Source organism: Aristolochia californica, unplaced genomic scaffold (assembly GCF_029961685.1).
Source record: "Aristolochia californica isolate CCGP_79_NKW_82.1479 unplaced genomic scaffold, dmAriCali1.0.hap1 SCAF_1, whole genome shotgun sequence".
Taxonomy (NCBI): domain Eukaryota; kingdom Viridiplantae; phylum Streptophyta; class Magnoliopsida; order Piperales; family Aristolochiaceae; genus Aristolochia; species Aristolochia californica.
The window spans coordinates 57,627,368-57,759,649 of NW_027181770.1; the positions used below are offsets into that span (position 1 = coordinate 57,627,368).

General features: G+C 37.8%; 19 protein-coding genes across 22 annotated transcripts; 11 read left to right on the top strand and 8 right to left on the bottom strand.

Annotated features, from left to right (window-relative positions):
• Positions 1-808: 808 nt before the first annotated feature.
• Positions 809-1,494, top strand: LOC137962934 (zinc finger protein SHOOT GRAVITROPISM 5). The gene has a single exon (XM_068810075.1). It carries the CDS (start codon positions 838-840, stop codon positions 1,354-1,356), a length of 519 nt encoding a protein of 172 aa, XP_068666176.1. The 5' UTR covers positions 809-837; the 3' UTR covers positions 1,357-1,494.
• LOC137962925 (DNA N(6)-methyladenine demethylase ALKBH1A) lies at positions 1,482-10,841 on the bottom strand. The gene is made up of 7 exons (XM_068810064.1): positions 10,680-10,841; positions 10,452-10,600; positions 9,196-9,545; positions 6,341-6,479; positions 5,993-6,059; positions 5,647-5,768; positions 1,482-1,833 (listed from the first exon to the last, which is right to left on the bottom strand). The coding sequence occupies exons 1-7, from the start codon at positions 10,775-10,777 to the stop codon at positions 1,694-1,696; spliced, it is 1,065 nt and encodes a 354-aa protein (XP_068666165.1). The 5' UTR covers positions 10,778-10,841; the 3' UTR covers positions 1,482-1,693.
• A 226-nt stretch (positions 10,842-11,067) lies between these two features.
• On the top strand, positions 11,068-16,176 carry LOC137962941 (uncharacterized). Of its 3 annotated transcripts, none has more exons than XM_068810087.1 (5): positions 11,068-11,445; positions 13,046-13,149; positions 14,364-14,477; positions 15,491-15,574; positions 16,046-16,176. In XM_068810087.1, the coding sequence occupies exons 1-5, from the start codon at positions 11,199-11,201 to the stop codon at positions 16,100-16,102; spliced, it is 606 nt and encodes a 201-aa protein (XP_068666188.1). In that variant the 5' UTR covers positions 11,068-11,198; the 3' UTR covers positions 16,103-16,176. The 3 variants fall into 3 exon arrangements, with proteins under 3 accessions (XP_068666188.1, XP_068666194.1, XP_068666200.1); XM_068810093.1 differs by having other exon boundaries at positions 13,049-13,149; XM_068810099.1 differs by lacking the exon at positions 14,364-14,477.
• A 5,102-nt stretch (positions 16,177-21,278) lies between these two features.
• Positions 21,279-26,128, top strand: LOC137952598 (uncharacterized). Its single transcript, XM_068799679.1, has 9 exons — positions 21,279-21,480; positions 21,759-21,834; positions 22,905-22,944; positions 23,139-23,197; positions 23,286-23,323; positions 23,538-23,601; positions 24,216-24,269; positions 24,820-24,921; positions 25,681-26,128. The coding sequence occupies exons 1-9, from the start codon at positions 21,308-21,310 to the stop codon at positions 25,735-25,737; spliced, it is 663 nt and encodes a 220-aa protein (XP_068655780.1). The 5' UTR covers positions 21,279-21,307; the 3' UTR covers positions 25,738-26,128.
• A 412-nt stretch (positions 26,129-26,540) lies between these two features.
• LOC137949285 (arabinogalactan O-methyltransferase 2) lies at positions 26,541-27,644 on the bottom strand. The gene has a single exon (XM_068795403.1). It carries the CDS (start codon positions 27,642-27,644, stop codon positions 26,541-26,543), a length of 1,104 nt encoding a protein of 367 aa, XP_068651504.1.
• Positions 27,645-29,237: 1,593 nt separating this feature from the next.
• Positions 29,238-30,736, top strand: LOC137962965 (uncharacterized). The gene is made up of 3 exons (XM_068810124.1): positions 29,238-29,444; positions 29,561-29,650; positions 29,788-30,736. Exons 1-3 carry the CDS (start codon positions 29,364-29,366, stop codon positions 30,712-30,714), a joined length of 1,098 nt encoding a protein of 365 aa, XP_068666225.1. The 5' UTR covers positions 29,238-29,363; the 3' UTR covers positions 30,715-30,736.
• Positions 30,737-37,585: 6,849 nt separating this feature from the next.
• On the top strand, positions 37,586-39,052 carry LOC137962956 (geraniol 8-hydroxylase-like). The gene is made up of 2 exons (XM_068810112.1): positions 37,586-38,167; positions 38,280-39,052. Exons 1-2 carry the CDS (start codon positions 37,622-37,624, stop codon positions 38,904-38,906), a joined length of 1,173 nt encoding a protein of 390 aa, XP_068666213.1. The 5' UTR covers positions 37,586-37,621; the 3' UTR covers positions 38,907-39,052.
• Positions 39,053-39,990: 938 nt separating this feature from the next.
• LOC137962976 (arabinogalactan O-methyltransferase 1) lies at positions 39,991-41,189 on the bottom strand. Its single transcript, XM_068810134.1, has one exon. It carries the CDS (start codon positions 41,076-41,078, stop codon positions 40,227-40,229), a length of 852 nt encoding a protein of 283 aa, XP_068666235.1. The 5' UTR covers positions 41,079-41,189; the 3' UTR covers positions 39,991-40,226.
• Positions 41,190-43,266: 2,077 nt separating this feature from the next.
• LOC137962984 (tobamovirus multiplication protein 2B) lies at positions 43,267-46,041 on the top strand. The gene is made up of 6 exons (XM_068810148.1): positions 43,267-43,491; positions 44,121-44,186; positions 44,274-44,338; positions 44,744-44,834; positions 45,517-45,602; positions 45,711-46,041. Exons 1-5 carry the CDS (start codon positions 43,366-43,368, stop codon positions 45,556-45,558), a joined length of 390 nt encoding a protein of 129 aa, XP_068666249.1. The 5' UTR covers positions 43,267-43,365; the 3' UTR covers positions 45,559-45,602; positions 45,711-46,041.
• Positions 46,042-47,825: 1,784 nt separating this feature from the next.
• LOC137962992 (ribose-phosphate pyrophosphokinase 1-like) lies at positions 47,826-55,405 on the top strand. Of its 2 annotated transcripts, XM_068810160.1 has the most exons (9): positions 47,826-48,509; positions 48,732-48,899; positions 49,287-49,535; positions 49,730-49,873; positions 50,461-50,628; positions 51,573-51,642; positions 51,831-51,912; positions 54,374-54,533; positions 54,914-55,405. In XM_068810160.1, the coding sequence occupies exons 1-9, from the start codon at positions 48,399-48,401 to the stop codon at positions 54,950-54,952; spliced, it is 1,191 nt and encodes a 396-aa protein (XP_068666261.1). In that variant the 5' UTR covers positions 47,826-48,398; the 3' UTR covers positions 54,953-55,405. The 2 variants fall into 2 exon arrangements, with proteins under 2 accessions (XP_068666261.1, XP_068666268.1); XM_068810167.1 differs by lacking the exon at positions 50,461-50,628.
• A 984-nt stretch (positions 55,406-56,389) lies between these two features.
• Positions 56,390-57,491, top strand: LOC137947859 (uncharacterized). Its single transcript, XM_068793710.1, has 2 exons — positions 56,390-56,995; positions 57,086-57,491. The coding sequence occupies exons 1-2, from the start codon at positions 56,390-56,392 to the stop codon at positions 57,314-57,316; spliced, it is 837 nt and encodes a 278-aa protein (XP_068649811.1). The 3' UTR covers positions 57,317-57,491.
• A 4,867-nt stretch (positions 57,492-62,358) lies between these two features.
• LOC137963005 (uncharacterized) lies at positions 62,359-64,291 on the top strand. Its single transcript, XM_068810179.1, has one exon. The coding sequence runs from the start codon at positions 62,695-62,697 to the stop codon at positions 63,457-63,459; it is 765 nt and encodes a 254-aa protein (XP_068666280.1). The 5' UTR covers positions 62,359-62,694; the 3' UTR covers positions 63,460-64,291.
• Positions 64,292-64,747: 456 nt separating this feature from the next.
• On the bottom strand, positions 64,748-66,469 carry LOC137963013 (small ribosomal subunit protein uS14z/uS14y/uS14x). The gene is made up of 4 exons (XM_068810192.1): positions 66,363-66,469; positions 65,527-65,590; positions 65,098-65,197; positions 64,748-65,004 (listed from the first exon to the last, which is right to left on the bottom strand). Exons 2-4 carry the CDS (start codon positions 65,586-65,588, stop codon positions 64,996-64,998), a joined length of 171 nt encoding a protein of 56 aa, XP_068666293.1. The 5' UTR covers positions 65,589-65,590; positions 66,363-66,469; the 3' UTR covers positions 64,748-64,995.
• A 716-nt stretch (positions 66,470-67,185) lies between these two features.
• LOC137949301 (protein LAZY 1-like) lies at positions 67,186-69,515 on the bottom strand. The gene is made up of 5 exons (XM_068795404.1): positions 69,454-69,515; positions 69,273-69,342; positions 68,085-68,734; positions 67,426-67,726; positions 67,186-67,346 (listed from the first exon to the last, which is right to left on the bottom strand). The coding sequence occupies exons 1-5, from the start codon at positions 69,457-69,459 to the stop codon at positions 67,327-67,329; spliced, it is 1,047 nt and encodes a 348-aa protein (XP_068651505.1). The 5' UTR covers positions 69,460-69,515; the 3' UTR covers positions 67,186-67,326.
• Positions 69,516-88,385: 18,870 nt separating this feature from the next.
• Positions 88,386-96,937, bottom strand: LOC137963049 (ABC transporter I family member 11, chloroplastic). Its single transcript, XM_068810233.1, has 11 exons — positions 96,861-96,937; positions 96,723-96,777; positions 96,182-96,261; positions 95,989-96,040; positions 95,698-95,831; positions 95,463-95,574; positions 90,500-90,586; positions 90,334-90,382; positions 89,973-90,057; positions 89,138-89,263; positions 88,386-88,803 (listed from the first exon to the last, which is right to left on the bottom strand). The coding sequence occupies exons 1-10, from the start codon at positions 96,935-96,937 to the stop codon at positions 89,185-89,187; spliced, it is 810 nt and encodes a 269-aa protein (XP_068666334.1). The 3' UTR covers positions 88,386-88,803; positions 89,138-89,184.
• Positions 96,938-97,479: 542 nt separating this feature from the next.
• Positions 97,480-100,625, bottom strand: LOC137963038 (beta-galactosidase 7-like). The gene is made up of 9 exons (XM_068810221.1): positions 100,530-100,625; positions 100,023-100,439; positions 99,755-99,949; positions 99,581-99,668; positions 99,377-99,495; positions 98,924-99,288; positions 98,494-98,824; positions 98,109-98,419; positions 97,480-98,027 (listed from the first exon to the last, which is right to left on the bottom strand). The coding sequence occupies exons 1-9, from the start codon at positions 100,623-100,625 to the stop codon at positions 97,640-97,642; spliced, it is 2,310 nt and encodes a 769-aa protein (XP_068666322.1). The 3' UTR covers positions 97,480-97,639.
• A 9,267-nt stretch (positions 100,626-109,892) lies between these two features.
• On the top strand, positions 109,893-113,024 carry LOC137963055 (beta-galactosidase 7-like). The gene is made up of 9 exons (XM_068810240.1): positions 109,893-109,988; positions 110,079-110,495; positions 110,569-110,763; positions 110,850-110,937; positions 111,023-111,141; positions 111,230-111,594; positions 111,694-112,024; positions 112,099-112,409; positions 112,491-113,024. Exons 1-9 carry the CDS (start codon positions 109,893-109,895, stop codon positions 112,876-112,878), a joined length of 2,310 nt encoding a protein of 769 aa, XP_068666341.1. The 3' UTR covers positions 112,879-113,024.
• Positions 113,025-114,038: 1,014 nt separating this feature from the next.
• Positions 114,039-125,520, bottom strand: LOC137952606 (sphingosine-1-phosphate lyase). The gene is made up of 15 exons (XM_068799681.1): positions 125,145-125,520; positions 124,997-125,042; positions 119,204-119,355; positions 119,041-119,100; positions 118,695-118,919; positions 118,464-118,605; positions 117,422-117,472; positions 117,236-117,327; positions 115,984-116,110; positions 115,552-115,567; positions 115,150-115,257; positions 114,962-115,016; positions 114,732-114,878; positions 114,500-114,578; positions 114,039-114,414 (listed from the first exon to the last, which is right to left on the bottom strand). The coding sequence occupies exons 1-15, from the start codon at positions 125,330-125,332 to the stop codon at positions 114,292-114,294; spliced, it is 1,611 nt and encodes a 536-aa protein (XP_068655782.1). The 5' UTR covers positions 125,333-125,520; the 3' UTR covers positions 114,039-114,291.
• A 176-nt stretch (positions 125,521-125,696) lies between these two features.
• Positions 125,697-132,067, top strand: LOC137952627 (cytosolic Fe-S cluster assembly factor NBP35-like). Its single transcript, XM_068799698.1, has 4 exons — positions 125,697-125,930; positions 130,268-130,376; positions 130,477-130,578; positions 131,116-132,067. The coding sequence occupies exons 2-4, from the start codon at positions 130,334-130,336 to the stop codon at positions 132,021-132,023; spliced, it is 1,053 nt and encodes a 350-aa protein (XP_068655799.1). The 5' UTR covers positions 125,697-125,930; positions 130,268-130,333; the 3' UTR covers positions 132,024-132,067.
• Positions 132,068-132,282: the final 215 nt, after the last annotated feature.

Genomic DNA, 132,282 nt, shown 5'->3' on the forward strand with positions numbered 1-132,282 from the left:
CTTTTGGCCTCCCTGTCTATGTGTGACATTCATTTAAAAATCCCCATTACTTGGTTTCTAAGCACATAAATTTTAAATAAATATTCGAGTATACATTCCAAAACCCCTTCTAACAAGAGGATACGGCTAGGACCCACGGTTACCTACTACTAGCAGCCGACCGATAGAATCCACTCAGTAAGTATGGTCGAAGGACCCATAAGGTCCCAACACTGGAGGCCTGGCCGGGCCTAGCCAAGCAGATCACCACCTTTTTCTCAAGCCACTCTGCCGCCGGCTGGCCTCTCCACGAGATATTCTTTTAAAAATAAATAATACAAAATCAAAAATAGGAAAACAGAATATAAAAAAATATAAAAAATTAAATTAAATTTTGTGGATGGTCGGAGGGTCGACAACCCTAGGCCTACCATAAAGTGCCTCAACCCAACTCAAAGTCACCCACGCACGTGTGACCATCATTATTACATTCCCACTCCTTTTATCTCCCAGATCCGTTCTTTCTCTCCACAGCTCCGCGTCAATTCCGACACGTCTCGGATTTGTTACGTGCCCCTCTTACCTATTATTAACGATACGTAGCAGTTTTTTTTTTTTTTTTTGTTCCTGTGTTCCCGAACGGGAAACTGTGACACCCTGTTTTTGGTTTGTACCAGCAAAGGCAACTATCATTAGGAGGTTCCTTAGTCATTACCTTAATTAGTAAGCCCGATTTCGTAATTTTTCATCCGGGAGACCTGTATATATTATACGGCCTCTGATTCCGCCAAGCCACAATCTTTCTTCTTCTCACACTCGGTCTCTCCGTTTCTTTGTATTTCTTCCACTGAAGACGCCATGGAAGAGGAAGATCAGAGAGAACTCCAGTTACTTCCCACGCCGTTCTCCACGACTCAACTCTCCACCCCAAGTGTTTCTGGTCCTTCTCTGAAGCATCGCGCGGTGAATAGCGCTAGTCAAGACCATTCGGGCGCGCCGTCGCTTGACCTGCAGCTGTCGATAAGTCTCCAGCCGGTGGCAGTTCCGCCGCCTTCGAATTGTCTCTTGGCGGGGGCTCTTCATGGGTTTGAAGGGATACGGACGGAGATCAACAGTATCGAAGCTCTGAAACGACACGCTGCGGAGCAGATACGGTTGGCGTCTGTTGAAAAGGCGTACGCGGAGAGAGTGAGAGAGCTGACGAGAAGAGAGATGGAGATGGCGGAATCAGAGTTCGCCCAGGCCAAGCACATGTGGGAGAGAGCCCAACAGGAAGTCGAGAGCGCTAGGAGGCTCAAGGAGAAGGCTACCAAACGGATTCATTCCACGTGCATGGAGATCACTTGTCAAGCTTGTCGACAAAGATTCCGAGCCTAGGCTAGTTAATTCGATCGCCCACCGGTAAACATCCAGAACTCCCTCCACCGCGCGAGTCCTTGCCGGGGCTAGGCTGCATGATCATGTTGCTGCATCGAAGAGAAAGAGGGGACGAGACAACAACGAGCAGATAACAAACAATAAAACGAGAACCGTATGCAATCTTACGCTCTTCACACAGAAGAGCTTTCAGAGTACAACCATTTTTACTGTTTTCTGTGGATTTGGATCAAAGGTCGAGGGCAAATAAGATTTCCTCTCGATCTCCACCACTTTGAGTGAGTTACAGTTTGGTATTTTTTGAACAATGAATGAGAGAAAAAATTGTATCAAGATTCTAGTGGACCTGCCTGATATTTATATTGATCCTTGAGGTTCTAATATATTCCAAGAAAAGTTGATCCACTGGCTTCAAGAACTGAGACGCGAGCAAAGAAACCTCAGCATTTTCTTCATCTGTAAAGATTCTAGGTATGCCTACAAATCCCAAAGCAAGAGTAGAAAGTTTAAAAGGAGATGATAATCTCAACCAGTTAACAGTACAGCTGGAAAAAACATGGGTTCAAATCTTTTTAATGTAAAGAGAGCAGAGAGTGATTAGAAAAGCATGGAGAACCAAGTCATCGATCTTCTTTTCAGTAGTTAATGATGATAAAAGTTCTGATACTAAGGTTTTTAGCTTTGTCTCATCGCCATCATTACCTCCTCTCCTCTGGTTTTCCGCCTAAGAGATGAAGAAGCTCTTGTTATTTTTCTTTTCTCTTCACTGTTACTCACAACAGTTTGTCGATTGTCCAATTACTTTTTCCTTTTTCTGTCTTTTTGTCATGTTTTGGCACCTCTACAGTGTCGCCGAAGCCAAAGTGTGATCTATCAAGTTAATTTGTTTTTTACTTTTCCAGTATATGAGCCTGTTAATGTCAACAGTCTGACAGAAACAATCCCATGATCCAGGGCCCAGCCGGAACCAGTCCTTTAAAAGTGGGCTGCTTCCTTTCTGGGCCGTGTTCACAACTATGGAGAGGGTCCACCACACTGAACAGACTGAAAATCATCAGCCACAACAGTGTCAACTCAAATGGAGGTAAGGCAGGCAAGATTCAGAGTAGACCAAAGTATGATAAAGGTGAGTTGAGAAGGAAACATCAACCTGGATGTGGAATCTAGAGGATCCCTGTTGGCTCAAACCAGCCCCACAGATGATCTTTGTGGGCAGGCTGGCAACCAGACTCGACTAATATTATGGAACAAGTGCACTACATGATGACTCTGCCTGACTTGGACAGTCCGTAGCCCAGCCCCAGAAGCACATTGAACCCTGCAAATGAGCACACCCGAGTCGTCGACGTCAAGACAAGATAGCTGGATCCAATCCATATCAAAATTTTGAACTTTTCCCTTGGTAGGGGAGGGCAAATCCCCACTAGCCTGGCTGAAAGGAAACAAATCAAATTAGGGAACCCAATCTATAGGAGAAACTTTTGAAAACCTGAAAACAAGTCATAAGAGCTACAGCCTAAAGGTGCGCTGCGTCCAAAAGCAAGCTGCTACGAGGTTGTTTCAAATTTAAACAAGATAAGATGCACCAGCAAGTCATCTTGAGACATTTGACCCCAGATTTGATGATCGTATATACAGCAGCACACAAGCTGGTTTTCATTTTGGGGTCCTTATCTGTCATCTTCTACTTGGTTGCTTCAGGGGAGGCATCTCAACAAGTGGTTCTGATAATCAGGCCATCAATCATAAGAAAATTTGACTTGACTAGCCCTGGTATCCCACAAATTTTTAGACTGCCCACGAGCTCGGTCAGTAAAATGTCACCAGGATATTCCAAATGCCAATTGATTGCAGTATATACAAGCGTCGTATCAAGACCTCCAAATATAGGACAGTTTCAACTATGCACTTTGCCTTTTTCAACGCTGATGGTATTTCTTTTAAAATTTCATGTGCTCCATATAAAATTTTAACTGTTTCTTAGCAGTTAGCACTACTTCTTCAGAATTGAATTGTTAAACTGTAGGATAAGAAAGCACAAGAGGCAGGTTAGAGGCTGCTCCCTTTGAAATCCAAGACATGCAGAAATGCTCCATAGGCATCGTACAATGCACCTAAGTTAGGGAGTCTATGGTACACTTCAACGACCCAAACAGGACCTTCTGTTCCGGTCATTATGTCACGACTACTGATCAAGAAGATATAACTATATCATGTCCTCCATACCTAAAACCGTCCAAAACTTGCATGTTGATAAGGTGAAATGACAACTGCTACACTGGAAACAAATATGTAACTTTCCCTTCACTTCATAATGCAGCAAGCGAGGTATCATCATACCAAATAATATTCCTATGGTAGACCCTTTCTTGGTAGCTGACAAGAGCACTAGCATTGTTGATGTGAACCAAATACTATTACCACAAGGTCTATACAAGAAAATAAAACCAAAACATGAATTGAATAATAAATATATCTTAGGTGCATTAATGTGCTCTTGGTCTTTCTTGTTTGTCAAGAAGCTTAACGTCTGGAGCACTCTAAAGAACGAAGCAAACCTAGTACAAAAAGTTAAACCTAAAGATACTACTATATAAGATTCTGTGTACTAGCAGTGACAACAAACTTTGGAAAACTGAACAAGATATCTTGATCACTTACCAACCATGAATGATAGTCAAATTTAAACACCGTTAAAGATGTCAGTTGTTAGTAAATGAGGTCATTAAAACATGAGATTGCAGATCAATTCCTTCTTAATAATGCAAAACATACCAAAAAATAAAGAACATCTTTTTTTTTACAATGAGATGGAATCAATTAAGAAGACTCCCGAGAGCAAAAATAAAATTAAAAAAAATAAAATAAAAAATCAATCACCAAAGAACTCAAATAAACATCAATCATGATAAGAAATAAATGTAGAATAAGAAGTGATCAACTTTTAACATTTAACTCAAATTTGATGGTCAAATCAAATTTTGGGTACACCTAATTTAATTGGACTTAGGTCCATACTTTTTTTTTCTTTTTTCTTTTTTTGCTTTCAAAATTATGTTTCAGACAATTTTTCAGTTTGTGTTACCCATAGTCGCCACAAGAAACTTAAACTGTCTGTCACAACTACTTTTTTTCTCCGAATTCAATTGTTAAGTGTGAGAGAAGTATATGAAGAGGAAGGTTAAGGATCTTATATGGTTCCTTGGGGACTCAGGGCATGCAGAGATGGTTCCTTGGGGAGTGTTGAGTGGAAAAAGTTTCTATTGATAAATGAAAAAAAAAATTAATTGTTATAAGGTTGAACAATATGCCTCCTAAGTGGCTAGTCATTTTGGGATGGAACCAAACTCAACCCAATATATATCATGTTTTCTGTGTCTATCACGGGACAAAGGTGTATGAAGATAACAAAATACAACCTTCCTAAGCCTAAATATATAACCTGGCCAAAGAAGTGGAAACATACCTTGGTTTTCACTTTTTTTTTTTTTAGGGAAGGATGAATACCTTGGTTTCGACTTAATTTGCTAGCAAGTCAAAGTTGGTCCTTTCCTCCCAAAATGATGCTAAAGTTAATAATTCTTTTCCCAAATAATAAGCTTAAGATCATCAAACTCACAACCTCTCTCATACCCAAGATTTGAAATATGCACATGGGCCATAGAACCAAGGATTTCTACCCACTAACACCCCATCTCACATCCAAGCCAAAACAAAAACCCGATCAAAGACAAGGACAAGCGTACAGTCATATAACATAAGGACAAACGTACAGGTCATATAACAGAAAGAGATTTAGGCTCAAATTGCTTTGATAGCAAGCTAATGTTCTCTTTTTGAATGCTGATTACACATACACTCAGTGCCTTTACCCCTGGTGAGTACTTGAAAAGACCTCAAACTAAAAACCCATCCATGTGACCATTGAGCCAAAGGCCCAAGTCACATACCAGACTGAAGTTGGGTTGTTCTCTCAAAATGAGAAACAAAAGTTAGCAGGCCTTTTCCCCGTATTCATGATCTTCCAAACTCACAAGTTTCTACCCAGTCACACCTCAAGAACCAGCTTGGGATGAGCGCTGTACATATGTCCCTCAGAAGTGTGAACTCATGCCTTTTTTTTTTAATCAGCCTATGGATTTGTACCTACCATCAACATCTTGGGCATCATGGTGGAAAAGATAGAGCATCGAGGGACAGCACCGATTGGAATCATAGAAATGAACCCTTTTGCAGACAAAGAATAAGGCAAATAATTCACAGTTACATGAGAAAAAAGGAAAAACTGACCGTGGAAGCATTCCCTTGCTTGCCCAGCCATAAGCACTATATCACCACTCCTAAGGAACATAGCTACTGGTGAATTCTCTCTAGATTTTCCCCCGATGAGGAAGACAGCCTTGCAGCCCAAACTGTAAGAACACAACAAATTAGGCAAACCAAAAAGAAAAAAAAATATGAAACTAAGAGAACAATGCTACAGGATCTGAAACTCTGCACAGGCTCTAGATGGGGTTTGAAGAAAACACCAGATTTAATGGAGACATAATGTTAAAAGGCCTGCACATTGAATTTCTGCAACTGAAACTAAATGAAATCTCAATTTAGCCCAATGTCACATTTCTTACAACTTCACCTGATGCTTACAATAGGTTTACTCCAATCAGCTTCCATATCATCAAGGTGCCCACCAAGCATATCACCTAAGAGTGCAGAACAAACATAAGTATCAATTGTACATCAGAACATTTATTGGAATCATTTTCTAATTATAGATGGATAAAATGCAGAACCCACAGCTACAGAAAAATACACCTTAATTTGGAAACAATTCCCAACTTTTATGTATCAATCACCAGAACTTTTACAAGCATGTCATCTATATATCAGAACTAAAATAAGTCACACCTTATTTGGGACAACAATTTGCAACTTCTACAAAGTATCAATCAGAAAAACTTCTATAAGCGTGTGATCTACATACCAGAACTAAAATAATTCACGATTGCAGCTTCAGGGTGGAATTCTGTTCCTCCTGACATAGCAGGTGTAGCCATTTTCTTAGCAAGTTGACAAAGTGTATCAGGTATCTTGTTATGTGGGAGACAAACATCATAGTTGCGCTGAAATACAAATACACAGACATCAAAAGCAATGGTAGTGGAGGATATCATTAATTTCAAAGATTCTAGTGGTAACCTTTTTTGGTGACAACAAAAAGGTGGCAATTACAATTGTTAAGTTGGGTCCAAGGCCCATCCTAAAATGACTAACCACCTTAGGAAACCTCTTTCACAACTAATAAACTCAAAATCTTTGTACTCATTGATCCATGTGGGACTATTCCTTAACACTCCCCCTCACGTGTAGACCCTCTTTTTGTGGCTCTACAAGTGGATAATTTAGGAGTAGGCAGTTTAGGTGTAGGCCCTCTTTTGTGGCTCTACAAATGGATAGTTGAGGTGTAGGCCCTCTTTTGTGGCTCTACAAGTAGATAGTTTAGGTGCAAGCCCACATATGAGTACTTGCTCTGATACCATGTTAAATTGGGTCCAAGGCCCTATCCCAAAATGACTAGCCAACTTAAGAAACCTCTTTTCCAGCTAATAAATTCAAGTACTGTACTCAGTAATCCATGTGGGACAATTCCTTAACACTCCCTCTCACGTGTAGACCCTCTTTTGTGGCTCTACAAGTGGATAATTTAGGTGTAGGCCCTCTTTTGTGACTCTACAAGTGGATAATTTAAGTGTAGGCTCTCTTTTGTGGCTCTACAAGTAGATAGTTTTTAGGTGTAGGCCCACATATGAATACTTGCTCTGATACCATGTTAAGTTGGGTCCAAGGCCCATCTCAAAATGAGTAGCCACCTTAAGAAATTTTTTTCCCAACTAATAAACTCAAGATCTTTGTACTCAGTAATCCATGTGGGACTATTCCTTAACAACAATATGTATTAACAAACTAAAAGAAAACAAGGAAAATACTCAAAAACTAAATAATTCATCTACTCTTGCCAATCTCTAGATGTCACAACTTCTAATGATGCAGTTTTGATATTATCTACTTTTGAACCATTCACAAAAAAATTAAAAAAAAACTTTAGAAAATGGCTTTATTTGTTCACCCTTATAATCAATTCAATAAACTTTCATGTTTGGTGATTTGGCTGCATAAACATAGAAAGCTAATGAAATTGCAAAAGCAATCTTTTGATGAAAATGTTCATTACATCCCAATTGTACAGTTAATAAGCACCACATACAGGGCCTAGTTAAGCCGTGTAAATTTAAAAAGGCATTTAAATGGAATTGGCATTAAACATGCTTCATTGGAGAAGAAATAAGATAAGTAACACCAAGTGATAGATTTTCAGCATAACTTAATATGTCTTAACAACCCTCAGTAAAACATATTTTTTTGTTAACAATGAGAAAATGATTCCATCAAGAGGGCTGTGGAGGGAGGTAACAATAAGCAAAAGAGATGAAGCTAAAGACAAGCAAAACAACACTCCCAAAAGAAATGCAAAAGAATGACAGAGGGAAAGCAAGGTTCCCCTCTGAGATAAACAAACCAAGGAATGCTATGCATAACTTTTTGGATGAGATAAACTTTCTATTATATGAAAATCCACAGAAGTTAACTACTGTAACTGAGTGCTTCTTACTAATTATTAAATATATGAGAGAATGCCCACAGGCGGATGGAGATAAATTCTCCAAAAACAACTTAGAGATGTACACTCTAAATCAAATAAAGCTGATCTCAGTTCATCCAAAACCACAGATACAAATGAATGGCACATATCGAGTTAAGTATTTGTGTTATTCAATTGTCAGTAAGAAACACACTAAGGTCACAGGAATTAAGGTGTACACTCACTAGAGGATTTAAGTTTATTTATGCATTTGAATCTGCAGTTTGTGTATCTACAATGTATCCCATCAACAAAGTCAGGCTTATCATTTTTCTATATTAATTAGATGTACCGGGCCTTTGGCCTCCATGGCCACATGGGGGGGTGTTTTCTAGTATGAGGTATTGGATTCAAGTCTCACTGGGAGGAAGGGGTATGGTACATTTATGTAATCAACATTAAAAAAATATTAGTTACATGTAAACACAACACACCCCAAATATTGATGAGACTTAAACCCCAGATCTCACACACCCCTCTCCTAGTGGCCATTGAGCTAAAAGGCCCAAATATCAGTGTAGTCATCACATACCACTAATGTTTGAAGATTTGAAGGGGGCATTAGCATTTCTTTGACTATGAGCAACTTCGCAATATATCCTTGGCATACTCAAAAAAAATTTCACAAAATGTTCCTCATATCTGTTAATTGTTACTAAAAGCAACACTCAAGTCAAAAGGAATTTTATTTTTTAAAATATGATGATTGTCTTAAAAAAGGCCCTAGGGCAAAAGATTATTAAGGTTGGAAACTATTTTATACAAGCATATGTAAGACAAAGGGAAATTATTTTATAACATTATTAAGGTGCATAACTCCAACTACAAGTGTTACACCTATTATTGAAAGATTTGGTCTAGGGTAAACTACTAATACTGATAGTAAAAAGGCAACCACCAGTTGTAGACAAGAAAGTGAACCTATTAAGGGGTTGCAATTCTTGGATTATGCATTATTTAACATGGGTAGTATACAACTTAAATATTCTGCTAATGGAAATCGATAACATATGCACTGAACCTCAAACATGATATGATAGAACCAAAATCATTACACCAGTCTCCTTATCTAGTAAAAAGCTTATATATTAATAGATAATCCTGGAGAAGGATAACAACAACATGGAAATTGCATGGACCTTGGACCAGTCAAATTGTAAACCAAGAGTACTCCAGCGCAGCTTATGCAAGAGCAATGATGCAGCAATGGAATTGCACATATCCCCTTCAGACAAGTTGAACTTTTCCTTGAACACCCCTCTTGGTGCATCAGTGTCATTAGAATAAGGCAATGATCCCATATCTTCATGTGTGTTTCTCTCTGCAACCAAAAATTTCTCATTTTGAACTGCAGTAAATAAGTCATGTATAGGCCCATAAATTGCATTATGGTTAGTTCTGTTAGGAGGCTGAGGAAATCTTGTTAAGCTCTCCCTAGCCCAGTGGCATTGTTCCTCAGTATTCAATGCTCCTGGTATAAAGTAGAACCCTGAATTACACACAAAATAACGATTAGTCAATTTTACAGGCAGAGAAAAAGCAATGAAAAGATGGTAGGTCATTGCCTATGCAAAGACATCATACCAAAGGATGGGAGGATGGTTAATCATTCCCTAGGAAGGCAGATTAAAGCAGTACGCTCAAATTTTCATTAAAAACAGTAAAAAGAGTCTCTCTCTCTCTCTCTCTCTCCCTCTCAGACACAGAAAAGTGTCCAGTTCCACAGCTTTAATTTTTTGTTTTTGTTTTTGGACGGTGTAGTTGGAGAAAATTTTAGTGGATTATCATAAAGGGTAAATGGTTGACGTGCTTATATGCTTGAAGCTAGCCCCCATCTCAACCATCTATTGTTTGGGAGAGTCCCTGTAGATTAAAGATAATAAAGTTTGACAATTCTACAATGAGAACACCTTCCATCAATCCATAATGCACCAGGACAAAATAAATAAATAAATGTGGAGCCATCCGACAATGCATTCGGCTAATCGATGTGAAGCCATCATCCAAAGGAAAAATTTTCACTAGACAGTCAGGATAACTGGACTACCATTGGTTTTGGCTTCTGCCTACACAAGATCATGCAAGGTGTACGTTATGAGATAAAGAGTAGCTCCTATAAATCATGGTCACTGGAACGATAATTCAAAGAGTAACATTCTTTTTCCTCGGATAGGTTACTGACGATGGGACTTGCATCGACACAGAGAAGATATTCAACAAGGTACGATGTTGCAAACTTCCTTTTTGTCAAATTTTGACAGTTATTCATGCACCAAAAGAATTTAAATGATGTTAGAAAACTACTTCTCTCCAATATAAACGATGTATATCGTTGTAGTTATGCTCAACGTCTGACATATAAATAAATAAATAAATAACTAATAAACTCATTTACCAGGACGATCTTCAAAGCAGAAGACGGGACGACAAAAGTCGCACTTGAGTTTGAAAATTCCTGGTGGAGTTTCTCCGCATTGGTTGAACGATTCGAGAATTAATTTAAAATCGAAAACCTCGGAGAGATCTGTTTCAACGGCTTTCTGCCTGAAATAGCGACAGAAACGAATTACATTTTCAAGAAAAATTGGAAAGTACAGAGCAATTCATGGATAACAACGAATACCTGGACTTCTTCGAGACGGTCTTGTAGAGCTTGTACTTCTTCTCCGCTTTCCTGAAAGCGGTTCTCTCGAAATCGCCGGGGGCTTGGGGGGCGTACATTTGTCCACTCGGCGCCGCCGCTGACAGAGGTGAAGGGCGCCGGGAGGGGGAAGAAAAGAAAAGACTCAAGTGCACCCGTGGGCCGTGGCGCAGTGTAAACAGACACAGCCATAGCCACGGAAGGTCTGAGCGCCTGGGCTCGTGGGCTTTCCGTGAGTTTGATAGTGGCAATCTAGTCCCTAAACCCGTACCGATGCCCACTCTCAAATCCAAGGGATCAAAGTGTTAATAATTTGACATATAATATAAGATAGGATGTAGTCCAAAACTCTTTACCGTTGTGAGGGAAAACTTACAGCCGATACCCGCAGTCGCAGAAACGCAAAGCAATTCCAATCCCCTTCTGAAATATCCACCCTTGGCTTAGTAGCACACACCACGAACAGAAAAAAAAAAAACCCAACAATTCGGGGAGCAGACGATGGCCTGTCGTTCTCTTTTCCGCTCCGTTCTCTTACCAGATGCCTGGCGTCCGATTCCATCCAACCATGCTTCCGTCTCCTCTTCCTCCACCTCCTCACCCAGGCTAGTTTATCCGCTTCCAAATTCTCGGTCCAGGGTTCTCCTTAGACCGCAGTTGAGGTGTTCTCATGACCAAAGTCACTCGCTTGACTTGTCTCAGGATGATCAGAGCCCACCTCAGGAAGTCGTTCTCAAAGCAATTTCCGGTGAGTCGGCGTTTTAGAGAAGTTTGTGTCTTTTACTTCGTTACTTTCGCTCTTTTTGGGTGTTGGTGACTTTGCTGATATTATAATCAGTGTAGCACTCATGGTTTAAAACGTTTTGAGTTGGGGAGGTTTATTCGGAGTTAGTTTGGCATGATGAGAGGGAATACCAACACAAGAGCAGTGCGATATATTCTTTTGTATTTCCCAGAAATGCAGGAAAGATTTATTCTTTCAGAACTTTTGATTACAGGAAAGGAATAATTGTGGAAAAAAAATCTTGAGCTCATACTTAGTGGGTCAAAAGGATTTGTTGGTGGGGAAGAATTTCTAGATTTTTTTCTGGGTAATGAAAGAATGAGCTTTTATTTTTATGTGTTTATGTAATTTTTGAAAAAGTTCTTACCTTGATCTCGGCTAAGTTTTAATTTGCCAAAGTAAGAAAGCTATGTTGCTTTGAGATGGAAGACATGTCGCGGCGAAGCTGTTGATTCTGTTGATCTTTTTGGGAAATAGAAATAATATTTCACGGCAAATTTAGTGTTTGGGCATCCGGTTAACTGCATCAGTGTCCCATCTCTTACTTGATGAAACTGAAAGGGAAAAGGAACCTCACACACTCAACTATCTGAAAGAGGAAGACATAATCAATGTATTGACACATATCTGTATACTTGAGAGTCATAATCATGTTATAATACACAGTCCTGATCTATCCAAAAGCTTTTAGCCTAAACCTTTCTGAACACGTGTTTCCATTGTACAACTCTTATCTTTGGAATTTGATTTTGACACATCAGCAAAATCCTGTCATGGTCATAGATATATATATGTGCATGCTTGAGCCGCAGGTTGTGTCTCAGCCTATACATGTCATTTGTTGCTTGCAGCATGAGCATAGAACTTCCTTTCTTTTCACCTTACAATGCTGCAGATTATATGACTTTGACACAGTTTTTCATAATTGCAAATGTAAATTAGTTAGTGCAAGTGGCAAATCAATTTCTGGGTCTAACATACGACGAGTGATCATGCTGTTTCTTGCTTAGTTTGAGTAAAGGGTCTAAAGATACTTACATTGATCTAGGTGATGTCAATCGATTGTACAATGACCTTGGTCAGCATCTAGAGGATACTTGAGGATGTAATGCTGTCACAACCTTTTTTGGTCTATGATTTGGTGCTTAGTAAATCTACCCCTTATTATTAGAGAGAATTGACAGTCGTCCTTCCCCTGTTATTATTCATATGCATAGTTTTTGTGGCTGGCATGACATTTGATATCGTAAGGTAATCATAAAATACATGATAATGGATTGATTACTAAATAATTGATATTCATTAGCTATTAGCTTGTGAGTCCTCATTACTTAGTCTGTGTATATACTCATCAGAGATGGACATGGTTGCTGTAAGTTACTTTAATAGTCTGTGTATATACTCATCAGAGATGGACATGGTTGCTATAAGAGCACTCTTGGACAGTTGACCTTTACCTGCAGTAATTGAATATGGTTCTTACTTACAGTATCTCTTTTTTCCATTCATTTGTAGAGGGTACTTCTCCATGTATCATTATAGTTCTTATTAATATTGTATCCAGAAGTATCAAAGACAGAAGGCAGGGTGGCACAGACAACAAATGTTGTTATTGGAGGTACAGTTACAGATGATTCAACAAATGAATGGCTGGCTTTAGATCAGAAGGTAAACTTCTCTCGGCTGTTTATCAACTTTTTTTATATTATTTTTGGTTCATCATTAATTTCCTTATTGCTTAGCTTCTTTCTCTATTTTCATGATTAATATACCATTTTATTTGTTGCTATCAAGCAAGACCCAACTTTGGTTATATGGACCTTTTTTATTGATCATGACAAACCGTGTCCTGCAGTACTTTGGCCATGACACTACCTGAAACTTATGCATGTCAGGAGATTTTTACTATTATATTATGTGTGAAATATCATTAGATTTTATATTTTATGGATGCAAGAGCTTAAAAGATGTGGTCTGACATTATTAGGCTGTGTAATCTCTATTAAGCATTGAAAAGCATGACTTTTTTAGTGTGTGGACACAAGAGGGTAACTAAATCTAAAATCTAAAATTATTAGTGTGTATGTTAAGTTGGGTCCAAGGCCCATCCCAAAATGACTAGCCACCTTAGGAAGCCTCTTTCTCAACTAATAAACTCAAGATATTTGCACTCACTAATCCATGTGGGACTATTCCTTAACACTCCCCCTCACGTGTAGACCCTCTTTTTGTGGTTCTACAAGTGGATAATTTAAGAGTAGGCAATTTTGGTGTAGGCTTTCTTTTTGTGGCTCTACAAGTAGATAGTTTAGGTGTAGGCCCTCTTTTGTGGCTCTACAAAGTTTAGGTGCAAGCCCAAATATGAGTACCTGCTCTGATACCATGTTAAGTTGGGTCCAAGGCCTATCCCAAAATGACTAGCCACCTTAGGAAGCCTCTTTCTCAACTAATAAACTCAAGATATTTGTACTCACTAATCCATGTGGGACTATTCCTTAACAGTGTACAACTAGCAGGATTGGCTTGTTGCCTCTCTATTTCTGGTTTCTCCTTAAAGGAACTCGAACTCATATTCTTATGCACCTATGAACCAATAACTCTAAAACTAGTGGAAAATTGCTCGACTAGTCAGCTGACAAATTATTGCATTTTTTCTTAATAAGAGCCATGAAGTTCAAACATCAAGGAACTAGGCAATAAAAAAAAGAAAAAGAAAAAACAACTTGATTGATGAATCGCATAATTATAGAATCACTGTACAGTGGTTTTTCTATCTCATGTCGTAGTCAATAGGTCATACTTTTCTCCCATTGTTGTATCCATTCATAACAAGATACAGCAGCTGAACAGTTCTAATCTACAATCTTTTTTCTTCTTATTAGGTGAATTCATATCCCACTGTTAGGGGCTTTACAGCTATTGGAACTGGGGGTGACGATTTTGTACAAGCTATGATTGTTGCAGTTGAATCAGTACTTGAACAGCCAATCCCAGAGGTTTTTATCTTCCTGCATAAGTAATCAGTAATTTGTTTTTCTCTCCTGTCGTCTGTAAACCACCCTTTGACTTTTTCATAGCAAAGACCTCTCCTTGGCCATAGTCCAAGTAGTATAAAAACATGATTGAGACGGTTTATAAGTAAACATAAGATGAAAAAGTGTAGTACCATAGATTAAAAATAAGGATAGATGTTTGAGATGGCTTTGGCAAGTCAACAGAGCATGCCAGTTCACTGCTTTGAAGGACTCATTGGAATAGATAAAAATTCAGAAAAAAAAAAGTTGTGGATGAGAATGATTAAGAAAGTCTTAGAGCGCGTCACCATGGCTATGGAACTTTGGCAAATGATGATAACAAAATGCTCATTGACCTGTAAAATGCTGACAGCTTTGCTGATGCAATTGGTGACCTATTTTTATGGAGGCACCAAATATGTGCAGCACCGTATAAGAACTTCTAGTCCTCACATATACTTGTTTCCTAACAAATCTGGAATTTGTGTCATGTAATTGGCTTTTCACAACCATTTTCTGATTATGACATGCTATTAAGTTGGATTACATGCCTACTCTTTTAGGTACATCTAGACCTTAATTTCAGAAACATATGGCATTTTTTTTTTTTTTTGTAATCATTATTGTGCTTTGTGGAAAGCAACATAATATAAAACGTTAGGTGCGATTCTTGTATTCTTCAATGGGAGTATGTGAGTAACAAACGTATGGAATAAGCACAAGCATATGAATCATAAATATATTTGAGAAGCTGATGGCTGTCCAATCAAATTGTGATAATTTTCGTGTCTCAACTGTACCAGTTTCTTGTTCTACCTATCTTGTAGGAATTGCATGAGGTTTAGAATCTCTTCTCTCTGATAGGTACATTGCCTTTGCTGTCAACTTGGTGATGCATTTAATTTGAATTTCTTGATTACTGACTTGTATTACTGTCACTAGTTGTTTAAATTGTTTGTGGAACACACTTATTCTGACCTTTTCTGTCTCTGAAGGGTCGTATCACACAGAAGGTATCTTCAAGAGGCAAATATGTATCTGTCAACATTGGACCTGTCCGGGTTGTCTCAAGTGAACAGGTCTCTCTCTCTCTCTCTCTCTCTTTCACTGTCTCTCTCTGAGTGTGGGTGAAAAACACTTAATAGCTGAACCATGACGAGGAAAACAAAATATGGGTTTATTTGTGTTAGATAAGTCTAGAGAACTGCCTACCAGACTAAGCAACCATGTTGGAAAATCCTTAACACTGGACCAGGACTAAGGAAAGTGCAATGTGCTTTAATGGCTCCTGGTATAGTAAAATTTGACAAGTTTTGTAGACTGTGGCAGTAGTTTGTGTCATCTGTCTGGATATATATCCTTCCGTTGAATGCACGGTTCAGTGCAAAAATAAAGAGGATGTTTCAAATGAATGCACGGCATGGATTGAATTTTCGTTGTTCAATATTCTCTTATGTTACTGTTGAGAGAAGGATATTTCTCGTTTTTATGATATTAGTTTGAAAGATTTATGCAAAACGTAGTGACAAAAGTTTCTATTGTACTTTCAGGTCCAAGCAGTATATAATGCTATGAGAAGGGATGATAGAATGAAATATTTTTTGTAAACGTTATTTTTATCTCAGCATATGAAAGTCTGTCTATATGTTTTATATTTAAAGTAGGATTATGTTTTATTTTCTTTTCTTGTTCCCTTATTGATGCTTGAGGTAATTCAGTTTATGGCCTAAAATTGTGCTTCACTGTTTGGTTCATTCGTTGACGCGTCAGGCAGCCTTGGGGGGAGCCATGGGGAGAGAAATATGGTGTCTTTGGAAAAGAAAAAATTAATATTTTTAATTTTTTTATAATTAAAATTATATACGAAGCATAAGAATTGGGCACGCAATATCCCGTGTTCGAATCCCGTGAGAGGCGGTCAAGAATGGGTGGGGTGGGTATCAGAGTGGTTCCGTCTACTTTTGTAGGCGATAGTTTTCTGCACTTAACAGATTGGTCTTTTGGGTGTATTAGCTAATCGTTGTAAAAAATATTTTTTTGTTTTTTTTTTTTTTAGATTTCATATTTTTTGGGAAGAAAGTCCATTAATTAAGAGAGAAAGTAAGTTTTTCTCTTCCAGGAAAGCATTTTCTTTCCTTTTTTTTTCTTCTTTTTCTATGGTTTTCAAACATGCCCTAAAAAGAAGTAAAGGGTGAATGAAATTTTTTTGCAGGTGGAATATCCATAGAGAGTTATTTTTACAGGTTCAAGTTACAACTTCAAAGTTGTGATTTCATTGTTAAATTATTTATTAATTTTCCCTGTTCTATTATAGTAGACTTATGCTTAGCCCCCTTATTTCTTTAACTAGTGAGGCTGGAATCTTAGACTTCTTATGAGAGAACCCTTATAAGACCAGACCATGGAGTTGTAACACAAGTTTGGTAAAACATGAGTAGGACATTAAATGGGAAGATAAGTCTATAGAAAAATATATTTTGTAATAAGGATGATGTAAATGTTCTATCTCAAGTTCAAATCATATTAGTGTAAGGGGTTTCAATATTAAAAAGAAGATTATCATGTCACCCTAAAAGTTGTAGACATATTGAAGAGGAAAAATAATAGCCCTAGTTATGTTAAGAGGAGTTGAACATTTGGATTTAATTAGTTGTCTTTGAGAAGTGGGAAAAAAAATGAGAAGGTTAAAATAACTGAATGATATAACATACTTACAAGGTCTTTTGCATGTGTATCTTGTGGTGGAAATGAATTGAGCTGAACCTAGCATAAGTTTTTATCGACTAGGACTTTGCTCTAGCTCGAGCGCTATACTTGAGCTTGATTTTGATTCTCGTTCAAACATGATTGCATAAGTTCGAGTTTGACTTGGCTCAACAAAAATAATATGTAACTTAACATCTTATTTTTAATTTTTTACATAAAATGAAACTTAGCAAAAAAAAAGAAAAAAAAAAAGAGATTTTGTGCTCACCCACTAGCAACAAAACCGAGCAAGGTGAGGCTAGGGCTCGACCCAATTTGGTTAGCAAGTTTAGATGAGAATTGAGCCAAGCCTAAATTGTTCTCGAGTTAACTTGGCTTAGTGCTACCCTTACTCCTATTACAATGCATAATTGTTTAGTGGCAAAAAACAAAATGTGGAACTGTCTGATAGGTGCTTCCAATTTTTAATTAACAATCAAATTGAATCCAATAACTTATAACTTAATTTCTTATTATTCTACTTTATTCTTATTTAATGCATTCATGACAGATGTATATCTTAGTATTTTTACTATTCTTGTTTATTTATAATAGTAAAATAAAATTATTCTGTTACAAATTTAATAAATTAAATAATATTATTGTGTATAATATAAGTTTTCTAAGGTAAAAAAATTTAGGTGTTGCCAAGGTAAAAAATCTACCCTACTTTAATTGCTCCTAATTTTACCTTGAAAAAGTCACACCAAGTACAAGAAAGTAATTTATTTCATTGTATTCATAGCACTACCACTACCTTTAAAATTTGGTAAAAATAAGAAACACTCAGCATTGGTAATGATGTATTACATGAAAATATATATATATATATATATATATATATATATATAGAGAGAGAGAGAGAGAGAGAGAGAGAGAGAGAGAGAGAGAGAGAGAGAGAGAGAGAGGAGGCCAAACCAACCTGTGCTACACCCAACCTTTTTTCATTGAAAACATTATCCTATTTATAAAAATTTCATCATATTTATTTTATAATTAATAATGGATAAAAAGAAAACATCAAATTATCATTCATGAATAGATTGTTTAAGGAATACAAATAGAAATAGAAGAAATTGTTTTATGTTATTAGATTCAGTTGTGACCATAAAAGATTGAGAACACCTAATGTAGATGACCAACTTAGGTCCATACTCTTGCTACCTATATAAGTGATTAAGAGTCTCCTTGGTGTTGATCTACTAAATAAGTATTTATGTATTTACATATTTAAATATTTTTTAAAAATATAAAATAGTAATTTATTAAAAAACTTGGTAAATATAATGGACACAATTTATTTTCAAGACTAATGCTTTCAAGTTCTTCATCAATTGTCAATAACTACTAGTGTGGCTAATACTCATTTGTCTATCTACTTATGTAAGTATGTGCATGTGAATTGGTAACAATTATGAAAAAAAAGTTTGATAATGATAATAGCACTATAATATTAGTTTTACAATGTTTTATAAGTATAAAGGACTTGGTTTTGAAGGCATTAAATTCACTAATCTTTTGAAACCAATGTGTTTTGGCTAGTTGATATGGTTCAACTAGGACTCAAAGATTAGGTCAATGTCATCTAGGTAGTTGGTCTTAGTGTTACAACAATAAGTAGGGTTACGTAATTTGGACTAGACCAGATCCATGGTTGATATGAAGCATATAAAACTTGAGGAGAAGGAAAATTAGTAGACTGGGCTGGTTTTTGTCATTGGATCGATGAACTACGAAACACTAGTCTAGGTCCAATACTAGGACTTCCCTCCCGTTCTCTGACTATGTGGATCAAAATCCTATATGTGTGCAACGTGATTGTGAAGAATATGAGATCTCCCTAGTCGACAAAAAGGAGGGAGAGGAGAGGGATGATAACATTATTTTCCCTCCCATATCTCTTTTTCTGTGTGGAGAGAGAGCGGGGCTGCCTTTGCACTTCCCTCCTATTCATGGTGATAATGTGAGAATGATCTATCTCCTTGCCTACTATTCCGTAGTGGCATGCCAGTAGGACAGGATGTCTCCATCGTCCTAGAGAATGCAGTTGGTAGGGGGAGTCTCTTCTCTTCTTGATGGAGAAGATGCTTAACCCTCCTGTTCATTGTATAAAAATTTTGAGAAAGAGAGGTGATGGTCCCTATTGGTAGAAGAAGGGAGAAGATGATGAATTAAGATGGAATCGTTGTTCCAATCGCCACTCTTCTCCTATGTAAAACTCTGTCCACACCTTGATGATTCAAGTCAATTCAGCTCTGATTCAAAAACTCATTCAACTCATGTTCATCGTTTACCTCCCATTGGAAGCATGTGTGAATTAATATCTCACAAGAAAAACAATCTCAAGAGATATGTGTTTCTACACCTATTAAACCTTACTTCATTTGACTTCTTCTATTGTCTCATGCATGCCTCAAAATGGAAAGCGACCTTCCTATTTAGATAAGGCACAACCTCCTCTTCATACCCTAGAGAAACTAACTCCAAGAGTCATCAGTCATTCACCTACTACCGACCATTTAGAGAGTCTTCTTCTTCTCACCATTGGACTAAAAAACTCTAGATTTCTCCATAAATGTTTTAGAGTAGTTTTGCTTCCTAATATTTTCCCTCAAATAGACTCTTGATAAGCATGACTCTAATACCACTTGTGGGTGATTTCTTTAGTTTAGAGCTTTCTAAATGGTTAGAAATCTCTCATGTTAAGCTTGATTCTAATACCGAAATATTTCGTACAAACTAACTCCTCCTGCCAAACCTAGCTCTAATACAACTTGTTGAAAATATATGTGAACCCAAAAGATATAATGTCGAAATTATATTTACTAAAATGACAAAAAGTTGTCACTATGCTCTTACAAAACTTTTACAACAAAGGGCTAAGATTTAAATTACCGCTCTCAAAAGTCTCTCACCAGAAAATCTCTCAAAAGAGAGATATGTGTTTATACACCACTTAACTTTTACTTCACTGGACTTCTATTGTTTTCTCGTGATTTCTTCTAAATAGGGATTAGACTCCCTATTTGTCGAAAACTTAACCGCCACTTTGAACCCTTGAGACATAGACTCCAAAAGTCAATCTCCAACACTGACTACTCTCCAATCATTCAAGGATAATTGATCATTCATAGAGACTTCTTCTTCTCACCATCAGTTAACAAAACTATGAATTTCCCCATTTTCTCTATTTTTCTAGAATCATTGAACTCCAAAAATTTCTTAGAGTCGGTTAGCTTCCTAAAACTCCCCTTCAAATTGACTCATCATGCCTAACCTGACTTTGATAACACTTACTTAGAAGCAAGTGTAGACCTAAAGGTCATAATACCAAAATTATATTGATAAAATTGTAAAATTTTAAAGTTGTCAAGGCTCATATAAAGCATTCACAATAGAACTCTCTCACAAAAGAATAAGTTTTGAAAAACGATTCTAACAAGAAGAAATTCTCACAAAAACAGATAAAGTATTTGTGCACCTCTTAACTCTCACCTTACTTTGCCTATTCTATTTTCTAATGCACAATAGAGAGTGAACTCCCTATTTACAGGAGGCTTAAGCCCCCCATCAACCACTCCTCAGTAGTCGTCTCTCAAAGGTATCAAATTTTAAAAACAACCTTCATAACAGAAAGATAGCTATTTCTACGCCTCTTAACTCTCACAACATTGGGTTTTTTCTTCTAAGACTTGGAAAGTATGAGACTAGCAATCTACTAGTTTAATGAATTTGTGAGGGGCATTTCATGTTCTTGATTTGTCTCCCTTGTTCATATGCTGAATGCGAACTCTTCTCGAGGACCCTTCCCCTTCAAATGTTGATGACATATTCTTGTACCTAACTAAAGCTCTTGCCAAACAAAAAAAAAACTGCTCCGAGGAAAGATGCGATGCCATTGGTGGATATAAAGCTTTTCCAAACGTCTATTCCGCCTTACCGCTTCCCCGGTACTTTTGGCGGGAGTCTTGGGAACCAGACGTGTACACCAGCGGAGACGGTCAGTTTAGAAACACACTGTAATCCGTATAGGGTTTTTCTCTCTGTTCGCTTTTACTATTCCCGCCATGAACTCCAGGGACTTACTTCTGGTCTCTACGGCTGCCATTTTCGGTGCGTTTGCATCTGCAGTTGTTGTTCGCTTCTTCTCGAATCCTAGAAAACCATCTGTCTCGACGTGTAATGGGCTGGTCGAAAGGCCCCCAAAACAGAGTCCTTTCAATCCTTCCAAACGCAAAGGGTAGTGCTGCTAATTCTAGCTTACATGTCTTTTGCACTTCTCCATGAATGCGTGGTTTTGGGTTTTTATTTCACTTGGAGGCTTCAGTGTCGACTGGCCATGGTTGCGTCGAATTTTTATTTCCTTCTTTTTAACTGCTGTCATGTTCGATCTCTGTATGGTCACTTAGTGTTGCTATTTACTTCTCTGTCACTGCTATCATGTTCTGGCATTATGATCGCCTAGTATTGCTATTTCTGTTCTAGTTTCCAATTTCCCGATGGTTGTTTTACACACAGATATTTATCTTGGGATGATTATTTCATGGCTATCGCATTCATGTCAGCTGAACGATCAAAGGATCCGAACAGGCAGGTAGTCTTTTATCCTTTACATATTGATTTTCAAATAGAAGTGTGTCCTTGCCAGGGTCTAGCCTTTCTCTCTGACGTATCTGTGCTATCTTTTGGCCTGGTTTGTGCTATAATATGAACCATTTGTTGGCTTCACAAGTCAATTTTCCGTCTATCACCCATTTTAAAAATATAGTGAATAGTCAAATCCACTGGATCCCGTGGCAGGTAATTTTAATGTCTCAGCCGAATGTAGTGTGAGGGAAATGTTCACTAGGTAAGGGACCACAATCTTCATACCATTTTTAACATAATCCTAGCTAAATATTTAGTTTTACACTCCAAATTTGAGCTAATTACGTTATCACTAGATGACATTTAATGGAATTATAATCTTTTATCAGTAGGGCTTCTTCTTTAGCTACATTTCACTAAATAAGATCAATATTATCGGTACTTGCTAGCTTTAATATTTAATCTTAAACCAGTAGTGTTACAAACAAGATGCCATGGATGGACGTTGGTCCATTAAAATGTTGTATTCAGTCTAGGATTGTCCACAGCCTCGACTGTCTGATCTCCTTCAGTACTGTAAAGCAACCTTTTCGTATTCCACACTAAATCCAACTGGTGCTTTTTGCTTATGGAACTCGGTTACCATGTTTGATATTAAACCCATCAGCCTAGCCCTTGTACGTGGATTGCAAGAGTTTTAGCTCATTATTAATGATTGTTCTAGTGAAAGTATTCTGCTATCAATAGTATGCCTTCATCAAAGGGTGGAACATGTCTGACATAGCTCTTTTTATTCACGAGCTTATAAATCACTTTGAGCAGGGAAAAATTCCTTATGTTATTAAGCTTGTCATGGAAAAGCCTTTGACTAGATACGTTGGAATTTTTTTGATTTTGTCATGGATAAGATGTTCTGGAAAGCAATCTACAGTGATGGGTGCATGATGTGGTCATCTCTGCAGGAATGCTTCTTCTTTGGTTCTAGAGCCCCTTACAACAGCATATTGCTTGCAAATTTTGCAAGTACTTTTTGTGATCCTAATTTTAATTTCTTACTCATTCTTTTTAATTGTGTAGGTTGGAGCATGTTTGGTCAGTCAAAATGGAGTAATACTTGGTATACATTCTTTCTTGAAGAGATAAGAGAATTGAGTGGATTCTTGATTATTGTTTCTTATTGTTTTCTTTGATTTTGGGGGTTTAGCATCAAGATGAGAAGGCTTGCAATTGGATTGATCACATTGAATACAGTAGTTAACATTCTATAGTTTTATCACTTGCATATGACTGATATATAGTTTCTGTAGTCAGGTATTGGCTATAATGGATTCCCCAGAGGGTGCTCAGATGACAAACTTCCTTGGGCGAAGGTTGGGTTGTGTTATTGACTGATTGTACTGTGTTATTTTTCCAAGCTTTTAGGTGTAATGAATCCTTCACTTTGTTTTGCAATTTCAGAAATCTCAGACTGGAAACCAACTGGAGACAAAGTATCCGTAAGTTACATATTTCCTCAAAGCTTAAAATTCTGTAAATTCTCTTTGATTGAGTGTAATCATTCAAGTCTCTTGTGTAGCTGCACCATACATTTTTGTAGTAGCTGTATTCTTGTTTTGCTGAGAACATTTCTGACTCTCTTGCAGTTCTAACCTTAAATTTATTTGGAAGTGCAGAGCAGTTCATTATCTATTATTCTTCATTTGTCTGTAGGTATGTTGTTCATGCTGAAGTTAATGCTATTCTGAATACCAATCATGCATCTGCTGCTGGACAGGTCACTGGTTCCTCATCTTTCTCATCCTTGATGATCAACAATTGTTTTATTACTGTTTCATTCATGCCACATGGGCCTGTTCGTTATGATCACAAGTCATCAATTTGATGCCCTTGGAATGTTTCTCCAAAATATGATCAATAGACCGATGCTGCTGTTACATCAGGACATTTAACCTTAAAATAGAGATGAAAAAATTTTTGTTCAAGGGCACTGGTTGGAGCTGAGAGCATGGAAAACAAGGGAATGTCAAAAAAGTATTAACAATATTACTCATGTAAACGACAATGCTTAAAGCTGTATGGATTTAGTTCTGCAGCTTCTAAAAGGTTGGTGATTCTTTAGCCTTCTAGAATGAAACTTGCAGACATGGCATTGAGGTTCTTTCTTAGATTTGAGGTACTTGGGTTATTTGAATATCTATGTCTTCCTAAATTGGGCCTAGTGGATATGGATCTTCAGCAAGAACACAGGCTGCGTTTTGTTTTTCTCCTAAGCAAGTTGATATGAGGATTGAAATGATGTCATATCTGGTTTTCAGTTAACAAATAGCATTATATTTCTTCTTTCGTTACTGGTACTGAAGTTATTCTGCCCTTTGTTTATCATTGCAGAGGCTTTACGTGACAATGTTTCCTTGTAATGAATGTGCTAAAATTATTATTCAGGTAGATTCTCAGTTACAAATGTTCTTCCACTTATCATTTGCTTTGGTAGCTATTATCTCATCAAGTACCAGTTATGTATTGCTAAAGTTGTTAAATTTTGTCATCGTCTCGTGATTCTAGAATGTCTTTTTATGTGCTCTTATGCAAACTTGTGTTGCTCTTTCTTCTTTGAGGAGTTACAATCCCCTGGAATCATAGTTCAACCTAGATTTGTCCTTGATATTTAGAAAGAAATCTTGTACTCAAGTTACTTGATATTTAGAAGCTATTTGTTGGTACTCTCCTACTGTAAGTCAATTTCTGTTCACCAAGACAACGCATCTTAGATCTAGAAGTCCTCTTTTTGCCTCTAATCTTCAGTGTTTTAGCACTCCTTTCTGTGTAGTTGTCATTGGAAGTTGGCTGGTCATAAATCAGTTTGACTGGTTGGTTTTGTCTCTCCATATCTCTGTTATCTGTCATTCTTTCTATCTCTGTTTCTTCTCTCTCTTCTTCTTTGTAGTTGTCTTGTAGCTTGACATAATAATATATACATTCCTCTTTGTTGCAGTCAGGAGTTTCTGAAGTTATCTATTTTGTTGAGAAAAGATTCAATGACTCAGATGTTGCATATGTTGCTTCTCATAGATTGCTATCAATGGCTGGTGTCAAGGTACTCTTTCTTAACCTTGAAATCTTTTTGAAACATGTCATGTTAGTGTGGACTAGAAAGGAGGTCAACCCAGAGTGTGGATCATGGGGTCTGGTTGCCTAGTTCTATAGCAAGTGGTAATTATATGTTCAAATCCCATTGTTCCTTACTCATTAGGGTGTACAAAAGGTTGAGTTTGATGCTTTAAAGCTTGGAGTAATTCAGAAATCAGACCAGATTATATTACCCCCAGGTAACCTGCCTTTTGAGATACCCGGATAATCCTGGTCGGTTTAATTGGTTTGACTGTAAACCTGCTGACGGATCCAGCCAGGTCCATCAAACCCTAGGGAGAAAACTTGCTGAGAGCCTGCATGGAATGCCCTAATAAAGATCAAGTTAACTATTAATTGAGTTGGGTAGCACAGTATTGTTGCAGAGTGAATTATGAATTTGATCAATAGGGTGTTGATTGGCAAAAGTGGACAGACCATTATCATCCATTTCCTATTGTTAATCTGTGTTTAAAAGGCACAACTTGAGATTTGTCCCCATGATGTACAAATCTCCGAGTGAGACTGTTATTTGTCAGTCTATGTTAAGTGGTAGGCTTTTGTTGATTCTTTCAGCTGTCCAGCTGAAGGCAGACTACTGAAGTGTTGGGATCACCAGTTGGGGGGCTGGGACTGACTGGGCAGGTTGTTTGGTGCAGTTACATCAACTCTTTTGTGAAGATTCTGGTTCTATGGAATTTTGAGATTTGTCTTTTCATAACTGCAGGTTAGGAAGCATCAGCCTGAAATGGAAGAGATATTGATCAAGTTTGAGGAGCCTTAGTGTCTCAAAATTCAAGTTAATTTTCTCAACAATTAACTTCCTAATTGAAGTCTCAAATGATATCTACTTCCGTGAACTTGTTCGATAGAGTTCTTCTTGACTGCAGTCTTATACAAGTGGAGAGACTTTGCTCATGGATCAACCTTTTTTTTTTTTTTAATATCTGAAGGTGGAAGTTGTCTCTTGCATAGTTGTTAGCCATGTTACATGTTAAGGAATCAGATTGAAGTGCTTAATTTCTGTGCTAATTGATACTGTAACTTATTTCATAAATATGTTATGCTGTGGTTGAGTGTTTAATCACACTTTTATTTCCTTGATCTGTTAGCTTTTGCAAGTGTTGTGTACAGAGGTCAATGATAAAAATACAAAAATTATTTGGAAGAGTTGTTGTGAATGTGATAAATTTCTGTTAAAGAAATTCAAGAGACAGGGAGGACCAACATTTTGCTCGCAGCAACCTTTAATCACTAAAGAATTCCCACACAGTCTTTTTGAATCGTGATTCCTTGCAAAAGGGTGTATAGCATCGTCAACACCCAACTAACCCGGTTCTCTTACACAAACATTCAACAACACTTCAGCTTCAACAAGAAACTTAAAGTTTCTTCCTTCGGTTTCCATACAAAACAAAGAAGAAACCTTTCAAGGATCAGGGAGTGTCCAACTAGAGCAGCAACCAGAGGTAAAGGCGCTGCAGGTCCCCTTCCCACAGAGCCTTCAAATGACCCTGTAGTCATCAAGCAGGTCCTCTCTTGCTGTGCTCAGTTCATCTGGACTAGTATAAAGAGCACTGATGGCTACTAGACACAAAATGTTGCATTAGAGCAGAATCTTGCAGCACTGTAGCTACCCATTATCTTGAAGTGCCACAATTTTTCCTTTGCAGCTACCAAGTTTTCTTGGCAAAAGAACTCCAATGAATACCATTTTTCTATCATCCGGTCCACATCATGAATCAACACATCTACCATCTTACCTGCTCTTGACACCAGACCCGTCATGTAAATTGCTTCCATTCTTCCAGGTGCCTCCGGGCAGTCCCCACTCGGTCCATCAACCACCACTACGTCCCACTGATGCTTAAAGACGACATCCGGCAGTGAAGCAAGCGCAAGCGGGCAGGCTGAGGAACGAAACGGCACTTCTGGATGCGGTGCACAGGAAGGATCCGCTCTTGCATTCCTAAGCAGCTCGAATGCTCTTCCAGCCCGCGTTGGGTAATTGACACTGTGTATGAGTGTCGCGTCCATTCTCTTGGCTGCCCATTTTATTCTTTCGTTGTCATCTTCAAGAAAAACGGTCGTTCCGCCTGCGTTAAGCTTGGCCAGTACAGGTGAGTAGAAACCGATTCCAAAGACGAGTAGATTGCAGGGGGCTCTGCTGGGAACGAGATTCGTGAGGAGACGAAGTTCCTTTGGTGTCAGGTCGTGTAACCAATGGAGAGTCAGATTTAATGGCGTCAAACGCTTGGAAGACGTGTTATGAGAGGGAGATGGGGTAGTTGAGAAAGATGAAGTTGTGGTGGTTGCAATTCGGATGAATCTGAGGATGGAAATGGCGGAAAGGACGAGTAAGAGGATGAAGGGGAGCTTCTTTATGAGTGGTCTTGTTTCTCTCTCAGTTTTCTTGTGCGGCTGAGAGGATGGAGAGGTGGAGCTTTGTGTTTGTGCTTCTGGTCCTCCCTCAGATCTCATTTCTGCTGCTGCTGATTGCTGTGCAGGAGTTTTGAAGAGATACCCAGTATATGTGATATCTGTGCAGGGATTTCTTGCTGGAGAAGGGACGCAGGGAAATGTGTTTGCTGCAATTTGAAGACTCTCTCCCTCGACTGACCAATTGTGACTGAAAGAGTGGCCTCTGTAATTGAAAAGAAACGAAGAATCGTTTTGGGTTCTCCAGAACATCTAATGATGTCCTACCAACTGATAACTATTTGGTGATTCATTTGGCCTTATAAACCATTGTGGGAGAAGTGTTTTTGAAGTTTAAGACAAGACGAGAAAATCTGATACATGATAAATGTGGGAAGGGATCCGATGTGGGCCAAAAAGGTGGTTTGATCGTTTGATTTGAAGGGGGCTGCAAAGTCACTGCCATGTTTAAGCAATTTTCTTCCTTTGTCTATTCAGATTGAGTGGATTTGAAGGAATCTCTGCAGTGATCACCGAAAGTGTTCTTAAATAGTTTGTTCAATTCTATACATCAAGTGGTTATGATTTCATACGTGTTAATAATTGATTTGTTTGGTGTGATGTTATGCACTTGCATCATTTCGGCTGATTTGAACCCAACTTCTATGAGGAAGGACCTTCCCAACAAAATTTTAGAATGAAGGATATTATAGTAATTTCATTTATAATTAGAATTGGCTAACCTAATTCTAATTATAAATGAGATTGGAATGGTCACTCTGGTTAAGAGTTGGTTCAATTGACCCATCTATACCAACTCATTGACAATGGGAAACTGGTTTGTAAACTTTTTCTGAACTTTTAAAACATAAATGAAATTCATTAAACATAAGCGGAAACATATCTCTTGTTATGGCGATCAATTTCCGGCGATGATCAGAATGTTTCGTTTTTTCAAAGGATTGTTGATGGAACGTCCAAACAGCCCTCTACTAGACCAAATCCCATATCTTAAAACTCCTCTTCGAGGTTATAACGATTACAAATTACAACTGACAACCATCATTCAGGGAAACCACCCGAGGATGGACCACATAAGGAACACCTTCCAAATGCCCAACTTTCAAATTGAACTAATGAGAGTTATAAGTTGGGGGAGGTCTCTTTCAAATTGAAGCTCTTTTCCACAACTTAAACTACACCTGGTTTCATCTGTTTTCTTTATTCATCCACCCAACTATTTTATTCCCCTAATCGTCTCTATCCCCCAACTTGGTCCAGGCATCTAAATTGGTGACATATTTTAACTTCCACTAATTAAGATTAATTAAGCAAACACATAGTTTGCATCGGATGGAGAGAGAAAGCCATCCATTATGAACTCACTAATGTCTCCCAATTAAATACTCGTAAATTGTATCATTTTCTCAAAGGTGGCTTAGGCTGACTACAAGAGTTGTGGGTTTTCTCTCCCTCTCTCCAACGGTCACTATCCGTTGAGATTTTAAAATTGTAGGGTGACGTGGGCTCTATGGAGTTTCTTGTCGTTTCTGACTCACTCAGTCTATGGTTTCTAACATTCAATAATCTGTGTTTGCTCGATGCCTCAGTATCATTCGATATGACTCATGAGTCGTGATTGTTCCTGAGTTTTGTATCTTTGAGAGATTTTATGAACTGCTTGAATTAGTCCTGATCAGATAGTGGAAACAAGGTACCAAGCTAAGTTGAACTCGGTGACTCGCGAGTTCGATTATAGATCAAAGATGCCTCTTTCAGCTCTTCCTGTTGATGTTAATTGCTGTTGTCATTGTCGGTATGCTTGTTCGGCCTTTTGGGTTCTTCTAATTTCTGTAGCATCTCCATTTAAGCTGCAACTTCTGCATCAAGAGGAACTGGTTCGGTGCCTTCTCTTCCCACCGACCGATTCTTCTCCTTCTCTCTTTACTTGAGTTAACATCCGAGAGGTACGGAGTTTTCTGTTGTTGGTTCATGAGAAGAGCGACTGGAGAGGTCCATCTGCCAAAAGAAAGACATCAGAAAGTGATCGTGGCTAAGAACATGGAAGATCAGGTCAGTATACTTACAATTCCGCATCCATTTCATCTGTAAATTTTGAGTCTTTTCTGTTTTCATTTGACGATCCAAAGCTTTTTAGAATTCTGACTTGAGAGCCTAACAACCATCAGGCCTTAACAGCATCTGAATATGGAATACTTTTCTCATCAATGCCAAAGTCACAGATTGAAAATGGCAGACCAAGTAGTATGGTTGTTAAGGTAAAACATGCAAACACGTTTTGTTCAGTTTCTTGCTTTTTCTTCCTTCTAGATTTATTCTGGAATTAATTGTTTTTCAAGTTTGAGATCCTTTGACAAAGAGTTATTGTTCTTCGTCGTTTTTAAACACTAAGCAGAAGCCAAAGTCAGTCATCCCTCCTCACATAGTTGCAGAAGCCATATCCTCCCTCCATGGTCGTGATCTTCGATGGTCCGGCCCCATCACCCCCAGCGAGATGCAATACGTAGAACAATATGTCCTTGCAAAATACCCACAATATTATAACGGGCTAATTGAAGACGATGACAAGAACAACCTGTACTCTCTCTGCATCAACGAAGAATCTCCAGAGACCCCAGATGATAAACTAAAATCCCCGCGAGGCCTGCGTGAATCAACTTCTCCCTCATTCGGAAGCTCTCATCCTGATCTTGACAGGACTCAGCTGGAGCCATCAAGACTGCTGGACATCCTGAACAAGAAGTCATCCTTCCCAGGGACATTTATCTCCATCCCTGAAATCCAAGCTCGAAATAGAGTATTAAAACATTGTGGATTGAGGGAAGATGACTACCTGGTGTTGTTCACTCCCAGTTACAAAGACACAATGATGTTGGTAGGGGAGAGCTACCCATTCCTCAGGTATAACTCCTACATGACTATAATCGAAGAGGAAGTAGATTGCATAAGAGAATTTGCTAGCTACAAGGACTCAAAGGTGATTCCAGCACCTGAGAGTTGGTTGGATTTGAGGATCAAAGGGTCTCAACTCAGCCAATACTTCAGAAGGAAATGCAAGTACAGTCCCAAAGGGCTGTTTTCTTATCCAGCTGATGTGAGAGGCACAGGCTATTCAATGCACTGGATCTCAGAGGCTCATCGAAACTCATGGCATGTTCTGCTTGATGCATCTGGTTCGCTTGTAGGAAAAGACCCACTCAATCTTGCACTTCACCGGCCAGATTTTGTTGTGTGTACACTAGAGGACACACATACACAACCTTCTAAGGTCACTTGCCTCTTGGTTAGGAGACACTCCTTTGACACATCTTCTCCTTCATGAGTGATGAAGGGTTTGTAGGACAATTAAGGTGGTTACTAATGCATAATCTTCTATAATTTTTATCTGTTTTTTGTAAACCCAAATTTTTATGTGTTCTTCTATAACTTTTCTATTAATAAGTTAAGATAGATTTTAACTTGTCTAAATTAATAAATATATTTTAAATTAAATTAATATTATTTTATTTAAATATATATAATAAAGTACTTATTTTTTAATTTTATAATATCCAGATACTTAATCAATTTTTTAATTCTAGAATATTTAAATTCTCACTCTTGAAATAGTAATTGAATATAAAATTAAAAACCACAAATTTATATAAATAAAAAAGAGGATAGTTTATTATATAAAATTACTTTCATAGATTTAACCTTATAAGATATTTTTTTATTTAACGAAACTAAGATAGATTTATACTTTTTAAAATTAATAATTAAATTTAATATTATTTATTTAATTATATGTGTATATATATATAATTATTAAACAAATCCTTACTTTTATAATATATAAATTTTAATCAAAATTTTAATTTTATGATATCTAATTCTCACTTTTAAAATAGTAATTATATATAATATTAAAAATATGAATTTATATAAATAAAAAAGGCATTTTATAATATGAAATTACTTTGATAGATTTAACTTAAATAGTTTATTTGACTAAACCAAGATATATTTTAACTTGTTTTAAATTAATAAATAATTAAATATTATTTATTTGATTAAATACATAAAATTAAAATAATTAAAAAATACCTACTTTTATAGTATCCATACTTAATCAAACTTTTACTTTTACAATATCTAAATTCTCACTCTTAAATTAGTAATCAAATATAATATTAAAAATCATGAATTTATATATATAAAAAGATGGTATTTTATTATATAAAATGACTCTGATAGATTTAAATTTTATAAGATAATTTTATTTACTAATAAACTAAGATAAATTTTAACTTTTTTTAATTAATAAATAATTTAATAAATTAAATTAAATTTATTAAAAATAAAATACTTAAACAAATACTTACTTCTATAATATCCAAATGCAAGAGTGAGAAGACAGAGCGAGTAAAGCAAGAGCAAGAGAGGATGCTAGTAAAAGTGAACTCACTAGTCTTGGGGAATTATTTTAGTTTCACTCACTACTTACAACGCACATTAACGGGTTTTGGCGTAACTCCACATGATCCAGAGATTCCCTCATTTCTCTTCCATGGGTGAACTTTAAGTTTCTCCTCCCTTATGGTACTTATTTGTTGCATAGTTGTGTTGAGTAATGTGGAGTCTGGTCCACGGGGGGGCATGGAGGACATTTCCCATTCCCATTCCCATATTCAATAGCGTGTACATCACACAAGGGAAACATGAATTTTCCCTCTATGCTGTTTTTATTTCATCATCGGGACAAACAGTGAGCTACAGCAAAAAAACGAAAAACAGAGAGTGCGTGACAGAGCAGAGAAGGGTTTTGCCGGAAGAGAAAAGCTCTCGGCAGAGAGAGTGAGGCTCGAGAAGAACGACGCCGTTGTTGGTACTGCTGGACGACGTCGTTGCCGGTGTTTCTGATCGACGCTGCAAAGAAGGGTCTCTGCTGGTCGACGGTTCCGACGGACTCTGCTGGTCGACGCTGCAGAGAAGGGGCTCTACTGGTCGACGCAACAAAGAAAGATACTGGTCCCATTTGTATTGTGATTCCTCCGATTGAAGAAATAAAAATCCTCTACAACTCCCGTGGACATAAGCAATTTGTCGAACCACGTAAAATTTTGTGTCATGTGATTACCTGTCTCTTTATTGTCATTCTTCATAACAACTGGTATCAGAGCTGAGGTTCGGGTCTGAGGGAAAAACGATGACTGGAGAGAGATGAGAAGATTGTGTACAAGGCCACCGTGTAGTGCAGAAATGTGAGTGATGGGGAGAGTGGGTCCAGTGCACCCACTCCTATTATTCCACAGTCAGATCCAGAGCCGTCCACTCCTGCAGTTGCAGTTCGTAGAGTTACAAAGAAACCTTGCAAGATGAAAAGTCTAGCAAGTAGAAGCTGGCCACAAGGGTGTGACCCTTGAGAAACTAAAGTTGTGCGTAACTTCAGTTGGTCTTCTAGCATAAAGACAGGGGTAGTGAGTTGCAGAGGTGGAGGATATCATGTTTGAGGAAGAAGGCGATGCAGTGGATCTACCAGTCTCCAAGTGGGAGAATTGTTAAGTAATGTGGAGTCTGGTCCACGAGGGGGGTGCATGGAGGACATTTCCCATTCCCATATTCAATAGTGTGTACTGCACACATGGGAAACATGAATTTTCCCTCTTGCTGTTTTTATTTCATCATCGGGACAAATAGTGAGCTACAGCGAAATACAAAAAACAAAGAGTGTGTGACAGAGCAAAGAAGGGTTTTGCCGGAAGAGAGAAGCTCTCGACAGAGAGAGTGAGGCTCGAGAAGAACGACGCTGTTGCCAGTGTTTCTGGTCGACGTTGCAGAGAAGGGTCTCTGCTGGTCGACGGTTCCGACAGGCTCTGCTGGTCGACAGTTCCGACGGGCTCTGCTGGTCGACGCTGCAAAGAAGGGGCTCTGTTGGTCGACGCTGCAGAGAAGGGTCTCTGTTGGTCGATGTTGTGTAAAAGGTGTTTTTTTGGTCAATGCTACAAAGAAAGATATTGGTCCCATTTGTATTGTGATTCCTCTGATTGAAGAAATAAAAATCCTCTGTAGCTCCCGTGGACGTATGCAATTTGCCGAACCACGTAAAATTTTGTGCCATGTGATTACCTGTCTCTTTATTGTCGTTCCTCATAACAAGTTGTTGATAAGCACACTAACGATTTTTGGGTTGACTTTCAGTGATTTCACTTATTTCAATTCCACTAATAAAAGTGATTTCACTTATTTCACTTTCACTAGAGAAAGATTGACAGATTCCCTCCTTGCTCTTCCATGGGTGAGTGGCTATTAATAAGATATACAATTTAGTGTTGATGAAATGTTCATTCAATGGTGTTGTTGTACAATTCAATTATGACTAGCTAGAAAAATAAGAGAGCAGTTCAACTTTGATTCATATAAACAACCAAAAGCTAGTCTTATGGCCTGATTCAATTGGGTTACCAGAAAGAAAAAAAGTTGATATAAGCACACAAAAGAATTCCTATCTAAAAGGTTTATGCAGCAAAAAAAGTTTTCGTTAGAACTCCTAAAGCTGGCAACATGGAATGGTACCTATCGGATTGGCCATGTATGGTTTGGTCTGTATTAACCAATAGAGACCATACAGTAGTCTGTATTACCTTAAGTGACGAATTTTTTAAGGGATTGATACAGTACCTAATACTAAAGTGGCAAATTTCATTTTTGGGGTTGAAAGAAAAGAACCATTTTCACAAAGAAGAAGTGACTCATTGTAAAAGGAGAGGCAGTTGATTCCACCTGCTTAAAAAAAGTCTCTTCTTTGCATAAGCAGCTTCTCATTTATTCTCTTCGTAAAAAAATGAGAATCTATTATTTATACAAAATCTCTTAAAGGGGGGGTTAGTCAACAATGGAGTTGAAATAAAGTTCACACGTATTATGTAGTTGATTTGATTAGGCCGTTAGTGGTGAATGAGTGCCAATATCATCTGAAAAATGAGGTAATCGTCATAGGCTAAAATCGTGATTCAGCCCAATTTTACAAAACATCCACTTGAAGCATCGTTCCCTCCCTTATACAGTTTTTTTTCTCATTTGTGCTCTCCTTTCCCGACGTTTTTTTCTCCCGCTCTCTTCCTCCTCTCGTCTTCGCACTCCCTTCGGCTTCTTTTCCCTTTGTCGTCTTCTTATCTCTTCCCTCTCTTCCTCTCTACGTCTCGAGGTTCCTCTCATCTCTGATGGTCTTTCTGCGCCTTGGAACAATCTCTCGGCTCTCGCCTCAATCTATCCTCTCTGCTGTCCTTGCACTCCTTGCCTCTTGGCCCTCTCTCTCACCTCTCGCCAAGACGCCTCTCGCCCTTTGTTTCCCCCTCTCTCACCTCTCTTGTCTCAAACGTTTTTTCGATTTCCCCATATATGGTTTGATTGCCCTAACTTCTACCTATTTCCCCCATTTTTCAGCTTTGATTTCTCCCATTCTTCTTCGATTTCCCCCATTTAGGGTTCGATTGCCCTACCTTCTACCTATTTCCCCCATTTTCGGCTTTGATTTCTCCCAATCTTCTTCGATTCACCTCAATTTCCCCCATTTGGCTTCAATTTCTCCCAAATTTTACTTAATAAACCTAACCCTAATTTTTTTAGTTTAATTTACTATTTGATATTGTTTTATTGAATTTATGTGAGGTTTATTTGTATTGATTGTTCGATTTCAATATAATTTCGGAATTTAGGGTTACGGTATAGGGGATTTAGGTATAATTTTGGGTTTTAGGGTTAGGGTTTAGAGGATTTAGGGTATAGGATACAATTTTTATGGCTTAAGGGATTTAGAGTTTATGGTTTAATTTCAGGTTTTAGGGTTAGGGTTTAGGGTTTAAATATTTGCTTTTATGCTATAAATTGTAGACTATTACGAGTAACTCGTTCATTTTCAAGCATGTTTTTTAAGTTTTAATTTTATATATATATATATATATATATATATATATATATATATATTAATAATAATATATCCTAGTTTATTAATAAAATAATATATTTATTTATTTATTATATTTTATTTATAATCTATCTTTGGTAAATAAAATATTGTTAATAAATTATTTTTGTTTAATTATCCCATTTTTATAATTAATTAAACTAATCCTTTTTAATTTTGTAAAATTATATTATTAATTAATAGTATATAAAAAATTGATCTTCTGTTATTAATAAAATAAGTGTTTTTATTTATTCAGTATATTCAATTTTTAATTATTGTATTAAATTAGTGATTTAATAGTCATAATTTAAATATTAAAGTAAACATTTGATCAATTATTTTGGTTTAATTATTCTATTGTTATAATTAATTAAACCAATGTTTTTAATTTTGTGGCAATATATTATTAATTAATAATATGTAAAAATATATATTATGTTATTGATAAAATAATTTATTTATTTATTTATTATTATTGTATTAAATTAGTGATTTTTAATGTTAAAATATATCTTATGTTAATAATAAATTTATTTATTTATTTATTATATTCGCTTATGTTATTTTTTACTTACTTATTTATTTATTTTTTATAATTTATTATAGTCACATGTAATTATTATATTTTTTTATAATAAAGTGTAATCATTAATTAATATAATATAGTATTTCATAAATTAGTATATTAATATATTTTAATGTTATATTAAATCACTTATTAGTGTAGTAACCATAGTTATTTTAGATAATTATCTGTTTAGGTATATTTTCTATTTAAGTTTATTACAAAAAGTTACTCATTGTCTTATTTACATCATATTTTTCATTTTGGGGCACTAACACTAACACTGGAATCTGTTTTCCAGTGCACTTGAACTCGTGTACAGTAACACCCAAGGTAGAGTTGAAATTGAATCAAATAATTGCCTTGAATTTGGAGTCTAACTTCAACTTCAACTTATGTTGACTAAACCCCCCCCCCCCCCCCCATTAGTATGAGTAAAATACCACAACCACAAAAAATGACCTACACCTACATTATCTATTTGTAGAGCCACAAAAGTAAATAATTTAGGTATAGACCCTCATTTTGTGGCTCTACAAGTGAATAATTTAGGTGTATTAAGTACTTGCTCTAAAACCATGTGAAGTTGGGACCAAGACCCATCTTAAAATGACTAGCACACTTAGAAAACTTTTTTTTCCAACCAATAAACTCATGATCTTTGTACTCAATAATCCATGTGAAACTATTCCTTAACCGTTCTCTTAGTAAAAACATTGAGAATATGTTTTTTGCACAAGAAAACTGTTTGGACAAACTGTATATCTCTCATGCCTTAGTAACCCTTCGAATAGGATTAGTACCTTTGGATTTAGCTAACCATATTATCATCTATTCAGTTTGGCAGAATTGATGCTGGACCAATCTAAATCATCTATTCAGTTTGGCAGACTTGATGCTGGACCAATCTAAATCAACTATTCAGTTTGGCAGACTTGATGCTGGACCAATCTCTGCAAAACATCCAAGGAGATGAGAATCTCATTCATGACATCTGTACAAATATGAAAGGAGATGAGAATATCATTCATGACATCTGGACAACATCATTTTGATTCTTTCTACTTGTTTACTTATTGAAAGCTCAACCAGTATGAGCTCGAGGTTGACTAATCTATTAACCAAACGACAGATTAGCAGAACTTCTGAAAATCCTATTTCATCAAACAATTAATCTATTCATTTCTCCTCTTGAAGAAAAATCTCTTATGATTTGGTCAATCAGCTTCATACTTATCTAACCTGACAGATGGCCCAAAAAACTATATTAAAATCAGTTTAATTATCTGTAAGAGATAACAAATGAACTATCACCATTCTATATAAAGAGTTACTGATATACATCCTATCATTCTTGAGTGAAAAATGGTGAGTGTGGATTGCAGTTCCATACTACTCTTCTTGTCTTTGCTATGTGTATTCGTCTACTTTCTTCTTCTTGCAAGACAGAGGTATGATCCTCTGAAGCTCCCACCAGGTCCCCTGCCTCTTCCAATTGTGGGTAACCTATTAAAGCTTGGCAACAAACCCCATCAGTCACTGGCTAAGCTTGCCAAGATCTATGGCCCATTGATGACCCTTAAGCTGGGATGTGTCCCAACAGTGGTTGCCTCTTCAGAAACAATGGCAAAAGAGGTCCTCCAAAAGCATGATCAAGCCTTGGCCGGCCGGACTGTCGCCGATGCTGTGCGTGCCCTTCAGTACTCTGAATCCACCATGGCCTGGTTACCTCCCAACCCTCACTGGAGAAAGCTCCGAATGATATGCAATACACAAATGTTTACCACCCAAAGACTGGACTCCAACCAGGACCTCAGACACCAAAAGGTTCATGAGCTCATCTCTCACTTGCATAAGCATAGTCAAACCCAAAGGGAGGTGGATATTGGGATGGTCACCTTTGTGACAATACTCAATTTGATTTCCAATACCATATTTACCGTTGATTTGGTTGATATTGATGCTGATTCTGTTCAAGAATTCAAGGATGCAGTCAGGGGAATCATGGATGAGGCAGGGAGGGTCAACCTTGCAGACTATTTTCCATTACTGCGAGTAATAGATCCTCAACAGATCAGGCGTCGAATGACTTCTCATTTCAAGAAACTGCATGCCCTTTTTGACAGATTGATCGAGGAGCGTTTAGAGTACAGAGCAGCTTCACCATCTTCTAGAAGAGATGATTTTCTTGATGTGCTTCTTGATTATAACAATGATAACAGCTTTAACCTCAGCCGACAGGACATAAGAAATTTGCTCGTGGTGCGATTTCTTCTTAATCTTTTCTTTTATGCAATGCAGCGTTTATCCTCTCTTTTCATGATCTTGGTTGAGAGACTTGAGCAAGAAGACTAACTACACTTTCATTGATTAGGAGATATTCTCAGCAGGAAGTGACACAAGCTCGAGCACACTAGAATGGGCCATGGCGGAGCTGCTCCGGCACCCAGAAACCATGGCTAAGGTCCGATCAGAGCTCTTGAAAACCCTTGTATCTGGGCAAAGCATCAAAGAATCGGACATAGCTCGGCTCCCTTACCTCCAAGCGGTGGTAAAGGAGACATTCCGATTGCATCCACCCGTTCCACTCCTGATACCTCGCCGCGCGGAGTCCAGCGTCGAGATCTCCGGTTTCACCATCCCCAAACACACCCAACTGTTGGTCAATTCCTGGGCTATTGGAAGAGACGAAGAAAACTGGTCGGAGCCTCTTCGATTTTGGCCAGAGAGATTTCTGGGCTCAAACATCGATTTCAGAGGCAGAGATTTCGAATTCATCCCCTTCGGCGCCGGCCGGCGTATCTGCCCTGGGATGCCTCTGGCGATTCGGATGGTGCACCTTATTTTGGCTTCTATGATACAGTCGTTTGACTGGAAGCTTCGGAGTGGGATGAAACCGGATGACATTGAGATGGATGAGAAGTTCGGGATCACACTCCAGATGGTCAAGCCTCTGTATGCGGTACCGATGCATCAGCCAGAACTGACAAGTGCCAGCTGAGAAGGATCATGGCCTTACACAACTGTGTACAAAATACACTTCTCTTCTGTAGCGGGTAAAAATTGAATAAATGAGAGATGGAACTGCAATTGCCAGAAATTGGAGGGGCAGGCCAATTGCCCACTCAACGGTGACTTTGGGAGACGATGAGGTGAGAATCACGTTTCACCTACTGTGGAATATGATTGATTTGCTTTTCTGAGTCTCATTCCATTTACTCGAAATATTTGCTGTTCTACCCGCTTCAGAGTTCTCAAGAACACTTTAAGAAAACCGCAAAACAAAACAAAGATAAGAGATTTGCTAGAGCTGAGATCAAGACCTTCTCTTTCCTTCCTTCTAAGCAGTAAAGGGGACCAACATTAGAAGATTTGATCTTTGTAACACTCCCTGGAAGAACACTAAGAGCTGCTAATGGTTTTTCCAATACCTTAGCTAATGGTTAACTTAGGTACAATCAAGTCGATTTTTTTTAGCATTGAATGAAGCTCTATGAAATTAAGAAAAGCTAGAAAAACATTTTCAGGTAGAAATGTATTACTTGGATTCATTAGTGCCCCATATCTACCTGGAAAATCATTTAAATTTCTAGGTAACGATTTCTAGCTATCTTACCCTAACCAAGCGACGACGCCTTCCTCTCCCGAACGCTTGCTCCTCCCCTCGAAGCTCTCTTCGCGTCCTCAGTCTACAGGTATTACTCTCCCTCCTCTCCATCTCCTCCGTCTCCTCTCCACTGGCTTTAATAATTTTTTCATAAAAATTACCAAAAAAAAGAGTCGTAGATATGACGTATGGAAGGACATCCCTTGGAGATGATGAATCTAGTTCGCCAATCAGTGGTGACCATGCTACACATCCACATACGTCCCAGTGAGACTTCCCTTCCCACCAAGCACTAGACGTCAAAAATACGTGGGGCCCTTGCCAACCCGTTTTTCACCTTTTTGATAAAATCTTGTAATATCCAGCTAGAATTTGGGCAAGAATTAATAATCTGCCATGGTCGAATCAGAAACATTTAATAGAGATGCTGGTGGAGGCCTGGAACTGTAAAACCAATTTCAGACGTAAAACTGGAAACTAAAAAAAAAAAAATGTATATTTCGTAAATTTATCACCATCCATGGAAGAAAACCCATGCCAGAACAAGTATAACCTACACCAATTTTGCCTATATTTCGTCGGGGAAAGAAAATAATCAAAGAGACGATGATTCTCAAGTCTCAAGTCTCAAGTCTCTCTCTGCAAAATAAATTTCAAAAGAGGGGAGCTGGGATTCCTTTGGACAAGGATGGCCTCCGGCCGCCCTTCATCGTCTCAGCAGAATCCGTCGCCTTCTTTCCAGTTGGTCAGCGGCGGGATCTCAAAATGCCAGAGCCTCCCGGTGGCCTTCACCCGATATTTGGCGCAGAGAAATTCCTCCGCGAAGACGCGCTCTACCTTCCGGTCGACGTCGTGAAGGAAGACGTGGGTAATGCCTTTCTTCTGCCGGTTGCGAGCCATCACCGCGGCGGAGAAGATCGCAGCCATTCTCCCCGGCGCCTCGTTGAAGTACCCCCTCGGCGCGTCAATCATGATCAGGTCCCACTCCCGCTCGTACACCTCACCCGGCAGATTGTTCAGCGCCAGTCGGCAAGCGTCATTCCCCTGTAGCCGTAGCCGTGGCGGTAGGCAGGCAGGCTCCTGCTTGTACGATTTGAGCAGCTTGTCCGCCTCCGACAACTGAGTCCGATACTGCACCGTCCGAGCGTTCAGCATCGTCGCCGTCTTCAGCACCGACTGCACCCACTTGGGATCCTCCTCCAAGAAGAGGGTCGTCCCGCCGGCGTTGAAAGACGCCCACATCAGCGAATCATGACCGAGGCCGAACACCAAGAAGTTGCAGGGCGCGGCCCGCTGGAGCACATCATACGAAACTTGAACCTCGGCCAGACTTTGCTGTGGGACAATCTTAGAGGTAGCGTAATGGAGGATCGCCTGGAGCTGAATCGGCGCCGCGGTACGATCCGTCGCGCCAAGAATCCCAACATCGAGCCCGCGGAGAAAGGACCTATCGGTGGATCTGCTGAAGTTGGAGAGAAGAAGAGCGCCAGCCATGACGCCGGCGATGGCGATGGTGAGGGCGAAGGCGCTGAAGCACGGTCTCGCTGTCCACGGAAGGCTCCCCATTACTTTCTCCTGTTTTTTTATTTCTCCGGAGCGAGCTCCTCCAGGGCTCTGATATACAGGGAACGTCGGCCTCTCCTGAAACGCTCGAGATTTTTTTCCACAAAGGACGAAAATACCCTTCCCTCATCAATGATGAAATTTGCGACTCCCGAATCCCAAAATTTTCCTCTTATTACAAAAGACCGGAGGAAAGAAAGGGCGAGACAGGCCATGTGGACGAGACACCGAAGACCAAGAGAAGAAATGGTCGGTGCATACACGGTAATTTAGGTATATAAACCTTTCCATTGTTACGACACGTGGACTTGGAGAGTCTGAATGAATCTTTTCGAAATCTACTTTCCTTTCTTGGTACAACACTTGGTTGAAAACTAAAGGCTTAAATCCGTGATTTGTGGATGTTGCCCTTTTTCTTAACATTACTTGATTTTAATAAAGCAGCGGTTGAAAGGGAAGTGGAATCTGCTAGAGGGGTATGACCGTAATTCGGAGGAAACTATTGGGGAATCTCCACAAGGGACTGTTCGTATCTAGCAAGAGTTGCGGGACGAGGCACTTTCCTCAAATAAATAAGTAAATAAATAAATAAATAAGAGGATTTACAGAGCGTACGGAAGAGCTTTCTCCAGTCTGAGGGCTACACGTGTGTCGCAATTCTCGGGAGGATAACATCATGGGCTCAAAGCAGGTGCTAGAATCGACTTATATTCGAGATGACCTCCATTTTAAATATTTAGCCTCAAAATCTAATCGTTGTCAAACTCAATAATTTTAATTAACTAATATTTAAAAATTTACATAAAATATAAAATAAATAAAATATATATAAATTTATGCATATATTTTACATAAATTTGGGCATAATTTCTACCCATATAACTATTTTATATTAACCCTATATAAAATCATTCATAAAAATTACATAATTATATATAAATTTTATTAAATAATTAAACACAAAAACATTCCTTTGAAAAGTAATGCTAGTTTTATCCATTTGTACTCAATCATATCGTTCTAATTCAAAGACCGGAAAACTAGATCTTCGATATAGATAAAAAGTTTAAAAAAAATAATTTTGGATGACTTAATATGCCCATTTTAGTTTTTTCTTCATAGCATAGATTTATAACAGTTCTAAAATATTATTAAAACTTGAGTAGAGTTAGCATTAAGAGAGTACCTCAAACAATTTGAGTATCTTCAAGAGCCATGAGAAATAGACAATGCACAATGTCTTTTCATGTGCTTGTGATGTCACACGTGTGAAATCGCATAATGTCTTTGCGCTTGTAGGGGAAAAAATTATTTTCCCCCTAACTTAAGCCTCTAGTTTTTATGTCGAGACAATGTAGGGGGTAGGGAGGTCTAGCGGCGTTGACAAGGAACTGTTGTTGGGGTGACGGTTGCGATGGTGATGAAAGCAGTGACAAAAGGTAGCAACTATCGAGACGATGCGGGGGTAAAGGAGTCTGCGACAAAGGCGGCCGACAAGCAGCTAACAGTGACGAAGGCAGCCACAACAGCGGACGAGATGGGTTTGGTGGTGATAAGGATCGACGACGACAAACGAGGGGAAGAAGAAATTGAAGTCGAACTTGAAGAGATGAAGACAAACTCCCACTCCCGCGTCTCGGGCCATCGTTAAGTTAACGAGCCCGTTTGTGAGTTTTCAAACCGAACTATGGTTTGGTCAAGCCTTATTTGGGTTTGAGATAAAATCAAATTAAACCGAGCCGAGCTTGAGCCACTCATGATAAGGCTCCATTCGATGCCACCCCTAGTTGACATAAACACTAGTTAATATTTATTATAAATAGGAATTTTATTATTGGATATTTGTTACTGGTATATAAGATTTTGAAACATATTCTAAAATAAAGAATTCCATAGTTAGTGTGACAATTGATATTTCTTAATAATATAAATATGATGTTAGTATACTTTTTCAAAATAAGTAATTTTTTTATAATCATATTTGTTAATATTTTATAAATTTTAATCATATTTCACTAAACAATAAATAAAAAATTTAGAAAACCTAGCTCTTATACTAATTATAATTATTATTTTAATCAAAACTAGACAAAAGTAACCATCCATCACTGAGTAATTAACACATCTTATAGTTTAGATCTATTATTTGCTTCTTTGCCCTTATTTTGCATTCCAATTACATGTTGGGCACTCAAGTCCCTAACAGATCAGGTAATTACATAACAGGAAGCATACTTTGCCGGCGGAAGTCGGTGAAACCTTTTTCCTCCTCGATCAACAGTCTTGTCCCATGGCGACTACAGCCGGACCAACGAGAGAAGGCTCAGCCCAAGCGACGGTTGCTGAACACATATCTCAGGCGGTGCAGTCGACCTCCAATCTGTTGCATCTCATGCAAGAATCTTCTCCCTCCCAGGTGCTTTTTCCCATCCGCTCTCTCTTTTTTTTTCCCAATTTCCATTTCGTTTAACACGGGATATTTTTTCGCATAGGCTCCTGCTATATTTCAATGCCCACTTTCCTGAAACACTGTATAATTACAGTTGAGAAATCTCCAGAATGCAGGTCACAGATAACAAATTGCTGTATCCGCTGGAAATGAATATTTTGTTTGAGTCGCTTTTTTTTTTCCACGATTCCCCAGTAGTGGCGATTTCTAAACGTGACACAGATTGGATCATATAATTTATTCATGTCGAATGATTGATTACCGCCCCTTTTGTCTTCGCCTGGATATGTTTTCCTCTGATCGTGGAAATGTATTTAGCTTTGAAGAAAAGAGTGTCGGTAAATATATGTTTTCCTACTTCCCACTGTAGGAGCAATGATGCCACAATTCGCTTATCAACAACTTTTCCTGATTATGTATCCTACAATAACTATTATAAATTGGCATCATCTAGTTCAACGGGAGTTATCCCTTGAGCTATTAAAGTTTGCATCATATTTTAAATTTGAAATAAATGCATAAGTAGGCCGGTCTCTCTTGTTTTCAAATACTTTCTTCTTCACTTACATCTTTTGTTTCTTACTCTTATTCTGTAGGCTCTTCTAGCAAAGCTGCCAAAAAACCTTCTAGCCAAAGCATCTACTATGAAGAACACAGAACAAGTATAACGCTCACATTAATTTTTTTTTTTTTTTTTTTGTTCTTCTGTGAAATGATTCTTCCTGAATGCCACTTAATTTTGGAATCAGGTATTGGAGCAGATGCCTCGGGTCATTTCATCACTAGATGCATATATAGATAGTGGCTTACACAGGTTGCTTTTCTGGTTTCCAATTTTAAATTTAACTGTGGAACTTGTCAATTTTTATGTGGCTAGAAGCCTTGCTTGAGTTAAACTAGTGCACTCATTTTGAATAACTATATCTTTAACTTCAATTAACATATGATTGCATTATATTCTGAAGGATCATTTTCTGTTCTTTTTATTTGCTGTAACAGAAGTTATTTCACAGGGAACGGCAAAAGATGCAATTGAGCTTGTCTCATTCATCTTGTCGCCCGTCATACTAAAAAATATTGGCAATTACTAAGTGTTCAGAATTGTGGTTATTTAGTATTCCAAATATACATGGAACATTGGCCATAATGAGCTATTTAATCTTCAGGTGATGGTCTTTATCATCATTTCATTTTTCTAACAAAGTGCTCACTGTAACAGTGTTCCTCATTTAAATACTGTTATCCAGTTGCTCTCAAACATGGAAAACCGCCAGCTCAACCCTGTTTATGAAAACTCTCACTTTCAAGAGGTACCGATACGAATTCTTTCTCTGTATCTTTCTTGTCTCTATTTCTTTTTTATATCTTGTTTGAGCAACAGAATAGCGGAAAAAACAAAAAGACAATTTGAAAATGTAAAAAACGAGTGGAGAATAATAATGATTGTTTAACTTATTAATCCAGAAATTGCTTTCTTGGGCATAATGCAGTCTGTGTCTAGAGGTGAATCTATACCTTTGTTTGCTCAAAAAGGGATGGCAGCCAGAATTCATCTCAAGGCACACTGGCTGTTGATGTGGCGGCTAAAAACCACCTTGAAAGGCTGATGCATGATAAAAGATTCGTATTTACAATACTTTTAATATTTTTCAATTTGATGGCAGAATCATCTTTACTAGTTACATAAAGTGCTTGAAAGCTTCTGAAACAGTATCTTTGTTCACAGAGGGATAAGGTTTCTCACTTGTCGAAGATAAAATATAATCCTTATTTTCACAATTGCATGTGCAATTCCTTAATTTGGGCATCTTCTGTACAACGTTACAAACACATTTCTTTTTTGAGGAAGTTGAAATTTTAGTCTAGAGCAAGAGAACAAAACACATTTGATCCATTTTGTTAGAATCTTAGATCTATTTTTTTTTTGGCTAATTGGAAGGGTTAAATTGCATATCTTATGCTTATAAATTACATTTTTCTAATACCTATTAGGATATCGATATTGTCAATGAACATGTGGAGATAACAAGCTGAAGAAAGTCAGAAAGTCTGTTTGCTAGACAGACTTTACCTGTTTGGTATGGTTTTCCTGCTGATTCCTATTGTCGCCTTCAACTGATGGTTCACCATCTATACTACAGAATCTTTGAGGGACTAATAAGAATGTTTGATCTTTCCTTGTGCAGGGATGAAATTAGCTATTTGAATTGCATTATTGGAATAGCTGAGTTGGAGTCTATTACTAGCATCAGATTTGTTAAGGATATAATGTAAAACTATGCCAATTAAAATTTTCTTATATCAGGGATAAGTCTCTTTATAAACAATTAGTGGCTGGTCCAAAAGAAATGACTGTTTATTTACTCCAAAAAAATAGGTGAACAGTCTTGGTATGGATTACAAGAGCTTGTATATATTGTAAGGCGAGTGTCTGTAACATGGCTTTTTAATGATTTTTTGTTGTTTCTGTTTTTGAAGTAGAAAAGTTACTGGATGTGTGTCATTCTGGTTTCTTTATATAGTATGTTTGTTTGATCAAATCATAGTATACTTTTTTGTATTCTAGTTAAGTAAAAGGTTTGTGAAAAATGTTAAATAAGAAATAATCTGATTTGATATGTCAAATGCTTGATAAAGTTTAGGAAAAAAACATATTAACATAATAATATGACATAACACTATCTTATGCAGTAAAGTATCAAAATATGCCCTTGTCTTGTAGAAAGTAAAATAAAAAGAATAGAAACTAGGCATCTGACTATAATCTGCATAATAGGATTTGATTCCATTTCTAAACTATCTGATTGTGGGTTGATTGCAATCACCTTAGTAGTACAAAGAGTTTCAACACTAGGCTGTATAGGTAACAAAAGGTAGCATCATTTATGAATTAGAAGTACAATATGAACCAATCTGTAATTTCTCTTTCCTAATAAAAAATAATGTGTAAGAGTTGGAAGATTTTTTTCAAGTCTTCGGCCACGGTTATTTTCCTGTCTCTTTTGGTGTTTATTTTTTCTTTTAGGGATGTTCTTTGGAAGATGTTGGCCCTTTTCATTGGGAACCAGAAATCTGCAGCTGTGTGGTCAAACAAGCACGAAAGGCTAGTTCCTATCTCTTTAGTTACATGTTACCATGCTTGCCTTTGTTGCATGCAGTTCCAAGAATTTTGATGCTTGTTAGATTTTCCCGAGTTCTGATTCCACCTTAGATGCTACTGAGAATTAGTTGCTCTTTGCTGCAGTATTACTAGCTTATGTTGTCCATTTAGTTTGATTGATTGTGATGTTCGGGCATTTCTCTTCTTACTCACGTACTCATCTGCTAGGGGCTGATGGGATCTGGAGGTGGATTCTCAACCATCCACAGGGAGTTGTAGCCAATCACAATTCCAAAGAAGCACGCACTGTGGTAGAAATATTAACCAAATTCATGATGAGGGCATGCAGGAAAGACTTAGTGGGCAGATTAAGGTCATTACAATTACAACAGTAATAACTATTTTTAACCATAGAAGACAACAAGAAGTCTAGATAAAAACCAATGGAGTAGTGCATAAGACTAAAGTGCATCCCATTAATAGACAAATCCTTGCAATTAACTTTCTCATCAATTACTGCACATACTCTTACACATATAAGCACAGCAATCTTCACTTCTTTTGAGTAATTTTTACCATAAAGAGTCTAATCCATTATGCAAACCAATGGAATCATGATCAACTTTGAGATTTGTGTCATTACAATTACAACAATAATAACTATTCTTACCCGAGGATGAAGATAGTGATCAACTTATTTTCTAGATTTATTAACATGTCTAAAGTTTTTTATGTTATATTTAATTTTTTTAGAGATAATATGTTAATGTTACATTAGCATTAAATTAGAATTTCAATAAAGGGTAATTCTTGGTAATTTTATATAAATTGTATGTTTTAATATTTATATGATTTGATGATTTTTAATATTTTTATTTAGTTAATAACTTAAGAATGAGAAGAACTAAGTCACGAGCTGAAGGGTATGGTCCCCTATATGGGTGGGAACAGGACAAAACTCTACCTTCCTAAGCTGATATAGAAAATTATAGAGAGGAGCTCCCATCCATTGTCATTTCTATTGTCTAGGCACATTAGTTGGGTCCCCTCAACCTCTCATCCTGTCTACTATCACTCCTCTCCCTTTTCTTGTGCCTTTAAGAGGAGACCCATGCCCCTCTTTTAGAGGGTAGAGACTCCTCCCTCAAGGGTGACAAAAGGAGAGGGTGGGTTTCCCCTCCCTATCTGGCATCAAGCCCGATAGAACCTGATTCCACCTAGAGATCTAATTCCTAGTTTTATAACAAGTAAAATTTGTCCAATAGAACCTAGAGATAAACCCCTTCCTTACATTTTCCCAATATTCTAACTCCGATTCGTAAAGCATCAATCCACACCACAATTCAAGAGAATACAGTCGAACACAACCTTGATTGTAACTGAACAGCCCTCTATCGTACTATCACAAGTTCATTTCGTGCTCCCCAAAACCAGAAGCGGGCTCATCGTATCAGGTAAGTTTCGAATCCAAATCCAGGAATGCCCGCCAAGCACGGAACAGAGATATGCCATTTGGAGGAATGTCTGTGGCGTTTCCGGAAGAAAATTTTCATAGTATAGTTGGACTCTTCAGTAAGTCGCAACAGTGTAAATCTTCCTCTCGACAAGGCCTTTACCGCCAACCATTCTCGTGTTCGATTCTCAATTCGTTAGGCCGCAGGAGTTCCACCCGTAAAAAGCACCTAGCAGGCTATAAGCTTATTGGCAAGTAGAGTTGTGAAAATCTGTGGGCTCCTGAGAAAGGAGCTTGTACTGGTTTTACTCGAAGCAGAGCATGACTTCCCTCGTTTTTTCTTCGTCTGTGGTCACTCGTTCTTCGCCCGCTGGAGCGAGTTCTCTATTGGCCCACTCTCGATTTCGTCTGCCCTTGCGGAAAAGAATAATGGTTAGTTAGGGTTCTTTTGAGCATGTCAGCAGTTATTTCTCAGTTTTCTAATCTGAACCATTTTAATATGAATACTATTACCTTTTTGCTTTACATTCTTTAAATGGTGTTATCTGGAAATGCGATTGTTTATGGCTTCTGCAAATGATTAAATAAATTCTGGATTTAGTTTGAGAATGTTTCGGTTGAACAGTTAATAGTTCTGGGATGTTTTTAATGCAGATGTGTAAGCTTGTGGAGCCCTTGAATTATGATAACGGGAAACCCTGTATCCCGGTCATTAATGAGCAGCGTTTTCCAAGTTTCTTGTCATTGAAACAAGAAACTGATCGTAAAAATGATAGGAGGTTCAGAATATTCTCTGGCACTGCCAACAAGACACTTTCTGAGGTCAGGTTGTTAACATTTAGTTAAAATCGGATGAGTTATTATCAGTAAATTTGGTTGTCTGACATCAACAAGTGTAATTTCAAGCTTTACAAGTTGAGAGTTGGCATCTATCTGCTAGGATACTTCTAATGTCTTTCTTTAAAATAATTTTTTGTCGTTTTTTTATGTTCGGTGGGAAGTAGGATTCTGAATCTTTTGCCTTGTGATCCAAGTATCTTGATTTTCCTCCCGCACTCTTAGATTATATAAAGTGGTCCATATGTAGTCTGATTTTGCTTATAGTAGTCGTCCATAAATGTTTCTTCTTGTTCTCTTCTCATTTAGTCATTGCTGGACTTTTAATTGGATCTTAACAGCTTATCTTTTGTCGATTTGAAATTCTATCAGGAAATTGCATGCTACATGGGCCTCGAACTTGGAAAAATCAAGATAAAGCGTTTTGCTGATGGGGAGATTTATGTACAATTGCAAGAGAGTGTCCGAGGTTGTGATGTGTACCTTGTGCAACCTACATGTCCTCCAGCAAATGAGAACCTTATGGAACTTTTAATTATGATAGATGCATGTCGAAGAGCTTCTGCTAAGAATATCACTGCTGTTATTCCATATTTTGGATATGCGAGAGCTGATAGAAAGGTAATTCCACTTTTTGGTTTGGCCTTACTGCCAAATCATATCATCGAAATGGAGAAGAAATCCATTATTCAGTTATTAGAAACTTTGGGATTTTCTTCCTTTTCTCCTTTCTATACCTTACCTCTGAATTTTAATCTTTTTATTTATGATATACTTCATTTCTTGCTCTCAAATGTATTCTTTTTCTTATTCAGACTCAAGGGCGTGAGTCCATTGCAGCCAAACTTGTTGCAAACTTGATTACAGAAGCTGGTGCAAACCGTGTACTTGCATGTGACTTGCATTCTGGGCAGTCAATGGGGTACTTTGATATTCCAGTAGATCATGTATATGGCCAGGTAATAAGTTGATTCTAAGATTCTTTTGTGATTTTGAAAGATTAATTTGTAGACAGATTGTTCCTAATTTTCATTTGCCAGTGACCCAAGTAGTTTTCAACCATGTTGTTAAATTGGGTCCAAGGCCCTATCCCAAAATGACTAGCCAACTTAGGAAACCTCTTTCCCAACTAATAAACTCAAGATCTTTGTACGCACTAATCCATATAAGACTATTCCTTAATACTCCCCCTCACGTGAAGACCATCTTTTGTGGCTTTACAAGTGGATAGTTTTAGGTGTAGGCCATCTTTTGTGGCTCTACAAGTGCATAGTTTTAGGTGTAGGCCCTCTTTTGTGGCTCTACAAGTGGATAGTTTTAGGTCTAGGCCCTCTACAAGTAGATAGTTTTTAGGTGCAAGCCTACATATGAGTACCTGTTCTGATACCATGTTAAATTGGGTCCAAGGCCCTATCCCAACATGACTAGCCAACTTAGGAAACCTCTTTCCCAACTAATAAACTTAAGATCTTTGTGCGCACTAATCCATATAAGACTATTCCTTAATACATGTAATGGACTATCATTTTTTTTTGCATGTATGTAGCCTGTTATTCTTGACTACCTAGCCAGCAAGACAATCTGCTCAAATGATTTGGTGGTGGTCTCTCCTGATGTGGGAGGTGTTGCAAGGGCTCGAGCTTTTGCCAAGAAAATGTCTGATGCACCCCTAGCAATTGTGGATAAAAGACGTCATGGACACAATGTTGCGGAGGTAAGGAATCTATTATCTTTTAAAAAGTGGCATTGAAGTGAGAAAAGTCTTAAAAGTACCATTCTGTGTGTTTTGTTTCTTACAAAATAAATTTAAGTCATGGGAGTGAGCAAGGAAAAAACTATGAAGATGAGGTACAAGTCATGTGGTGGGTGGGTTTTGTCTGCCAGAGAGTAGCCATCTAATTGGCAACTGTACCATAGGGTCACTGAACTTGGATTTTCTTGGATGAACAAAATTTTCTTCAAAACCACTTGGGTGGTATGAGATTCACATGTAAATCATCCCCTGGAATGATGTTAATGACCCCTTTACTTCTAATTTCTGAAGGACTTAAGAAAACATTCTTTATTAGGGCCAGAAAGCTGAGTCTTTCAGCCTTAAAGACTTAAGAGCCTTAGAATGCCATGTCAAGGTGACTCTAAGGTTCAACCAACATATTTTGGACATATTATCAACCTTCAAATTGTGGTGATTGTCTTGTATTTAGCTTTGTTTATGATGAGTTTTCAACTCCATATATTTGCATGTTCAGTTGAGAATACATCTTTTTATATGGTGATTAACTCATACTAGTCTTGGTGCTGTTGCTTTGAAATTGAAATGTGTGTTTCCACTATTCAAAGTCAAGTATTGTTTCTTCCATACAAGTGAAATCAGAAAGGAAAAATGATAACTTTCTTCTTTTAAAATGCAAAAATGGCAATCTTGTTGTTCAGTGCAATGAGAGATAGTCTTAGCTGAAAGGACAGATAAAATGATTTTGCGTATGCTATAAGCGTCAGAAGAAAGGTTCTTTATTTACAAGGGGAGAATATCTTTTCTTCCTCCTAACATGCCATGACTGCACCAGGATATTTGTTGAACAATTTTATAGCTTTCTTTTGTACTAATTTCTTACGAACTTAAACAAGTGAGGGCTCAATGTTGATGTTGATGAACAGGTGATGAATCTTATAGGGGATGTAAGGGGAAAAGTTGCCATTATGGTGGATGACATGATTGACACTGCTGGTGAGACAGATGAAACTTGCTTTAACATATTACTCTAGAATATGAGATGTCTGAGGGAGCACATTATTGTATTTTGTAACATGTTCTGATCCAGTCCAGAGCTTGTATGCTTGCTTTCTTCTTTTGTAGTGATATTTGGATCCTTTGCAATTGAACACTGTTGATTTTTCCTTCACACTGTTGTTCAGGGACAATTACAAAAGGTGCACAGTTACTACATCAAGAGGGTGCCAGGGAAGTTTATGCGTGCTGCACACATGCTGTTTTTAGGTATTTATTCTTTTTGAAATATTTATGTTACTGTTTTCATTCATTTAATAAAAAATCTGCTGTCTCCTCTTATTCTTACCCTAAGCATATCCATTCAGTTAATCTATGTAAGAAACAAATTTAAACTCGCTAACATCTTTAAATGTTTTTTCCTGGTCATCAATCATGACAGTGTCTTCTAGATTATAACCATACTTTTTTTTTTGAAGAGAAGATTGTAACCATACTTACATATGCCTAATGCAAGCCTTTACTTTTGTTTTTTTATTCTCTACATGTTGATGTGTCTAACATTTTGCTATATTTTTTCTATTTTCTAGTACTTGAATGTCGAAGGATTGAGTGAGTGTTGGCATGAATCTGGCCTGCCTTCTTTTCCTTTGTGACTCACTTCTCTTTCTCTCTCTCTCTCTCTCTCTCTCTCTCTCTCTTCTCCAAAAAAATAAAGAAGGTAAAACAAAATCTTCTAAGTATGTCTTAAATGTTGAAGGTAATGTTATCAGAACCGAACTGGACTGGCTGGTTCAAACCAGTTGAACCGGAATCAAAGCCCTTTCCTGTTTTTATTTATTTATAAAATGAAAATACAACTCTTTGGTCGAGGTGACTGAGACTAAAAAAAATAAAATTACTGATAAATTGAAAACATATGCACATATACTGTGTAGCTAGTATTGACCACCAAACTTTGCAAATTGACACCACCTTTAGCTAATGAATCAGAGATTGGATTAGCTGTCCGATGAATATGATTCCAAGAGATGTATTGTTGAGAGCAGATAAGCAATTTGTAGAAAGTGACTATCAGAACACCAGGAAAGGTTGGTTACTCTATTCCGAGTAATGACAAACAAGGAGTTGCCTTCTATGTTGAGTGGTGACCCCTTTCCGGCTTTGACAAAGAAAGAATCGCTTCTTGTTTATAACTGAGAGACCTGGCCAGGTTATTCTGTTCACTAATCCACTTATGAAGACACTTCATAAATTTTTTTGCTTGAGGGAGGCTTGAAGGAGGGGTTGAAGTAAGGACCAAAGTCAAACAAGTGTATGGCAAACGCTTAAAACAGCGTACCAAACCACTGATTTTTTATTTTATGTAATGAAGACAAAAGATATATTATGAAACCTATGGTGGCAGTTCATTTTGGCTGAACAAATGATTGAACCTGGTCTAATCGGATTAGAACAAAACCGGCCGATGTACCGGTTTGATGGCAGAATTGATTTTAACAACACTGGTTGAATGTATTCTGCTATTATTTAAATTTCTTTACGTGAAAAGCTATTTAAATCTTGTGGAGGCCCTTTGAAGTGCTAACGAATCATGAAGTCTTTACTATGATTCAATCTCATTACCTTGTTGATGAATCTGAAATGGGTTCAGAACCTCAAGATGAACCACAACTGCATGACTCCATTCCAAAAAGCACAGTTTTGCATAAGGTTAGTGTCAGGTTTGCTTGGTAAGCTGGTTTTCCACCCGTAATGTCATTATTATTGGTTATTGGAGAATACTTAACATGAAAGTAAATTAATATGAGGTTAATGAAAAAATAAAATGCTAGGCCTTGGAATTAATGCCAATTCTGGTAGCAGTAAAGTGCTTAGCTTTGCAGAGAAAAGGAAGTGCATCTGTTGCTTTCTGCCTCTGCCTTGAAGTAATATTCTTATAAAAGAAGTTCATCATGGGAGGTTCATTTTAGGTTAAGAGTTACAAGACGTAGTTTAGGTCAATGGTTTCCTAGATTTGCCTGCACTGTTGAAAGTAATAGTGCAGACAAGGAATCATAATTTCGTCAATAGAATTTAGATCATAGTTCTCTAAGAGTTCCATGATCCTATGAAGTTGCAGTCCTTGGAAAACCTTTGATCTTTCCAGAAAGTGTCTTCTTCTGATAAGCAATTGGGATGATCTGATGCATTTGGTGCATCCCTTTTATGCAATGTTAGATCTCATGTATTATTATTATTGTTATTATTATTCATTATTTACTATTAATATTATGATTTTGGATAACCTTCAAAAGTCTGTCTGATGTTATTATTTTAATTGTAAAGTTCCTATAAAATTTCCATAAAAATATCCGTAAACACCAAAGCAGAACTGATATGTCATGAAAACATGCAGTGGTTAGTCAATACTCCAGTAATTTTAGTTCCATCATTGGTTATATTTTTACTAGGTCCCATCTATTTAAGGTTGTCACTGTTCCATGAAAAAGGAATCAGTTGAAAAACATTCTATTTGAGGTTGCGTGTTTGGAAGGAGAAAAAGAGAAGGGAGGGAAGAGATGAAAGAATGAATCTCATACTCATTTATTTGATTTTATAAGATATGCTGCTACTATTCTATTTGTTGACTATGTACTTAGATTTTATGAAGTAAGGACTAATCCATTTTATCTCATACTTTGTAGTCTATGCTGTTTATATTTTTTATAGTTGGATTTTTCTTTGGCAGTCCTCCAGCCATAGAGAATTTATCTAGTGGCCTTTTTCAAGAAGTCATCATCACGAATACTATTCCAGTGAAGGACGAAAATTATTTCCCGCAGTTGACCGTTTTATCTGTATCAAACCTCTTGGGCGAGACAATTTGGCGTGTTCATGATGACTGCTCTGTGAGTAGCATTTTCAAGTGACAGTTATTAAAGCAATAAAAGTCTTTGATTCCTTATTTAACTTGGGTTGTATTTTTCCTTTTGGCCCCTCCAATAATAATCTTCCTCTATTTTTTCAATTCATTCAAGAATACCAGCCTTTGAAAATGTCCATACTGAAGTGATCTTTTTCCTTTTACCATGTTTTATCACTGGGGTGTTGCAATTATTCATTTTTTTTTTTCTTCTCGTTCCTTTCTAATTTCACATTGGGGGACCCTTTTCTTGTGAGAATTGGCTAAGTTGCTTTTTTTTTCTTTTTACATATAAGTTACTGGAAATGCTTCAAACATTGGTGACACTGAGAGAAACTTCCTGTGGTATTTTTACTGATTTGTCAGGGTACGTTTGAAACCTATTCAAGCTTGGGAATCGATTGAATCTCTTCGGTGGGAGAATCTATTTTAAAACAGTAGGGATGGTATTTCTCATCTTCTACCTTAGAGCTCGCTCTTGATCTAACGTGTACAGATACAACAACAGTCCGGTGTGTTAGTTTCGACCAGCAAGGAAACATGGCGACTTTTTGCATGTAGCAAAATCTTGTGTTTAATTTTTCTGTTGATAAGTTAGGATATTCAGATGCAGCTTTCTCACGAGACAGATCAAGCTTCTTGAATGCTTTTAATGTCATTTCTTTTTTCTTGTTCGTTTTTCAAAGTTTCATTGCCTTTCTCTATGCTATGGTGGGATATCTCAAAAAATATTAGGAATGTAAATCTATATTACCATATAAACATTCAGTCTGTAGTTTTCTTCAAAGTACCATTCACTTGTTTATTGTACCTCATATCTTTGATTCTTGCAATCGGTTGTTGAGTTCATATAAACATATTGTTGAGTGTAATGTCTTGTTCTTTCAATTCATCTAGTGTTTGAATGAAGAGCAATGATACAAATGTATTCTCATTCTTAGCCTTGATGTGATGAATTGAGCAATGATACAAAGGATTGATGGGGAAGGAGAAATAGCCTTGATATGATGATTAGGCCTCAACTCTCGCACAAGTCCATTACTTGGGGGTAGTTTCATAAATAGGGGTGTCAATTTTCTCTATTTAACTGATGTTTTTAGAAGGTTTTAGGTGTTAAAATGAAGTGAATAGCATTAGTTAAGAGCTTAATAGCACTCAAGTTATCATAAAAAAAGATTCTAAGGGTGGAGTTAAAGCTTAGATCTTGCTTGATAAGGTTGGCTATTCCTTTCCCAAGCACTCAGTAAGGAGAGTGCAAATAAGGATTTCCTTAAAAGGGCACATCAAACGATCTTTTAGATTTGTTTAGCATAAGCTGGACTGCAAATCAGAGCTTCAGAGGCCTAATAGAGAAATGCAAGGCTTTTTTGCCAGGTTTTTCTTCATTTTCTGGGGTAGAGCCAGATGCTCCTAAAAGTTGAAGAGAAAAGTTATTTTTTACCTCAATTCCTTTCTCTGTCTGCTACATGCCTCAATTAATTAAACGCAAATTGATGCCAAAGCGATCAGTGAAAGCTCTCTTTCAATTATTTTCTTTTATTCTTACCATAAGTCTACGTTCAAACGTCTCCACGTGGCCCCGCAACGGCTTGTAACGCTTCTGTCTTTGCGCATGACACGTACATACACGTGTCTTTCAAAAGAAGAAGCTCGTGCCACGTCATTGGTGTCAAGCGTATGCGTGTCCTATTCATAATAACCGTGCTTTCTTCTTCCTCCCTGGTTTTCTCCCACTTTCAGGATTTCCAAATCAACCTCTGATAGATTTGTACAACCATTTTGTCTCACATAATTGGAAGTGTATTCATCACTAGAGAAGCAACGAAAGCAGAGACTTGAACCATGTCGGGGGTGTCGCTTGCAGTGGCTCCTCGCACGGAGCCTGACCAGCCAATCTCCCCGTCGAAGTCTGCGGAGAAGACGACTACGACGGCCGCGGGGCTGGGTGGCGTCATAGGTTCGCTCAGGGTCATCGAACTCCAACTCGTCGCTTTCATCATGGTCTTCTCCGCCAGCGGGTTGGTTCCTATCCTCGACCTCGGATTCCCCGTCCTCGCCTCTGTCTACCTCCTCTTACTCGCCCGCTTCACCTTCCCTACCCGTGTCTGCTCCTCCACCTCTACATCGCAGCAGATTTTTCGCGGAAACCGTTTCTTTCGGTTCTACGTCGTCTTGGGGACTACCTTCGGGCTATTTCTCCCGCTGGCGTACGTCCTGGGGGGGTTCGCGAGGGGGGACGAGCATGCAATCCGGTCCGCCACCCCGCATCTGTTCCTTCTTTCGTGTCAGATACTGACGGAGAATGTGATCAGCGGGCTGTCCCTGTTCTCTCCGCCTGTGAGAGCTCTGGTGCCGTTGCTGTATACAGTGAGGAGGATCTTTGTAGTCATCGACTGGGTCATCGACGTCTGGCTCAACAAGAAGCTGCCTGCCAATGCGCAGATCCAGGTTAGTTTCTATGTCTATGAAGTCCCTTCTTTTCAGTCACAGTACTCATGGTGTCTCCGTTAGCACTGATTAGCTTTCGTGGGTGTGTAGGACGTGGCGTGGTCATGGTTTGGGAAGGTGTTGGCAGTGGCGAATCTAGCGTATTTCTCCATAAATCTCTTCGTCTTCTTGATCCCCAAGTTTCTGCCAAGGGCCTTCGAGCAGTATTTCAACCAGAGGGACAACGAAGTAGCCTCGAAGATGGCCGAGGACAAACGACCGTCGGCAGCAACCCCACCGTCGTCTGAATCTGCAAAGAATGAGGCGAAAAAATCCGATTGATGGGTAATTTTATGTTCGACAGACTTGCAAAGAGCGAGAAACTGTGAGGTGGATCTCTCTAATGCTCCATTCTAATGCTAATTGAAGCAGCGGGAAGAAGCTAGGCTGCTGGGTTTTTTTTTTTTTTTTTCAATGTTCATTAACCGTATGGAAATGTTTTGTAGCAGGATTCAATCTTGAGGCTGTAATAAGTTCCTTTGCTAGTTTTCTTGGCCAAGTTAGGCTGCAAAGTGAAATTATAAAGATAATCTTGTTAATGGCGCACTCATGTGTCCCAATTTTACAGAGAAAGCGAGCTCCCTATGGCAAATATGCCCTGAGGAGACCTCATAAGAGGTAAGAGGGGTTCGAATCTCAGACACTGAAACAAGCCAAGTTTCAACATGAACAGCCTTTCGAAACAAGATTCGTCGCTTCAAGTCGAAATCAAGACTGAACAAATTCTTTAATATAACCAGAACCGAATAAAATCAGAAATAAAGGAATTTATTAGATTGGAGTAACGTTCTTACTGGTGAATTTAATGAATTTTAATAAGGGAAGCGATGATAAAATAATCTCGACAGTGCACCTCCCAATAGTTTTGTTCACTCCATCGTGGAGAATGATCTCATCAATGGATTTGCACAGTTAGCTTTCCACTTAATCGTCAAATCAGCCTCTCCTTTAAACTGTACAAATATGAAACTACACTTGATAGTTTCAAATCAGCCTTTCGATACTTCGACTCCCAGACTCGCTGAAGATTTCAACGAAAGATTAGAATAATCTTTTTCAAGCATATCAATCTGTTTATTCCCAAAGAAACAAGTAAAATGTATCCCATGACAAGCAATCCATCTAAAAACCAGCCAAAAAAATGGTGCCAGGTTCCTCTTCATTGTTTGCAGCAACTGTGATGAGTAGAAAAATCATTCATTCATACCTTGCCTCTGCCACACTCGTGGATAACCAAACGGTGGAGGCCATGAATAAGGGATAACCAAACTAAACATCGTGGATAGCCAAACTAAATATGTGATTGGTGGAGGCCATGAACAATGGATAGCCAAACTAAATATGTGATTGGTGGAGGCCATGAACAAGGGGGCTATGAACAGGGGTGTGATTGGTGGAGGCCATGAGCAAGGGGGCTATGAACAGTAGAGGCCATGAGCAAGGGGGCTATGAACAGGGGTGGGGGGTTGGTGGAGGCAATGAACAAGGGGGTGGAGGCCATGAGCAAGGGGGCTATGAACAGGGGTGGGGGGTTGGTAGAGGCAATGAACAAGGGGGCCGCAATGTCATCCATCTTTGTTTTTGTTGGCGTATAAACTATAGTTTCTTTCGTTACATTCTGTTAAACATTTGTCTTGTGAGTTTAGTGAATTAATAAAACATTATAGAAGTGTGTTAGACCTTTTTCTTTATTTCATTCTGGCGTTTGGGGAACAAATATAAGTTTCAATATTACCTAGTCTCGCTATTTCATCATATTTGTGAATGATTATACTCATGTTACTTAATTGTTTTTAATTAAAGACTATTTTGAGGTGTTTGATATTTTCCCATCATTCTATGCCATGCTTCAAACCAATTTCGTCAAAAGATGCAAATATTTTGGTCAGACAATGGTAATATCTCTCTCATTCATTTGAATTCTTTTGTAAAAAGAATGACATTATCCACCAAGTTTTGTATGCCTATACACTCTAACAAAATGGTGTAACCGAACAAAAAATAGACACTAATTGAAAGTTTCATTAGTTCTATTACTATCCACGTATGTTTTTAATATTAATGGCTACATGTAGTACTCCCAACATATTTTTTTATTAATCAGATGCCCTCCTATTTTAAATAATGCATCTCCTTTATCAAAACTTTTTCCTAACCTACATCATTTTCCTCTCCTTCCTAAAGTATTTGGGTGTGTTAGTTTTGTATATGACTACAGATCAGGTAGAAATAAGTTTCACGTTGAAGTTGTAAAATGTGTGTTCCTTGGTAACTCAAAAACCAAAAAGGGTATGTGTGCTATAAAATTTGTTGTATTAGACATTTATCTCAGCAAATGTTGCATTCTTTGAGGTCAAACCATTCTATTCTAGGGTTGGTTCCTCTCCTCTATGTTTTACTCTAGTTGAAGAGAAGCCTCAACCTCTCATGCCACTGGCTGCATTTGCTACAACCTCACGTGGACCCTCTCGAGTCTTCCTCTCCATTGACTGACCAATCACTCGAGTCATTTGTTATTTATGAGGTTAATTCTTCTTCTCCTCATGTGGGCTCTCTCTAGTTATCCTCTTTTTAACTTTATTTGCACTCATCAAATTGTCTTCCAGTTGTTGTTCCTTTCTTGTAGCTAGGTCTTTTGTTTTCTTTCCCAATAATCATATGGGGGTCCTACAACATCCAAGTTGAAGAGCAGTCATGAAGAAGGAGATGGCAGAAGTATATGAAAACCACACATGGGACTCAAACCTAATGTATGGAAAAAAATAGTAGTTATAGATGGGTTTTTACTGTAGAACATAATATTAATGGCAATATTATTTGTCTTAAGGATCAATTGGTTGCTAAAGGAAACACTTAAATCTTATAGAATTGAGAATGGATAAAATTTCCCCACCTCACTAAGTTTAATTTGGTATGTGTTATGATTTTTATTGACTCAATTTTATTTGGGCATCTTATGAATTAGATGTTAAAAATAGCTTTCTCAATGGAGAGCTTTGTGAAGAAGTTTATATGCCTCGACCACTTGCTTTTGTGGTTGAGGGGGAGAAAGTTTTGCACCCTTAGAAAGTTCATTTATGGTTTAAAGCAATCTTCACGAACATTGTTTGAAAAGTTTAGCAAAGTGATTATTGGATTTGGTTTTAAGAGGCGTGAGATTGACCTCACAATCAATGTGAAATGTTCTCTTCGTGTTGTGGTTCTTAAGACTGTCTATGTAGATAATATAATTCTAATTGGCAGTGATTAAGTTGGAATTTAATAAACTAAAGAAGGAGTCAACAAGTTATTTTAAACAAAAGATTTGGCTGGAAAGAATTTTATCATATTTCAAGAAATGTCGAGGACATGGATTGTATATAAACATCATAGGCATATTAATATAGAGAATTTTGCAAATGCTAATTGGGCAGGTTCTTTAGATGATAGATAATCTATATTTGGCTAATGCACAATGTTATATGACAATTTAGTTACTTGGCGTAGTAAGAAACAAACAGTTGTAATAAGATCCACTGTAGAAGCTGAATACCAAATCATTGCTCATGTTGTAAGTAAGATGTTATAGCTCAAATCCTAGCTAACCTACTCCAATGTTTATATGCAACTTCATTGTGACAAACAAACAAAGATTCATATTCCTTTTAATCCAGTCTTCTATGAGTGAAATAAGTATATTGAAATTGATTGTTTTTTATTCGTGAAAAGTTATAAGCATGTATTATCAACATACACTACATTTCTTCCAAAAATCAACTTGCAAACATCTTTACTATGGTTGTGACTGTGACCTCTCTTTGCACTTCCTGTCCTAATTTGGGTGTTTTGATATTTGTTCACCTGCTTGAGTATTAAAGTTACTCGTGACTTGTTTGTTATTCAAGCTAGCTTTTACTATTTTTCAAGCTTATTATTTATTTTATGAGTTGTGATGTAGTTTGAAGGGGATTACTATCATTATGTAATTTTTCATTGTTTAATTAAAGAGAAATTGTAGGGTTGACTTAATTCTTTGTTCTTCCCTTCACCTAAGTTTTTCCTCCTGTTCTCTCCTTCTTCTTTCTCCCTCTTTCTCTTGCTCTCCCTTAACTCTACTTTCTTCCACTTCTAGTCTTCTCTCTCTCTCTCTCTCTCTCTCCCTCTTTCTCTCGCTCTTCCTTAGCTCTACTTTCTTCCACTTCTAGTCTCTCTCTCTTTCTCTCTCTCTGATACACACACACACACACACACACACACACACACACATACTGTCATTCTACTTCAAACTTCAAGGATAAAGATTTGAGGCCCAACATATTATTTGTAAAGCCTTTGTGATAGAAGTTCAACTGGTGAAAAATCTGTTTTGTGGGTCTAGGCTTGCATAGCCTAGTAAGCCAAGAAAAATCCTTTTGTAAGTCTTGGTTTGTGTAGCCTAATAAGCTGAAAAATTTCCTTTGTGGGTCTAGACTTGTATAATATAGTGAATTGAAAAATCACTTGGAGTGTCTAAGTTTGGTGTGGTGAGTGAGTTAAACAAATCCCTTTAATGGGCCTAGGATTGAATAACCTAGTGTGTTGGCATAAACTCTTTGTCGAAAGCAAGTACATAGTTGTAAGATGAGTTTTTTGGCGTTGTTGTAACTTGGCTTGTGTAACAATTGAAAAAAACTTGTGCAATCAATTATTGTAATTTGGTCTTTGTAACCTTATATTGTAAGTGACAATTGGCATATAAAGTTGGTGAAACCCAAAGTGCAAAACACTTCAGGAATCGAACAACAACCAGTGGTAGGGTTGCAAACCATCATAAAGTTCATGGTGCACTTGTGTGTGGATTCAAATTGCTTTGAACTTAAAATTATAAAATCCAACTTTGGAAAAAAAAAAATGTATACAAAGAACCTAACATAAATTACTAATAAATATTTTAAATAAATTACTTTAGACTTAATTATATAATTTTTATTATAAACTATTGTTATTATAAATGAGATTTAATTACATAATAAAAACATTGGTACAATTAATAATACCTAAAAATTATATGAAATAAATAATATTTTAAGTCATACTAATTAAAATTATATTATAAAAAAACTATATATATGTTAAAGATGTCAAGTACTTAATAACCCTGAAATTCCATATTTTATATTAATATAGTTTCATTATAAGAATTTTCCTAGTTCAAATATAGGCATCGAATCCGAGGGGCATGGGAGAGGGACCCTCATCAATCAATAAGGTCCCACTTGAAGAAGAGGTAGGGTTTTAAGTTTGAAAGGTTTTTCGTCTTTAAGACCTATCTGAAGCAGCCTTGTGTCAGGGAAGGGAAAGGATGAGGAGGAGAGAAGGATAACTTCCAGCGTCAGCCCACGCTAGGGAGTACCGCCAAGAGTGGGCCAACCAGCATCCGTCCTTTTGCTTTCGGCTCTAAACCTGGAAAAAGCTCAGCGCCTCATAAACAGTAATCGATTCCATCTTTTTCTCTTTCTCACTGTCAAACCCTTACCGTCATCTTCAAGATAGGCCCTGATAGCCAGCCCGCCTGAAGTCTCCAACACCTACGCTCTCTCCCTCCCTCTCGGATCCCACTACAAACAGCTATAGCAACCCCAAATAAAGAACACAGCCAACACCCATATTCTACTCTTCTACCGAAAAGGAGAAGAGCAAAGATGAAGAATCTCTACCCTAAAAGCAAAGGCAAAATCTATCCTTCCCCTTCGTCTGCTGCTACTGCTGCTTCCTCCTCTTCTTCTTCGCCTACCTCGACTGCCCATGTTCTCAATCTGCTGCCCGCAGCTATCTTAGCTCTCATTTCCGTTCTGGGTTTCGAGGACCGGGAGGTTCTCGCTACCCTCATCCTGAGGTCGATGAAGACCCCTTCGCTGATACTGGAAGAGAAGAAGAAATGCAAAAATCCTCCGAATACGGCCCACAAGCCGCTGCTCGACTGTCCTTGCTTCGACTGCTACACCAGCTTCTGGATTCGTTGGGACTCCTCACCCAACCGGGAGCTCATCCACCAAGCTATCGAGGCCTTCGAGGAGCACCTCGCCAAAGGAGAAACCCCCAAGAAGGGCCGCAAGAAAGACCGCCGGGTGACCAACAAGGAGAAATGCCCGCTCCCGAAACTGGGATTTCCAGAGCTCGACGCCGCAACCAATAAGCCCACCGTCGATATCATTGCTGACCACGAAACTCCCACGACAACAACATCAACAGCAACAACCACCCCGGAAAAGGAGGAGGACGACGAAGATGCAGGAGAGGTCGCCGGAAGCTCCCCGGAATCGGTGGAGCCCATAACAGAGAACGTCTTATCCGCACCACCCCAGCTACCGGCAGGCAACAACCGCAGTTTGGTGAGGAAGGTCTGGCCGGACGTGATGGGGATGTTCAATTCTCGCTTGTGGGGTCTTTGGAATCCGAGTGTATGATATGAACCGAAGAGAAGCCAAACAAAAAAAAAAGGAAAAAAATCTGAAGAGAAAAAGCAGAAGGCGGTAGGTTTTCCATTTTTCTCATTTCCGGTCTCATTCTCCACTTTCCCACCCAACTCCTATTTTCCAATTTCCAATTTTTTTCTTCTTTTCGGGGAAAACTTCCAATTTTCTGCTTTGTAAGTTAATCAAATGCTTAGCCCCTAAGTACCCCGTTTTTCTTTCTTCCATCTGTTCTATCATCCTGATTAGTAATTAGCATCCATTTCTTAATCACCGATGCTTATCTCTCATCCGACGGGTAAATGACGGAAGAGGCTACCTGCCTGAAGCAGCAGCATCATCATCAACAGCGGTAATTTCGTCCAATCAAAGACGGTGTTTTGTTATTTCCTGTCGCAGTAGGAGGCGAAGAAGGGGGTGGGTGTTATAAATTGATGTAATCGATGCCACGTCGCTTTAATTTATGCAATCGATGCGACTTTCGCACCGAAAAGTATTATTAAGAGGTCGCGTTTAACTGCTCGATGAAAAGATGGGGGACAGTGTAGGGGGTGTTTTTTGGGTATTCAAATAAAAAAATTGGAAGGATAAGAGCAGCATCCGGGGCGGTGGGAGATGGCGGAGGAGGTTGTCGTCGTCTTCTTGGGGAGGCGGGAGAATGCAATTATTTTGTACAGGGGAAGGTGTTTGATTTCTGGCGAGAAAGAGTACGGGAGACTGACAGTCCTGACAAATAAAATTTTGCCTCCTACGATCTGTCCTTTTTTTAATACCTGCCATTGTTCAAGGAAAGGGAATTAGTTTTGTAATTACAAACCTCGTCTTCTTCTTTTAAGTTCCTTGACATTAAATAGGCCCTGGCCTTACTCAAAACTTTTACTAATTAAGAGTTGATAAAGAGTTTAGGGTTTAGGGTACATTTCCAACAACTTTCTTATGCATTCGTGGATGGCCACTTTGAGTTGGCATTCTATAAGCTAGGGTGAAAATGTTAGCTTGAGTAATGCAAACACGGGTGAGAGTCCAATCAAGTCCTTCAAGACTATCAAATAGTCAGGAAACCGGACGTATTACCCTACCATGCCTCTTAACTAAATTTCATATTTTGCCCATCAAGATGACATTGTTATGTTCTTTCCTGTCTCGGTTACGAGTCCTATAACTTGACATATGGTCGATTTAAGCATAACCTAGAATTCCTTCCTTGTTTATTGGACATACAGGTGTTTCACTTTAGTTAGATCAAAAGCACAGACTATATTGCTCCAAAATGCATATCAAATTGGGTACACACCTCAAACAAGTCATAGGGCCAAATCTCTAGTTAAATAACAGATCTTTCCAATGCTTCTTTACCGAAAAACAATTGAAAATTCACCACTTTCTATTAGTACTGACCATCAATAAGTAACACCGAATAATCCTAATCCTAATCCTCATTCTGCAAAATAATTAATAACAGCAATCCCAGCGTAGAAACAAAACCTACGCCTAACAGTGCCTCGTTGCTCCTCGCCATCAGACTTTTCCTTAACGATACTGTGCAGATTGAAGAAGAAGAGAGGAATCAGTTGCAACACATCCTAGTACAAGCAAGGTTGAATGTTATACCAATTACAAAACCATACTCACCTTGATAAAGCCAATTTCTTTGGCGTTGCTGCGGAAGCACTGCCTGCAACACATCAACCCATACTTCCTGATAAGCCCATGCCCATTTCCACACACCCGGCTGAAGCAAACAGGGACAAAAAAAACGATGTTTTCAGTCTCAGATTGAAGGCACATATATACATCATAAAGAATGCAAGGACAAGTGAATAAAATTTGAATTTATTGACTATAATTCTTCCAAAAGATCTCAGACTCTTAGCATTGCAAAACCATGGGTTCCTTCCCAGCCAGATCTCAGACTCTTTAGCATGAACAGAAATGGAACTAATCTTATAGTTTACACATTGAATGAGGTACATTTTCTATTTCTTTTTCTGGGACATTATGTTCTACACTGCAAACAAATAATATAAAGGAACAGAAAATTATTGTGAAGTTAAAACTCACCACGCACGAGATCCAGGACCATAATTTTTAGAATGAGAATTCCACACATTGGAATGACCCATCTCTGCACAACAAAAAAAAAAAGTGAGTTACAGAAGGAACGAATTCCAGGTCAGAATAAGTAAATTTATAAGCCATGAATAAAATATATGATGTTCAAAAAATATAACAGGTTAAAAAATGATGGTGAATAGAGATATTTGACATCAATCGAAAATGTTCTAGAAGATGTAACAGAAAAAAAAAAGTTTAATTGCACATAACGGAAAAGATAGGACATAACATATTCAGCTTCTTCCACTATAAGAATAACATGATTTCCGCCATTTGCTCTACAAAATGAGCAGCAAGCTGAAAGATGTAGCAGTGAGAGCTCATTTTAGCTTGGCCAAAGTGAATAATGCTTTCTTTGTTTAGAAGGACAGAACACATTCACATATCGTCCAGTTAAAACCAACAGAAAGTATTATAAAGTCCATTAGAAGCTCAAGCAAATACCAGTAATCTCTCTGGATTGAAATTCTTCAAGCATTAACCACTTAATGGAGAACGGCATATTCATATACACAAGTAAACTCGCTCATAATCCATGCACCTCAACAAATCGTCATAGTAAAGAAACAATATTCCTAAGCAAGAGTTTGAACACCAAATAGGAAATAAATAACAGAAAAGGCGAAGACATCTTGTTATTAAAGAGAAAACCACCACCTTGCGAAAACACCACGCAAGCTTCAAGATGGATGCAAAATCGAACCAGACAAAAGGGTTTTGATTCAACACAGGACAAAACCCTAAAAAGAAAAAAAATCGTATCTATTATTTATCACACATACCTTCAACAATCCGAACAAAAAGACTTCAAAAACGGCGACGGCGCAGTTTGTTGCAGAATCGTTGCTTTGAACAGACGGAGCGCAGGTCGCAGAGGTAAAGAATGAGTTAGGGTTTATCCCGTTATATAGGACACCCAAGCATGACTGCCTCAGATCTGGGAATCAGGAAGGAGGCCCAGTAAAACGACATATGATATTTCTCTAGAGCTAGTATTACTGGGCCACATGACACCGGCTGGGTCGACGTTGGGTTAGAATCATGGGCTTGTAAGAAGCGGGGGGATCCATGGTCGTAGGGGTTGAGTGGATAAGAGTGGAAAATTTTGAAACTTTTAAGAGACAAAAGAATATTATTAATTATAAAAATAGCTAATTTTTATGGTAATTATTAAATAAAACTCCCTTATAGGGATAGATAATTCAAAAATTAGCCTTATAAATTAAATCTAAGTTGATAATTAAGGTAAAACTATTTTATCTTTTATCTCTTGATTCTATTGGGCCAATAGGCCATTTGATCGCGTTGGCCTGACCGGTTGAAGCATCGAAACCGATGTGATCAAGTCGGTTTTAACCATCATATCGAGCAATTGAAGGATACAAAACATAAGAATTTAACTATTAATATTTTAAAAAATAGTTAGTGAAAAGAAGAATTTGATCGTTATTTCATTTTCACTAACTATTTTTGGAAATAATAATGGTCAAATTCTCATTTTTTTTCTAGATTCTAATACGTATTAGTTGAATGCTCAATAACTCGATTAAGTATCTCAATTCATACATACAGATCTCAAAACAAAGATGAAGAATTCTTGCTCAATTTGCGACAACAATGTCATTACTAACCTATACAAACTGCTCTCTCAAACATAACAACAACTGCAGCTTCTTCAACCTACCTTAATTATTTCCAAACGAGACCTTATACTATTAAACCATTTTAAACTACCTTCTTCTTTCCTCATAGCTCCAATACCAAGTCTGCAAAAGTCAGATTACAGACATTAAAACTGAAAACTGAATCAAACCATGGAATATAGACGAGCAAAGAGATACTTACAGTCTGCATCTGTCTTGATCCAATACTCTCTATTTCCGTTGGATTCAGTATCTCCAAGCGTGAAGGGCAAGTTTGAGTTGTAGTTGCAGTGCCAAATGTTTTCTTTTTTGATGGGCCTTTGCATGGGACGGATTATTATGTCTTGTTCATCCTGCAGCAAACGATCGTTGTGGTCGTCGTCGCTTCCTTTGCAATGAATATCTTTCTTCATCTTGTTGTACTTGCTGGTGTTGTCATTCTCCCCCATCGATGCTGAGTTCTCAGGATGGACTTTTCGATGAAATATGTGCAAAATCTGAAACTTCGCGCACAATCAGTTATCAGAATCGATTGAGAGTTGGATAGAGATATCAGGTTTGTATTTGAAAAGACGACATAATGACGATATATCTCCTATTCAAGGATCTGAAACATGAAAACAATTAAATCATGTTTCCATGTTCTTCATCTTCTCTACCTTGCCTTCCGATTTCTTGAGCTGCTTCTTCAAATAAGACAGAATAAAGGTGGCTACTCCTATGGGTTTCAATGCTCTCAGACTTCTCCCCTGACTTGGGTTTTTGTCTTATCACTAAATGGAACCCAAGGTACCTTAATGGTTTTTACAGAATGCCTGTGCAGTAACCGACTGATTATACAAACGAGTTTTCGGTCATTACCTTACGGAGTTTTGTCTCGCCCGATGCTGCATCCGACACCGCCGCAGTCGCTGCGTCGCCACCGTGGCGGGAGGAGCCGTGATTTGTACGTCGTTTCAACATTTTCTTCATCCTGTGAACCCCCGATCGGTCTCCACCACCACTGTTGCCGCTGTCTTTGATCTTCTCCTCGGTTCTCCCCTCCTCTTTCATGAACAGCTCCCCCAGCGAGGTCCTCTGCTCTTTCTTTCCCGCCGTTGTGGCACTTATCTCCACCGGCGAGCCCAGAAGGTACCTCTGCAGCGGACACACAGCAGACCAATTACCGTTTCCGTGTCCTTCCGGGGCCGCAGACTCCGTTTGCTTGGCAGCTCCATCGGGGACAGCTTCCGACGGGTTCTCCGTTTCCTGGGGCAGTTCGTCTCCAATCCAGACGTCGTGGGTTTCCTGCTTATCGGCCGCTGGGGAGTCGTTGATGGTGGGGTCAGAACCGAGCGTTCCGATGGCGAGGAGGCCTCGGAAGAGGTCGTCCTCGGCCTCTGGGTCATAGCCGTCGATGTCGCCGACAAGGCTGGTGAAGGATTTCCTGAACTGGCGAGCGCGGCTTCCGGACTTGGAGAAATTGCTGAGCTTGGGAGCGAACTGCTGCTGATCTTCCAGAGGCGTTCGATCTGTTAAAAAACCAGTGAGAAAGACAGGCAACGTTAACCAATCACACATCTCCGGCGCATTTTAGTTAACCGCCTGTGGTGATCGTTGGCCGTGGGCCCATTGTTCTTTCCTAGATACCACAATGACGAGGCGGTTTAGAAGGCCACATGTCACCCACGTGGTCTCCTACCTCCAATCGAGTCACCCCGGGTTTCTAACTAGTCATAAACCGGGTTCACGTAGATTTAAAGAACCGAACGACAACCGGTTTGGTAGTTTACGCCGGACCACAATACAAATCCGGGAACCAGGTTGTGTCATTGCTAGACCGGACTGGTTTATGTCCCATCCGGATTGCCTACTACCAGCATGAGACTGAACCTGAGCTTTTCATTCTGAGATGCGGCTCAGAAAACCCCAGGTCCTGCAATCTCGTGGACTAGACCAGCGTACCATGGAAAATGATAAATGATTGATATAAAGGGAAATAAAAGTGTCAAATGAACAGATAATGAGAGAGAGAAGAGAAGAGAAGAGAAGAGAAGATATCGACGATACCAATTGCGAAATCCTTCAGCGGATCGGTGGAACTATTCTGCCGGAATTTTCTGTGCATCCAACCGAGTAACTGAGAGCAAGAAGATCAATCATGAACGTGTAGAATGAGAGGGAGAAACAGCTATCATCTTCTCTAATTCTCATGTAATATATCTAATCAAAGCGGAATATGAAATGGTACCTTCATCTTGATGAGCTCTTCAGAGGAAAGAGTAGTGTTGGGTGGCCAGCAGTTGGTCTCGGAAAGAGAGCCGGAGTGAGAGAATGGCAGTTCAGAGGTAGGAATGAGTGTAGAGTGGTGGGAGTAGAGAAGGAAAGGGTGATGTTTAAAGTAGGAAAAAAAGGGTGATGAGCTTCAGAAAATGCGAAGGTGGTTGGAATGAAAACAGCAAGAAAGATACAAAGTTTCTGGTTGGAGTTTTCTGCGTCAAAGATCTTGTCATGTGTTTGCTCTAGTGCAAAGTACTCATGGGCTTTCCCTCGGTGTGCTCCACTTGAACCATCAACTCGCTCATCTTCCTCTAGCCCTTTCCTGTGCATGCATGTGTACGTGCTCGTTTGTGGTACATATTCCCCCGCCAAATTAACAAACGCCTTTATGATTGGGCTATCTGCTTTCTATTGAAGAAGAAAAATGAAGAATAATTTTTCAATGATTTTCATTGAACACAGTATTTATAGGATTACAACAAGTGTCGTAGCGTAATCTAAAACATAACCGTAGAGTTTACAATTCATTAGAGTTATAGTTTAACACTATCTCGAATTCTATTAGCCTTTATCTTTTATCTCTATCACTTTCTTCTGGAGAAGACCAGCCCTTCAGCTACCTCCCTTTCTCCTCTTATGGGGAGATGGTAGACACTGTCAGGGTTTGTCTCGTTAAAGTCAGGTTTAGGTCCATTCCCAAAACGACTATCCTCATTAGAGCTCTTCCCAACTTAATTACAATAACCACGAGAGATCTTTCGAATATTTAATCCATGTTGGACTATTTAACTCATCTTTCTTTCTGTTGATTATTTTCAGAGAAATAATTCTTGGCGTCAAGACATGTAGCAAACATCTGAGTACTGAAATGCTTTCCTCTGATGTTAGTACTGCTCAATCGTTCAAAAGAATGAAAATATTTAATGGCAGGGAATCTATTGCCCGACAGCTTCCTGGGTGTTCCATACCAGTGCAGGACTGCCATGTTTTTTTTCTCATACAATCAAACTAAAGCAACAGCTAGCTCTTGATCAATGTCAGCTTCCCTGCAGTGCTCCTTTGTAGCACAGTAGTTGTCAAGCGGCAACTCTTCCCAACCATGTTTATCCATCTTTTGGTCCAAGAATTGATTGGAAAATGGTGAAATGAATTGTTAATTTATGCATGCCACACAATCCTGATAGCCATCACCAGCCATCTTCTTGTCATTGCTTCTTGTTGTTATCATATATTCCTAACAGCTGTTGTGTTCACATAATTAATAGCTTTAAATATTTCCAGCTGAGAATTCAATTGGGTTTTTGAAGAGAATCTTGTTATGCTGTCTATATCTCAATTGAAAGGGGGTCCATGGTCTTACAAAGGTTTATCTAGAAAAGATAGGTTACAACCATGTTCATTGCTCAGTATCAGCACTATTATTATCTTTTATATCTCAGCAAATGAATGTTTTCACTACAGTAAAGTTCAACGAAGGGGTACTCGGCACATCACCTCTATCACCAAAAGCTGATCAGCACGTTGAGGCGTTGCCGGAGTCCGGTCATTAGCTGTCACAATGCGAGGTCCTCCGTGGAGTTAATCTAACAGTAGTTTTCTCCTCCATCAACTCAACAGAAAGTGTCTCTGTAGGAGAGGCAATGGACCCCGTGAGCAGCCATACACTTGACTCTAATGGAGAAAAAGCGAAAATAGTTATAAGCTTAGAGACAAAGGCAAAGAAACCAGCTTAGTTTGGATGTGGCCTACCCAACAGCATCTCCATCTGCAGAAAGAATGATTTTCTAATTAACTGTGGATAGCTTCTGGTGAGATCATGTCAAAGAATTTATATTGGGAAAGTACCTATTCCCTAAACCCCTTTTGGAAGTGGCTATCCTTGAGATAGAGGCTCCTTTTGGTTTACTGCCTTGAACATAAAGGTTACTTCATCTCATTGGACTTCATCTTTGTTGCTTTTGGTTTTCTTGCCCTACTGAATCAGTGGTAGATGTGTAAGGTAGAAGAAACTGCAAGCTAGCTTGGAGCATTGCACGAACTATGAAACCCAAACTTTTTTGGAGTTTCACTTTTGGATACGATTGAGACTTTGAAGTCGATCCCTTATAAATCACATTAGAAAGGTGAATGAGATGGGACTAGGATCAATACTAGTCCATATTTTCTATGGATTAATGAGAACTTAACCCCTTTTCTAACATGATGTCCTTCTCCATTACTTCTTTGTAAATAACGGGAAAGGAAAGAAAGGATAGAGAGAAGTAACGCAACTCGGACGAGATCAATGTGTAAGTGGAATTTGCAATTCTTATTTTGTACTGACAGATGGTTTTCTTCATAAAGATCCAATCCTGATAAACTCGATTGACAGAAATGTTTAGAAAACTAGGTCTACTCGACTTGACAGACAAACTACCCTAGTAAAATAACAAGCTACGTTTTCCATAAAGCCAGAAGCCATGGACGAAATATAAATATAGAGATACTTCTTGTGTCCACAGAATAGACTCAAGTGGACAATGTTGGGAAAAGGGAAAAGCCTCCTCTGCTTACACTTGAATTGAACTGATACCCATTAGAAGCAAGGATTCATTATATTCCAGGCAAACGGAGAAGAAGTATCCAAAGTTAACGAAACATCTGAGAGATGCTTATCTAATTCTTTTGGATTAGAGTGACTACATAGACTGGAGTGAGATGGTGAGGTGGACCCTCATCAATTATCATAGAAAATGGAGAAAGGTATATTTCCAAAAGGATTGAGTGATTTTACAAGTGGCAAAAAGGCATATCTTTTCAAGGTGGTAGTTCCGATACTTGAAGATTTTTATGTCTTCAAAGTGACTTTACTTTCTCCAAAATGAACAAAGGTGAAGATTTTTATGTCTTAAAAGCAACTTCCCAGAAAATTTCTGAACTTGCTGAACATCACCTCGATTATCGAAGAAGCCAAACTGATTTTTAGTGAGTGCTTAAGCAATATCTTCTCAATAGGGATCCCCCAAACCAATAAAGGAGAGCAATTCCTGTGTCACCTTGTGACAAATCCATTTTATACTTACAGTCATCCTGTCACCTCCTTGAAAAAGTGACATGAGTGAGTCCTTGTAACCTTTTTTTTTCTAATTTCTGAGTCCAACTTTTCCTTATGATACCATGGGAATAAACTACTTGTGGTTCTTTTCGTTTTTGGCCTAATTTGTGTCTTTTCCTACTGGTAAGTTGTAGTTTCACTTAAAAAGTAATATTGCATCTTGTCCCTTGGATGGGTCCATTTGTTTGATAGGGAAAAGACATACTCAATTATACCTGACGTCCATTATACAGGCCACATGCAGTTTTGACTATGAAGAGATGATCTCAGCCCTGGATAAATCATTGAACCGGAAAGCTCACTCTTTCGTTTCAACCAGGTTTAATCTATATTATCATGCAATGTTATAAGTAAAATCACAATTACATGTATTGAAGTACTTGTTTTATTTGTATATTAGATATCATTAGGTAACATATAGATTATACACATGATATGAGTTACAGTAGAATATTTATAACATTTATTACACCACATATTTTATATTAAGGTTCTATGAGAATTTTTATAGAGTTTCTACTATTTTATGGGATTGATTTCTCTAGTATTTTCTCTCATCCAAAAAATCTCTGCCACCCAAAAGTACTCCCTAAGCCCATTGGATGTCCCTATTAATAGTGCGGTGAGATGGTTCAATAAACCCACTTTTTTTCTCCCCTATTTTCCCCCTCTCATAGATTACCTACACTTGCAAGGGGAGAAGAATACTTGGCAAAAAATTATTTTTTTTCCCATGAGAGCATGATACCTCATTTCATCATTTTTGAAATAGTGATACCTCATTCATTTTAAGTAGAGCTTTCCTAAAATACCGTGTGCCATTAATATGTCACCTAACTCATCTAAGCCATAAGACTTTGTACCGACTGCATTTGCTTTTATGCCCTCTCTTCATTAGATAACTTGAGCTGCACCAATTCAGTTTTGCTCACTTGTAGTTGTTCTTTGTTTGGTTGAACTCTTCTTCTAGAGCTATCGTGCGTAAAGCTAAACCCCAAGATGTGAGGGAAGTGGGGGCACCAACTCTATCCCCTTCACATAGTAGGATCTGTTACCCGTTACCTTGGATACTATCTCCACATGGTCCACAGGAGTATCAACCTCCTTTGCCTCTTCCACCCATATGAAACCCTAATTCCTTTCTCCCATCTCTCCTTTAACTTCTCCTCTATTTTATTCTTAAGATCCTAAACTTCATGCATAGAGACATTGCTAAAAATTTCTAAATTAGATTAGTTATTCGATAAGTTTAATGGTAATTAGTTTTTTTTTATTGGTTTATTTGGGAGTGCTAAGGAATGATGTTCCTACAACAAGGAGATTACCAAAATGAAGTTGGGGAAATATAATAAAAATATTGCATGGATTTTCTTTGACTATTCTATATGTCTGTGTTGTTTACATGTTTCAAATTGGGGGTGTTGCAGAGGGCCAACCAAGAGGGAAGAAGGAAGGAGGACAAGGGAGACGTCTTGAGTGCGGATGGGGGAGAGGATTGGGAGAGAGGGAAATGTGTAACATTGATGGATACACTTGGTAAGACAAAAGATTTAGTGAAGGTGAGGCTTTTTATGAAGAAATGTGCATAATGAAAAAACTACACCTTAGGGAGGATAGTGATTCCTTACTCCATCTGATAACAACCAGTTTTATGTAGAAGCACATATGGACCAAGCTAGAGAAGTGTACTTTTTAATTTAGGGACTATTTATTTTTAGAAAGTCTAAGAGGCGCTATCTAAAGGGTATAAGTGGTAATTTGATTTCATTTAATAGAAATCTAGGGGCCCACTTTGGGGGGTATTCTTGTAATTCATTTTATGACAATATGAAAGAGTCCTAGATAAAGTGTCTAAGTTAAGAAGTCAAGATATGGTGAAAGACTTATTAAGAGTCCAAGATAGGAGACAGAGTTTGAGTCCTATTATTAGAAAGAGTCATAGTAGGAATTTGTCTTATATTTTGAGTCATACTAGGAAATTATTTTATCTCTTAGATGTACAAGCTAAGCTATAAATAAAGAAATTAGCTAAGGGTAAAAACAAGCCTAAAGCCAAAGCATTTATTTTATTTTTATTTCTTATTTTTCACTCTCTCTCTCCAATTCGTGCATTAGTACCTCTCCTATCTTTTCTCCTCTCTTCATCTCTCTTCCTGTCTTTTCCTACTAGCTCTTTCTCGATTTTTCTTTCTCCCTCTATTGTGCCTCTCTCTTCCCTTCTCTCTTATTCAAGATCTCTTAACCTCTTTTTTTTTTCAATTTTTTCCTTGCGCTTTTAAGAAATATAGGACATTTCGCAAGGGGGTTCTATCAACTTGGTATCAGAGTAGCCCTTCTTTGTGACTTTCTCCATCTCAGCCATTACTCATGGAGAAGATCAATTCGACTAGACTAGAGAGCCATAAATATATCAAATTATCTACTTTAGAAGAAGTATATTTAATATAATAAAAGTATACTTTAAGGAAACATATTCAAATCTAGTTTTAGAATCAATAATTTTCAAGTTAATCCTATATCTCTGTAAATGGATATCCTCATCGGAATCGACAAGAGTCATACTACAGAACAAAGAAAATCAAGCGACCTGAAAAGAGTTAAGGTGAGATATTTTCTTATCAAATTATATACCAAATCAAAGCTCCTATTTGGAGATTTATTCTGAGAGACATCTACATTGGAATCCGTAAAGGTCAATTTTACCAAAAAAAATTTCTTCCTTCCTCGAATCCACTCGACATAACTCTCCCTCCCTTCCTTTATTACCCCCAAAACCCTAAAAGTTATATGCTCACCAATCCTCACATGTTCACCTCATGGTAAAGCCCCATTAGGTACACAACCATTTACAAAAATCCATATCCCTACATCTTAGGAGAAACCAACACATCCTTGTCAGAGCTAGGTGGTTCCATCCACCACTGATGGGTTAGGTACTTGGCTTTCCGCACTTAAAAGACTGGTCTTTTGGGTTATATTGGCTAGGCGTTTGACATGGTATCAGAGCTGGGCACCACGGTCAGCATTCGAATCCTAGGTGAAGCGGTAAGGAACGGGAATGGTGGGTGTCAGAGCTAGGTGGTTCTGTCAACCACTGATAGGTTAGGTACTTGGCTTTCTGCACTTAACAAACTGGTCTTTTGGGTTGTATTGGCTAGGCGTTTGACACTCCTCCCTATTTTCTTTACCCACTTTCTATATTCTCTCCCAACCTCGCTAACGTCTTTCCCAATCTATTCCAACCCTAGACCCTTTTAAATCACATATCAGTCTCTATAAATACTCTCTCCATTACGTCATATCTTCCACCACTGCAGTAATTCACTATGAAGATAAAATAATTTACAAGAGAAATCACACACACTCAAGTGTTTTTTTCTAACCTCTCTCAACCGCAACTAATGATGCTCCTCCGATGATAAACCCTAATAGCGGTGCCCCCAAATATAAAGAGAAAACTGGGGCAACAACAATACAAGTATGAAATCCCTAAACTACCATTAATGAAACCACAATAGATCGATTAGCATACCAACTCAGCGTAAAACATTAATTAGGCTTCACAACTTAACAGTTGGAAGTGTTGCCTCTGTTTTTTCTTTCTCCATATTTCAAGTGTTCATCATGGCTAGAAAAGGTCCAATGGAAGGAACTTTGGATTTTTTATGCACACGCCTACTCCTTTGGTGTGACATAAATGCTAGTACGGTGATGGTGGAATTTTTTTTTATGAAGAGATGATTTTGAGGGTAACCTATATAAATCTTGTATTTTTTCGTGTTTGTTTTTCTTATTATGTGATTATTATTGATCTCGTTAGTTTTGAATTAGGGTGTCTAATTCCTAACACCATCCTCTAGCATCAAAGACCCTTGCCCAAATCATTGCTAAGCTTAAAGAGCTTTGGGGACTAGATTTTCACTCTAACACCTTGGGTGGACAAACTCTCTCTTTGGATTGAGTCATACATGAAAGCAAAAGTTTCAAGGCTTCCTCCCTCCTCACATAAGCCTCTTGCCAAAGAAGCCTCATCCGGGTATACTTGCTTTTGCCTCTCCACCACCACCCTTGTTTTCTACACCATCCAAGTTCAACTTCCCACCAAGCCAAGCCTTCTCCCAACTCCCTCATATTTGTCCATCCACTTAAGTCACTTCTTCTCTTCTCCAAATAAATCCACTCTACTCCCAACCACTGTAACCAAGAAACAATTCATCAAACCATGCACCACATGCTATACTCCAATAAATATTTAAATTATTGATAGTAAATTATTTATATATGAATTCTAGATTTTATTCCACTTAGTTGAATTTATTCACTTATATATATATATATGAAAAAATAAATTAATACAAATTAACTTGAAATGTTCATAATAAGAAAATAATAAATGGTATTCCTAGGTGAAATATGCACTTCATAAAAGAGAGCAACTATTGACTCAGTGTAGCATTCTTCTTTCTAGTGTTTGTACTTCACTTGTCATTCAAGAATGAGCCCATAGACATGTACCTTTGCATAAAATGATAACCATGACTGAATTATCAGCCCTTGGCCCTGTTCACCCATAGATCTTCGCCATTTGTCTTTGTCAGATCTTCATCTACTTATCTTTTGACAATTGATGATCATAAGTCTAAATCAATTGAAACGATTTTTCATCTTTGTTTTGTTGCTAGGGTTGCTTCTTGTTTGTCCTATAGAAATAATTTTCCGGCCATCCACATGAATGGTTGTCTCTCTTCACCTCACTTGAGCAGCTCACCTATGAAACGCCATTAAAACAAGAAAAGAGAATGTAAAAGGTGGTGGTAATTCTCTTTCATAGCTTACTATTATTAATACATGAAAAGGGAAGTGGGGTTTCATAGCTTACTAGTTCTAGTGTCTTTAGAACTAGTCTGGAAGACGAATTTATTTCACTGCGTCTGGCTTGAACATTCCAGTTCCAGTTCCAGCGTCTAAAGATTTTACCTTTTTCTAACTGATATATTTTCTTCAGGCGCTGAACTTGTCTTTTACAAACAATCGTCTTCCTTTCAGATCTGTGTCTTCTATCACTATCGAGTGCTGTTTCCGGACTTCTCAACAGTGATGGGTCTCTTCATTGTAGCCATTATTTTGCAGGTTAGCTTTTTCTGTACAAGGTACAAGAGGGCCATCTTAAGCCTAGCTTTTTCTCGTCTTAGATAAGGAGAAATTCTTAGCCATGACTACCATCTGACTTCTCCAAGAGTATCGTAGCATTTTTATTTTCTTCTGTTTGTAAATCTTGTACAGAGAATCCAGAAAAAAAAAAAAAACAAGTGATAATTTGTGGATGATGACCAATAAGCCAGGTTGCTCTCCATCAATAGATCTTTGCCATTTGCCAGGCATCATTGAGTTATCGTTTAACAATTGGACGATCTTCTAGTCTAAATGAGTTCAAACGCCTTGGTTTTGTTTTGTTGTTGGGGGCCGCCGGCTGGTTCTTCCTTGTCCTACTGAAATAATTTTCCGGCCACCCACATGGAGAGAAAGGACTCCTCTTGTCAATTAAAACGGAAATAAGATGTGAAAAATGTACTCCACAGAAATGCAATGGAAATAACAAATAAAAATTGACTGGGTGGTGACTAGTCTTGGGAACATGGAAGTGGTACTTGGACAAGAAATACTAGACAATATAATATATGTTGGAAATGAGGCTGTTGAGATTTGGCATACTATGGTACTATAGTGTTTCTCCCTTTTTTGTTCTTACCATTTAGATTTATAAACTACATAAAACACCATAAAGTCCAAACTCACTTTATTTTTGGATTTGTTAGCTCCAAGGATACATGTCACATGTTGTCCGGAACCTACCTCAAAAGAGCTTGAGGTTTGCCCTAACTTGGGGAAAAAAAGGTAAGAGAGAGCCTCACACATTAACATTAAACCCCAACCATCCCCTATCCCAAGCCCCACCATCCCACCTGACTCGAGTCCCACCCTCCCTTGACATGAGCCCCATCCTCCCCTCCTCACCCGGCCTCGAGCCCTCACAAGCCTCACCCACCCCTTGCTCAAAGCCCCTCCCACCTCCTACTCAGAGCCCACCCCCCCCTCCCCCTCCTCCCTCTACCTTGGGCTCGCCCCTCCCCCACAATGGAGGTGGTGATGAAACAAATTCAAGAGAAGGATTCAAAAAACACTAACCTATTGCCATGATGGACAGTGGCGCCCGAGTTGATACGTGGGTGGATACGGCACAACAAGGACAACTGCAGAGGGATGTGACACAACCAACACATACGAAGAGGGATGCGGCACGACCAACATAGCCGAAGAGATACACAACACAAGCAAAGTGGGGTGTACAATCAACCTTACAATAACCCCTAGTCATAAAAATGACCTACCAGAGTCAACACCAACATCAAACAACTTTCCAAGGCATGGCAGCATGGGTGCAAGCGCAACAACAATACATGGGTTGCAAGTGCGTGCATGTTAGATGAGGCCCACACGTGTGCACGCATGTAGGCGAGACACACAGGCGAGTCACATGTGCAAGGGCGATAGGGCCAAGGGTTGGTTGGCTTGTTCAAAATTTAAAATTTGAATTGGGCTTTATCTAAAATGATCTAACATGGATTTTCTAAGTGATTTTAGGCATGTGGAGTAATTCTTAATTTAAATCTTAAACAATCTTCTTGCTTAGGTAGCAAGATCTTAGTGGAATAAGAGATGTTTATCTTTGGTTTGACTATAAATAAGCATTATAACCTAGTGCAAACCATCTTCATTTTTGCTCAAAGAAATTTTCCTTATTGTTAGAGTTCTTTTTTCTTTAGTTTTAAGTTAATATTTATTCTTATTTGAGTGTTAACTAGCCTACTTTTGCCTAAAATAAGTTAAGCCACATGTTGGGGAGTCCATGAGTGATTTTTCACTCAATTTAGTTGTGTGACAATTGGTATCAAAACTAGTTTAAGTTCAAAGGCACTGACATCAGAGCTAGTTCAACTTGGGAGGAATTGGCATCAAAATTAGTTCAAGTTCAAAGGAATTAGTATCAGAGGAAATTCGAGTTGGGAGGAACTAGTGTCTTGTAGAACAACATGGTATCATCAGAACTAACTTTGGAGGTGACACCTACCAAGGGTAAGAAAAAACCATCCGACAGAGATTCTTGTTTTACTTCTTTAGAATCATGGCTCAAGAAGGTAGAGTGTCAAAGCTCAAGTTAAGAGGAGAAGATCCAAGAAGTCATGGATGTTCGGTAGCACAACCTTTATGTGATTCAAGGGCTAGAGAAGGATGATCATATTGTGTTTGAAATATTGAAGTTAGACATGTGCAACACCATAAACTAGATGAAGAATAAATTGGAAGAGATGCAGACAAGGATGACTACTCTAGAGAAAGTCATTTCGAACATGGGAGGTCTTCCTTCACAAATGAAGATTAAAGTATTGGAACCTAAAGCCTACAATGGTTTACAAGATCTGAAGGTCATAGACCAATTCTTCTGACAATGGAGTAATATTTCAAAGCTTCCAAACTCACACATGAGGAAGTTAAGGTCAATATTGCTTCTATGTGTTTGATTGATGATGTTATTCTATGGCGGAGACATGAGTTTGGTAATGCCAAAAGCAAGGATATTTTGCTTGAGACTTGGGAAAATTTCAAGTGCGAGTTGAAGCGCATTTCTTTCCTAAAGATATCGACTACGAAACAAGAAAGGAGCTATGAATGTTAAGATAAAAAGGGACGATCCATGAATGTATTCATGCCTTCACTTCTTTAATGCTCAGTATTCCTAATATAACCGATGAGGGTCGGATATTTTCTTTCTTGGTGAAACTTTGTCCATGGGCTGAGTAAGAGTCAAGGTGTTAGGAGGAGAAGGCATTTGCAACAGCCTTGGCCACAATAGATAAGTGAGCAGATTTTGAAGGGAAATTTGATGAAAGCATCAATAAGTTCTCCAAAGCCGATTGAAAGGATGAGAAGGAGAAGCACAAGTAGAAGTCTACTTGGAATTGGAAATAGGAAAGATGGAAGAGTTGAGTTGTGCGTGAGAAGAGAAAAGGAAGAGAACCGCTTCCTCCTCATGTGAATCATCTTTTATTCAAAGTCTCACTTAGGTGACATCACAAATAACAACCCTTAATAAAGAGAAAATGAGAAAATAACCATAATACCAAAAAATACCAACTAAATACTTCTTCTTACATATACAACCTCCCCCCTCTCCTCTCAAGTTGGAGACTAAATATGAAACACTCCTAGCTAGTTACAAATTATATTAAATAATTTAAAATAAAATGCATTTGTGAAAAAAATCTCCTAACCTTTGATGATCTCCCATGAGGGGTACTTATGATCCCTCGCATCACAACATCCCTAATAAAATAACAATCTATTGCAATAAGTTTGGTGTGCTCATGAAATTGTGAATTGTTGGTTAGTAGATGACTACTTAATTGACACATTCCATGGGCATAGGTTCGGTGTTATTGAAGGCAAATTATGCTAGGAATTAGACCCCCTAATTCTAATTTAACGAAAGAAATAATAATAATCGTGGAAGAAGGAAAAGCAAACATGGAAATACAACAAGATTTATAGAAGTTCGCCTCAAGGTGAGACTATGTCCTGTCTTCTATCGTTGCAATAATCCACTATAAAGATGAAATGGTTTACAAGAGAAATCGCACACACTTATAAGTGTTTTTTCTAGCTTCTCTCAGGCTGCAACTCCAGCTCTTTCTCAGTGATGATAAAACCCTAATAGTGGCACCCCTTAATTATAAAGAGAAAATTAGGGCAACTGTGATACAAGAGTAAAATTTCCAAACTGCCCTTAATGAAACAATAGCTAATATATCGTGGACCGAGCGGGCTCTGCCCCCACACCATTGGGAGGAGGCTTTCCCACCCCCTTCCAACCCCCATGACGACCTTACCGTGAAGATCGATCCGCGTACCAACTCAGTGTAGGACGTTGATTAGACTCCACAACTTAAAAAATTCCTAATACCAACTCAGTATTCCTAATATAACCGATGAGGGTCAGATATTTTCTTTCTTGGCGGAACTTTGTCCTTGGGCTGAACAAGAGTCAAGGTGTTAGGAGAAGAAGGCATTTGCAACAGCCTTGGCCACAATAGATAAGCAAGCAGATTTTGAAGGGAAATTTGATGAAAGCATCAATAAGTTCTCTAAAGCCAATTGAAAGGATGAGAAGGAGAAACACAAGCAGAAGTCTACTTGGAATTGGAAATAGGAAAGATGGAAGAGTTGAGTTGTGCGTGAGAAGAGAAAAGGAAGAGAACCGCTTCCTCCTCATGTGAATCATCTTTTATTCAAAGTCTCACTTAGGGCATAAATAACAACCCTCAATAAAGAGAAAATGAGAAAATAACACCTCCCGCCCCCCCACTCCCCCCCACTCTCCTCTTAAGTTGGAGACTAAATATGAAACACTCCTAGCTAGTTACAAAATATATTAAATAATTTAAGATAAAATGCATTTGTGAAAAAAATCTCCTAACCTTTAATGATCTCCCATGAGGGATACCTGTGATCCCTCGCATCACAACATCCCTAATAAAATAACAATCTATTGCAATAAGTTTGGTGTGCTCATGAAATTGTGAATTGTTGGTTAGTAGATGACTACTTAATTGACACATGCCATGGGCATAGGTTCGGTGTTATTGAAGGCAAATTATGTTAGGAATTAGTTGCCCTAATTCTAATCTATCGAGAGAAATAATAATAATCATGGAGGAAAGAAAAACAAACACGAAAATACAATATGATTTATACAAGTTCGCCTCAAGGTGAGACTACGTCCTGTCTTCTATCGTTGTAATAATCCACTATCAAGATGAAATGGTTTACAAGAAAAATCGCACACACTTATAGGTGTTTTCTCTAGCCTCTCTCAGGCTGCAACTCTAGCTCCTTCTCAGTGATAATAAAACCCTAATAGTGGCACCCCTTAATTATAAAGAGAAAATTAGGGCAACCGTGATACAAGAGTAAAATTTCCAAACTGCCCTTAATGAAACAACAATTAATATATTGTGGACCGAGCGTGGGCTCTGCCCCCACACCACTGGGAGGGGGCCTTCCCACCCCATGACGACATTACCGTGAAGGTCGATCCGCGTACTGACTCAATGTAGGGCGCTAATTAGGCTCCACAACTTAAAAAATTCCACAAGAAAATATTTAATCCATATAATCTCACATGTTGTATGAGTCATTTCTCTATACTCGACTTCAACACTTGAACGAGCAACAATTGTTTGTTTTGTTGTTTTTCCAAGAGATAAGATTTCCTCCTACAAAAGTACAAAATCCAGTTGTAAATCTTTTGTAAAGTTTAGATCTTGCATAATCAACATCAAAATAGCCAGTTATTGTTACACGTCCATGCTATTTGTAAAAAAGTCATTTCCTAAAGCATTCTTTAAGTATTTGAGTATCATATTGATAGCTTCCCAATGAATTTTCTTTGGTTCCCCTATAAATTGACTTACAAGACCCACAACCAAAACAATGTCAAGCTTAGTGATTGTGGCATAAATCAGTTTCCCAACAAGCTTCCTATAATACGTTATCTCCTTTAATACTTAGCTAGTTTGATCATGCAAGTTATGATTTACCTCAAGATGAGTGTCAATAGCTTTTCCCCCAAGAAGACCTACCTTTGTCAACAAATCAGTTATATTTTTCCTTGGTGATAGTACTAGTCCAATTTTGTTTCGTGCCACTTCAATACCCAGAAAGTATTTCAAGACCCCAGAACTTTTGTTTTAAAATGTTTCTTGATATAATTTTAGACTTATGTAATACCTTGTATCATATCATAGGTCACCATACCGAAACTCATTTTTAATATCTAACTGCTATACCTGCCTAACATTCGTATTGGAACATTCGTATGGAATATTATACTTCTAGTGTAATATCAAGAAGACAATGATTTTTATATTCAAGAACACCATTTTATTGTGGAGTATAGTTTCCAGATTGTTCATGCAAAAAGCCATAAGGTGCCACTCATGTATTCAAGGGCATTATCAGTTCTCAAGCAAAGGATAGAAACACCAAATTACCATTGGGCTTCATTATAGGACTTTTGAAAGATAGACAAAACATCAAATATGTGTTTTAACAAAAAATACCCACATACAACAACTGAAATCATTAATGAAGGTGACAAAGTATTGAAAACCAACAAATATTTCAATTGTCCTAGACCACATCAAATAGTTTCTACCAGTCAACTTAACTGAAGTCATGAGACTAGTTTGTTCCTCTTTATCTTTATCGTTATCAATACTAGGTGAAACCACTTCACTAGACATGATTTAATGCTTCAAACAAACACCTTAACATGAGGGGAAAAAATCAAATAACAAATTGATAGCAGGCGAAGATAGGTTTCTCTAACATGAATACTCAACATAAAAAATAATCCACAAATAGAATCCTCCCTTCTTACGTTAAATTAGAGAATTCAAGACTGATAGAAATCACACCCTTGTATCTTGGATCATGCCTACTCATGATGGATAAGTTGTCAACTTCAAATACATCTTAGATGCCTAACAAACAAAAGCTCTCCCCATTCACTTAGACGACTCCCATGCCAAAATTACACCTAGAATGCATACAAACATCACCTCATCATGGCCTGATTCAAAGACCTATGTCAACTTCAACCTAGAATCCTCCTCACGTTGCAAAAAAAAAAAAAAAAAAAAAAAAAACTTGTGCAAAGTTTGAGACAAAAGAGTTGGAAGAAGAGAGAAATTTTGCTTCAACTATACACCAAAAATTCAAAATTTCTACGTTAATTTTTGAGTTCACTTTAAGCTATGCTTTTTTTTGCCTCTATTAAACCTTGGTGTCCTGCTCTGATACCATGATATAAAAAAGATTAAAAGATAGGTTTAATTTTGATAACGAAGAAAAGTAGAAGAAGGAGAAAAGAATTAGGAAAGATGGAATGGTTGAGTTGTGATTGAGAGGAGAAAAGGCAAAGAATTGCTTCCTTACTCACCCGAGTCATCTTTTATTCAAAGTCTCACTCAGTTTACACCATAAATGACAATTACACCTGTAATCAAGAAAAAAAAACAAAAATATCCAAAAAAAAAAAAAAAAAAAAACAACCAAATACTTCTACTTTCTTACAATAGTCATAAACTGATGGTAAGAAATTTAATAAAGTCAGTCTAATACCAATTAGTTATGAACGTTACCTCCTCAAAAGAGCTCGACGTCTACCTAACTTAAAAAACTATAAGAGGGAGAGTCTTACACACAAAATAAAGAAACAAAATGCATATTAGTGTGGATTGGCTGCCCCAGCCTGAGCTTTCTGCTTATTAAATATTTGATTATATTCTTTGATAGAGAAACAATTGGTGTGAGTACTTTTAACTTATCCAACGAACTTCCAAAAGAACTAACTCAATTAGAACACTTACCTTGACCAACTAGAACACTTAGAACACTAAAAATTCCTGCACCCTAAGTACAATCAATGGATTTTTTGCCCTTCACAATTCTAATTTTTTTTCCCAAGTCCCTTTTAAACCCAAAAAGATGCAATTTGCATAATTTTAAGTAAAAAGAAAAAAGAAAAATTGCCCTACTTTAGAAAGCTGGTGCCTAACACAGGTAGCTTGTTATAAAAAACTAGAGGGAGTGTAATGTTTCAAAGAATAAAACTCAATTTTGTTCATATTCTAGATGTACACAAGAATTGTTATAAGAATTAGATTAGATAGGTAAATGGAATCCAAGAGAAGTTAATGCTAGAGCGTGTTGTAGTTTTGCTCAAGAATGTAAAATAAAGACACCAAACAATCACAAAGCAAAATAAACGATCAACCATTGTAGTCATTACATCTTTTAAAATCATAATCACTGGTCAAAGGAAGAAGACATAAGGAGGAGGATAAGGGATAAAAGAGTTTTACATAAGAGAGAAAAGACCAAGAGATCAAGTAATTTGACCTAAGTCAATAACTTAACCCGAACATGACCCATTTATTTGATCCAAGCTAGACCCAAGTCATAAATAGGTGGGGTTTTGGGTTTATATATTGGGGCAAGATACTTTTGACAAGTTTTGGTTCCACCACTATATATGTTCCTAATCTTTTAAGTTTCTTCATAGTTTCTTTCATATAAGAATATGAAAATCTCAACTTTTTTGGAACATATTTTTCTAATAAATTGCTAACTAAACATAGTCAAATATCTATTTGTCGTGTTAAAATGTTGAGTTCTTTCGAAGTATCACTAATACAACTATTAACAACAAAATTTTTATTTTAATGTAATTTTCGAGATTTTAGGGACAATTTGACCTAAACCCAATTAGACCTGACTCATTGTAGGATTACTTTAAATAGAATTTCAAAACCATATATGAATTCATAAACCAAAATCGTATCTCCTGACATGGCATCAACTTCTAGCAAACAAAACTTCTCGGCTATCGTCTCCAGTGAAAACTATCACAGACGTTTGTCGATGGCAACGTTCAGGCATACCTCTGCTAGACCAGACCCCCTTTTAAAGGCTCTTCTCCATCAAAGGAAACCACCAAATGACGAAAAACCGAAAGGTTGTAACCGGCAACCACCATCAATAGAAAACCGTCCAACGAATAAGTTACTTAAGTGACGGATCGTGAACTGTCTAGGTGACGATTCGTGAACCGTCTTACATACCCAACACCGTTAATTTGGAAAAATCTACCCAATATCCGTGTGAGCTGATGATATCAATTAATTTACATGCACCCATGTCACAAGGGTGAAAGCGGAGATAATTTAACCTTTATAAACCAAAGGAAATTTAATTCTTAAACCAATTGCACTTGAATTAACCCAGTTTAATTCTTAAACTTTTGTATATCTTTTAAAATCATAATGACTGGTCAAAGGAGGAAGACATAAGGAGGAGGATAAGGGATAAATGAGTTTTACATAAGAGAGAAAAGACCATGAGATCAAGTAATTTGACCTAAGTCAATAACTTAACCCAAACATGACCCATTTATTTGATCCAAGCTAGACCCAAGTCATAAATAGGTGGGGTTTTGGGTTTATATATTGGGGCAAGATACTTTTGATAAGTTTTGGTTCCACCACTATATATGTACCTAATCTTTTAAGTTTCTTCATAGTTTCTTTCATATAAGAAAATGAAAATCTCAACTTTTTTGGAACATATTTTTCTAATAAATTGCTAACTAAACATTGTCAAATATCTATCTGTCGTGTTAAAATGTTGAGTTCTTTCGAAGTATCACAAATACAACTATTAACAACAAAAATTTTATTTTAATGTAATTTTCGAGATTTTAAGGACAATTTGACCTAAACCCAATTAGACCTGAATCATTGTAATATTACTTTAAATAGAATTTCAAAACCATATATGAATTCATAAACCAAAATTGTATCTCCTAGCTTTAACTTCTGGCGAACAGAACTTCTCGACTATCATCTCCGGTGAACAGAATGTCTCGTTTATCACAGAGGTTCGTCGATGACAACATTCAGGCATACCTCTTCATACCTTTGCTAGACCAAACCCTCTTTTATAGGCTCCTCTCCATCAAAGAAAACCACCAAACGATGGGAAACTAAAAGGTCGTAACCGGCAACCACCATCAATGAAAAATCGTCCAACGGATGGGTCACCTAAGTGTCTAGGTGACGATTCATGAACCGTCTTACATACCCAACACCGTTAATTTGGAAAAATCTACCCAATATCCGTGTGAGCTGATGATATCAATTAATAGACATGCACCCATGTCACAAGGGTGAAAGCGGAGATAATTTAACCTTTATAAACCAAAGGAAATTTAATTCTTAAACCAATTGCACTTGAATTAACCCAGTTGAAACAGTTCAATAGGAACCAGCTGCTTGTCCTATAGATGGCTAATCTTTCATAATCCTTTCATATACAGTTACCTGTCTATCTTTAAAGAATATTTCAAAGTCTTGTCCTTCCTAAAATATCTTATTTATTTATGTATCGATACAAACTGATAAAAAATGAACAATAAAACTAAGAGAACAATGTTTCATGAAATGAGAGATTAACACATTACCCAAGTAAATAATTTACTTGATCAAGGTACAGTTTGCGTCTTCCATTTCTGTGCAAGTTAAATAGACAACAGCAGTAAGACGGGGCTAATGCTACAACAATAAAGAATCTCAAATTTATTCCAACTATTTTAAATTTGTAGTTTTGGATGGTATGCTTAGTTGATACCCATTCCAGGAATTGAAATAAAACCTTTGCTAAATTTGAGAGAAAGAATCATTATTAGATCTTCTGAGACTTGCCAATCAAACATATAAGGTTGGTCCAAAAGGAGCAATCAGATGGGCAACTATGTTTGTAACTCATACCTGCTGAGGCTCCTGCCTCTTGCCTACCTCATCAACATTTTTATTTTTTGCATGTTTATTATACCCCATTATCGCTAATGAGAACTTGAATCTAAGACTTGGCACTAACACCCAGTCGCCCTTGAACCAAAAGCTCAATCCACAACCCTAACATCATTACAAGAAAAGAAAAAAAGTGTTCATATGTCCTGTTAGTATGACCTTAAGGAATTTACTTTTCCTCTTCTCAGAAATCTTATTTTTAACATTGGAGCAAAATGTTTGCTTTTCTATTTGCTATGTTACCAGTAAGTTACCATGAATTTAATATTTTAAAAAAATCTTAATAGGAGTAAAACAGACATGATAATGCTAAGTGCTAGCTCATTGAAACCCCATAAGAATGCAACACATAAACATCACCTCTGGCACTTGAAAACAGAATGTCCAACAGCACCAGTTTCAAGACAACCCTCTATCTGTAAGTAAAATTTAGTAACTTACTAATAATTTTCTGTGCTCTTCATCCAATCTCCAAACAGTGAAGGTGACAACATTCAAAAGAAATACCTGCAAAAGAAATTCTCACACTGGAGTCTTTCCACAACAGGTCATGATAGTTAAACTTTGCCTTATCCAACAACACACGATGGAGCCCTTCTGCTGCATTCAGCAATTTCATTGCCATCAGGTGAAGTTCTGTCATCTGTTCTAACAGATGGGTATGGTGATGAATGTCAGGATGGTGGATAAGTGTTGTGCTTATCCTGGACTTCGTTTATTTGCTGGAGCTGAATTGAACCTGCAAAGGTATGAAGAGAAAGTTAACAGAAATGGCTTACTGCACATTCCTTTTTAGCAAATATCTGATGAGCGAATCTCCAACTTCTATATTACTATGTGGATGATCAATTTTGAAGACGTTTAGGCTACAATCAGCAATGAAAGGAGACTAGGCATCTCTACATAAACAAATTATACAATTTCTTACCAAAAAAAAGAAAAAAATGAACTATACAAGTGGAAACCAGTAAAAATTATTTCACCTATTGCAGAATGATACTGTGGCGTACTTGATTGCAGAAGCAATCTCAGCAATCGAAATACCTGATGTTTCCAAAGAAGCAATCTTATACCTCGAGTTACAATGATGTTAATCCAGTGAGAAAATGATAGAGCAGAATTAAACTGGTAGAGGCTCTTTCTTCAGAACGCCTCCCATTTCCATCCGCCATGACTGATCAACAAGAGAGGACAGTTCTCTGTAAAGTCCAGTTCAAAGCAAAATGCTTGTGAAAAATTCATGCATACTTCATTTTCTCATTGATACTTGAATTCTACTTAAAAGTTATAATGTAATAAAAGATGAAGATCAAAAATTGAAAGTGTTCCAAGATTGATTTGACATAAACTAATAAACAGCAGAATAGAACAAATACAGCAAGGGTAAGCCTTCTCTCCTTTTACCTTTGGATGGTAAGGATAAGATTTTGGAGTCTAATTGTCATGAAGTTTTACTCAAACCTTTTACTCCACTTTTCAAACACCCAAAAAAACTTCATTTGTGTTGCTGTTAGATGTTAAGCTGTATAATGTGACCCTCCTTTTTTTAGTAAAATGTGACAGTTTTTTATTGTGTAAAATGGAAACATTGAGAAGATGATCAAGTTAAAGGCTAATTTGCAAAACAAAAAGTGCAGTTGCGGTATATCAACAAACTGCCGATTTTTTTTTTTTTTTTTGCTTTTTTTATTGCTACTTCTATCTTAAGGACATCAAAGCTGTTTAAAACAAATAAAAGAAGATAAACTTTTGTATTACGACTAGATGCCAACTTCTCCTTTGAAAAGCTTTTTTAAGAAAGGACTACATGCCAACACAAAATCCCCTTTAGTGTACTCACGCTAAGATTTGGTAGCACTTCAACAGGAAACAACAGCAAGTATGATCATAAAAAAGGGACGTGCTTACTTCAGGTCATGACTGACAACCAGTATTGTCGATTCTCTCTTCAGCTGTTTTATCAATTTCACAACATCAGCACGGGCTTTCCAATCTAACCATGATTAGTGAAAAATACACAGAATGATTAATTGAGATAAAGGGAATGAAACTTTGAAACAAAAAGACCTAAAAACTACTGCACAAAGAGCACTAATAAGAACTTTAAAAGTTAAAAGGAGCAAGTATGATGTGAAAACTAGTGCCGTAAAAATCATATTTAGGTATAACCAATTCTTGTTGACACAATTGTCAGCTAAGTCACATTTTCTAGTTGTGAATTACTTGTTAAGTATGAACAAAGTAAGCTTATGCATGAAGGCATACATACCAAGACCAGCCAAAGGCTCGTCTAATAGCAATAAATCTGGCTTTTGCACCTGAAAATATGCAGATATCAGAACTGTGCCACAGAGCAGAAAAGACCAGACAGAAGTTATCAAATTTGACTAAGTCAACATTTTTTAACTTGAAAAATATCAACAAGGAGTCTATACCAATTGAATCGCCAGTGCCAGACGTCGCTTGAAGCCCCCACTAAGAGAATGTGGATCACTATCCAAGGAGATCCCCCTCATTCCAACCTATGGTTTGACAAATACCAAGAGCTATAATAATGATTTTTTTTTGCCTTCAAAAAGAAAAATTAATTTTTATGCAGAATATTGATATTTTACCATGCCAAAAAAAGAAAAACAAAGTGTTGTTAATACTTCCTTTGCCATTTTTCCCAGACAATCCATCTTTTTATGAAGACTTTTGTTGATCACATAAATGCATCTGCCTGCATTTCCAAATGGATCTACTATTTGTATGAGCCCAAATCCTTTCTCCCCAATAAGTACTTAACTAGGATTGCATTCTCCAGGGAGTGACACTAATAGGGGTAAAATAATCATTTCACTCACGCTTCTCTGCTCTTGTGCAAAATGATGCATAAACTAACATAAACTTTGCATGAATTAACGTAATGTTGAAAATCTAATCCCCAAATGTCCACCTAAGATAATGTAATGTGACCAACCACTAAAGTCCTATGCAAACTCAATCCGAATTCTACTGGATAAACTTAGCAGCATGGTAATAAGCATTTCTTATCATCAAGTGCACCCTTGATACTACTCCATTATCTCTTAAACCCAAATATTCAGAAATTTTATTCAATCCTGTAGGCACTCATTTATAACTTATTGAATACTAAGATAAACCCTAACTTTAAAAGAAGTGGGATATGAAATCCAATTTAAAACCAATCCCCTAGTCCTGCTAACCCGGGTACTACATTAAAACTTTTTATTTGAAATGAAATCAGAAACAAGCCAATTTTCATCTGCAAAATTCATGGGTGATGCCTAGATGTCCCACAGGTTACTAGGGAAAAAGGAAATATTGTTACTCATCTAAAGCCCCAGGCAAGCACATACATAAGGTCTCTCTCTATGTTCAATCATCATGTATCATAAAAATCCAAAGCCACCTATGCATTTTGCTACTTCATTGCCCTTGATCTCATGCAAATAAGCCCATTGATGATTCTTCCTGTTCATTTAAGTGTTGCATAAAAGCGTCCAGGATTTTACCATTTTCCTTTTGTTGAGAGATAGTTAGTTAATCTATGAGTATCCTTGTCACTAAGTGATGTTTTTTATTACACACACATGGGGGTAGTTTAGACCTTTTTTCTACCTGATCTGTTCGTTTAAATTATTGAAGGCATTTTTATCCATTCAAATGTAATTTTACTTAAAGGGATTTAGGTTGTAATTGGACCTCAACTAAACAACCTTATTAAAGTGCGTGAACAAGTCTGCATGAACAGTACTGAGTGAACAGTGCGCTCTCTCTCTCTCAGTCTTCTCAAATTTTGAATTTTTAGCATTCTACGTGGTATCAAAGTGTAGTCTGATACATCTAGGTGAATTTTAATTCAAGTTTTCTATATCTTTCTTCTTATTTTTGTCCTTCTTCCACTTTTCCAGACCTGCAATATCCTAGAAGAAGTTTCTCTTAATCTGTGTAGCCTTCAGATTGCTGATTTTGTTTCATTTCCTTAAGGTAATGACTTAAGCACCTGCTACAATTTGATTATGAATTGTTACTGCCTGCCTGTCCTGTCTCAGAGGTCTGAGAGGACTATATTGCCCGCCTACTACCTGCAATTACTCTGTTTGGGGGATTCTTGCTGTATTGTCTGTTTTCGGCATTAGAACTAGTGTCACATTCCTAAGAAGTAACGTTAGATGGGCTGCTGGGTTGAAATATAGTTAAACAAGAATTCAGGTGGTGAGTTATATCCTATGCAGAAGTTGAGGTGTCCCTATTGTGCTGAATGATCAAGTCAAAACAGTAGCCCTACAATGGCTAACAGTGTTGATATGAAACCTGTGAAAGTGGGTGAGAAAGATAGTAATATCACCCAAATTACATCTGTCAAGTTAAATAGGAAGAACTTTGTGTGAGCTCAAGCTGTACAAATTTTCCTTGGTTTTAAAGGAAAATTGAAGTTTTTGACTACTGATCCTCAAAATCCAAAAACTGAAGAGTGGGAAGATGACAATTATACAGTCATGGCTTGGCAGTTGAATAGCATGGAGTCTACGATTGTCAACCAGGTGATATAGGATAAGACTGCTAAGGGCACCTAGGCTACTCTGGAGAAAGAAGTCTCTCAAGTATGCAATATATGTTCTTTCAAAAAAAAAAAAAAGCATGCAATATGTTGAGGATTTCTTATTTGTATGTGAGATTGTTTACTAGAAAAGAGGTGACAACCCACCGGTTGAAATAATTGGTGACAAGGACATTTTGTGGCAAGAATTACTTCAATATCACCCTACTATTTTTGATGAACAGGTGTTAGGAAAACAGAGGGAAAATCTCAAAGAAGTGAGTTTGCTGAATACTCTCGGACCTGAGTATGATTCAGTTAGAGCTCACTTGCTGGACAGCACCACTCCTTCCTTTGAAGAAACATGTGCTGCCTTACAACGAGCAGAATCAGCTGTGACTCATCCCTCTGAAAGTGGTATCTAAAGGTGCACTGATATATGGAGACCAATTAAAGTCAAAAGTCTAATAGGTTATTAGTATTGTATTCCTTTTGTTGATGATTACAGTCAAGTCACTTGGTTTTTCTTATTGAAAGACTGGTCAGAAATATTTGATGTATTCAAACAGTTTTATTCAAAAATAAAAATTCAGTTTTCATCCAACATTCATCTTTTACATTTGGATTATGCAAAGGAGTTTCTCAGCTTGTCTTTTAAATCCTTTATGCTGAAAATGGTGTCTTAATCAGACTTCATGTGCGTACACTCCATTAAAAAATGGAGAAGCAGAGAGGAAAAACAGACATTTGTTAGACAGTGCTTGTACCTTATTATATCATAAGAGTGCACCCAAAATTTACTGGGGCGAAGTGGTGTTAACAACATGTTATTTAACAAACACAGTTCCTTCCTATGTCTTGAACGGTTGCTCCCCTATCAAGGTCCTATATCTCAAGTGTATCCCCTAGGGTGTTTGGTTGTGTGCTCCATTCACAACCTTCAATCTCAAACAGATGAATTTTCTACCCATTATATCAAACGTGTGCTCTGTGGGTCCTCTAGAAATAAAAAAAGTTATAACTGTTATGATCCTTTGTAGAAGGAGATGTATATTTCTGTTGATGTTACCTTTTGAGCAACAATCATATTTTTCAGCATCAAGGGATGAAACTACTGATATCACCATGTCTATTCCTGTTCCTGTTCCTGTTTTGGTTCACCCTATGGCAAGGGAGGAACACAACAAGCCCACAAAACCACTACAGGTCAATAGGCACAAAGGCAAAAGCATACAGCCTGCAGCCGATCTAGGAGCTCCCTCAATTGATGGTGACACACCTATTTCAGCAATGTCTCCACCTTCGTCCCCCATTTCTGAGGATCCTCATCTGAGTATTAGATCTTGTACACAACCCTCTCTCCCAATTTTTTTCTTGATAATTTGTCATCTACCAGTCTGCAAAGCTCATGCGCATAGTCTGAAAAGTTCAGCAAAATTGTGATGGAGTTTGATTTTGTGAGGAGTTATTTGGATCACTCAAGTGTTTGCACAAAAGGTAACTAGAGTTGCAATTCTAATTTTTTATGCGGATGACATAGTTATACCTGATAGTGCTAGTGCAAGCATTGGAGACACCAAATCATACTTAATGAAGAACTTTTAGATAAAAGACATGGGTATGTTGCAATAGTTTCTAGGCATTGAGATTGCTTATAGGGGGGGGGGGGGGGGGGGGGGGGGGGGGTTAGTGCTATCCCAACGCAAATACATTACATATTTGTTGCAACAGACTGGATTATTGGGTGTCAAACCAGTAGGTACACCAAAGGATTACAGCCATACCTACATGAGGAAAATAGCTCCAAACTGAAGGATAAAAAGAAATATAGAAGACTTGTTGGGAAGCTCTTATATGCTACAGTGACTCAGCCAGACTCTTACTTAGTGGGAGTAGGTTAGTTTTTGGAAGAACCTTGAAAAACACATTATGAGGCAGTTGTACAGATTTTAAGTATCTTAAAGGAGCTCCAGGAAAGGTTTGAACTTTCGCTCTCTCAAGCATTTAGAGGTTATTTGATATTCAAATGCTGATTATGCAGGCTGTAAAACTAATAGAAGGTCTGCCAGCAGGTACTATACCTTTATAGGAGGAAATCTGGTACTTGAAAGAGTAAAAAATAATCAATCGTAGATCCATTTGTGACAATGAATACAGAGCTATGACATACACAGCTTGTGAGTTGATGTAAATAAAGGATTGACTGAAGAGTTTGGTTTCATAATATCTATGCAGATGTAGTGTGATAATTTTTCACAGGAGAACTAAACATATAAAAGTTGACTATCACTTTATTTGTGAAGCGGTACTGGCAGGAAAGATTTATACTCCCCATGTTCGGTATTTTAAACAAATTAGTGACATTTTCACCAAAATTCGGCAAAAAGGAATTCATTATCTTATGTAACAAGCCAGGCATCTTAGATATATTTGCTCCAACTTGGGGAGGAGTGTTGAGAGATAGTTCAGATATGTGTATCTTTGTAATTAAGTGATGGTTTTTATTACACACACGTGGGGGTAGTACAAACCTTATCTCTTTCTAATCTGTTTACTTGAGTTATTGAGGGCATTTTTGTCCATCCCAATGTAATTGTACATAAAGGGAGTAAGGTCATAATTGGATCTCAACTCCATAATGTTATTAAAGTGTGGGAACAGTGCTTCATGAACAGTGCTTTGCCCATTCTCTTTTTCAATCTTCTTAAAACTTGCATTGTTATCATTCTCCACCTTTCTTTTTTATGAGAAATGTGAAAGAGGAAAAGGGAGGCAGAAATCATAAAGGAGAGTGACCAGAAATTTAGATAAAAATGATAAACATGAAAAAGTCTAAAAAAGAGCTTGACTACCGAACGAAAGGCAGCTTCAAGTCTCGAAGCAAGCTTCTCTTTCACTGGAAAATCTGCTAGTCTTGGCCACCCAAAAGTAACTTCCTCTAGCACACTCTCTGTCAAAAAGTACCTAAGGAGCATGATGTAACAAAACTACAGATTAATATGTTCCTAAAAAATACCTAAAGACAAAAACATTATAAAGATGAATAATTATTCATGACTAAAGGGAGACATACTATCCATTTAATACCTCTCAGGAAACTGGAAAACAATGCCAACCCTTTGAGGGGATAATGCCTCAGGAGGCTGGAGTGGTTTACCATCATTTGTAAATCTTTGAATATGTATTGACCCGGATGTTGGCTTGGATAAGCCAGCTAGAATCTACACCAAGTAAATAATCAGAAAACAAATACAGAACGTAAGACTACAGTCAACATTAATATTTAATATGCCTAGCCCTGCACCACTATAAATGATTCTCGTTTCAGTAGTTAAAAAAAACATTAATATCTAATAAAGAACAAGTCAAGAAGCAAGCCTGCAAGAGGGTAGTCTTGCCACTGCCACTCCTTCCAAATATCAAACCAAAGCGGCATAAATCAAAAAGATTGAGAAGGCCTTCCAATAGAAACTAAACATATAACATAATTATTAATAGCTCATATGTTAGACACATGTAGGAAAATAAATTTATAAATAGAAGCAGGGAATGAAAATGCCATCACAGTTACCTTTTCTCGGGAAGGGAAAAACTGACTTCATTCAGAAGATTCTGCTGAGTTCCTGGGGGTCTATAACTAACATCCCTCACCTCAAAGAAACCAACATTTGTTAGAAGAAACTTAACATAATATCTCATCTTACACATAAAATCTCATACAAAATAATTAAATTGAAGAAATCACAACCATGTAGAGTTACATCAGGAGACCAGCACTACTTAGAAAATATAATCAAGTAAACATGATATCATCAGGACCGTTAAGAAGTTCACCAGCACAAAGCCTCTCCCCAGCATGTATCTGGAACTCGGCCGCCAAGACATTTCAAGTTAAATATTAAAAATTCAGCATTATCAGTTTTAATACCACATTTCTATTTCATCTCCCTAGGTATAACAAGACCAATACTGAATAAAACTAGTAACTGCTATGCACTAATTAATTGAATTTTATATGGCGGGATAAGCATTAAACGGGGAGAGAAAAGGGCTTTACCAGGAAGAAGAAAAAAAAATATACACTAACTGTGAGAAAACAGACGCCTACTTACTTCAAATGATGTATAATGCGACGAAATTCTCAGAACTTGGGAGGTTCGATAGACGCTGTGAACGCAGAAATTGAGGAAATGTAAAGAAACAAAGAGCAGAAGAGAAGAAAATTTTAGTTGAAGGAAAGAGGATTTTACCGGTGCGATGGCTTAGATAAGAGTTCGATCCTTGTTGGAGAAGACTGATACCTTGGGAGGAGAGAGTAGGCTGCCATTTCATTCTCTGATGTACTGGTGCTCGTATAGGAGTCCAATGTTTAGGGGCCGGACGTCTACTCGACACACGCCTGGAATCGTTTCATAAACTACTGTGAATTACGAATTATTGAGTTCATGTTTATATACTTGATAGCGAGCGATTGTTCATTCTTCACAAAAAGTTTACAAATCCAAAATGTTCAACAATTGCAAAAGGATATCCATGTAAAATAATAATAAATTTGCCAGATCTTTGTTGATTGAATTCCTAATTAACATTAGAACAACCCCATAATAAAAGAAAGTGATGGAAAATTTATTTTCCCTTCTTTTTATTAAATAAATCAAAACGGAGATATGAATATCGGAAGAGCCAATGGCTTAGATTATTCTAATTAGCTATGGCAATGCATAGAGGGTTATCGTTTGAACAATGTTATTGATGACTTATTTGGGTATGGATCTAGTAATAAGAGGATGAGATAGTGTCAATTATGCACCCCAATTTGGTTGGAGCTTGAATGATCTAGGGAGAGAAGAAAACCGAGAATGAGATAAATAAGGGCAAATAATTTTTATTTATCAAAAAATAAATAAAGATAACAAGAGTGAAATGAACCCACAATTCTCTTCTTCTCTGCGGACATGAGTTGTGTCCCATGGCACCTTCAACTATCGAACAAAAATCCTAACATTCTCAGAAGAAAGAAAGAAAGGCTTCAGCAGACGGCATGCACCACCAGCTTATTACTGACATCAGCGCCGCAGTTGCTCGCCCCCAAATTGCCTTCAGACACTTGAATTGAGCAGCTTGTTTTACCCAAGCAGCTCCCTTCCACCAGGGCCATTGCCTCTTTAGACTCACAACCACCCTTCTCGTATGACCCGCATGAGCCTGTCACATTACCGAAGCTCGCAAACTCGATCTTTGAAATGGATCGGCCACCTGAACAAGACAACTCCAAGAGGCCTCCCTCTGGAACAGACCCACAAGCGGTTCCCACCGTGACTGTCTGGAAGTTAACTCCAGTTGGGTTTCCTCCGAATTCCTCGAACAAGGTCACAATGTTGCCATCCGACTTCAAGAACGATCTGGGCACATGATACCTGCAGAAATACTCGAACGTAAGTAGGAGCAGAGCAGAGCAGAGAAGGGTGGAGGAAAGGAAGAGTAGAGAAAGGCAATACCATGTCTGAGTGGGTTGTCCACACTCGATTGCACATTTGCCTGGATTGTAGCCACCTCGGTAATCACATTCACCACATCCTTCCAATGCAGAGGAGAAATTGGACCAGAACCTTCCAATGCTGCGTCCATTTACCCAAGCTTCCCCCTTACCCATGGTTTGGAGACTCACCACGACTGGTTCCAAACCAAGAGGAGCTTTGAAGGTTGTTCTGTACCAAATCATCATTTTGTTGACGGGCAGATTCTCAGATTGCCATTTGTGTTCGGACACATCAGAGTGAAGCTGCTGATCTTCTCCATCCAACCCAACCTGTCAATATAAAGAGAGAGAGTGAGAAAAGGCATGTTTAACAAATGCTTTGACAACTTTGACAAACTACCTACCTTGTATGTCCACTGGCTCTTTGACAGATCTTTGACAACTTTGCCGTCAGAGACAAACTGGACTGGACCACCAGCAATGCCAGTTAAAAACATATCAAAAGCAGCATTGTAGTTGGCCAAGCCAACAGTAGCACTGAGCAGAGTCAAATGATTTGTTTCTTGTGTAATGTGAATAGGAGCCTCCAAAACAAAATTGACTTTTCCATACGCAGGCCCATAGTGTGAGCCTACAAATTTTCCGTTTAAGAATGCATGGAGGACATGTCCACTTGAGTTCACCCTCAGTGTCACTTCTTTGTTGAAGATGGGATCGCTCTTTTCGATCTGAACACTGAAAATCCGGAGAGAAAATTGAGTGTCTATGGCTTTCATTCAAATCACTGGTTAGAGAAAAGAGAAACTAAGGTAGAAGAAGGATGAAAATACTTACGTGGTCATGTACCACAAGTAATCACTGGCATCTCCAGTGACTGTGATTTGATCCATCAGACGAGAAGCAGTCAAAGAATCACGGCCGCCCCAGCCTCTAAGAACCTCAGTGACGCGCTCAGGTCTCCACTCCCACTTCAATTGCTCGGGCTGATCCTCAGCCATGTTAGGCTGCTTGACCTTCACTGAAGTCTGAGTGCTTACCTTTGCGGTGTTATAAGCCTCTTCGGAGCATTCGGGGAGAATGGTAACAGACCATGCAGGGACCGAGTATTGGTTTCCACGGAAGGTGACTGTGGCATCTGTTGTGGTGTTCACATTGCTCAAGAAAGCCGCACAAGAACCTTCTTCAGTGTACACAGTGGTCTGAAGATGCAACACGGAATAGAAACAGATAAAAATTTCTGTAAAGAAAAGAAACCTGGAAGAATATAGAAAATAATAGGTTACTTACAGAAACTCCATTGCCCATGTCAGTGGTGACATTATCACCGTGAGTGAGAACCCTTTCCATGGATTTGAGGACAGCATGAAGTTCCTTCAAGTGGCCCCATTTAGGCTGATTCAGGTGACCTGGAGAATGCATGGAACTCAGCTAAGAACTGTTTGCGTAAATACCTCAATGAAGCGACATATTGTTACTGGTACTGTAGATTACCGTATTCATCAAGGGGTGCATCGTAGTCATAGGTAGTGGAGATGTATGGACCTCCTGCTGTTCGCCCAAAGTTTGTGCCACCATGGTACTGTAGATTATTTGAAGCGAAGTAATGGGTTCAGGAATCGGGGTGTCCTGTAAGAGAAGGACTCTCATTCAATCACCAAATCTTACCATGTAATAGTTTTGGAAGACTCCACCAGTCTGGAAGAACCTTGCAACAGCGAAAGCCACATCTTCTGCCCTCCTGTGTGGGTCATTCTCTCCCCAAGCCTTGAACCAGCCAGTCCAGTTCTCGGTCCACATCTTTGGAGTGTTGGGATTGGTTGGGGTGAAGTTGTCACAGTACCATCCATTGCAAGTGTTGATCTATAAATTGAACATCGCAGCAGGTTAGATTAAATGCATAAGATTAAACATAACTAGGCTTGTGAGCAAGTACCATTGGAACTGGAGCATCTGGTTGCTGGCACATAATCCATGGGATGCCAATGTCTAATGATTCAGCCATTGTTGCACACCACTGAATATACTTTTTCCCAGCCTCTCCGTAGTAGTCCTGAACGTTTCCGTATTCGTTCTCAATCTGAGCGAGAATGATGGGGCCTCCTTGTGAAGCAAACAGTTGTTCTTGCTTCATCATGTTCACTATCAAAGTGGTGAAGTTTTGCATTTCGTTCTTGAACATCTCATTGTCTGTTCTAATCACCATACCGGGCATTTGATGCAGCCAAACTGGGAATCCTCCGTAGTTCCACTCTGCACACACGTAAGGACCAATACGCAGAACAGCGTAGAGACCGGCATCCTGCACGGTCTTTATGAATCGGACAAGATCCAGACGATCCTCGAAGTCGTACTGCTCAGAAACGGAGAATTCACTCGTCAAAGATACTTACAAAATGGTGAAAAAGGGGCCAGATTTTCAATGTTAAATAGAGTATCGAACCTCTCGGCGACGGGGTTCATGGGCATTCCAGAAAACGTAGGTCTCAATCGCGTCAAGGCCGCCATCCCTGGCTTTTTGAATGAGATCAGGCCACATCTAATCAAAGATGAAAAAGGAATTCAGTGAGGAGAAAAGAGTGCAGGTAACGAGGTGAGTTATGAATTATGAAGGGAGAGAAAAGACAGAAAAAATGGCATGGAAAAATGAAGGAGATTAAATTGAAAATATACCTCAGGAGTGCTACGAGGGTAGTGAATGGAACCAGAGAGGAGAACCCTTCTCTCGCCGTTGATCTTTATGGCTCTTCCATCATAAGACACTTCTGTTGCCAACGATGCACAGGAAAGAAGAGCCAAAACTGCAAACTTCAGAACAAGAGATCCCATCCTCACTGAGATGGAGAAACTGTGTAGCAGTTGCGACACTGGAAGGCTTAGTGATAGCTTCTGCTCGCTGCTCTTCCATTAAATAGCAGTCGGCGAGAGAAGGAAGCAGCTGTTTCAACTTTCAAATAAAATGGGATACGGGATAAGATAACAAATCTTTCAGTATCCGATTATAACTATAAACATCTATCATTATCTATACAACTCACAAGCGACGGTTCAAATGGTTGAAAAAGGAACTTATCCCCACAAATCCGTGTTAGATATGCTGTGCATCATACTCTGCTAGTTACATACCATATTTTTTTGGATCGTCTATCTTCTTCCTCTCTCTTGACTCTTCCTCCGTAACAAGCGCATGAACACAAAAAGCGAAAACCAACACTGCCAAATAGCCCAAATGTCGTTCCCAATGGTCGTTGAAGCTCACCACTTCAACATCTTCCCATAAGAGCTCGTAATGAATCGGCACTTCGCCTCTTTGCATCTGTCGCTCCTTTGTCATGAATTTTTTGGTCTCCTTATCTGGCTTTTCCTGTCGGTAGGATCAACTCTTGTAAGTTATCTCTGTTATGGCCTATTAACTTTCATTTGCTGTATATGTTAATCACGGAGATGGAGGAAAAGTAAAAAAAGGAAATTGCAAGCTCTTCATTCGCTGTTTTCCTTAACTGGATTCTACGAGAGATCGTAGAATGATATTCCCTTGTGGTAGCTCAGTATGGCACAACTACTCTCTCTCCCTAACTTGGGATATTAACAATTCACTTGAGGAGCCTCAATTGAATGAAAACTCATGAATTGCTGTATTTCTACCAACCAAACTATTATTATATGTCTGAAGATCTTTTGAGACGAACGTGTGGCTTTAGAATGACAATGAACCGGATATTGCAGCAAGGTTCGAAAACATAGTATCTGAAACACCTTCAAGGATCAAAACTTGAAGATGTCCAGTTTTTGTTGCATTCATTAGAAGGAAATCAACTTGGATTAACCATGGAAGGTCTATATATGGACGCATCTATGGGGACAACTTGTTACGTATTTACAAAATGCCAAGGACCCTTCAACTTCAATGCCAAGGACCCATATTCGAGGACTTTCAACTTCAATGACAAAGTATTGTTGTATTTTTGGAAAAAAGGGGGTGAGAAAGTGAATGTTGGGGTATACATAATAGATGTCATCTACAAGAGCAGAATTTGGAAAAAGAAAAACTTGTCTATGGATGGATTTTAACTCATTTTCTATTATGCAAGGACTTAAACAAAGATCATTCTCTATGCATGTAGATAGGTGATTGGTTGGACCATGTCATGGTTGAAAAATCGATGAACCAAATGGAAATGAAGAATATGGTAAAAGCCTAGGATGAAGCACTAATTCCTACTAAAGAACCTCAGACGACAACAACTGATTCGGTACTTGAGATTTTAATGGTCAAGTTGAATGGAAGCACGATTAAACCAAATTGATAAGAAGGTAGTACAAATGACAAAGACATTATTGTTATTAAACATGACCTCATGGTTGAAATGGAGTTAAGACAAAATGGAGATTGTGACAAAGATAAGAAAGGAAAAAGGAAAAAAGCGTAGAAGAAGAAGTTGAAGAGAAGAAGTGTAAATATGAAAGCTAGTAGAAGGGTGATGAATAAGAAGAGTCCATAATAAGAAGGAAGAGGAAGAGATAGGGCAGGAACATCATGATGGTAGACCATTTGGGAGTCACCCTTGCTTCTCAACCATGGATGGGAAACTCCTTGAGTTGACATAAAACTCTGCAACTTGAATTTTTGAATGAATATCACCAACTAGAAACACATCTCGAACAAAATGTGAAACTATCTCTACATGTTTGGTTCATTCATGGAAAATTGGGTTGGAAGCAATATAAATGGCTACTTGGTCATTTTAGTGCAATCACATGGCATTTGATAAGGGGAAAACAAGCTGAAACAAGAGAGATTTTAATCACTACCAAAAAATTACCCAAAAAATATTTCAGAAGTCCAAGATTTTTAGTTTTGAATTCCTTACATACCTTCAATTTGACTTATTTCATACCTTTCGCATCACTGTTAGTTAAGACAATATAATTTACATAAACTACCAGTAGTATACTCCCCTTATTATTTCTCTACAAACACGAGCATCTAGTGAATTCAAACCGCAACATTACTTGGCTAAATTTGTCAAACCAAGCCTGTGGAGACTGTTTTAAACCATATAAAGATTTTTACAATCCGCATGCCCACTCCCCCTCAACTACATACTAGGTGGTTGATGCATATAGATCTCCTCCTTAGTATCACCATTTCAAAAAATATTTTTCACATCGAGTTAATATACCAACCAAGAAGAATTTGCAGCAAGTGATAATAAGATTCGATCTGAATTTAACTTGGCCATCAAAGAGAATATTTCTTCATAATCAAATCCATAGCACTAAGTGTATCTCTTTGCTACTATACAGACCTTAAGACGAGTCACGAAACCGTTGGGATTGTGTTTAATGGTTACAACCCATGGGTTTCTTTCCAAAAGGAAGCAGAACCAAGGTCTATGTCTGATTCTCATATAAAGCATTCATTTCCATCTAGGATGTCTCAGAACCTCCTAATATGACCGTGGGACAAATACAAAAGAGATAGATGCAAGGAATTGACAACAAGAAGAAGACAAACGATGGTGAGAAACAAAATTGGATAGAGGATGAGAAGTGGAGGGCCTAGTTCAAGTTCTAGGCTCCTTCCGTAGAGCTATGGACCTAGTATCAAACTGTGGACCAAATACAACAAGGGAAGATGGGCTTACCTGATCCGTAAACTCCATAAGTGTGGTATCGGCTACTACTTCAGGAAGGGTGAAATAGATCTGCATCAAGTGGCACAACAGGTCTCAAAGTTACTAGAATCGATGAAAGACCCGGAGAAACATATTTGGAAGAGTAAAAAGATGTGTCCTCAAAAAAGTAACATCCCGAGAAACAAGTATCTTAAGAAGAGAATGATTATAGTAAACATATTCTTTTTTGGGAAGGAATCTAACCCAAGAAAATACACTTAATAGATTTAGGGTCAACCTTGGGGGGGGGGGGGGGGGGGGGGGGGGGGGGGGGGGGGGGGGCGCTTTGGGGTGATGATTTGATATTTTGATATTAACAAAACATGTGAAACCAAAGATCTTCAAGGGAAGGGAGAATGAGTCTTCATTGGGAAATAACAATTAGTATGAGAATTTATTATTAAATATTGAAGAGGGTTAATCGATTTATATAAAAAAAAAGCAGACAATAAAAATGGCATGGGGGTAGTAAAAATAAGGCACATGCATAGAGTAGAGTAGGCCACAACTACCTCTAGGAGATGTCTATTTTTCTTTTAGCTACACCATTTTATTGAGGAGTATATATGCACATGATGTTTGATGGATAATACCATGATCCTGACAAAAGATTGAAATTCACCAGAGAGGTATTCTCTGGCATTATTGGAACGAAAAACTTGTATTTTTTTTTTACCAAACTAAGTGTTCACCATGGCATGAAAGGATTTAAATAAGGAATAAAAGTTAGACCTGTCTTTGAATAAAAATAACCAAGTGACTCGAGTAAATTCATCAACAAAAGTAATGAAATATTCAACTTGTGAAATGTTTGAGACACTCAATAGTCCCCATACATCTGAGTGAATTAATAAAAAGGAGCAACACCTTTAAGTTCAGCTTGAGGAGAATATATTTTCCTTTGGTGTTTGTTCAACTAATTGACTTCACAGTTTAAACTAGACAAGGTTTTCGAAAAAGGAAATAAGGGCTGTAGCGATGTTGTTGACGGATGTCTTAACTGATTGTGCCATAATCTTGCCTCTGTCTGAGAAGTGGAAATTACAGTCACCAGAGACAAATCCAATTAATAATGGCCCATTTGTTCATGGCCTCTACCCATCATCTGCTTCTTTGTTAGATCTTGAAAAATACAAGAAAAAGTTAAGAAGGTGATGGATCATTTGAAACGTTTTGTTAGCTAGCTAACAGACAACAAATTTAAGGAAAACTGGGGAACAAATAAGACGTCAATAAGCAAAAGTGAAGGTCTAACAAAGGACGATCCCTTCTAAAGAACTTTGGTTTCAGATCTATCGACTATGATAACAAACTTGTCTGATAAACATGGAGACATGAAATATAACAAACTCTTATTACTTGTGAGATGCTCGAAGGCCCATGAGTCAATGATCCAAGATGAAGAGGAGGAAGTGACAAAGATCATACTTAAAGCAATAGTGGCAACAACAGTGGTAGAAGAGGCAAGAGAAGATACCATTAGAGGCTTCATTCGTTGCAATAACTCATAATCATCATCGGTTACAGTCTTCTTGCCTCTGTGTAACTCAGATTTATCTTTAGTTTTGTCATTATGAATCGAAGCCTGGTTGGCAGTGGCCCGATTTAGTTTTCCATGAAGCTTCCAACAAGTTTCCACTAAATGATTTAGCCCACCACAATGAGTTTGGAGCCAGTCTTACCACCTCTTGCTATGCCTCCTCTGTAATTTCTACCTTGCCCTTGGGTGGTAGAAGGTTTACCCTTATTACTTGAATATATAGCATATGACACCTCAGTGTGAGAGGTGGAAGAAGGGTCTGGTATCTGAAGTAAGGTGGCACTTATGCCATCGAATGATGGAAGTACTGAGGAGTTGAGAAGTTGAGTCTTGGCCACCTCAAGTTATGGCTTGATATTTACTAAACAGATAGCAGTTGCTTCTCGATGCTTTTCTTGAATTGATATGTTAGTGGAGTAGCGCTGAACAATTTTCCACTCCTGAATCAACCCCTGAAAATGTGCCAAGAACTCATGCAGGTTGTCTCCTTTTTTTTGTATTGAATGCGTTTTGAACACCATCACACAATTTATGTAGGTTCTTTGTACTTGAGTAAAATTTGACACAGGCGTCCCATATCCGTTTGACCGTCTCAAGGTAGATCACATTATTAGCCACATGCTCTTCTATGTTATTAATGAGCCAACTAATCACCAATGTATCATTCTTCAACCACTTAATATAAGAATTATCTTCCTCATCAATAGGTAGAGTTGGTTTGGTTAGATGTCCTAAGAGGTCTCGTGTAATGAGAAATCTTCTAACCAATTGTGACCGGTTCAAGTGATTAGACAACTCTCTTAAGAGTATAGTGGTAATCTTGAGAAGATCACTCTTACTCCCCACGTAATCTTCAGCCATCAAGAATGAGACAAAAAATACACTTCACTTATGCAATAAGAAGAGCGTTGTAACCCGAGGGGCATTAACTGAATAAGATTTATAAGACTTTTTAAGCCTAAACCATGCGTTAATGCACATCTGATATGAGTAAGGAAAGTACCTTGAACCGAGCCAATAAGGCAACCAAAATATGAACCACAAGAGAGGGAGAACCTATCTTTTGACACTTAAAAAAAAACTTTCACGAGTTCAAGCAACCTATCTTCTTCAACTTATCAACTTTTCACCAAAGCAATGAACCTTGATAGCTTTTAATCACGTATGAATATCATCATAATCTCATGAAATTATTAATAACCGAGCATGGCATCAACCAAAAATATCCATCATCCCATAATCATAAACAAACTTATGCCTAACTTTGAAGAGAGCAGGAAGTGAACATATCGAAGAAATAATTTCTAGGCTGAAGCCATCATGTCGAGAATAATAATTCCTAACTTCTTTGAGCAAAGAATGCTAAAGAACCCCAACTTTCTGAGTCATTCACCAACAACCATTTTAAAAATGAAAATATAAGAAGAAATACTTATCTTGCACCGAGTAAAAGCACTTCTATTCCACCGAGAGGATTGATCCTTTGCTCAAGACTTCTATTCTACCGAGAAGATTAAAATAACTTGATAATAAGAATCACAACTTCAGGATCCTAAACCTAATGCTCTAATACCATGTTAGATTTAGGATCCTATATAGTGAGTAATAACCGAACTAGTTTAGGGAGAAGAAAATTACAAGAAGAAGAGAGAAAGAAGAGAAGAGGAGAAGATGATCTAGTGAGAGAGGAAGGAGAATGAGAGTGATTGATTAAGAGAGAGACTAAGAGCAAGAGGGAAGGAGGATTAGGGTTACGTGGCGTCCTAATTGTTCCCCTTAACATGTATTTATAATATTGAACATCTTAAAAATTACTTCAACGCTCTTTACCCTAAGACAAAGGAAATGGACAAGAAATAAAGATAATTTACATCATTACCACTATACTCAGGTTACATCTTTCAACAGTGTCTGAAATAACACACAACTTCACATTCGGACGTCAACAAGTCTACAACCCAGGATACCTATTTCCTCTAGCAAGTCCAGGACATATTTTCATTGAAACAAAACAATGCCATGGTTGGATTGCAACACTTCAATACCAAGAAAATATTGAAGAAGATAAAAATCTTTTGTTTGAAAATGCTTACACGAGTTATTCTTAACATGTTGGATCCATGAACACACTTCTTGTCAAAATAATATAATCCACAAAAATTACCGTGAGTATAACACCTACATAAGACATTTAACAAAAACCGATTGGTCTACTTCACATTTGAACCCAAACTAAAAAACAACTTTGTTAAACTTGTCAAACCATGCATGATTGATTGCTTAAGTCCATAGATAGAATTTTGAAGTCTACAAACTAACTCCCCTCAACCACAAACTAGGTGGTTTTGACATATAAACCTCCCCATGTAAATCAATATTGAAAAATGCATTTTTGACATCAAGTCGATGAAGAGACTAATAGAAATTAACAACAAGGGAAATAATTATTATCATCGAGTTAAACTTGCCCACAGGATTAAAGCCTCTTCATAATCACTACCCTAAGTTTGTGTACCCCTTTGCAACCATTCTTGATTTAAATTGAGCAATTGAGCCATCTTGACTGTGCTTCACAATACAGACCCATAGAAATCTTTTTTGGGGGGTGACAATGGTGTGACTTCCCTTATATCATTCTCATACATGGCCTTCATCTTGTCTATATTTGAAAATTGTTCACTCTAAGATTCAAACATGAGGCATTGTATTTGAAAATTTATCAAAGGCAATTTATATATAAAAGGCCGGACAGACAATATCATTAGAAACAAAGACTCAAATCTCGAATATATCCCAAGTTAGAGAGAGAGAGACTATTAACAATGGATGTGATGACAACCAACTATTCACTTTGAACTATGGGCGCACCCAAGTAGGTAATGCGTAGTGTATGAGGACTCTAAACTGTATTAGCATATCACATATTTGTGGCCTTCGAATAGTAGAGATAATAGTTGTGCCATATTGAGCATGCCACTTATAAAACAAATAATATAAGTGCCATATTGTGTGGGATAAAATAGATAATATGTGTTGTATAATAAGCATCTCTTGGATACAAAGACAATATTCATGTCATATTGGGCATGTGTTAGATAAAAAAAGATTGTTTATGCCACATTGGGCATGTCCAGGAATAGATTATAAAAAATAACATTACTCCAATATGTCACCAACCTCAAATTTGATATTTATGTGTCCTTTGATGTATACGTTATGTGTATTGATAGGACAACACTACTTTAAACCATGGTATTACGTCCATTCAGTCTAACTATCTAAGGGACCCTTCTATAATGGCCTGACCTTCCTAGAGTCAAAGTCGAGTGATTATGCTTACAAGTATAATAAATAATGAGAAAATAAGAAGGAGAGTATAAATAATATAAATATTTTTTAATACTATAGAGAATTTTCTAAAACAAATAAAAATATATATTTAATAATTAAATAATGAAATAGTAAACTTTAATAGGAAATATAATAATTTTTAATAAATAAAATAAACAGCTTATGAATATGGCTGTGATAGAGTAGTCCAAAACTGTAAAGAACTAATTATAGCATTATCATAATCATAACAAAATAAATTATTAAATATTTATTTAAAAATTAAAAATGAAGAACAATTGTTTAGATTTGCCCGTGTGAGTGAAGAGCTTGCAATTTCCTTTTTTACTTTTCCTCCATCTCCGTGATTAACGTATACAGCAAATGAAAGTTAATAGGCAGATAACTTACAAGAGTTGATCCTACTGACAGGAAAAGCCAGAGAAGGAGACCCAAAATTTCATGACAAAGGAGCGACAGATGCAAAGAGGCGAAGTGCCGATTCATTACGAGCTCTTATGGGAAGATGTTGAAGTGGTGAGCTTCAACGGCCATTGGGAACGACATTTGGGCAATTTGGCAGTGTTGGTTTTCGCTTTTTGTGTTCATGCGCTTGTTACGGAGGAAGAGTCAAGAGAGAGGAAGAAGATAGACGATCCAAAAAAATATGGTATGTAACGAGCAGAGTATGATGCACAGCATATCTAACACGGATTTGTGGGATAAGTTCCTTTTTCAACCATTTGAACCCTCGTTTGTGAGTTGTATAGATAATGATAGATGTTTATAGTTGTAATTGGATACTGAAAGATTTGTTATCTTATCCCGTATCCCATATTATTTGAAAGTTGAAACAGCTGCTTCCTTCTCTCACCTACTGCTATTTAATGGAAGAGCAGCGAGCAGAAGCTCTCACTAAGCCTTCCAGTGTCGCAACTGCTACACAGTTTCTCCATCTCAGTGAGGATGGGATCTCTTGTTCTGAAGTTTGCAGTTTTGGCTCTTCTTTCCTGTGCATCGTTGGCAACAGAAGTGTCTTATGATGGAAGAGCCATAAAGATCAACGGCGAGAGAAGGGTTCTCCTCTCTGGTTCGATTCACTACCCTCGAAGCACTCCTGAGGTATATTTCCAATTTAATCTCCTTCATTTTTCCATGCAATTTTTTCTCAGTCTTTTCTCTCCATTCATAATTCATGACTCACCTCGTTACCTGAACTCTTTTCTCCTCACTGAATTCCTTTTTCATCTTTGATTAGATGTGGCCTGATCTCATTCAAAAAGCCAGGGATGGCGGCCTTGACGCGATTGAGACCTACGTTTTCTGGAATGCCCATGAACCCCGTCGCCGAGAGGTTCGATACTCTATTTAACATTGAATATCTGGTCCCTTTTTCACCATTTTGTAAGTATCTTTAACGAGTGAATTCTCCGTTTCTGATCAGTACGACTTCGAGGATCGTCTGGATCTTGTCCGATTCATAAAGACCGTGCAGGATGCCGGTCTCTACGCTGTTCTGCGTATTGGTCCTTACGTGTGTGCAGAGTGGAACTACGGAGGATTCCCAGTTTGGCTGCATCAAATGCCTGGTATGGTGATTAGAACAGACAATGAGATGTTCAAGAACGAAATGCAAAACTTCACCACTTTGATAGTGAACATGATGAAGCAAGAACAACTGTTTGCTTCACAAGGAGGCCCCATCATTCTCGCTCAGATTGAGAACGAATACGGAAACGTTCAGGACTACTACGGAGAGGCTGGGAAAAAGTATATTCAGTGGTGTGCAACCATGGCTGAATCATTAGACATTGGCATCCCATGGATTATGTGCCAGCAACCAGATGCTCCAGTTCCAATGGTACTTGCTCACAAGCCTAGTTATGTTTAATCTTATGCATTTAATCTAACCTGCTGCGATGTTCAATTTATAGATCAACACTTGCAATGGATGGTACTGTGACAACTTCACCCCAACCAATCCCAACACTCCAAAGATGTGGACCGAGAACTGGACTGGCTGGTTCAAGGCTTGGGGAGAGAATGACCCACACAGGAGGGCAGAAGATGTGGCTTTCGCTGTTGCAAGGTTCTTCCAGACTGGTGGAGTCTTCCAAAACTATTACATGGTAAGATTTGGTGATTGAATGAGAGTCCTTCTCTTACAGGACACCCCGATTCCTGAACCCATTACTTCGCTTCAAATAATGTACAGTACCATGGTGGCACAAACTTTGGGCGAACAGCAGGAGGTCCATACATCTCCACTACCTATGACTACGATGCACCCCTTGATGAATACGGTAATCTACAGTACCAGTAACAATATGTCGCTTCATTGAGGTATTTACGCAAACAGTTCTTAGCTGAGTTACATGCATTCTCCAGGTCACCTGAATCAGCCTAAATGGGGCCACTTGAAGGAACTTCATGCTGTCCTCAAATCCATGGAAAGGGTTCTCACTCACGGTGATAATGTCACCACTGACATGGGCAATGGAGTTTCTGTAAGTAACCTATTATTTTCTATATTCTTCCAGGTTTCTTTTCTTTACAGAAATTTTTATCTGTTTCTATTCCGTGTTGCATCTTCAGACCACTGTGTACACTGAAGAAGGTTCTTGTGCGGCTTTCTTGAGCAATGTGAACACCACAACAGATGCCACAGTCACCTTCCGTGGAAACCAATACTCGGTCCCTGCATGGTCTGTTACCATTCTCCCTGAATGCTCCGAAGAGGCTTATAACACCGCAAAGGTAAGCACTCAGACTTCAGTGAAGGTCAAGCAGCCTAACATGGCTGAGGATCAGCCCGAGCAATTGAAGTGGGAGTGGAGACCTGAGCGCGTCACTGAGGTTCTTAGAGGCTGGGGCGGCCGTGATTCTTTGACTGCTTCTCGTCTGATGGATCAAATCACAGTCACTGGAGATGCCAGTGATTACTTGTGGTACATGACCACGTAAGTATTTTCATCCTTCTTCTACCTTAGTTTCTCTTTTCTCTAACCAGTGATTTGAATGAAAGCCATAGACACTTAATTTTCTCTCCGGATTTTCAGTGTTCAGATCGAAAAGAGCGATCCCATCTTCAACAAAGAAGTGACACTGAGGGTGAACTCAAGTGGACATGTCCTCCATGCATTCTTAAACGGAAAATTTGTAGGCTCCCACTATGGGCCTGCGTATGGAAAAGTCAATTTTGTTTTGGAGGCTCCTATTCACATTACACAAGAAACAAATCATTTGACTCTGCTCAGTGCTACTGTTGGCTTGGCCAACTACAATGCTGCTTTTGATATGTTTTTAACTGGCATTGCTGGTGGTCCAGTCCAGTTGGTCTCTGACGGCAAAGTTGTCAAAGATCTGTCAAAGAGCCAGTGGACATACAAGGTAGGTAGTTTGTCAAAGTTGTCAAAGCATTTGTTAAACATGCCTCTTCTCACTCTCTCTCTTTATATTGACAGGTTGGGTTGGATGGAGAAGATCAGCAGCTTCACTCTGATGTGTCCGAACACAAATGGCAATCTGAGAATCTGCCCGTCAACAAAATGATGATTTGGTACAGAACAACCTTCAAAGCTCCTCTTGGATTGGAACCAGTCGTGGTGAGTCTCCAAACCATGGGTAAGGGGGAAGCTTGGGTAAATGGACGCAGCATTGGAAGGTTCTGGTCCAATTTCTCCTCTGCATTGGAAGGATGTGGTGAATGTGATTACCGAGGTGGCTACAACCCAGGCAAATGTGCAATCGAGTGTGGACAACCCACTCAGACATGGTATTGTCTCTCTCTACTCTTCCTTTCCTCCGCCCGTCTCTGCTCTGCTCTGCTCCTACTTACGTTCGAGTATTTCTGCAGGTATCATGTGCCCAGATCGTTCTTGAAGTCGGATGGCAACATTGTGACCTTGTTCGAGGAATTCGGAGGAAACCCAACTGGAGTTAACTTCCAGACAGTCACGGTGGGAACCGCTTGTGGGTCTGTTCCAGAGGGAGGCCTCTTGGAGTTGTCTTGTTCAGGTGGCCGATCCATTTCAAAGATCGAGTTTGCGAGCTTCGGTAATGTGACAGGCTCATGCGGGTCATACGAGAAGGGTGGTTGTGAGTCTAAAGAGGCAATGGCCCTGGTGCAAGGGAGCTGCTTGGGTAAAACAAGCTGCTCCATTCAAGTGTCTGAAGGCAATTTGGGGGCGAGCAACTGCGGCGCTGATGTCAGTAATAAGCTGGTGGTGCATGCCGTCTGCTGAAGCCTTTCTTTCTTAGAATGTTAGGATTTTTGTTCGATAGTTGAAGGTGGCAAGGGACACAACTCATGTCCGCAGAGAGGAAGAGAAATAGCCATTTGTGGGTTCGGGACGACTGGATTCTCTCACTCTTGTTATCTTTATTTATTTTTTTTATAAATAAAAATTATTTGCCCTCATTTATCTCATTCTCTTGTTTCATTCTCGGTTTTCTTCTCTCCGTATATCTTTCAAGCTTCAACCGAATTGGGGTGCATAATCATGCTACTTAATTTGGTTGTATAAGTGCATAAATAACCTTTCTGGGCCGTCTAAGAATCATAGGACCAAGTAGAACTAGAAATATTACTCATGCTTAGATAATTTACTAGACCCATACCCAAATAACCCATCAATAACATTGTTCAAACAATGACCCTGTATGCAGTGTCGTAGCTAATTAGAATTAAAAATGGAAACACAACTGATGTTGACGAACATAAGGACCGGTAGCATATTGATGTGCAAGAGGTTCTCTCAATTGGCAAATGCCCTTGGAGGGATAAGATCTCCCTCATTTTTTACCCCTTGGTCAGAATTTTGAAAGTAGTAAAAATGAACTTATAACAAATTTCTAGGCCAAAAACTTGGCCTCGATTCAACACCTTTGTCACACCAACACCTTTAAAACTGTATTTATTTGCTTTATTTTGTCCTTTTAGGCCATAATGAAGCGATGGCAAGATCAGAATTTCTTTTCAAGCACATAAATTTTTTTACTAAAATTATTTGAAAAGTGGAATTACAAACACCAACTAGGAAAATATTAAAAGACACCCTTTTACCAATTCTTCTCTCATCTCTCCCAGGGTTAGAGTTCCTCTCTTCTCTCCTCATTTTTTTTTATTTGTATTTATGTAAAGGCCCCTCTATTATAAAGATTGAAAATATTTCCATCTATTATCTGGGATAAGAAAATGTGCTTCTTAAACATCAATGGGTAAATTGACTAAATTGGATTAGATGATGAGAAAAACATTCAATGTATAAATTATTTTGAACCAACTTTTCACCTTACACTTATGAAAGTTACATAATGAAATGATATAATTTAGTTAGCATTTACTATTTAGTTAATAGCACTTTGATTGTGTGATGTGTATATTTGTTTTATTGAGCATCAATAGTAAATACGATTTTGTCATTAAGCAATATATTATGTGCTCTATCTGCTGGATGCAATATAAATCAGCACCTGGGGTCCATAACAGGTTCTTTCGGATGTGTTCACTATAAATCAGCTCAAAGCAGAACATGAATGAATAAAAAGCTCTATACCAATATTTATTGGTTCCACATTCAGTAATATGAATGATAGACACTATAAATCAATAGTAGCTGGAAGGAAAACCAGATCACCACCAGTTTTAATTGATACTAACATGTGCCATCAATATAATCTACCAGCAAGTCCTTGATCATACCTCTATCAGGCATTCTTCCTGCAGCACCATAGATAGGAGCAAGCCCTCCCTTGACGGGACCTGGATTTGCCTTTACCTGAATAAAGGAACAGACAAACATCACCCTTATGTTTTGAATTTCATATTTATCAGATACACGTAGCAACTGAGATGAGGCTTACTGCTATCACAGATTCCTTCAAATCTCGCAGGAAGTCTTCAACAATCATAACATGCTGAAGGGTGACACATATATGAATACTGGATAATAGACACACAGGAAACAGAACAAAGATTAAATTTCTCCTTGTACAAAATAATTGGTTAGCAAAGAATTTTTCTTTTTGAATGATGAGAAGCAAAGCTACAAAGGGGCATAGAATTCCAAGACATTGACATAGTTGTGTAGGCTACCTGTTTGGCCTTTGCAAAGCATTCAAGTGCCAACCCTTTAAAGACATCATATCATTGACTTCAAATATATCAATTTCATTTGATCCGAAGGCTATAATCGTCATGTCAGGCCTCCCTATGATAAATAACTCTGGAATCTCCTTTATCCTGAAATCAGAAATAATCATCAGGACACGAAGAACCCTGCAAATTTCGATCTGATAAAATTCTCACTCAAATAAATCGTTTACCCTTTCTGTATTCCCTTTGAAGCTTCCATAATATCTCTAGTATGCTCCAAATATCCTGCAAAAAGCCATCGGTTAGCCTGACATTCCATTAAAAACAAAATAAGAAACAAACTATCTAAGTCCATAGTCTAAGAACCTCAAACAAGCTCAAATCTTATTTTCTTTCAGACTGTTTAGTGTTTCATCACCTTGTTGGCCAAGAGACATCATGGAAGCCCACGCCCCAGCAATCAGTCCACCAGGCCTACTTCCAGCGATTGTTGGAGAGACATAAAGCCCACCTGACCATTCGGTCACTGCACAAAATAAAAGAAGAAATGCGGATAATTCACAATTCTTGTAAAAGTAAATAACATACCCTTCACTTCATTTTTTTTCACCAAAAGCCTTGGAATTTAAATTAAATACATTCTAAAATTCATTAGAGTAAAATAGTGAAAATGCTAAATAAGAAAACGTAATACTCAAGCACTAAAAATGAACATGAGATTTACTGAAATCTATCCTCTTCTTTTTCCAGATAGATTTTAAACTCTAGCATCACCAACAAACTAGTTCATAATGAGAAAAGATTCAAAAAATGAACTTACCCGCAACAAATTGATGCTGTTCCACCAGAAGCATGAAGCCAAAATTATCCAGCAGAAAACAAAAAGGAATCAATTAGCAAATTGTCACACTGTCTAGTAGAGTAGAAACAGAATCCCAGTCAATACAATTAAATATTGAAATATTTCATGTTTTATAATATACACAGAAGGCAACAAATATCCAGAAATTCATGTAGTTTCACAGTCAATCAGCACAGTATTCCCGAAGTTATTTCACAGACACACTTTAGACACTTGAAGAAGCGATAGGATAAGTTGTCAGTTCCACCACAACAGTGAGATACACCAAAAATTAAATCCATCAACACAACTTTAAAACAGCTAAAATTTTCAATACTAAAGTGTCATATAAAGCATGAAGATGCTGCTCACAGATAATTTTGTTAATTAGTAAGATTTGTTGTAATTCACCTTTCTAATTTCATGGTTCCTGTATAGCACAACACTTGTACCCTTCGGAGCTAACCCATACTTATGCACATCTACTGATATAGATGTAACTCCTTGAACAGAAAAATCAAAAGGTGGAACTGGATACCTATTAGTGAGCCAGAGTTAGTAAATAACAGCTAATTATTGATAAAAATATAATTGCTACATGAAAGCAACAAGTACAAACAAAATAATTGACAAATTGCCACATGTAAGCAACAAGTACAAACAAAATAATATGCAACATAAGCTTATAGTAAAGAAAAAGATGCATACTCATGCAAAATCAATTAATATTTGAAGAATATCATATCTTTCACTAACCCAAAGAAAAAGAAAAACAGTATAACAGATTTCTAAACCAAATTCACAGCCCATTGGTATGTTATGTTCTGGCCCAAAAGTTATTGGATTCGCTCCAACAAGGTGGAATGACCTGGAGACACGGATCTCCCTGGCATACTTGTCTTTAGGATAAACATCATGACAGTTATCTTTCTATATGGCCGGACAGACTCCAATATTGTGAAGTCTGGATCAGTCAACTATAGCAACGGACTTTCTTCAATTCTGGCGCAGTTATTTTTGCACTGCAAAAACTAAACAGGTTTGTCATCCTTCTTAGGCTGTCAGTGGATGGAAAGCAGATCCATTTGCAAAACCCAAAACCAACACCTTTCATAAGAGGTACCCAGTAAGAGCCTTAACAGCTAGGCATCACATAACAGGTTGGCTTTGGATTCTATCCAATAACTTAGGGGGTTCCAAATCCAGCCCAATAAGCAATAAAGTGTAGAGTCGTCAATGATTTGGGTTAATCAAGTTGAAGCCTAAGTACCTAAATCATTGTGAAATTTGTTTATATCCAATTATCAGTCATTAACTCATTTTTAAACCATGTGTGTTGTTTTAATCCCACTTGCTGCATGAATGGGGCACTCCCAACTACAACCACAGCAAGCAGCAGGGTCAACTATAAGCACTCAACAGATAGCTCAACTACACATTAATACCAATCAGTAATGTTGCAAGGTTTTTACAGAATACAGCACACTTGCCATATTACGTCCATACTACTGCTATAAAAAATTTCATGCCTAGTATCAACCACAGCTCAATTTCCCACTAATTTTCTCTATGTCATAGCTCAACCAGATCCTTTTAATTTCATGTGTGAAGAGATATGTAAGAGAAGATAAAAGGAAAATGGCAAATGAATTCCATGGCATACCCGAGCTTACGAGCAAAAGGTAAAACAAATCCCCCGAGGCAGAGGTCCACATGGAAACAAATTCCATATATAGATGCCAACTCACCAAGCTCCTGCATGCAATAGAATTAAGAAAGAAAACATGTCAGATTTCCTGATAACTGAACCAGAGAATTTGAAAAAGCATCTGAGTGTAACAGCACATACTTCAATAGGATCAACAATACCGTGAGGAAACCCTGGAGCAGATCCAACAATCTGAGAAGGATAAACTTCAAGTCAGTTTAGTGCAAACAGAATTTATATACCGACAATAAAATGCTGAAACTAAATATACTAAATCATCCTTTTCAAAAAATATACCAAAACATATACACACTAAATAATGCAAATCAATCTCAAGTTATTGTGATTGAAGTTCTTCAAATAAATAATAAATAAAAGGGGAGTTTAGGTATTCACAAAATTTCCTTTCACTTAGTTTCAGTGCAGCAAGATATACCACAAAACCAAGTGGGGGAGAAGGACAGAAAAGAAACAAAATCATAGTAATAACTAATCCCAATAAAAGGCAACAATATCAGAAGTAACTAGGTTTTCATCTAATGAAACTTCAGGATTTGGACTCTTTTGTAAATATATTATCTATAAATATACCGATCAAAAGCACAACATCTCCAATCACCTCATCACCAAACCCACTTAAGACAAGTCATCAAAATATTCTTCTGATAACGTTTAAACAAATAGTGCAAATAATGGATGCCACATGCTTTCAGAGCCTTCTCTATATATCTGAACAGGTATAAACAACATCTCCCAGTAATGAGAAAGTAGAGATAGAGCCACCCACTGATACAATCAAAATGCAGAAGAACAGACTCCATGTGGAGATAGAACTAGTTTATCACATTCTGGCCTCATAGAACTTGTGACTCTATTTCTTTCCAAAATAAACTTGCGCTTTTATTAGGAACAAAAAATTTCTCAGAATGAGATACTGGACCATGAGAAGACTTCTTCAAGATCAGAAGACCTAACAAAAATGGAGACCTTCTTAAGGTCCTGAATATCCAACACTAAAAAAAAAAAAAAATTAAAGCACACAGAATTAGAAACTACCAATCAAATAATGACCATATTGAAAAAAAAAATCTTTATTTAACTAAAATTTTTATAGACCTAATCAAACTTGATAAGTTCAGGTAAGAAAGAAAAAGGTAGATATTTAAGGAAATCAATTCCATACCATAATTGTATTCCTGTTGATAAATCGTTTAATCCCTCTCACATCTGCTCGATATTCTTTATTTACATGGACCCGCCACAGCTTGATATTAAAATATTGGGCAGCCTTGTCATATGCTGAGTGAGCAGATTCTGGTATTATCCTGCGAATAAAAAAAGAAAAGAAAAAGAAATGATATCCTCATGATAAAATTCATCACAATAAGAGTTGGGAGGCAGAGACTGGACATACATTTCTGGTTTTGTTATCCCCTTCCTCATTCTCATATAATCTCGTGATGATTTAACAGCTAATAATATACTTTCAGTTCCTCCTGATGTCATGTTCCCACAAATTTGGCCCCCAGAGCCCTTCTCTTTGCTCCCAAGAAGGGCGGCTGTCATAGCAACCACTTCTCCTTCAAATCTTACAACACTTTGAAAAACATCTAAATGCAGTGGATTGGTATGTGAAAACCTGTAACATGTGATACATAGTTGGTGATAATCTAATAGAAATTAAATTGTGAAGTCTGCACTATTACACTGGAATATTCAACTCAAAGCAATACACTATAAGTGTACCATGTATTACTGACATTGAATATGCCTCATTTGTCAAAGAAAAGTGTCCCTCAGACTGCTTCCCACCAATGTATCTGGACAAAATGATAAATTGCTTTAATCCAAATGGTAACTCCAATAAAAACAATATGCGTACTCGATCAGGTTGATAGTTCATGAAGAAAATAGTTGACATACACTGTACCAGAGCATTTTCCCTGCCAATCAGTATCTTTCATTTTCTCATTTTCCAACATTTCTCGAACTCCTCCTCCAAGACCAACCTTTGGCAACTCACTTTGCCAGTTATCTCTTTTAGATTTGCTGCCAGACTGTAACTGCTCCACAACCTGAGGGAACATGTACACAAATGCAACCATACTGGATATTAAGCAGAAGCAAAAAGAGAGAGAGAGAAAGAAAATATAAGCAAAAACAAGCTTTAATTTTTTAATACTCACTAAATAATGTAATTTTTAATACACAAAAACTGTTCTTAGTTACACATGGGAGGTTGACTGTCGCTGCCTCATTCCTTATTAAGTGAAAAAAAAGACAAAATTACATAATTGCCCCCCCCCCCCCCCCCCCCTCCTTTTTTTTTTTGAGATAGGGGTGTGACACGATTCGAACTCACGACCTGATGCACCTAATGTAAGAAGAATACCACTAGACCAAACGGCCATTGGTACATAATTGCCCCTATATACTTAAAATCACTTAAAATCTTATATCTCCCAATAAACATTATCAAATTACATAAAATTAAAGACATAATTAAACATGTAGAACAAGATAATATAAACTTCAGAAACAATAGCTGATGTTCAAAGACAAAAGTACCCTTCAATAGAAGTTCTAACCCCCCCCCCCCCCCCCCCAAGTTGGAGCATATATGTCCATAAGGCCCAACTCGTAACAAAATATCACAAACTCGCATTTACCCTAAGGTTTAGTAAACACATCTCCAATTTGATCGACAGATCCAATATAGGGAGTGATGATCTTTTTCCTCATTACATCTCGAATAAAATAACAATCCACCTCAATATACTTAACTCTCTCATGGAAAACTGGATTCTCCGCAAGGAATATAGTTGTTTGATTATCACAATATATAGCCATAGGTTCATCCTAGTGTAGATCCAATTCTCTTACCATAGATCTTACCCACATTAGTTCACTGACAGTATGAGCCATTGGTCAATACTCAACCTCAGCACTGGATCGAACTACAATATTTTGTTTCTTGTTTTTCCATCTTATCAAATTGCCTTCCAAAAATACACAATAACCTATGGTAGACTTTCTATCCAGTTTCAAACCCGTATAGTCTGCATCTAAAAAAACTTCTATCTTCAGGTGATCATGAGGCTTAAAAAAGAGACCTTTTTCTAGGTGACCCTTTTCAAACTTCTCAAGATTCTTTGTGCAAACTCCAAATAAATTTTGCATGGGCATTCTATGAATTGACTAACTACACTGACAAAAAAGGATATGCAAGACGAGTAACAGTAACATATATGAGTTTGCCAACTAGTCGACGATACATTGTCTTATCATTGAGTTCAACACTCTGATCATCATGAAGATCATGTTCAACTTCTATTGGAGTTTCAACTGGCTTGGCACCCAGTAACCCATACTCTCGCAACATATCTATGACATACTTCCTATGTATCAGTACAAGACCTGTCTTGCTTCTAGCTACTTCAATACCCATAAAATATTTCAACGAACTAAGGTCTTTAGTCTGAAAATGTTTTGCTAGATGTGTTTTTACTTCCTCAATACCTATCACATTACTGCCAGACAATATGATATCATCTACATATACTAACAAGGCCACAATACTCGAGGACCACTTCATGACAAAAAGTGAATGATCATAGTGATTCTTGGAGAAATCAAATGGACAAGACAACTTGGCTGAATTTCTCAAACCATGCACATGGGTTTTTTTGAGACCATATATAGCTTTCTTGAGCCTGCCAACTTTATTAATCTCCCCCTGAACAACATACCTAGGAAGTTGCTCCATATAACTTCCTCTTCCAAGTCACTATACAAGGAAGCATTTTTAATATCAAGTTGACTCAATGACCACCCCTAGTTCAAAGTTATAGAAACCAAAATCAAGACAGATGACAATTTGGCAACTGGGGAGAATGTCTCAAAGACATCAACTCCATAGGTTTGTATGTAGCCTTTGGCAACCAATCTAACCTTGCATCTCTCGATGATCTATCTGCCTTATATTTCACCGATTATGCCCATCTACATCCAACAACTGTAGCACTTGGGGGTATATCGTACAATTGCCATGTCCATCTATCCAATAGTGCTTCCACAACAACATCCATGGCATGCTTCCAATGAGGAGAGGAGATAGCAGCTTGCACTAAAGAAGGAATAGTGAAAGAAGACAATGGCAAAAGCAAACAATTTGTATTAGTCAAAACAATGAATCAAAGGAAACAAAGTTAAGCAACGGATAACAAGTACCTTTTCTTACACCCTTCCAAAGAGCGATAAGAAGATGTAATCACTTACCTTAGGATCTGTGGACGAAGTGGTTTCTTGATCCAATGTGAGAGAGGAAACTGTAGTCTGAGGTGGAGTCACCCGTCTTATATACCTGCAACGGTTTCTCAACAGTAACACCAGGTGAAGGTCCTAAAACATCCTCTATAGGTGTAGGAACAACTACCTCTAGACCTATAGTAAGAGAATGAAACATATCCATAGTCGATGACGCAAATAAGGGAGTATCCTCAAAAAATGTCACATCTACAGATACAAATATTTTCTTTGTAGAAGGACAAAAGCATTAGTATCCTTCTGTGTACGAGAATATCCTAGGAAAATACACTTTACTGCACGAGAAGACAGTTTATCTCCATATGAACCAAACATGTGCAAAACATATGCACCCAAATACACGTGAGATAATGGAAATAATGGAACTGAAGGCATTAACAACTTTATGGGTATTTTATCCCCAAGAGCCGAATCTTGTTTATGAGAAAACATGCAGTAAGCACTGCATCACCCAAATACAACTTAGGTACATTCATATGAAATAATATAGTGCATGCCTCTTCCAACAAATGATGATTTTTACACTCAACTACTCCATTTTGTTGTGGAGTAAACACACAGGATGACTGATGAATAATCCCATGATCTTGACAAAAAATATCAAACAAAATAGTTACAGGACAAGGACCCCAAACATCAGAATGAGCAATGTAAAACAAATGACCGCTCTTATTATGACATACAGGAAATGTTATCCGATGATGCTTGCCCAGTTGGCACGATTCACACTGAAAGACTGGAAGGAAATGCAGGAAAAAGTTAACCAATTTTACAAGAGAGGGATGACCTAACTATAAATGCCACTGTAGAGGTGAGATTGCAGAGTGTAAAACATGTAGTATATTATCTATTGAGTGGCTCTCCAAATAATACAATCTACCTCTCTTACGTGTGGAACCAATCATCCTTCCTTGTCATGAATCCTGAAAAATCAGTGGGTAGGATAAAAATTTAACGAACAATTCATCGACTTTGTCAACTAACTAACCGACAATAGTCTAAGAAGAAACTTGACACAGACTAAGGAGACATGAATGATGTTGGGGCTACTGTACTGACCCCTTGAACCGATGAAACAGAACCATCAACCAAGTAACATGCTTAATATCAGAGGCTTCTTTTAAATCTTAAAATAAAGATGGCATATCTAACATGGGTAATAGCTCCTAAGTCAAGAACCCAAGTGGATGAAGAAAGCACATAAAAAGCAGACATACCTGAACTAGCCAGAGTGACTGTAGGAACGGAAGTCTGAGCCATAAATGCCGAGGAAGAGGCAGTTGACAACTGAGCCATACGTTGTACTAGTTATTGTTGTTGTAGTAGTTGGTGCATTTCATTAAATGATCCTCATATAATCTTGCTTACCACCTTAATAGGAGTTAAATTGTTCTCCTGAATTGTCGAGTTTGCCCATGCTGGCTTACCAAACTTGATCCAGCACTTTTTTGAGAAGTGGTTTGATCTACAACAATGATTACTTTTCCTCTCATATTTACCATCACCTCGGCCTCGACATCGTCAGTTCCATCTCTACCTTTGCCTCTATTGATGCTGCTATGACCTCTAGAAGATTCTGTGAAACTAGAAGTATTAAGTACAAAAGCATGAACCATCTTAACTCCTTTACCACCTCTAAGTACAACAGTAGTTTCAACACGCATGATTCTGTTGAATGTAGTAGACAAGATAGGTACATCATCTAAAAAAAGTAATCGTTCCTTCACTCCATCAAATTTTGAACTCATGCCATCAAACAATTTAACAACCAACAACTAGCTTTGTTGTTTTCTTAATTCTCGTTCATCAGTACTAAACGGATGATATACATTTATCCCCTACCACACCCATAGAAATTCATTGTAATACTCTGTAATAGCTGTGTTACCTCTCTTGAGACTAAAGAAATTAATATATAACCCATACACTCAAAATAGATTGCTCTCTTGTGCATACAAGAATTTCAGGGACCTCCACATCTCTTTTGCAATCTCACAATTCATAATTTGATTCCTAAATTTGGAATCAACACTATTTGCAATCCATGTCATAACCTGATAGTCTTCTACCACTCAATCATCATTTATAGGCACAGGAGGGTCATCCCTGATATGCTTCGACTTTTGTTTTGCCTTTAAATACATTTGTACTGATTTACACCAACTAAGATAGTTCTACTGCTTCAATTTTTTTCGATGTTATCATAATGGTATCTTTTCCTTCACAATTCTCTACATTCATAAGTATCATAAAATAGTCACAATTAAGCAATTACAACTTCAGACAACAAAGTAGGTGCGCAGGGAAGGTGTTGACCCCACTTCACAAAAAATTAGGGTTTTAGGGTTTTATGTAATTTGTGCTCAAACCCAAATTGATCAAATTGCCACTGATAGAGAGTGATTGTACACTCAAAAACACCAACACTAAATACGGCTGATATCAACTTCTAGGAGGATGACGTAGTCAAAGGAACCCAGTATTGGGTTGTGCACCAGGCAGAGGGAAATTTTCCCCAAACAAGAAGTCCTTCTAGGACTCTATCTCATCAATAACTACACTAAATGCAGTAGTGACCAACAACTCTAAGGTTTGGGCAAAAAAAAAAAGAGAAGAAAGAGATGATTTTTGTTAAAACAGTAGGTAACGAACCTCGAGGAACCTTCTTCTAAGATGTCGTAGTCTTCAATGGAGTAAAACAACTAAGAATAGAGACTCTCAAAGTAGGATTCACTGCACTAATACCATGTCAAAAGGAAAATAAGAGAGTAGAGAGAAGAATTGAAGGAGAGAAGAAAGAAGAAGATTTGAGAAGAGAGAGTTTTCAATTGACTCTAGTTCCTCATTCCTTTTATTAAGTGATAAAGACAAAATTACATAATTGCCCCTATGCACTTAAAATTACTTAAAACCTTATATCTCCCAATGTATATAATCAAATTACATGAAACTAAATCTAGAGACATAATTAAATATGTAGAACAAGATAAAATAAACTTCAGAAACAACAGCTGATTTGAAAAAGACGAAACTAATCCTCTAGATTTTCTAACATTAACATATAAGAAAAAACCACGTTCAAAGAGGAAACTTAGGACATGCAAACAATCGGTCCAGGTTCCTCATTTAAGCAGGTCATAGAAGCTAATTTGCCGCTAGCTAAACTTCGTCACTTTGCCACTACATGCAATAAGATGTAACGCAGTAATAGATAATCGCAGCTAGCAGTTTTCTGGTTTCTAGTCTTCTTCTAGTTACCGCTAAACTTTCCATCCCTTCTGGTAAGATAAAATATTGTTACCGTAATTCTGTATTAACCATGACAGACGATTAATAAATATAAAAAACTCATAGACCAGAAAACGTTCATCGAAAACATCAAAATTTCACCTTCTTTTTCTCAGCATCGATATAACCTTTCACTCCGGGAATCAACCTGTCCCAGTCAATAAATCACAAATCAAACAACGGACCAACGTCCAGACCAATAACCTCTCAAAGGATGCGAGAAAACAAGAAAAGAAGAAAGTAGACATACTTTACCGAGTCCATAACCAACCCGAGGAGAGCGGCTTTAAGTCCATGTTCATGAACGAAAAAGAACAGCAAATGGATAACCCAAGCAACAAATAGAGCGATGAGAGGAGACGAGACAAGCACCACAGGTTCGTATTGCGAGAGAAACGAATTTGCAGAAGCTCGAATACGAAGCAAAGATTCGTCCATGGCGGAGATTCTTTTCCTTTTCAATCTATTTTCTCTGTGAAGACGAAAAAAGAAATTGGAGAAATGCGGAGGGAGAAGAGATCAGTTTCTGCCAGTTGCCGCGCCTTTGCGTGGAGCACTTTTCGGCTTCGTTGACCAGTTGCGTGCTGCTTTCGTCTATTGTGACATGTTCGAAGCAGTGGAAGAACCTGATTTCTACCATAATTCAACGGATCTGTTTCTGGATTTATTTCCGTACATCTGCAACCTATATATCCATCATTAGATCCACACCGTTCATCTTAAAAAAGCTATACGGTTTAACCCGATTTAATCGGCCGATCCGAACCGTGTTTTTATTACACAGCCGATCCGATCAGAGTTTTATATCACGGGCTGGGCTGCAGGCCCGCGAATTCCGTCAGCGCCGCCGTTATTTACTTTTCTCTGGACAAGACAGATGCATTCTTTTCTTTTCTGCGACCTCAGATCTTAACCCGCTTTTCGCTTCGGCTCTAAGTTTTCTAAGCGAAAACTCGGAAGCTCTGCTCGGCCCCTCTGCCCTAAAATCCTGTTACTCTTCTCACTTGCCGCTTTGCAATACAACTTGTTCGAAGAGGTCGACTTTGGGATTTTCTCTTGATTTTTGTTTTGAGTAAAACATTATGTTTAACTATTTATCCTATAGTTTCTGATTCGCGTAAAACATTACTATCTAAAAGAATATTGGAAAGTTGTTACCTGTGCAATATGCTCTGTTCAATGACTTTGCTTATAAAATAGGTTTTGTTTGGGAGAATCCCCTGATTGTATGGATCACGTGTATCAAATTAATTATTATCAGGCCACTTATTTTGATATTTTAACCGCAACAAACTACCAAGAGACGAAGATAGAGTGTTAATCACTGTTAAGTTTTAGGAAGCTGCCATCTCCACTGAACCCTAAACCCATAGTTTCAGTGGCCTGACTAAACATGCCTAAGCAATTCTGAAGTGCAGAAATCTCCTAACCGAGGTCTACCAAATTTTTTCTTGTATTCATCTTTTGATGGTATTTTCTCGACATGTCCAAAGCACTATCTGGTTCCAATATTAACCTGTATTTTTCATTTTCTGTTCTGAAATTCTATTTGATTGGTGAAAATTTTCTGCTACTAATAGGATTAGAACATTTGTTTTAGGTAGTACAGCTTCTACAGATGATGTTTGCATTTCAGTTCTCTTCTGGATTTTGGTGCAACTCCGAAACTATATTGAAGCATAGCACTGATATGGAAATTGGTGTTAAATAGTAGACTTTTTTTTTCTTTTTTCTTTTTTTGTGAAGATTTTAAATGTTTAGACATTCCTTTCACTGCTTTATGTAAACAGTGTTCCTGGTGTCTATTGAAACAAATTTTCCTTAGGTTGTTTATTTTGGAACAGTAAGTCTATTGATTTGGTTTTGAGGTTCTGGTTGAAGGATGGAAGTTGTAGTAGATGCCCTGAGTTGATTACAACTAGTATTGGTTTACTTTGCTTTTAATAGCTTCCAGTCTAAGTGGGAACTGTAATAAATAGCAAAAAAATAATATGTTTTATCACCTTTGGGGACAGAACAAAAAGCTTCGCTTGTTTGCAATAAGAATACTTTTGAGTAATGACAACAGTTCTCATAATAGAATTAATATTAAACATCCCATCTGGGTGAGTGGAATACCTTCAGTCTCTTTTACCAATCCTGGATGTTCCAAATTCATTTATTTATGCCGCAAGAGCCAACTAGCATCATCCTATATTATCTACTGCTCTGTTGTTGGGCAGAAGATCTTGGAACCTTATATGGAGTGATGATGGAGCAAAATAACATGGGGAATTGGTATACTGCTTAACTTAATGAAGTTAAATCGTAATTCAGGGGCATGGACTGCTTATGGTTTTAAACAGATCACCACGAAGGAATTTTATTTGGGGTGCTTAGGGTCTAGTTTTTTTAATTTTTCCATGTTAAGAGTTGTCGCATTGACACTGTCACTCTCTCTCTCTCTCTCTCTCTCTCTCTCTCTCTCTCTACTCTCAATGATAAGTGATTGTTTATTAAACTTTACAAGTGCTTAAATTTGTTGTGAGCATTTACTTTCCGGATTCTTCAGAAAGTCTAAACGGGAAGAGATTTGAAGCCATCAGTTGTCATTCTTTGAAGAAATCTTCTTGCCTTCCATGGAGAGAACATGTAACGGTTTGAGCAGCAAATGTTTTGAGACTATACCATAACCTCATTTCATTAGAGAGAAAGATGACAGAAGACTTCCTCTTAATCTCTCTCTCTCTCCCCTCTCTCCCTTCATTGGTCTCAGTCTCTCTGTATGAGATACCATTTAAGCTTCTTTCAATGCCAAAACCAATGAGCTTCTTCTTCTTCTTCTTCTTCTTCTTTTTTATTATTTTTTTAAGAACCTGCCACAAGCTTTGTTTCCCCACCATGAAGTGGATCTTCATGAAAACAATAAGTAGAGAAGCTAGCTTTCAAGAGGAGAAATTCTATGAAGTTGCTGAATGGGTCTCATTAACATTGTGGTCAAGGTTGTTCTACTCTTATATGTGAGAAGGTGATGACATTTTAAAATGTGTAGAATGAACGCCATGCATAGGATGGCCATGTCAGATTTCGAATGTATAGACTCCCTCAATATATCCATTTTAATGTGCTTATATCAGAAGGGTTTAGGCTCTTTATTTTTTATTTTTTGCAGTGAATTTTCTGGGTACAGCCCTTCATTGGCGCTTCCCTTGTTGCAATCTACCACCAGATTGTCATCAGGGCTATCTTATTCAAGATCAGGTCTTAAGCCCGTTATCATTATCATCTTGCTGTCAGAATAGCTTTAGGTTTTGTCCTTTTCTCCTTGTAGTAATTGTTTCTGGTCTCATCATCATCTTGCAATAGCATCGTGTCTGTGTCATTTTAAATTAATAAATTAGGTATATCATTCTCCATAAGAACCTAATATGCTTCTAGGATTCGTAATGGAAACCCATTGGGGTTTTTATTGATTTCATCTGGGTTTGGATTTGGGTAAACCCAACCCATTGACAGCCCTGCCCTCGAACTCTTTCTATAATACATCGGCCCCCTATCTTTTCTTCCCTACTGTCTCCCTTTGTAATCTTCCCTTCGTCGTGCCCTAGAGTTTTGGCTTGTGGTGAAGCTTTTCTCCTTTGAGCTTCTCTCTAGTTTATCTCTCATATTTATCTGAGCAATCCCCTCCTTCCTTTTACTGTAGAAATTTTGATTTTTTTTCCGTTAGGAATTATATAGATAAAAACTAGGAAACAGTTGAACTACTTGTAACTGTAACTTTTAATGTTGTAGTTTTATTGATTGTTGGCCTTCTTGGATTGAAATCTTGATGCTTAAAGACTCTCTTTCTCTACTTCCCTTGGCAATTTTTGTTTGCTCTTTACCAAACTTGAAAATTTATGCTGAATTCATATTTTATTTTGCTAAGATTGGAACTCATAGTCTTCTTCTACTAAGTAGACTCTTTTTTTATTCAATAACTCGTGCTTTCCTAGTTGGCAATCATGATTTTGGCACTCTTTTTTCCCTTTATTCTACTTTCTTCATAGCAATCATTGACTGCTCTTTGCTCATTTTGCATTCTTTTATAATTTTTTGTATGTAATGTAACAAGTTTTATGATCCATTAATACTACGTGTATGTATTTCTTTGTTTCTTATATTTGGTGCCAAGAGAAAATTAATGACTTATTTTTATTGAAGTCTTTCAATTGTCCAACCAATGATTCGGGTCTGTCTCTTTGATTTAAGCTCTTGTTGCTGATGCTTATTATTGACATATCTATTTATGACCAGTCTTAGTCCAGTTAAACCTTTTTTATCGTACTGGTTTATACACTTTTTTGCAACACTGCTTACAACACTCTACTTTACTAGTCCTAGAGTTTTATTTTAGTGTGTTACAAGTGGCTTGGTTTTATGCTTTTGTTTTGTAAGTAATAGATATAGAGCATCTTTTTGCTTCTCCATCAACATATTGAACACAAAACTCAAAGGTATTGCTCTGCTTCTTGTTAAAGAGCAAAGCAATATATCTTCCTGATATCTTTTTTCAACTCTGTGATGGTGGGTAAAATTTTGTTGGACTTAGACTGTGCAGTGATTCATTGTCTTGACTTTTTTTAGTTCAAGCTTAGGTAATAAATATGTGAATGTGGGCATCTGAGGATAGAAGAAAAGGTTTACTGTAGTCTTTGTTTCATCTTCTTAAATGCATTTCGTAGAATTTCTTGGGGTAGCATGGAAACTTTGGATGATCTCGATAATAGGAGATATGATCTCCACTGCACTGTTCTTGGAAGCAAATATCCTGTATCTGTTATTTTTGTGATTTCAATTTGTTTATCTTTTGTTTCCCCTTTACATTGATAGAGTATTTGTTGGTTTAGATGGTGATGATTTATTGAAGAGTATTTAAAAAAAAAAATTATTTTGGATGTTCCAATCATTTCCTCTTGATCCGGTTAGAGACAAATATTTCGATGGTGATGATTTTTTGTAGACTATTCTCAAAAAAATTCTAATTTTTGTAGATGTTTTCCAGTCATTTCCTCTTGAGACAGTTAGAAAGAAAATAAAGTAAACATGATCATGGAGAATGACCTTAATAGAATCGAAGATAGCAGATTGGTAATCTTGCAGCTTATGGTAGAATTATGACTCCTAATTTTCTGAACAGTAAAGGATGAAAGTTCTTGTTTTCTGCAGAAAGTAGAACTAATTGGACCCTTCAAAGACGTCCTATAAAACTAATACTAATTGATTTTTTATGAGTTTCTTGGATTCACTACCTTCTCATCAGAATTTTTAGTTAGAAAGAGTATGAGTTCATTCTGCTTAGTTCATTACTTCAATCTGTTTAATATTACTGAGTTTGTTTGTGAAAACTTACAGAGAAACTTGGGTGCCACGGTTGTGTTTTGCGAAAAGCCAAAAGGTTACTAAAACAAAAGAAAGCTCATGGAGAATAACCATCAAGAAATCCCTGAAAATGCCAACGAGCGTATGTGTTCTGCTTTGTATCTTGATAAAGCCATTGTCTTTCTCAGTGTGATATTCCTGTTTACACATTGGTTATGAGTTATTTTGTTACTATTTTGCAGATTGCCCAGGCCCTCAATCAGAATCAGCTGGAAAATCTGAGGATTGTGCAGGATGCCCAAATCAGGAGATTTGTGCAACAGCTCCCAAAGGACCTGATCCTGGTATGAGGATATGAGTGTAGTTATTTACCTGTTTGTTGAATTTTCTCTCTGAAAGCCATAAAACTCCTATGGTTCTTTGTGTGACTTTGCTAATTCTAAAACCATTTGAGTGTTCTTACCCCTTTCATGGAGTAAAGGCAAAAAGATATGGTAAGCAAAAATAGTTTGATTCAGCATAAAATAGTCATGGAAAGTGGATTAGTTGTTGTCCAAAGTCAATCCAAAACAGCCTGAAGGATTTTAGGACTAAAGCTGTGTCTTTTTTTGTACTGTACCCAGGAGATATGACTGATGAATATGACATTTTAGGTGCTCCTTTTTTCATATTTGGCTCTGTCATCTTTTTTTTGTTTTGGTTTTTTTAAGGATGATGTAATCTAATTTTCAGAACAACCCATGCAAACAATTTATTTATTTATTTATTTTTCCTGAAGCTCCACCTTCCCTTATTAGTTTCTAAATATATTCCTGGACTCTGCTAATCATATCAGTCATGATTTGGCTTGTTATGCTTAAATGCTGTGGTTTATCTTGCAGATTTGGTTACTGTAGCAGAGCGAATGGCCACTGTAAAACACAAGATTCTGGTTTTATCTGGGAAAGGTGGGGTTGGGAAGAGCACATTTGCAACACAGCTTTCATATGCCTTGGCCTCTCTGGATCACCAGGTGGGCCTTTTTGACATTGACATCTGTGGGCCTAGCATTCCGAAAATGCTTGGCCTAGAAGGCCAGTCCATCCACCAAAGCAATCTTGGATGGTCACCAATTTATGTTGATTCGAACCTTGGAGTTATGTCTATCGGTTTCATGCTTGAAAACCCAGATGATGCTGTAATATGGAAAGGACCTCGCAAGGAAGGAATGATCAAGAGTTTCTTGAAAGAAACTTACTGGTCGGACCTTGACTACTTAATAGTGGATTCCCCCCCTGGAACCTCTGATGAGCATATCTCAATTGTGAAGCTCCTCCAGACTACAGGTATAGATGGGGCGATCATAGTTACCACTCCACAGCAGGTATCTCTCATAGATGTACGCAAGGAGATCAATTTTTGCAAAAAAGTTGGTGTACGTGTCTTGGGTGTAGTGGAGAATATGAGTGGCCTAGCTCAGTCACTTGCTGACATGAAATTCAAGAAGGTTACAGGGACAGGTGAAGAAACTGATGTTACGGATTGGGCATTGGAATATCTGAAAAATAAAGCACCAGAGTTGCTTCCTTTGATTGCTTGTACTGAAGTCTTTGATAGTAGTGGAGGTGGAGCCCTTAAGATGTGCATAGAAATGGGGGTGCCATTCCTTGGAAAGGTACCAATGGACCCACAGCTTTGTAAGGCTGCAGATGAAGGTCGATCATGCTTTGAAGATCAGAAATGTCGTAGTAGTGCACCTGCTCTTCGGAAAATCGTTGATAAATTGCTTTTGCTACATGAACTTCAGTAGATTTGGTTGCTATCAAAGAACATAAAGTACAATTTATCAGTTCAGTGCTGATCATGCTTATTGCATCCCAATCCAAAATAATGGACAAAAGAAAAAATTCCTTATACCTCCTGCTTTGAAAGAGAGAGAAGAGGGTTAGGTGGAAGAGGGGGTACAGACAATACAAGCTAAAAGAAGAATAGCACCAGACGTTGCATCTTCTTCTCTACTGAAGCTGCTTTTCTTGAACTTGCTCTTTTTTCCCTTGTTACGGTGCAAC

Excerpts from the sequence above, each read along its gene's own strand:
- LOC137962934 (XM_068810075.1), top strand. The coding sequence starts at position 838 with ATGGAAGAGGAAGATCAGAGAGAACTCCAGTTACTTCCCACGCCGTTC.
- LOC137962925 (XM_068810064.1), bottom strand. The coding sequence starts at position 10,777 with ATGTACGCCCCCCAAGCCCCCGGCGATTTCGAGAGAACCGCTTTCAGG. Across the intron at positions 10,601-10,679 it reads ACCGTCTCGAAGAAGTCCAG|GCAGAAAGCCGTTGAAACAG; the intron begins GTATTCGTTGTT and ends TCGCTATTTCAG. Across the intron at positions 1,834-5,646 it reads AGCAAGGGAATGCTTCCACG|GCATACCTAGAATCTTTACA; the intron begins GTCAGTTTTTCC and ends TGGGATTTGTAG.
- LOC137962941 (XM_068810087.1), top strand. The coding sequence starts at position 11,199 with ATGGCCTGTCGTTCTCTTTTCCGCTCCGTTCTCTTACCAGATGCCTGG. Across the intron at positions 13,150-14,363 it reads GGCTGGCTTTAGATCAGAAG|GTGAATTCATATCCCACTGT; the intron begins GTAAACTTCTCT and ends TCTTCTTATTAG. Across the intron at positions 15,575-16,045 it reads GGGTTGTCTCAAGTGAACAG|GTCCAAGCAGTATATAATGC; the intron begins GTCTCTCTCTCT and ends TTGTACTTTCAG.
- LOC137952598 (XM_068799679.1), top strand. The coding sequence starts at position 21,308 with ATGAACTCCAGGGACTTACTTCTGGTCTCTACGGCTGCCATTTTCGGT. Across the intron at positions 22,945-23,138 it reads TCAAAATGGAGTAATACTTG|GTATTGGCTATAATGGATTC; the intron begins GTATACATTCTT and ends TTCTGTAGTCAG. Across the intron at positions 24,922-25,680 it reads TATCAATGGCTGGTGTCAAG|GTTAGGAAGCATCAGCCTGA; the intron begins GTACTCTTTCTT and ends TCATAACTGCAG.
- LOC137949285 (XM_068795403.1), bottom strand. The coding sequence starts at position 27,644 with ATGTTCTGGAGAACCCAAAACGATTCTTCGTTTCTTTTCAATTACAGA.
- LOC137962965 (XM_068810124.1), top strand. The coding sequence starts at position 29,364 with ATGAGAAGAGCGACTGGAGAGGTCCATCTGCCAAAAGAAAGACATCAG. Across the intron at positions 29,445-29,560 it reads CTAAGAACATGGAAGATCAG|GCCTTAACAGCATCTGAATA; the intron begins GTCAGTATACTT and ends AACAACCATCAG. Across the intron at positions 29,651-29,787 it reads CAAGTAGTATGGTTGTTAAG|AAGCCAAAGTCAGTCATCCC; the intron begins GTAAAACATGCA and ends AACACTAAGCAG.
- LOC137962956 (XM_068810112.1), top strand. The coding sequence starts at position 37,622 with ATGGCCTGGTTACCTCCCAACCCTCACTGGAGAAAGCTCCGAATGATA. Across the intron at positions 38,168-38,279 it reads ACATAAGAAATTTGCTCGTG|GAGATATTCTCAGCAGGAAG; the intron begins GTGCGATTTCTT and ends TTCATTGATTAG.
- LOC137962976 (XM_068810134.1), bottom strand. The coding sequence starts at position 41,078 with ATGGGGAGCCTTCCGTGGACAGCGAGACCGTGCTTCAGCGCCTTCGCC.
- LOC137962984 (XM_068810148.1), top strand. The coding sequence starts at position 43,366 with ATGGCGACTACAGCCGGACCAACGAGAGAAGGCTCAGCCCAAGCGACG. Across the intron at positions 44,187-44,273 it reads CTATGAAGAACACAGAACAA|GTATTGGAGCAGATGCCTCG; the intron begins GTATAACGCTCA and ends TTTTGGAATCAG. Across the intron at positions 44,339-44,743 it reads ATAGATAGTGGCTTACACAG|TGTTCCTCATTTAAATACTG; the intron begins GTTGCTTTTCTG and ends TCACTGTAACAG.
- LOC137962992 (XM_068810160.1), top strand. The coding sequence starts at position 48,399 with ATGACTTCCCTCGTTTTTTCTTCGTCTGTGGTCACTCGTTCTTCGCCC. Across the intron at positions 48,900-49,286 it reads CCAACAAGACACTTTCTGAG|GAAATTGCATGCTACATGGG; the intron begins GTCAGGTTGTTA and ends AAATTCTATCAG. Across the intron at positions 49,874-50,460 it reads TAGATCATGTATATGGCCAG|CCTGTTATTCTTGACTACCT; the intron begins GTAATAAGTTGA and ends GCATGTATGTAG.
- LOC137947859 (XM_068793710.1), top strand. The coding sequence starts at position 56,390 with ATGTCGGGGGTGTCGCTTGCAGTGGCTCCTCGCACGGAGCCTGACCAG. Across the intron at positions 56,996-57,085 it reads CTGCCAATGCGCAGATCCAG|GACGTGGCGTGGTCATGGTT; the intron begins GTTAGTTTCTAT and ends GTGGGTGTGTAG.
- LOC137963005 (XM_068810179.1), top strand. The coding sequence starts at position 62,695 with ATGAAGAATCTCTACCCTAAAAGCAAAGGCAAAATCTATCCTTCCCCT.
- LOC137963013 (XM_068810192.1), bottom strand. The coding sequence starts at position 65,588 with ATGGGTCATTCCAATGTGTGGAATTCTCATTCTAAAAATTATGGTCCT. Across the intron at positions 65,198-65,526 it reads GGTCCTGGATCTCGTGCGTG|CCGGGTGTGTGGAAATGGGC; the intron begins GTGAGTTTTAAC and ends TGTTTGCTTCAG.
- LOC137949301 (XM_068795404.1), bottom strand. Across the intron at positions 68,735-69,272 it reads GCTGAAGGATTTCGCAATTG|ATCGAACGCCTCTGGAAGAT; the intron begins GTATCGTCGATA and ends GTTTTTTAACAG. Across the intron at positions 67,727-68,084 it reads GCGAGACAAAACTCCGTAAG|TTTCAGATTTTGCACATATT; the intron begins GTAATGACCGAA and ends TTGTGCGCGAAG.
- LOC137963049 (XM_068810233.1), bottom strand. The coding sequence starts at position 96,937 with ATGGCAGCCTACTCTCTCCTCCCAAGGTATCAGTCTTCTCCAACAAGG. Across the intron at positions 96,262-96,722 it reads CGCATTATACATCATTTGAA|GTGAGGGATGTTAGTTATAG; the intron begins GTAAGTAGGCGT and ends GGTTTCTTTGAG. Across the intron at positions 96,041-96,181 it reads TTTTCCCTTCCCGAGAAAAG|CTTTGGTTTGATATTTGGAA; the intron begins GTAACTGTGATG and ends TGATTTATGCCG.
- LOC137963038 (XM_068810221.1), bottom strand. The coding sequence starts at position 100,625 with ATGTGGCCTGATCTCATTCAAAAAGCCAGGGATGGCGGCCTTGACGCG. Across the intron at positions 100,440-100,529 it reads ATGAACCCCGTCGCCGAGAG|TACGACTTCGAGGATCGTCT; the intron begins GTTCGATACTCT and ends GTTTCTGAGCAG. Across the intron at positions 99,289-99,376 it reads ACATGGGCAATGGAGTTTCT|ACCACTGTGTACACTGAAGA; the intron begins GTAAGTAACCTA and ends TTGCATCTTCAG.
- LOC137963055 (XM_068810240.1), top strand. The coding sequence starts at position 109,893 with ATGTGGCCTGATCTCATTCAAAAAGCCAGGGATGGCGGCCTTGACGCG. Across the intron at positions 110,496-110,568 it reads CAGATGCTCCAGTTCCAATG|ATCAACACTTGCAATGGATG; the intron begins GTACTTGCTCAC and ends TTCAATTTATAG. Across the intron at positions 112,025-112,098 it reads AGAGCCAGTGGACATACAAG|GTTGGGTTGGATGGAGAAGA; the intron begins GTAGGTAGTTTG and ends TTATATTGACAG.
- LOC137952606 (XM_068799681.1), bottom strand. The coding sequence starts at position 125,332 with ATGGACGAATCTTTGCTTCGTATTCGAGCTTCTGCAAATTCGTTTCTC. Across the intron at positions 125,043-125,144 it reads TTGGTTATGGACTCGGTAAA|GTTGATTCCCGGAGTGAAAG; the intron begins GTATGTCTACTT and ends TGACTGGGACAG. Across the intron at positions 115,017-115,149 it reads GATGTCTCTTGGCCAACAAG|GATATTTGGAGCATACTAGA; the intron begins GTGATGAAACAC and ends GGCTTTTTGCAG.
- LOC137952627 (XM_068799698.1), top strand. The coding sequence starts at position 130,334 with ATGGAGAATAACCATCAAGAAATCCCTGAAAATGCCAACGAGC. Across the intron at positions 130,377-130,476 it reads CCCTGAAAATGCCAACGAGC|ATTGCCCAGGCCCTCAATCA; the intron begins GTATGTGTTCTG and ends ACTATTTTGCAG. Across the intron at positions 130,579-131,115 it reads TCCCAAAGGACCTGATCCTG|ATTTGGTTACTGTAGCAGAG; the intron begins GTATGAGGATAT and ends TTTATCTTGCAG.